This window comes from Syngnathus scovelli, chromosome 6, assembly GCF_024217435.2.
Source record: "Syngnathus scovelli strain Florida chromosome 6, RoL_Ssco_1.2, whole genome shotgun sequence".
In the NCBI taxonomy this organism is placed as follows: domain Eukaryota; kingdom Metazoa; phylum Chordata; class Actinopteri; order Syngnathiformes; family Syngnathidae; genus Syngnathus; species Syngnathus scovelli.
This window is the reverse complement of record NC_090852.1, coordinates 3326024-3442399: the sequence shown is the minus strand read 5'-3', so window position 1 is coordinate 3442399 and position 116376 is coordinate 3326024. Positions and strand designations below refer to the sequence as shown.

General features: G+C 43.9%; 2 protein-coding genes and 1 long non-coding RNA gene across 17 annotated transcripts; 1 reads left to right on the top strand and 2 right to left on the bottom strand.

Moving 5' to 3' along the window:
* Positions 1–13911: 13911 nt before the first annotated feature.
* On the bottom strand, positions 13912–15136 carry LOC137840384 (uncharacterized). Its single transcript, XR_011087001.1, has 2 exons — positions 14825–15136; positions 13912–14371 (listed from the first exon to the last, which is right to left on the bottom strand). It is a non-coding gene; the product is annotated as an uncharacterized lncRNA (long non-coding RNA).
* Positions 15137–15272: 136 nt separating this feature from the next.
* Positions 15273–108484, top strand: znf276 (zinc finger protein 276). 15 transcript variants are annotated; one of them, XR_007482397.2, is made up of 12 exons: positions 15322–15470; positions 27290–27553; positions 27779–28091; positions 28195–28238; positions 28340–28717; positions 31584–31641; positions 38176–38286; positions 56216–56291; positions 82992–83109; positions 90341–90425; positions 105839–105938; positions 107958–107990. XR_007482397.2 is itself a non-coding variant. In XM_049724501.2 (12 exons), exons 3-12 carry the CDS (start codon positions 27334–27336, stop codon positions 108232–108234), a joined length of 1803 nt encoding a protein of 600 aa, XP_049580458.1. In that variant the 5' UTR covers positions 15336–15470; positions 16296–16350; positions 27290–27333; the 3' UTR covers positions 108235–108484. The 15 variants fall into 15 exon arrangements, 10 of the variants coding, with proteins under 10 accessions (XP_049580457.1, XP_049580456.1, XP_049580455.1 ...); XM_049724501.2 differs by lacking the exons at positions 82992–83109; positions 90341–90425 and adding exons at positions 16296–16350; positions 56903–57128 and having other exon boundaries at positions 15336–15470; positions 107958–108484; XM_049724504.2 differs by lacking the exons at positions 82992–83109; positions 90341–90425 and adding exons at positions 16296–16350; positions 56903–57128 and having other exon boundaries at positions 15338–15352; positions 27293–27553; positions 107958–108484.
* Positions 31956–34872, bottom strand: LOC137840370 (uncharacterized). Its single transcript, XM_068651090.1, has 3 exons — positions 34370–34872; positions 34065–34248; positions 31956–32919 (listed from the first exon to the last, which is right to left on the bottom strand). Exons 1-3 carry the CDS (start codon positions 34870–34872, stop codon positions 32014–32016), a joined length of 1593 nt encoding a protein of 530 aa, XP_068507191.1. The 3' UTR covers positions 31956–32013.
* Positions 108485–116376: the final 7892 nt, after the last annotated feature.

Genomic DNA, 116376 nt, shown 5'->3' with positions numbered 1-116376 from the left:
AATTGCCTTTTATTTTGGAAATTCTCACAGTTTCACCCGGTGTGAACCGGAACTTGTACCCCCGTCGGAAAGGATTTTTGGCGTACAGGTTGGTGAAAACGGTATCCTTATTCCCTTCGTTTACAGCGTTCGGTGTCATTTTTATACTGCTGTGAAAACTGTCGTTATAACTGACAATAAAATCCTGAATTACATCCACGTATCGTTGTGTGTTCTTAGCTGTGAAACACCTCCACATGCGCGTTTTTAACATTTTGTTGAATCTTTCGATCGTTTGCGCTTTAGTGTCCGAGGCGGTGGAAAAATGTGTAATATTGTGCTTTCTCATTAATTTCTGGAAATGTTTGTTAAAAAACTCCACCCCTTTATCTGTTTGAAGGCGTAATGGTGAACCGCTAACTGTCAGGATATCTTCAAATGCTTTGGTGACCTGTGTAGCTGTTTTAGCTTTCAAAACACGTACATATGCACGTTTCGAGAAGATATCGATTATGGTTAGTAAATATTTATATCCATCGTTGTAGCGTGCTAGTGATTGCATATCGCACAAATCTGCTTGGAATTGTCTCATAGGACCTCGAACAAAAACTTTATTTCTAGGAAAAGTTATTCTGGCTGGTTTGTGTAAAGTGTACGCGTCCTGATCGGATAAAAAAGCTTTCACTTTTTTAATGTTAGTGTTTTTACAGCTAATAATCGCTGCTTTGTGCAGGCGTCTCTCACCCCCAAAACTAACAGGATTCTTAGCACAATAATAGAGTCTCTGAAGACACCTGTCGCCACCCATTGTTAGGTAAGTTCTGATGGATATCAGATTGTGACGCTGTTAATAAAACAAACAGGTATGATATCTCGCGATTTTGAATTGAATAAACACAGAGAAACAGTCACTTTTACGGTCACAATAGTTTATTACAGAAAAAATCAAACTACTTCTTAAAAAACATTACTAATAAACAGAGACAAGTGTAAAACATGGTAAAAAAATGTTTTTCTATAAATCCTAAGGTTTGACACAACCCATGAATTTACCGAGCTTTTCGGCCTCGTCGCGCACTTAATGGTGATGAGCAATTCGGAGACCACGGCTGGAGCTTTGTCCTTGGTGAAAGTGGACACCAGCACCTCGGTTACGTCCATAAAGTTCTTATCTTGCACCTTGTGCTTAATCCCCCTTGCGGGGGATTAAGTCGAGGTTAGTAAACGCGCGAGATGAGAGGTCCGAACGCACTGCTGCTTTGGGCGGACTTTCGCTTTCGATTTGCCTTTTTTTTTCCTCTGTGTAGGCGTGTCTCTCCCCCAAAACTAGCAGGATTCATAGCACAATAATAGAGTCTCTGAAGACATCTCTCGCCATTGAATAAACACAGAGAAACGGTCACAATAGTTTATTACAGAAAAAATCAAACTACTTCTTAAAAAAAACATTACTAATAAACAGAAACAAGTGTAAAACATGGTAAAAAAAATGTTTTTCTATAAATCCTAAGGTTTAACATAACGCATGAATGAAGATAACATAGATGGTGTTACTTTGGACCCTATTAGAGTTTTAAACTTCTTTAGCTGCCCCCCTGTTAAATCTAAAAGTACTGTTAGGAAAGTCATCAATTGGCTCCACATTTTTTTCACAAAACCTCCCATTGTGTTTTTCCAAACGTTCTAAATAATAGAGCGACTTCGTTGCTACTCAGAACAGCGTCACCCGCTTCTTGTTTTATCGCACGGAGCCGTGTGAAGATCTTGCCTTCATGAGCTAGGTCATGTAGAATGGCAGAAACAGAATTGCGAATGTTTATAAGCGATGCAGAGGTTTTAAAATAGAAAAACATTGTCGACAACGTGTGGAGGAAGTCAGCATTGCACAGCTCAGCCGTCACTGCTTCGTAATTCGCGTATAAATAAAAGTTTCGATCCTCAATATACAGGCACGTATGGTGCATTTGGCTAAGATCATCAAGAGCACATCCGTCACACTTAGATTTAGCATGCTTCATTAAGGCATCATACAAAAGATGAACCACCATCAGCTTCAGGCGTGTGTAGTCTTCAATCACCAACCATTTAAGAGGCTCTATCGTCATATTATACTCTGTGTCCTGCTGTGTGTTGATTCTCACAGGCGTCGAGGTCATCGGAGGAACGGCCCCAAACTCAAGGACCATCGGAGTGTCAACGATCGTGTCGTCAGCCTCCGTGTCCTGCTGTGTGTTGATTCTCACAGGCGTCGAGGTCATCGGAGGAACGGCCCCAAACTCAAGGACCATCGAAGTGTCAACGATCGTGTCGCCAGCCTCCGTGTCCTGCTGTGTGTTGATTCTCACAGGCGTCAAGGTCATCGGAGGAACGACCCCAAACTCAAGGACCATCGGAGTGTCAACGATCGTGTCGTCAGCCTCCTCAAAATCACAGGGTACCTCTGCTTCTGTCTCTCTGAGTAAGACTCTAATGTCGGCAGCAGACAAGCATGGCAAATCCATGCCATTTTCAGGATAGCGTGCGCAGGCGTCATCAAACAATTCGATGGCTCGTGACGAGGACCACGGTTCATGCTGCTCCTCCTGCTGTTGCTGCCCCGAGGTTTCAGGGGTTTCAAACACGTCAAAAGTTGATGGCAAAGCTCCATAGAGAGAATCGGGTTGCAGATCGTCGAGGCAGATCGGTGACATGCATTCGCTTGGGTCGGGTGTAGGTAGTGGAAGAATCTCAAACCTTTCCGCCCATGTCTCAGGCCCCGCTGGCGTCGGTCGTGGCGACGCTACGAAAGCTGTGCTCCCATCGTCAGCAGCATCTGACTCTGCATCAGAGTTGTCAGGGCTTGACCAGAACGTGATGCCCATAGGTGCAAAACGTGGTAAAAGTCTTCTGGCAAGCATTTTTTGGGCCATCTTCTTTCTCTTGTACGTGCGTGTGTGAAAGAGACGTCTGCAAGCCCGTTCTTATACAATTTAGATAGTTATGCTAATGACTATAACTCCACCTTTTCTGTGACTGCAGGTGAGAAAAAGAGGGGGTAGGAGGAGGAGGAACAGTCTAGTGTGTTGAGAAGGGGGGTAGTTTAAACTTAATTTTTTAGTAAGGGTTAATCTAAAGCCAGTTTACGTTTCACTCCGACGACGTTTGTCCAGACACGCCTTGATAGAAAAAGCCCCGTAATACTCTCCCCATATGCTTGCATCTTTTCATACCACATTGTTAATGGTATATTCAAAATTGTCTGGAAAAGTCCACATTCGCTGTTAAACACTTCAAGTTTTAGAAACATTAGATCGATTAGCTCTCCATCTTCTGCCCCATCAACAGTTTGAGGAGAAACTTTCAGCCGGAAAAAACATCTCCCGCCGGCTGTGATTTTTGAAATCCAAGTTGCTCACCTTCTAACCCGTATTCATTGAGAAATTCAGTCAAAACCTCTGGCAGGAGTTGATTTAAAACACCCCAATCATTCGAGTTCAGAGTACCAAACGCATGGGCTTGCTCATAGTTGCTGTTGTTTGATCCAGAGCTCTCTTGGTTTCTTATAAAGACAACTCACCAGTCTCGTAAAAAAAATTTAATTCCCATAGAGTCTCTGGTGTTAGATGCCAGCTCCGCTCAAGTTTTTCTGTAGGCCTTTGTTGCATACGTCTTAGATACATTTGTTTCTTCCTAGGCGCGTCTAGCAAACCGTCAGGGCCTTTACAGCAAAGATGGATACTGACCGGTGTCTCTGCTATCATGATTTGAGCTTCAGGTTTGCAGTTTAACACCACAGCTTTAGCTCTTTTCTATGAACTATCAGCACGATACTCTCACGTAAATATATGAACAGCAGGTCCGGCCCTTCTCCCAAACCACACCTCTGTGTATTACGTGTTTGTTTTTTTTTTTTTTTGTTTTTTTTTTTTTTTTTTTTTAAATCAGGATACGTTTTAAACTTAGACAGCCTTCATAAAAAACAGAGGCCTTCGTCTGTCTCCCTCCAAAGTTAAACGGTTCCACTTGGCCCCAGTAATGCCGACTCCACTATTGTTTGTCAAATTATGCATCAACACCTTGCTTTTTTTTTATCTTTCAGATACCTGTGGCAGCATGCTAACGACACTTCAATGATTTTCTCAACAAAAAAAAAAAACCTTGATCCTCTAAAGTAATGTTTGCCAAATTACATGCGTCTCTCGCTTTCAGATAGCTTTGGCTGAGCTATTGTTTCTCAAATTATATGCGACAACACCTTGATTTTTTCTCTTTCAGATAACTTTTGGCACCTGTAATGCCGCCTCTGTCACAAACACCCCCCTCCCTCTCGTGACCCTCCACTCTGACACAAACACCCCCTCCCTTCGCCTTCTCAACAAAAAGGCTCCCTTCAATCTCACACGTACGGGCCGGAAGCAAAGCTAGCTCAGAGGGCTTTTAGCAAAGATAGCTCAGGTGCTGCACCTGTCTTGATTCATAGAAATACATGCCCATACATATCCACATCTTAAAAATGGCGCCAGCAAACCAAAATGGCGACAGTCAAAGATGGCGCCGTCACGACTGGCGCCATCTTGATGCCCCCAACCCCGCCACAATTCAAAAGAGGGTGATATATGATACCATAACAAGTCATAAAAAGGTCATAAAATTGTATGACCCCTAACTCATTTGCATATGAATAGACATCAAAGCCTAGTGCATTGTAATATTGTGTAACGCACATACAAGTAAACAACACAGGAAAAATAAAACAAGAAGATGAACAATAAGAGTGAAAGCACGCTAGCCGCTCCCGATGCACAGCAGAGTCCGGAAAGATAAGACAGAGTTCACAATGCACATACAAGTAAACAACACAGGAAAATTAAAACAAGAAGATGAACAATAAGAGCGATAGCACGCTAGCCGCTCCCGATGCACAGCAGAGTCCGGAAACATGACAGTCAACCAGGCCACTGTGAACACGAGCACACAGCAGGCACGCACTGTCCGGTTCGTGGATCCTATCAGGCGAACTCAACCCATCTTGTCGTCCCGCGAACGAACATACGCCAGGATAATGGAAGGCACGGCTAGGCGAGCTGGGTTGGCCGCAAACCTGGCCCGACGTCTCCGCGCTGGCCCCTCTTCTCTTTTTGTTTTCATTCACTGAAGCTAATAGCGTACAACTTGAGACGTCATGAGACGTCACTTCCGGCTGGCGGCTCGGTGCAGTCAAACTCGTCTGTGCGGCAAATTTAAATTATATTTTTCAGAGCAACAGCTTCCTTTTCGTTGTTTCGAGCGTCAATTTATATTTATAAGCCCATAAGCTAACTAAAACCGATTTATATATACCGGTGTCTCTAGCCCTTTAAGGTTCAAAGTAACCTTCTGAATAAAATGCATTAAAAGTTCATATTCATTACAACTTGTTTTTGGTCTCAAAATGTCAGAAGAATTGAATTTAAATGCTGATTGATTGGGTTTTAATACAATGCAGATGGGCCAAACAGCGCCACTGCTTTGTGTAATCTCTGAGTGACATGGCAGAGTAAGAGAAAGGGTTTAGAGCACAGGTGTCAAACTCAAAGCCCGGGGGCCAGATACGGCCCGCCACATCATTCTATGTGGCCCGCGAAGACAAATTGTGCATCAAATTCGTGTGTCATTACTAGAATTGCAAAATGTCTTCACTTTTAATATCTTTTTTAAAATATTTGACCAGTTTTTACTCGTCTGATTTGAAAACGAGTTAGTTGTCAGTTTGTTTTGTAGCTTTTACTGTATATAATAGTGTTAAGAGTAAAAGTGATCAAGTCATCACAAAAATCACGAAAATAATCTTATATAAGCCGCACCTGACTATAAGCCGCAGGGTCCAAAATTTTGGAAAAAAGTCGCGGTTTATAGTCCGGAAATTACCGTAATCCTCGCAAATCTGGCGTTGGTCTTCCCTTACTTATGATTTCTTGCTTTGACTGAAAGTCAAGTTTTGAAAAATTTCTTATCTTCGAGATTATATGCTCCATTTTCAGGGGAAATAAAGCCAAATAGCAACGCTTTAGCACCGAATGTTGTTGGTTGTTTTTCTTTTCTTTTTTTTCTTCTTAATTTACTCTCGCATTTACTCGTGTCGTGAACTATTAGCCGCAGGCTCACTATCGCCCCATCTTTGAGGCAAAACTACTGGCTGCCCCGAGGCCCGTATTTTCCCGCTGACTGCAAGCACGTGCCGTTTGCACGCGCTCAGTACAGTGTGTGAGTGGTGCACACTCTCACACGCACGCCCTGAGAGGCACTACCTGTCACTGCCTCAGCCTCCATGATTCTCGTCTCCCCTTGTTATTTGAACAAGAAATACAGCTATTTTGACTATGAAAATGATCCAAATATACACCAAAATTGCATTAAAACCGTAGACCACAGGACAGATACGCATTATATTATGTTTTATTATATTATTCATTTTTTAACAACTTATGGTGACAGCGGAGGAAACCATGTTGAGCCCTTTACCGTCCCTGGTGGCAAGCCTGTTTTTATGATCTGCTCTGAACTCTGTTTGGCTCAACCTTCTGCCTGTCCTCGACCACGAGCTTGCTATGCCCATCTGCTTCGATGATGCAGGATGCGTGGTCACTGAGCGGCTCGTCAGATTGCCTCGTCATCCTGATCTGCCGGCATTCCAGTCCTCCTTGTCTGCTTTAAACTTTGTGTGAGCCCAACATTCCAGCCCTCCTTGTCTCCTTTAAACTATGTCTGGGCCCGCGTTGCATTTGGTTGTCCTGCCTTGTTCGTGAAACAACAAAGTGCAAATCAGAGATGCTGCTGATTGTGCTGATGTGAACTAAGTGGAAGATTGGCAACGTAGCGCGACTGCAGAGGCTGAGATAAACCGTGGTCAGTAGTGATGGGCACATGAGGCTTCCTTGGGGTTTGAGGCTTTCCCACCAAACGATTTGCAAATAAGTTCATTTCTCGAGGCTTCATGTGCACACAAACTCCCCTGCTGGTCAAAAGGACTAATTTATTCCATTAATGAGAATTACATTCACCTTCATATTTTGTTTCATGTAGCCTTACCAAAATGAATACGATTTATTTCTGTATGTGCATTTACGTGTAACATTGAAGGAGGTGGAATATTGTGTTTCAATATGTAAATGAATACCATTAATGTCTGTCAAGACACTAAAAGTTGACAGAACAGATTTTGTTTTGAAATGCTGCTGTGTTTTAACAAGGAAAGACTGATGTGCTCATGGAAGAAGAATACTTGTACTTGTGATTGTGCTTGTGAACAGTAAAGAGGAGGGCTTGTGCAACTGAGGGGGTAGTTATTGGTTTTGATTCAATAACAATATTATCTTCCAAATTACAATAGACTGACATGTGCTCCCCTATGGCTGTATATTGTTCCCTGACCGGGAATAAAACCCAGGGAGCGGGCAGTGAAAGCTCTGCATCCTAACCACTTGACCATCAGGCACACCTTGAAAGGGAATGCAATAGATAAATGCAAATTTCAATGAAATAGGGCACCATACAAAAGAACACCTTATTTGGGGAAATGAGATCAAAATGTTCCCTCACTGATGAATGTTTCATTTTCTCGCAGGCTCCATGAAAACGATTCATTTGCAAAGAATCTAGTACTGTAGCACAGAAACTCGAATTGCGCAGGCAAGACGCTTATATTTGTCAGTCAATCACGGCACCCGTCAAGCAGACGAAGCCTCGTCTGTGTGTCAGCCAATCAACGGCAAGGATACTGTTCTCATTGGTCTCCTCTTTACCGGCCAATATTGTGCTGTAAAATCATATGGGCATATGGGCGCCAAGTGACGCTGCAAAAAGCCGCGATGCATCGAATATATCCGCAATAATTGTTTTCCTAAAAAACGGCAATGCACCAAGGCTGCAATAGGTGAAGCGCCAAGTGGCGAGGAATCACTGGATTTAATTTCCCAAAACATAGTGTTTCTTGTTGACCGCTCGAGTGCATGGGTGTATTGCAGGTCAATTAAAAGCATGGTTTACCTCGCAAAGCATTGCAGTATCCAACCTCAGAATTACCACATTACACTAACCCTGGGGAAATTATGCCAAGTGAAACAAAAGTGAGTCACGGTTGCACATGAATCTTCTGTTGCATTGTGGTCCAGTATACAATATTAAAGCGTTTTAAACCATCCCCCAAACTTTTTGTAGCTACATAAACCTTTTATTATTCCCTTAATAACACTGTTTTGTGCATGTATTGTACCTTTACAGTCGATGAATCAAAAAAACGTAATATTTTCACATGTCCCTAGTCGGTACTCCCGACCGGTTGGTGCACATGCCTGGCTGCCGCCTCCTGTGCTTGAACTCAGTCACGTCCGCAGTGACGGACATTGTTCAAAGGCACACCCCGCGCTATCAGGGTTCATTGCCGCTGTGCCGTGCACGTAGGGGAAAGAAGCACTGCCGTCCCAATGCCAGCCGCACACCTTGTGCTTGTGCTCAGTGATGCTCATTGCTGTGAGCGCTCATTCGTGATGTCCTGACTCTTTCTGCATGGCGGTGAATATTTCCTTTGTCTGTCACATCTCCACTTTCGCCCTGTTGGCTGACTGTCACCCTCCGCGCGTCGCCCATATGGAACTGGGCGTGCTAACCGGCGGTGATTGCCACCACCTGTACCGTGTTACCCACTGTTTAGGGTGTGTGTATAGACGCTGTTCGTCGCCGGTCAGTCTACGCTGTTTCGTCTGCTTTGACACACGCACGCTTGCCACCTCATTCCCGTGTGCCTGATCCTCTGTGTAATGACATGCCACCAAGACGCACGACGCAAGCTCACTGACCGGCTCGCCAGTCACCTCGTGCACCCGCTCGGCTGGCGTTCTCGTCTCCCTTTTACACTTTTCCTACCTGGCTGGTTGTCTGCCTTGACACACGCACGCATACCAACTTATCCCCGTTTGCCTGATCTGCAACACCTGCTCTGTCAGTCGCCTCATGGATCCGCTCTGCTGACTTTCAAGCCTCCCTTTTCATCTTTTCACATTCCCTAAATAAATAGTCCATGTTGCACATGGTTGTCCTGCCTTCGTGACAGGCTGGCTACCGCGCTTCCTGCGTTTGTCCACAGTTACACACAAAATAAATGTTTGAATGTTTTTGTGGGTCTTGTACTGGCACAAATGTTGAATTTTTGGTAAGTGGGATGTTTTGAAATTGGTGGGCATGAGCTGAACAGTCTAAATTTAAAATTGTTTGAATCTGTCACGTCACCATCGGAGTTCCTCCCGGCGCCATCGGCTCCGCGACCGTCATCGGACTTCGCAACCGCGACACCGGACCCGCGGCCGCCATCGGAGTTTCTTCCGGCGCCATCAGGACTCGCGGCCACCATCGGGCCCCACCCCATCGTAGCCGGACCCGCGACCGTCGCCAGACTTCAATCCAGCTGTGCACAGCCCCGCCTCACAAATGCCGCTGTTCGCGGTCCGGACTTCCAAACGCCGCCGATTGCGGCTCTGACTTTTCGTATGCCGCCGATTGCGGTTCGTGTCCCTAGAGTTGTTGCCAATTGCGGTTCGTGTTCCAGAGTTGTCGCCGATTGCGGTTCGTGTTCCTAGAGTTGCCGCCGATTGCGGTTCGTGTTCTAGAGTTGCCGCCGATTGCGGTTCGTGTTCCAGAGTTACCGCCGATTGCGGTTCGTGTCCCTAGAGTTGCCGCTGAATGTGGTTCATGTCCCCAGAGTTGCCGCCGATTGCGGTTCGTGTCCCCAGAGTTGCCGCCGATTGCGGTTCGTGTCCCCAGAGTCGCCGCCGATTGCGGTTCATGTCCCCAGAGTTGCCTCCGGCTGCGGTTAGGACTTTGCCATGGCCGGTGAGGCCATTTGGACTGGTGCGCTTCCCCCCTGCCACCCCGTTCGCCACGTGGGGGTTTCGGTATTTGGGACGTCAGGAGCCGTCCTTTCGTGGGGGGGTACTGTCACGTCTCATCCTCAGCCGTGTTACTATGTGTCTCTGTTGTCTTGGTTTCTGTCTGTGTGCTCGCCCCTCCCCTCCTGTGTGCCCATGATTAGTTTGATTATTCTTACCTGCCTCTTGTTACCTGTCGTGTGTGTGTATATAAGTCCTGTCTGCCCCTCATGCCCCGTCGGATCATTGTGTGTGTGTGTTGTGTGTTTGTGTGTGTGTGTGTGTGTGTGTGTGTGTGTGTGAGTGTGTGTGTGTGTGTTGTTGTCTTGATGTCTTTTTAGTTCCTGTTGCCGTTTAATGTCTTCATGTCCTTTGTGTCACATCCCTGTCGGTTAGTCCTCTAGTTATTTTGTTAAGTCATGTCACTTTGCCGAGTCTGTTTTTGAGTTTCTCCAATAAACCTTGGTCCAAGCTGCATTTGGTCGCCCTGCCCCATCCAATCCATGACAGAATCACTCAAAGAAAATTAGAAATTAGTGGAGAAAAACAAAATAAGGATTATAATTTTCAAATTTGTGTAGGTCTTTTGATAGGAAAAATGTTACTTTTTTGGTAAGAGGCAAGTTTTGGAATCATTAGGCATCCATCCATCCATCCATCCATCCATCCATCCATCCATCCATCCATCCATCCATCCATCCATCCATCCATCCATCCATCTTCTTCCGCTTATCCGGGGTCGGGTCGTGGGGGCAGCAGCTTTAGGAGGGACTCCCAGACTTCCCCCTCCCCAGCCACTTCATCCAGCTCATCCCGGGGGATCCCAAGGCGTTCCCAGGCCAGCTGAGAGACATAGTCTCTCCAGCGCATCCTGGGTCGTCCCCGGGGTCTCCTACCGGTGGGACATGCCCGGAACATCTCCCCAGGGAGGCGTCCAGGAGGCATCCTGATAAGATGCCCGAGCCACCTCATCTGGCTCCTCTCAACGTGGAGGAGTAGCGACTCTACTCCGAGTCTCTCCCGGATGACCGAGCTTCTCACCCTATCTCTAAGGGAGAGCCCGGACATCCTGCGGAGAAAACTCGTTTCGGCCGCTTGTATCCGGGGATCTCGTTCTTTCAGTCACGACCCATAGCTCGTGATCACAGGCGAGGGTAGGAGCGTAAGTCGACCGGTAAATTGAGAGCTTTGCCTTTTGGCTCAGCTCTCTCTTCACCACAACGGGCCGGTACAGGGTCCGCATTACTGCCGACGCTGCACCGATCCGCCTGTCGATCTCGCGCTCCATCCTCCCCTCACTCGTGAACAAGACTCCAAGATACTTGAACTCCTCCACTTGGGGCAGGATCTCATCCCCGATCTGGAGAGGGCATTCCACCCTTTTCCGATTGAGGACCATGGACTCGGATTTGGAGGTGCTGACCCTCATCCTTCACACCCGGCTGCGAACCGTTTCAGCGAGAGCTGGAGATCACGGCCTGAAGAAGCCAACAGCACTACGTCATCTGCAAAAAGCAGAGACGCGATGCTGAGGTCCCCAAACCGGACCCCCTCAACGCCTCGGCTGCGCCTAGAAATTCTGTCCATAAAAGTTTTGAACAGAATTGGTTACAGAGGGCAGCCTTGGTGGAGTCCAACCCTCACTGCGAACGAATCCGACTTACTGCTGGAAATGCAGACCAGACTCTGGCATCGGTGATACAGGGACCGAACCGCCCTTATAAGTTGGCTCGGCACCCCATACTCCCGAAGCACCCTCCACAGAACCTCCCGAGGGACACGGTCGAACGCCTTCTCCAAGTCCACAAAACACATGTGGACTGGTTGGGCGAACTCCCATGCACCCTCGAGGATCCTGCCGAGGGTGTAGAGCTGGTCCACTGTTCCACGGCCAGGACGGAAGCCACACTGCTCCTCCTGAATCCGAGGTTCGACCTCCCGACGGACCCTCCTCTCCAGCACCCCTGAATAGACCTTACCGGGGAGGCTAAGGAGTGTGATTCCCCTGTAATTGGAACACACCCTCCGGTCCCCCTTCTTAAAGAGGGGAACCACCACCCCAGTCTGCCAATCCAGAGGCACTGTCCCCGATGTCCACGCAATGTTGTAGAGGCGTGTAGGCCATGACAGCCCCACAACATCCAGAGCCTTTAAGAACTCCGGGCGGATCTCATCCACCCCCGGGGCCTTGCCACCGAGGAGTTTTTTAACTACCCCAGTGACTTCGACCCCAGAGATTGGAGAATCCACCTCAGAATCTCCAGGCCCTGCTTCCTCAATGGAAGGCGTGTAGGTGGAATTGAGGAGGTCTTCAAAGTATTCTCCCCACCGACTCACAACGTCCCGAGTCGAGGTCACCAGCACACCATCCCCACTGTAAACAGTGTTGACGTTGCACTGCTTCCCCCTCCTGAGACGCCGGATGGTGGACCAGAATTTCCTCGAAGCCGTCCGGAAGTCATTCTCCATGGCCTCACCAAACTCCTCCCACGCCAATGTTTTTGCCTCAGCAACCGCCAAAGCCGCGTTCTGCTTGGCCATCCGGTACCTGTCAGCTGCCTCCGGAGTGCCGCAGGCCAAAACAGCCCGATAGGACTGCTTCGGCTTGACGGCATCCCTTACCGCCGGTGTCCACCAGCGGGTTCGGGGATTGCCGCCACGACAGGCACCAACGACCTTACGGCCACAGCTCCGGTCGGCCGCCTCAACAATGGAGGCGCGGAACATGGTCCACTCGGACTCAATGGCGGGGGACGTGGGAAAAGCTCTGCCGGAGGTGGGAGTTGAAGCTTCTCCTGACAGGGGATTCTGCCAGACGTTCCCAGCAGACCCTCACAGAGCGTTTGGGTCTGCCAGGTCGGACCACCATCGGAGCCAACCCACCACCAGGTGATGATCAGTTGTCCAAAACATACGGCCGCAAATCCGATGACACGACTGCACTGTCGATCTGCGGCCTAAGTATTCCCACGCCTGCTCGACGCCTCTCACCGTGGGCAACTCCAGAGTGGAACAGAGTCCAGTCCCTCTCGCGAGGGCTTGTACCAGAGCCCAAACTATGTGTGGAGGCAAGTCCGACTATGTCTAGTTGGAACTTTTCTGCCTCACACACCAGCTCGGGCTCCTTTCCAGCCAGAGAGGTGACATTCCATGTCCCAAGAGCCAGCTTCTGCAGCCGGGGATCAGACCGCCAAGGTCCCCGCCTTTGGCCGCCGCCCAGCTCGCTTTGCACCCGACCCCTTTGGCCCCTCCCACAGGTGGTGAGCCCATGGGAAGGGGGACCCAGGTTTCCTATTCGTGCTGTGCCCGGCCACCAGACGCTCACCTTCAAGCTCCGCCTCCAGGCCTGGCTCCAGAGGGGGGCCCCGGTGACCCGCATCCGGGCGAGGGAAAACAATCCATTTATGTTTTTATTTCATAAGAGGCTTGTGTGAGCCATGCTTTGTCTGGCCCCTCACCTAGGACCCGTTTGCCATGGGTGACCGTACCAGGGGCATGACGCCCCAGACAACATGGCTCCTAAGATCACGGGGCACGCAAACCCCTCCACCACGATAAGGTGACGATCACGGAGGGGATTTCAATATATAATATAATAAATATATAATATGATAAATATATTACACATATAATATATAATATATTTTAAATATATACTATCATAAATATATAATATGAATATAATATATAATTTAAATTCCACAGCATTCAGGACCTCATTGCAGTCTGGGAGAAAGCAGTTTATATAAAAATTATTTTGCATATTGTGAGTGTCCCAGACAATAATAAACAAATTGATCTTTGATCACATTTGTTTTCTCATTGAGCCCTCAATTCTCTTAGACTTCAGTGTACAGTGTCGGTCTTATGGACGAACCTCCATTACTATTGTTGGATTTGGTCCACGATTTGGGAAGCGCACTATACGCGCCTCACGGCAAAAGGCATAGCCAATCACTTGTTATCCAATTTACTCACTGCGTGCTAGTTTTATTTCTTCAGTTTTAGGAAAAGGCTAAGACACCGAAACAAAATTTAGACTTACACAGGTTGGTTGAGTTCAATCACAATTCTTATTAAGAAAGCTCTGTTTTCAGGAAAGTGTAATACAGCGCTGGGCCTTTCGTGCGACCATGCTCAAAAGCAGAAAGTCTCCATTCAGAAAAGGCAACGTTCAAGGTTCTTTGGTCAGCTTATATTCAGTTGCACATGCCAGTGTGGGCCGAGTTTGATGGGTGATGAGTCAGGGGGTGTGGCAAGTTCACAGGAGAGTTTGATTCCATGGGAGTGGGTGCTGGTTCGGTGAGAGTTGGTTCCGTGGGGGTGGGTGCTGATTATGGGCGATTCAGTGTGTGTGGGGGCTGTTGTTTTCCATCCCGTCTTTCGGCCTTAGCGATCACCTTTGGCTGGGTTCTTGGTTTTCCTCCTGCCGCTCTTCCTCTGGCACCTCTACCGGTTTTATCTCCAAGTGTCCTTCCTGTTAAGCATTCTTGCACATACATCCACTTCACCCACTGTCACACACCGCCCATTCATCATTCTTTCAATTTTGTCATTTTGTACAGAGTTATATGAACTTTTGGCTGTGACATCGTCAATTTGTTAATGTTCCCTGACTATGCAAAGTTCTTACCACTTACCATGCATTTGTTTGTTTGTTCTTTTGACACTATCTTTTGACATATATCTTTTCATTGTTAGGCAAAACATTTCCCTCTATCCAGAACATTCAGTAGTAATCCAAAGCTGGTGTCTAGCATTCATCAAAACATAATATATAGTCAAGTACTGAACATTTTTAGATGACTTTGGCAGTGTCCGTGATTTAGAAAATCATCAGGCATGCATTAAAAAGTTCCTTAAGGGTCATTAAGCTATTCAGGCAATATATAAAAAAAACATTAGTTATTTCAAAGTGCACAGAAATACATATCAAATCATAAAGTTATAAAAACCTTTGTCATTACCATCTATCAAAAATGTCTAGTTATGTCTCCTTTATTGATTTGGTGTGTAGGTATAAATATGGGGAGGAAGAGCAGGCCAGTCCGGCGTCACTCCATGACGAAGCAGTCCGAGCGCCCTTAATCTCCCCGCACCAAAGTCCAGAACGCCATAAAACCCACTTCCGCCGATGTTGAGCAGAACATGCCCGCCGCACTAGTAGCACGACGTATCACACGAGACGAACATACACAAAACTGCCGGACAAACACTCAGTAAACACTCACAAAACACCGAACGGGACAGAGAGTTAAAGAATAGAGCGTTGCGCTGGTGATAAAGTTTAATGATAATGTCAGCAAGGAGATAGCACAAGTATATATCCAATCATAACAGTGGAGGCGTTACCACACTCCACCGGAAGCAACCTCACAGTTGAGGCTTTATTTAGAAATGAACAATCTGCTTTATTTTGAAATGAAACGCATCTCTTCCTGTATCGACAGCGGAGGCGGCTCTGCAGTGGAGAGTCCACGGGAACTAACCTCACGGTGAGTCCTCCAGCCAGCGACTCTTGTGCAAAGGGCAGAAGAAGAAAACCGAATTTCAGGAACGTAATGTTTACAACAGGCAGTATATGTTATGTCTTCTGAGCTGATATTTTCCAAGGTAGGTTTTACTACGAGATACGAACGTCAGTGTTTACGAAGACATTTAGTCACTGACAACGCATGAAATGATCAAATGGAACCGTCGGCTTTTTTATTTTAAATGTAGGTGAGGATAAGCGGTTCAGATAATGGATGGATGAATTTATTACGCCTATATTAATACAGATATCGTACCATACGATTCTAACGTTGTTGTAAATACTATCCCACAGATAATGATGTACCTGAACGAGATCAGTGAACGAAAGTTCGTCAACTTGCCCATATTTTGGGCGAACATGATGAACTTAAGAGTATTTGTGTCTTTTCTTTTGGAACGCCCTCAACATTGTGTCTGTAAATGGCTGTGAACCACAATTTACTTTAGTTCAAAACTGCCAAGTTTCTTTTGACTAGCGTAAAAAAGAAAAATGTCCTGCATGTTCCGGGGATAAATGGCCGGAGGCTACTTGGCAATATAATAATAATAATTAATAATAATAATAATAATATATGTAATAATAGTAAATATATATCTGTCTGTTTGCCTGCCTCTCTCTCTCTCTCTCTCTCTCTCCCCCTTCCTCTCTCTCCCTCTCTCTCTCCCTCTCTCTGTCTCTCTCTCTGTCTCACCTGTCTCTCTCTCTATCTCTCTGTCTCTGTCTCTCCCCCCTTCTCTCTCTCTGTCTCTGTCTCTCTCCCCCTCTCTCCCCCCCTCTCTCTCTCTCCCTCTCTCTCTCTCCCTCTCTCTGTCTCTCTCTCTGTCTCACTCTCTCTGTCTCTCTCTCTGTCTCTGTCTCTCTCTCTCTCTCTCTCTCTCTCTCTCTCTCTTTTCTCCATCAAGCAAAAAATGTGAACAGACTGTCTGTTGCCAAGATCTGGGAGGTAATTACGTATTGGTAAGTGTAGTCACAGTAATAAAAGAGTTATAATCTACACAGAAATATAAGGCGGCATTTCCTCCTATCTGAGTCAATCTAAACGTAAAAGATTTTTTTAATGGTGTATGGCAGCACTATAGGAAAAATTGAAGTTCAAGTAATTTACATTAAACAGATCACAGATTTGTGGCTTTGTTCATTAAAGATCATTGGATTCTTCAGCGATTTTGACGCCGATTGGCTTGTGACAAACATGACATCTCGTCATGTGATACAAGCCATATGTGTACATTTATAATCGAGGCTTCAAAGTACACATATCATGGAAAATTCACTTTTTTTGTTTTTAAATTCATTTTTTTGTGTATTTGGAGTCTCCAAGAGTGTAGAAAAGTGTAATATATCCCTCCAGGTGCTGCAGAGATACTTTTAATGGAAAACTGAACGGAGTAAAAAATAGATCCCAAACAGATCATCAAAGTATCTTTGCAGCACCTGGAGGGATAGATTACGCTTATACACTCCTGGAGACTCCAAATACAGTCAAACCTCGGTTTTCGAATGTCCCGGTTCTCGAACAAATCGGAATTCCAACAAAAAATTTGAGTTTTTTTTGCTTCGGTTGTCGAACAAAATTCGAAGGTCGAACCTCGCGAGATGAGCCAAAAATACCAGAGAAAACCCGACCGCGCTAATGCCGACTGACTCCGTTCATTGTTATTGTATTTCGTTACCTTGAGGATTGTATTAACCCCTAATCATGCCTCCAAAGAAAGCAAGTGGGAGCAGTAAAGCCATCCTAAAACACAAAGACGCTCTTAAAGCAATGCGACAGTGAGCGCCCGGCGCGCTGCGGTTGCGCGATCGGACCAAATTAAGCTCCCTGCGCACTGAGGTCCACTAAAATTTTGGAAAGTACATCAGGACTTTAAAAATATTTTCTAAATTTCAGCGATGGCTCTGTCACAATAATGCGACCAGCGCGGTGCAGTTGCGCGGTCGGTGGCGCGTAACGGTTGCGCGGTCGGCGGTGCGGTGCAGTTGCGCGATCGGACAAAAATGTGCAAATGAAAAAAATGCTTAAAAAAAAGCGTTTTTTTTTTTAGTCTTGGAACGGATTAAATTTTTTTCCATTATTTGTAATGGGAAAAATAGATTCAGAATTCGACCGATTGATTTCTCGAACCGCCCTCTGGAACAGATTGTGGTCGAAAACCAAGGTTTGACTGTGCACAATAAAATGAATATCAAAGCAGATAAAGTAGATTTTCCATGAGATGTCTCTGTGCAAGAAACCATCACAGTAAAGTAACTATGCATCAATGCCCGTGCTCGGTGGTGTACTGCCTGCATCGTCCGTGAGAGTTTTAAGGGAAAAATAATTTCCCTTCATCTTACAATGGCCAGGGTGGTCTGACTCAACCATCAATCTATTTCAGACTTATTGTTTTGGTCCAATTTTAACTCCATCCGCTGTGTCGTTCTGTTTTAGTTAAAGCAAAGCTAACCGGCGCTTGTGCTATCTGTTTTTTGCGATAATATTTTGTAATGCATGTCACATTATTCTATTTGGCTGCATTTAATGTCATCCATTAGTACTGACAATAACATTTGCACCGTTATCATCAAGCAAACTTGTTCATTTGATTGCTAATGACACAGCGTAACATTGCTCTGAGTGTTTGTGTTTGAGTGAGTGTGTGTGTGTCTCTGCTTTTTAGCCCACTCCCAGAATTTGCAACACAACCTGTTGCTCTTTAAACTGGATCCTGGTTAGCAAGGTGCTTGTGCATTTGTATCCTTACCTTTGAGACAGAGCGACGGGTTGATGTTGATGTTCATGTGGCTGAACGTCACGTCGCGTAGGTCAAGCCAAATTGTCCACTCTTTTTGAAACACTCGGCACTCAGTGTCTACCTTGCTTTTCCTTGGGCCACTCATTTAATGGAAGGATTCCAGGGGAAGGTGTCAGGAGCGGTTGTGGTGCAGCATGGAGCAGGACGACCAAGTGCAGCTTGGACCAGGGTTTATTGAAGCAACTCAAAATACAGACTGACATGACTTAGCAAAACAAAATGACTTCCCAACGAAAACATTCTTGACCCCGACAGGAACCAAAAAGACATGAAGACGACACGACAGCAACCAAAACCAGCAGCAACCAATACCAATGATCCGACAGGGAGTGAGGGGCAGACAGGACTTTTATACACGACAGGTAACGAGAGGCAGGTGGGAACAATCACAGTGATCATGGGCACACAGGAGGGGAGGGGCGAGCACACAGACAGAAACCAAGACAACAGACACATAGTGGAGCAGTTGGGGGCGAGACGTGACAGAAGGTTTGTGGGTGGCTTTAGCGTAAAACTATATCTGAGAGCTCAGCGTGTGAATTACAAGAATGCTGACGTCACAGCCCATGCTCTAAATTCGGCACTGATAGAAATAGAGCGCGAGTGCGGCGTGTCCGTACTACTGAGTACGTACATGCACTTGTGAGTGTGCGCACCGAGCTTTCTGACACGGCTTCCGGTAGTAAATGCGCAGGCGAGCGGTTCCCCATCTACTGGGGAAACACAGTTATTGCATGCAAAATGACCCCCAAAAAATGTTTAATAATACAATTTATTCAGGGTTGGTGGGCCGGATTAAACGGCCCCCGTGGGCCAGATGTGGCCCGCGGGCCGTAGTTTGCCCATGTCTGCCATACGTGGACTTCAGTGAAAATGTAAATAAAATGGAACCCTTCCAGATTTCAATTGAATATACAGTAGTCCCTCGTTTATTGCTGATAATTGGTTCCTCGACCACCCGCAATTGGTGAAAATCCGCGATGTAAAGAAAATATATTGTTACAATATCCATAAATTACTTTTATAAACCTTTATTGTATTTCTAAAAAGTGAATTGTACTTTGAAATGTTTTTTGTATTTTTAAACAGTTTTGTAAACATTTTAGTCAAACTGAGTTTCATAATAAATCTTTTTATTTAAATAAATAAGAAAATAAAGGAAATAAATAGCAGTAAATATATTGTTACAATATCTGCATAAGACTTTTATGAACCTTTATTGTAGTTTTATATGCGTTGTTTTTTAAACACTTTTTTGTATTTTTAAAAATTTTTGTAAAAATGTTAAAGTCAAACTGAATCCATCCAGCCATTTTCTGTACCGCTTTGTCCCCATGGGGGTCGCGGGCATGCTGGAGCCTATCCCAGCGGTCATCGGGCAGTAGGCGGGGGACACCCAGAACCGGTTGCCAGGTACACAGAAACAAACAACAATCCACACTGGTACTCACACATAGGGGCAATTTGGAGTGCTCAGTCGGCCTACCAAACATGTTTTTGGGATGTGGGAGGAAGCCGGAGTGCCCGGAGAAAACCCACGCGGGCACGGGGAGAACATGCAAACTCAACACAGAGAGTGTTGGAGGTGTAGACTTTCAGAAATAAATAATAAACTAAATTAGAGTAAATATATTGTTATAATATCCACACAAGACTTTTATGAAACTTTTTTGAAGCGTCTGGCTCCTCTCTGCTCTTGGATGCTCGCTGGCTGACACGTTATTGTATTTTAAACACTTTTTAAAACATTTTAAAGTGTAAAGGTGTCACGGCTCCGCTCTACTCTTGCCGTGCTGGAGCCCAGCGTCAGGGCATCAGCCCAAGACGTTTATAATTTTATTTTTTAACACTTTATTGTAGTTTTAAACATTTACACATTTTAAAGTGTAAACGTGTCACGGCTCCACTCTACTCTTGATGCGCCCCGGCAGCCCAGCGTGAGGGCATCCAAGGCAAGCCCCGCGCTATTAGTGCTCATTGGCGTGTCCCGTCTGTTTCTGCACTGCGGTGCATTTTTCCTTCGTGCGCGGGTGTCATGTCTCCGCTCTCGCCCTGCTGGCCGGCTCACGCGCCCTCCGCTAGACCTCTGAAGCGCGCGTCGCCAATACGGAACTGCTAACCGTCAGTGTTCACCGTTTTGTCTGCTTTGACACGAACACCTGCCACCTCATTCTTTTTTGCCTGACCTGCTGTGTAACGAGATGCCTGCGCGACGCAAGCTCGCTGACTTGCTCGTCAGCTTGCCCCATTTTCCTGCAATTCTATTAATGACACACAAATTTGATGCGCAATTTGTTTTCACGGACCACATAAAATGATGTGGCGGGCCGTATCTGGCCCCCGGGCCTTGAGTTTGACACCTGTACTCTAAGCCAATCATCGGTAAGGATACAGATCAACATGTTCCCATTGGTCTCCTACCGGCCAATAGTATGCTGTAAAGTTATGAGCAGACCCCACGCTCTTAAGTACTCCGCAAAAAGCCGCAATGCACCGAATATAGCCGCAATATTTGTTTTCATAAAAACCCGCGATGTACTGAGGCCGCGATAAATGAACCGCAAAGTAGCTTGGGATGACTATATAATGATATATGAACAATTGAACTTACAAAAAGCCCCAGAAAGCGTTATGTTTGCTTACCTTGGTGACTTGGTGAAAGAAAACAGACAAACGTGAAAGAAACGTCACTCTTGCTGTGGATTATCAATTTCAGCATTTCATGACAGGAAGAGTTTCCGATGTAATATAATTTCAAGTTTTTGTTTTTGCTTTTACGGTTTTGGCAACCAAAACAACAAGGTTACATTTTTCTACATTAAAGTAGCGCTGTTGACTACTGGCTTCCTTCTTTTTAGAGATGCATGATATATATTGGACCGATAATGTATCGGTCGATATTTGGAACATGACATCATTTCCCGTTGGTTAGATAATGCAAAACAGGTTGATATTTAGGCCGATATTGAAAGCCGCATCAAACACACTAATGTTCAACTGGTCTCCTTGACTCTAAAATCAATTTGTCCGTCCGTCCATCCATCCATCCATCCATCCATCCATCCATCCATCCATCCATCCATCCATCCATCCATCCATCCATCCATCCATCCATCCATCCATCCATCCATCCATCCATCCATCCATCCATCCATCCATCCATCCATCCATCCATCCATCCATCCATTCATCCATCCATCCATCCATCCATCCATCCATCCATCGTGTACTGCGAGGATCCCGTTCGTGCTGGAGCCTATCTCAGCTGAGTATTAGGCGGAGTACACCCTGAACTGGATGCCAGCCAATCGCAGGACACACAAGCATTCACACTCACAATCACAAAAGGACAATTAAGAGCGTGTAATTAACCTACCATGTATGTCTTTGGGATGTGGGAGGAAATTGTAGTACCCAAAGGAAACCCACTTAGGCACAAGGAGAACGTGCAAATTCCTTACAGGAAGGCAGAGCCGGAATCAAACCCCACAGCGCTGAACAATATTCAGAAATTAATTATAAAAAAATTACGAGCGCAGGGTCCTATGCGCTTAAATGAAAGTTGTAGCTGAGGCTCCCTCAATGGTTACCCCGCCCACGAGACTTGGCACCACCTCGGGGGTCTGCTTCAAGGGCCGCTGGAGTGCTGGGATGCAGGAGAGTGATAACTTTTCCTTTTTAGCTGTACTTTTACTTATGTACCTTTGTTGCTGGGTACTGGGTCTGGCAGCCGGCGTCGTAAGTGGCAAAGAGAACATAGACAAAAGCAGGACAGCTGAGCTTTGCACAATTTTAACATACCAGACGAGCAAGCCAAACAAGCAGGACCTCTGTGGATTTTTGGTGGGGCTGGTAGGTACCGAAGGCAACGTATAAAGAAAAGCGAGACAGGTGAGCCGAGCTGGAACTCGGCTACTTGCTAACAGTGGCTACTAGCTATGTGCCATCTTGGTTACGGCACTGTACAGTACCTACTGTACTCCTACTAATACAGACTGGCCACGAATCGTTCAAGTGCAGCTGTGATGAGTTAAATATTAAATCTTTTTTTTTTTTTTTTTTCAAAGTTATGGGGAAATGTAAGTTTTTCAATGACAGGTTGGAGGAAGCTGTATTCAAAGACTGGCTTAGGGCAGTTATTGGTAACAACCAAGAGGCTTATTGCCATGTCTGTAAAAAACAACAACATTAATATCACGTAGTTGGGGCTGAATGCTGTCAGGTCGCACATGGAATCTAACCCAAGCCAACAGTTAAAGATGTGCCGACAGGGTGGGCAGGTTAACATTTCAATGTTTTGCAGTAACAGGGCGGCTATACTACCACAAACCTCCACCACTCCCGAGCGAGCCACTGCCAGCGATAGTGTTATCAGCACCACGAGTACAATGTCAGACGGCGGAAGCTTATGCTTCCCTTCAGTGTTGACCAAACACCACTCATTTATCTCCAATGAGGGCAAGCGAGGCAAGGAAAGCTATCCCATGATATGTTTAATGACTCAAAAATAGCAAAAAGCTTTGTGTGCAACAAGGGCAAGACCGGCGACATAATCAAGTTTGATTTAGCGCCATACTTCAAATAAAAGCTAGTTACGAGTGTCAACAAAGTTTGTCCTCATGTTTGATGAAAGTGGGTTTTCTCCGGGCGCTCCGGTTTCCTCCTGCATCCCAAAAACATGCTTGGTAGGATGATTGAGCACTCCAAATGACCCCTTGGTGTAAGTGCGAGTACGAATGATTGGTCGTCTCTGTGTGCCCTGCGATTGGCTGGCAATCAGTTCAGGGTGTCCCCGGCCTACTGCTCGATGACTGCTGGGCTCCAGCACGCCCGCGACCCCCGTAGGGACAAGCGGTATATAAAATGGATAGATGGATGGACGAATGGATGTACCGATGGAATAATAATTACAATTAGACTTAAACTCAACTTTATTTATATATTTATTTATAAGGATAGGCTCCAGCATGCCCGCAACCCCCGTGAGAACAAGCGGTACAGAAAATGGATGGATGGATGGATGGATGGATGGATGGATGGATGGATGGATGGATGGATGGATGGATGGATGGATGGATGGATGGATAATAACGAGAGCTGCGAGCAGCTGTAAAGAGCCCTTGCAGCCCTGGCAACATTGGGATACCGGCACATTGGAATTGGAATTTTTTGAAAATGAAGTACATCAGATTAAGAGATACTGTAATTTCCAGACGATAAGACACACCTGAATATAAGATGCACCAGCTAAATTTGAGGGAAAATCCTGTTTTGTTCATATACAGTCAAAACTCGGTTTTCGACCACAATCCGTTCTAGAAGGCAGTTCGAGAAGTGAATCGTTCGAATTCCGAATCAGTTTTTCCCATTACAAATAATGGAAAATGTTTTAATCCGTTCCAAGACAAAAAACCCCGCCTTTTTTAAGCATTTTTTCATTTGCGCATTTTTGTCCGATCGCGCAACTGCACTGCACCTCTGAACGCACCTCCGAACGCACAACGGTAGCGCGCCGCCGACCGCCCAACTGCACCACGCTGGTCGCATTATTGTGACAGAGCCGTCGCTGAAATTTAGAAAATATTTTTAAAGTCCTGATGTACTTTCCAAAATTTAAGTGGACCTCAGTGCGCAGGGAGCTTAATTTGGTCCGATCGCGCAACCGCAGTGCACCGCATTGCTTTAAGAGCGTCTTTGTGTTTTAGGATGGCTTTACTCCTCCCACTTGCTTTCTTTGGAGGCATGATTAGGGGTTAATACAATCCTCAAAGTAACGAAAATACAATAACAATGAACGGAGTCAGTCGGCATCCGGGCCGCGCGGTCGGGTTTTCTCAGGTCCTTTCGGCTCATCTCGCGAGGTTCGACCTCCGAATTTTTGTTCAACAACCGAAGCAAAAAAATCTCAAATTTTTCATTGGAATTCCGATTTGTTCGAGAACCGGGATGTTCGAAAACCGAGGTTTGACTGTATAAGCCGCACCGGACTTTGAAGCCTACGTCTCACGTTAATAAATTCTTCTGTTTTACATTTTACTCATTCAGTTGTGGTCTGTATAAAGTGGAACAGCGATGCTTTTGTCTGAATTCCTCATTTTGATAGCATGACATGTCCTTCTTTTATACTTTTTCTGAGGTGTGGCTCAGAGCAAGTCGTTTTGGTGTGGTCTCTTTAAATGCAAATGAGATACTTCCCACCCCACTCCCTCCAGAACCCAAGATGTGCACCTCCCTTTCCGGTCGACATATTTGTAGTTTTTTAGCCAAGGTAGCGTTTTCTTGCGCCGCAAACTTTTTGATTGATTAAAAGATATCAACGGCAGAAGACTTGTCTATACATACATAACATGTAACAAAATAAATCCCCTCACAATATTTATGAACATGTCTTGTAAACAAGCACTGCAGTCAAGTTAACTAGTAAGATAATGCTAGCCTTAGCGAGAAGCTAACGAATGCATTTAACACATTATTGTGTTCCCAAGAATAATACAGCACCTTCGAGGCAATTCATCTGATACAACTACTGTAATTTTCGGACTGTAAGTCGCGTTTTTTTTCATAGTTTGGGTGGGGGGGGCGACTTATATGTGAATTTTTTCAAAACTCCCCCCCCCCCAAAAAAAAAAGTGAAACCGTGATAAACGAACCGCGATGTAGCAAGGGATTACTGTAATTTGAATTTCAAGTGACGTCAGCAGCGCGGCGTGGCGCGGCGGTTGTTTACAAAAAGGACAAAGATTGATCACGGGACGACGAAGATGACGAAGGGCCCCACATACTACCGGCATCATTAGCGGCTTTTTTTCTAAGTGACACGGAGGACGAAGCGGTTGAAGGATTTAAGGATTTAGAGTGACACAGAAGGTTTGAAAAACTATTATGGCTTTTACGCATGCCCGGTCCTACTCTACGGAGCTGTCTTTCACCTCCGTGGATAGAAGTCGGGGGCCGGCGCCCGGCCGGGTGGCTGTCCGGGGACGGTGGATGGGGCTCGGTCATGGCTTTTACGCACGCCCGGTCCTATTCTATGGATCTCTCTTCCACCTCCGTGGCTGGAAGTCCACGCCGCCACACGCCTGGAAGTTTGTTTTGTTAAATAAAGAGCCGTTTACCAAACCCACGTCTTTCCTTGTATTTTGTTAACGCTACAATATAGTTATATACTAGATCTGTGGAATAACAACGAGGCTGATGTCAGGGTGCACGCGCGACGTTGTTGACGAAGGACGAGGAATTTGATCGATCGATTTAATGATTTAGAGTCCACAGATGGTTTGATAATATTATTACTTATATAATAGTTATTTGATATCTAATTTATATATCGTTATATGGGCCAGTGGAATATTTTGAAGTGCAAGCGCTGTCAGCGGCGCGCACCCATTGTTGACAAAGGACGATCGATGGATTTAATGAATTGGAGTGACACAGATGGTTTTATAAACGTGTTATTTACTATGTAATAGTTTTTTTTAATAACTCTGAATGTTACGTCAGGCCCGTTCTCAGCTCTTCGTTTGTGTTTATGTCACGTTAGCATACCTATCGTTTAGCCTGTTGTTGCTCGTTCATGTCTGTTCTTAGTGTTTGTCGAATAAATTTCCCCCCAAAATGCGACTTATACTCCGGAGCGACTTATATATGTTTTTTTTCACGTTATTGTGCATTTTATGGCTAATGCGACCTATATTCCGGAGCGACTTTTAGTCCAAAAATTACGGTACTCAAAATACACCCACAAGAAGTGAAAACAGAGCGCAAAACTCTAAAATTAGCTGAAAGACTGACGCTAATGCTATGAAAACGAGTGCATAGACACGCGTTATTATTAAAGTGAAATACAGCTTGTTATATTTGTCATCTCAAGCTTACCGGTTTACCGTGTCTGTTGTTTCCGTAGATTGGAGGAATTGAACCATCAAGTCTTTCGGCGAATCCTTCTCTATACTGACAAAAGATTTCTGAAATACTCATCTTTGAACAAGCAGGACTTTGCCCACAGACGTGGGAACACTGCTTTATAAATTAAATTTGACCAGACACTTCTTAAAGGTTCTGATGCTGGGGGGCGGTGCAATGAATTGTGTGGATTGATGCATCCAACAACGGAACATTTTGATCTCTCCACTTCGGCATCCTTGAGTTTTTTGGACTACAAAAGTCTCTCAGAGTAATAAAAATGGCGGATTTGAGAAACCGTTTGGCCACACCCATAACCTTGTTTGGTAGTCCCTCCCCAACGGATGTGATGTAATAGAAAATGGAGAAAACTGAACGAAGGAAAAAAATATTCCCCTAACAGATTGTACAAGTATCTCTGCAGCACCTGGAGAGATAGAGGACACTTTTATACAATCTTGAGGACTCCAAGTACACATTAAAATGAATATAAAAGCAAAGAAAGTGGATTTTCCATGATACGTCTGGTGTCGGTGTTCCTTCGCAGGTGTTTTAAATGAATTATCTTAAATTCTATTACCTGTATTGTATGTACTTTTACGGTATCATAAAAATCATGACAAATGTATAGATAAGTTGCACCGGACTATAAACTGCAGGGTTCAAAGTTTGTGCAAAAAGTAGTGCCTTATAGTCCAGAAATTACGGTACTTTGATAAAATGTAACCTCAATAGTAGGCCAAAAGTGAAGCAAAATCTAGAAATCTGATTCTTGTTGAGTTTAAAGTAGGGCTCCAGAGACTTTTTGTAGGTCTTGGGCTGTTAGGAACATGTACATATGTCTCCAATTTATTTTAGATTTTGGTGAACCTTTCAACAGGGGTTCCTTCGTTAAAAAATTGTAGAAAACACAAATCAGCCATATTTTAAAAGGTTTTAACATCATGAGGGCCTCTTCCAAGCAAATATTAAGTAGAGCTAGTTGACCCGTTCGGCGATAAACTTCAAAGAATAATGTTTATTTCCTGTAGCCAGTAAGTGGCACTACCACTACGATGAAAAAATTGTCCTTTGTACTTCCACCCACTCCATTTGAACCTGTAAAATATTTTAGATCTATAACCGATGATTTTTTCCTCCTTTTCCATAAATTTAAACATTTTCTTTAAAACTTGAATCATGCTGCATTTTTGTATCAGCAGGGCCATTGGAGATCCATCAGCTATTGAAAACCTAGTAAACCATGAAGAAGAAAAGTAGATGCCTAAAGTCATCCAAAGTGTCACAACAGAGTAGGAGAGTACGTGAAGGGAATATACTTTGTTTAAGTCGAAGGCAAACTCAGAGAAGCATCTATGTGACTCCAACAACATCTGACCAACTTCATGGAGATGACACAACAGATTCTACCTACACTTTGACTGACAAGGAAAAGCATTCAGATGTCAAGTCAAAATCCCCCAGTGAGTGTCTGGTTGATTTAGCTGTTTACAGCATGTTCAAAAACAATTAAATGTAAAGTTCAAGTAGCTGCTGATGCCAAATATACATTGTGATTGGAAGTGTTGGCAGTGAATAATTTTAAATTATAGGACACTTGGGCCATGTTTTAGAATGAAACGCTTCACTGAACATGATATGAATTTTCACCATAATTTGTCAATTGATGCTATATTTCATCCCAAAAGGACTCCCCACTGCCGTCTGCAGATTGTGCCATGGAAAGTTTTCTCCACAGAGTCTGCTGCATGCCTTCAACAAATGGCCTCAGGATTTTCCCAATATTGTTAATGACGAAGCGTATGCTGTTGGCCAGTCACCCTCTTTATTTCATCTCGACTTCCAGCAACTGGTTGGAGTGCAGTTGGACCCTGACCCTCGATTATCGGAATTTGTTTGCAAGAAATGTCATCACAAGTTCTATAAGTGCCACAATATTTTGTTCAGGTTTTTGCAGATGGTTAATCTCTTGCCTGCTGGCGGAGACAATTCTAAAATCAGGTGAATCTTTGAGAAGATTACAATATTTGTTGTGAACATTTAGTTTTTACTTTGATGGGTATATTAAGTTTCAGTGTACAATAAATATTCCTATTTTTTTCAGGCCTAATCCAATGTTTGCAGACTTTTTAAACAATGGGTCAACAAGTAAGAAAAATCATCATCGACACTTTGTCATTATTAGAACCTCAGTTACTTACTTATACTACAATCTCAAACACTTTTGTTATAATTTCTCTTTCATCCAGGTTCATCATTCTTTTCTTCAAACGCCGCATGCCTTCACAACCTTGTGTCATGGGCTCATCATCATGGAGAGGCTTGCAAATCTTGCCCTGACCTGAAGGGGGTGCTTGAGGGCCAGTGCTGGGGCTCGGTCAAAACAGTGTGGTGTTGTGCTGATGGGCACAGCTACTCTATGGACACACAGACCACCTCAGCCAGGTTTGGTTATGTGCTCAATTCAGGAGAGCGTGGAAACGGTGTAAGAAATATTGCAGGGGGGGTGGACTGTGACGAAAGGAGCACAGCAGTTGGAGTAATCTGTCAGGCTCAGCAAAGTTCACCAGCAGTCTCTCCACTGATTCAAAGTTCTGCACTTGCTGACTGGACTTGCAGCGCTGAAGGTACAGTTACAATTTAACCCATCATTCCAAGTTTAACATCTTTCAATGAAATTTCCAGCATTATTCCTAACAGCCCAACTTTTCAACCAATATAATGTACTGTAGTAACCATTTGGAAATATTTTTCACCACAATTTTGTCCATTAAAAATACCAGTACTTTTGTGATTGACACCACCACAATGGATATGAAGCAAACATAATGATTCAAGTAGGGCTATCACTATCGAATATTTTTTAGATTAATTAATTCCATCGATTCAATGGATAAAATTTTGTTTTGCGTTTGCGTGTATTACAATTTTATAGATTATTTATTAGTGTGTATTCATTTAGTATTTTTGTGAATAAAAAAAACGCAATATCCCACCGGCAGTTTCTTGCTGGGACAATTTTTTCAGCCCCGGAGTTTCAAATCCCACCGGCCCAATGGCAGGCACACAGAATAATAGAATAATACTTCTATTATCCCGACCGCTATGTCACTTGACTCCACTATTTAAGTGCTGACAATGGGTGACTATAACAGAAAATAAAAGATAATAATATATATATATATGATAAAAATAAAAAAATATGATAAAACACATAACTAAGATAGTCAGTAGGCTACTGTAGCATTTGAATTATGTTTTATGTTGCAACATTAATATTATTTTGCATTACTAAAACGATATGCAGTATATTTATGTTCTAAAATGCAAGTTAAATAGCTAGCAGAGCATCCAAGCCTGATATTAGCAAACTAATTAGCCCGTGTTGTGCCCTAAGCCCCTAACCTGGGCTCTTTACCATTTTCATCTTCAGTTGGTGTTAGGTTCAATATCAGAAAAAGGATCAGCAGACAAAACCAGTGAGGCAGAATGTTGAGTCTTTTCTCGCGAGGAGTGCATTCAGACTTACAGCAGTCCCGAAATACACTAAAGGTCTGATTGCACTCCTCACTCTTTTATTTAGGAATGCCCTACCCACAATGTGAGACTAGCCCCTGAGGTGGGGGGAAGCGTGGGCTTTGTCTCATGAGAAAAGAAACGAGATTCTATAAACAAAAAGAAGTCATAGACAAGATGTCATGAGAATCGAAAAGAGTGCAAGGACAAAATGCTATGTGAAATAAGAAGTCACGGACAAGACACCATGAGCAAAGAGTGCAAGTACAAAATGCCCTGTGCAGACATCAACAAAATAGTTTGAGCTATCAACAGCTTTCTTGGATTCCCAGAGATGTAGAAGGTCAGGAAGCTCCAGACAGCATCGTATGACTTGTTGTGGTCTAGTGGACGTCTGCAAGGCGAAACAGCAAGCATTCTGTGCAATAATTTTATTAATAAGTACTCATTAGGGAACGCATGATATCTAACAGTTGGTCTTCTTAAAATCATATTTGTGAATTTTGCACACTTGGCAGCATCATCCTGTAAAGTCTTCCTTTTTTTGTATCCGAGCTTTTTCAGCCCCACCAGGCTTTTTTCTGTCCAACGTTTAATTTACTGGCTACACCTCTTCCATACACCAAGCGTCATCCAGGCATGAAGCTAAATTGGATTCTATCAACTTCAATGAGTGCGGGGGGAGGGGCGTTTGAACATGCAATGGTATACCCCAACGTTAGGCACATAAGAGAGAACTGCGATGCAAAAAACGTGTTCTATGACATTGTGTGGTGGATTTTCTTGAATAAAAAAAATATGCAACTTAATTGGGTGGTAGCCTATAAATGAGGGCCCAGCTCCACCCCCATATTGAAGAGTCTTCCCTTCAACTAGCGTCATCGAGGCGCACAAGCTAAATTGGACTGGGTGCGTGGGGGTTTGAACACGTAAAGGTATCTCCCAACTTTAGACACGGGGAAGAGAACTGCGATGCAAAAGGGGTGTTGTAGGTCGTAATATGGTGAAATTGAAAATGGACTGAATTAAAATCATGAAATAAACTTAAGTAACTTGTAGCCTGTAAAATGATGACCCCCACCGGCCCCACATTGGAGCGGCCCTCCGGGAAACGTCCTGACTCCTGATTAGCCAGCACACCATTGCACACAGGAGACATTGATGTACTTGCCAACTTTTGAAAGTGATTCAGTTACTGGTTCAGTTGTTGGTTTCCAAAGTAAAAGCAAATCTCTACTCAATATTCTATTTAAATATGCGGTTTTCTTCTAAATTAATAGAAAGTAAGGAAACTCAACTGGGGCGGCTCGGTGGCGCACTGGGTAGCACGTCCGCCTCACAGTTAGGAGGGTGCGGGTTCGATTCCACCTCCGGCCCTCCGGGTGCGGAGTTTGCATGTTCTCCCCGAGCCCGCGTGGGTTTTCTCCGGGCACTCCGGTTTCCTCCCACATCCCAAAAACATGCTTGGTAGGCCGATTGATCACTCCAAATTGTCCCTAGGTGTGAGTGCGAGTGCGAATGGTTGTTTGTCTCTGTGTGCCCTGCGATTGGCTGGCAACCGGTTCAGGGTGTCCCCCGCCTACTGCCCGATGACAGCTGGGATAGGCTCCAGCACGCCCGCGACCCCCGTGGGGACTAAGCGGTTCAGAAAATGGATGGATGGATGGATGAAACTCAACTGAATATATTTTATAACATTCACATATACAATTATAAAGAACACAGAAAAACTATACTGCAATAATGGGAAAAAGTCATTTTCCAAGAATTCACTGTATATGGCTGCTTGTGATGATCATTGGGACTTTATCCACTGACAGTTGTTTTCTTTTACTTGGACTTTGGTGTCATGCATCCATTCTGACCAACCTTTAAGTCATAAACTCCACTTTTTCTTTAGTAACTCCATGTATCTTCTCTTCATCTGTTTGTATTCCTAAAGTACATTGATTATAACTTTGTCTCAAAAATTTGCAGTTTCTCCTGTTGAGGAGCAGCAAAAGGAGAAGCACGCTGATAGTGATCTATCTGACAGGTGTGTTCCAATTTCCCTCATTGTTATCACTATTTATATTTAGAATAGAAATGGGGTTGCAGAAACAGTGCCCGGTATAACATACCGTTTGGGCAAACTATACGACTTGAAAATACTCTCACAAGCATGTGTCACTGATAATTACTGACAGTAATTTTCTGATAAAATAATTTAAAGGCGACATTGGCGAATTTAATCATGAGTGTGATTGCGTCACTTGACAATGGCAGATCTTAGGACAGCCAATTCATGGTGGTTACCAATACTATGTTATTTAATCCCACTGTCAAGTCAAGTTTATTTATATAGCCCTAAATCACAAGCAGTCTCACAAGCGAAAACACAAACTCCCGCCGAATCGGCCACTACAAGTTAATTAAAGGCCATATCATAGAAATGTGTCTTTAAACATGTCTTAAATGTTTCTACTGAGGTAGCAGTTCTAATATCCATTGGTAGGGCATTCCAAAGCTCTGGAGCCCGAATAGAAAATGCTCTAGACATTGTTTGGGCCCTCGGACTAGCGTTTTGCGAACGGAGGTTACGAGATGGAACGTAAGGAACAACTAGGTCGACGAGATATGAAGGCGCTAAGCCATGCAACGATTTATAGGTTAATAGAAGAACCTTTAAGTCACATCTTAAATGGACTGGGAGCCAATGTAAGTTGGCTAATATTGGGGTAATGTGATAACATTTTCTTGTCCGTGAGAGCACCCTTGCAGCATTTTGTACTAACTGTAGACGTTTGATGCTGGACTTAGGAACACCAGAGAATAATGCGTCACAGTAGTCCAGGCGTGATGTAATAAACGCATGTATAATAGTTTCCGCATCACCGGTCGAGAGGATCGGACGAATCTTAGCAATATTACGAAGGTGAAAAAACGCAATTCTGGTTATATTCTTAATGTGCTTTTGAAAGGAGAGCATTTGGTCAAATATTACCCTGAGATTAGTTACAGTATCGCTCTGAGTGATAGTACGGTTATCTATAGTTATAGTGGTTTTCTTAAATAAGTGTTGATAACTAGCTGGACCAATTATCAACATTTCAGTTTTTTCTGGGTTAACGCGAAGGAAATTGAGAGACATCCATTGCTTGATCTCTGCAAGGCACGCCTCAAGATTACAACAGTCCGGCGGATCTGTCATCGATAACGGCATATATAATTGAGTCTCATCCGCGAAACATTGAAAACTAATATTATATTTACGTATTATGTCACCAAGCGGAATCATATAAATATTAAATAGAATTGGTCCGAGTACCGATCCCTGTGGGCTACCACATGTAACATTATAGAGCTCAGAGGATGCATTGCCATGGACCACTCGGTGCGTCCTGTCTGATATATAGGAATAGAACCGCCCAGTGCTGACCCTGAAATACCAACACAGCTTTTAAGACGCTCTAATAAAAGCACTGTTAAAGGATTCCTCTCAAACACAATGTTTGAAATTGGCAAATAGTAAAATATTGTCTTTGTTTAATTTCCAACTATTGATATACAAGCAAAGCAAAATTTATATTGACCACCACGGTTTGACACTGAGTAGGCTCAGGAATGTTTTTTTCCTAGTGCACATACAGATATACAAATAATATAGCCTGTTATTACTATTATTACTTGTTTACATAGTTGTCCCACAAATGTAAATATCTGACTAAGATAATCTACGTAAACATCAGTGCCTGAATAGGGCTTTGAGGTGCCCGCTATAGGTGGTCCATGACTCAGCTCCATACAACAGGGTAAGGAGGACAACAGCCATGTAGACCAGAAGCTTGGTTTGGGCCTTTAAATCCCGGTCTTCAAAGACTCGCACTAGCTCCACTCGCACAGCTCAGGTGATGGTTGATGTTAGGGTTGACAAATTATCTTGATCGTATGATTATGTTGGAATGTAGACTAGAATTATTAACTTTGTTTAAACCTTTCACCTTTCCTTGACTCTGGGAAGTTTAACCATTCAGTTGTTGAAACTTTCCAAATGGTGTGGAAACATTCTTGCTTAGTTAGTCATCTAAAATGCTCCACTAGTTTCTGTTTACATTAGATCGTAAACCAGCCCCTGCTCTGATCTCACCTGACGCCGGGGGTTCACCAAACCTGTCACCCCCACCTTGCTTTCTCTCAATAAATACTCTCTTGCAAGAATCCAAAGTCAGACTTCGTTCGAACATTGCTGTATGCACAGTGACAAATGATTATGCCCAAAGGGCATACAGTCTCCCGTGTGGTTCTCGCAAATAAGTTAGAGTGAGCACCACTCTAACAGTTGATCTCTGAGTCTATGTCAGCTTTTGATGAAAGAAGGCTGGCAAGGTAGAGGAAGTGGTCAACGGTTTCAAGCGGGGTGTTGTCCACTTTTATGGTGGGTTAGGTAGATGGTTGGTTGGGTGGAGGTTGATGTAGGACCTGGGTCTTTGTGATGTTCAATGTTAGACCCAGGGTTCTGTATGCCTTAGCAAATGCATTCAGGATGCCCTGGAGGTCCTCGGCAGAGTGTGCTGCGATGGCATTGTCATCAGCATATTGGCGCTCCATGATGGTGGTGTTGGAGACCTTGCTCTTGGCTTTGAACCTGAGCAGGTTGAAGAGCCTGCCATCAGTCATGTAAACAATTGGGATCCCCTGAGGCAGCTCCTCGCCAATAAGGTGGAGTATTGCAGCTATGAAGACTGCGAACAGAGTTGGTGCAATGATGCATCCCTGTTGCACACCAGTTTCGACTGTGAAGGGCTTGGATGTGGTACAGGAGCTCTGGTCCACCTTCTCTTAGGATCCCTGCTGGGATCCCATCTGGACCGGTGGCCTTGTTGTTCCTAAGGCTCCTGATGGTATCTTGAACCTCTGTCATGGTGGGAGGTTCCCCCATGTCTTCTCTGATGGGACTCTTGGGGATGTGGCTGATAAAGTCTGGGTCTGTTATGCTGTTACGGTTGAGGAGTTCCTGGAAGTGATCCTTCCACCGTGTGTTGATGGACTCATTGTCCTTCAGCAGCTCCTGCACGTCCTTCGACCGCAAGGGATTCAGGCCAAGGTAGCTTGGGCCATAAACAGCCTTGGTAGCGCTGAAAAAGCCTCTGGTATCACCAGAGTCTGCCAGTTTCTGGATTTCCAGAGCCCTTTCTGTCCACCAGGAGTTCTTGAGTTCCCTCACACGGCTCTGGACTTCCGCCTTAGCTCTGGAGTGAGCCGCTCTTTTGATCGGGCATGTTGTCATTTTGCCAGGCATGAAAGGCTTTCCTTTTATTGGAGATGAGCTGTTCTATCACACTGTCGTTGTCATCAAACCAGTCCTGATGTTTTTTGGACTGCATTATAAAGTGCACTGTGGTTTTTTTTGAGTAAATTATAAGCTTTTAAGTGCGCCCTATAGTGCAGAAAATACGGTACTACAGATGGAGTATTTGCTTTGAGGATTCTGATGATGAAGTACAGAGAGGGTCAGAAGGAGCTGCATTGTGTCTTTGTAGATCTGGAGAAAGCATATGACGGTGCCCAATGAGGAACTGTGGTATTGTATGAGGAAGTCTGGAGTGGCAGAAATGTGAGAGTGGTACAGGATATGTACGAAAGTTTCAGGACAGGAGTGATATGTGCTGTAGGAGTTCAAGGTGGAGGTGGACTGCATCAAGGATCAGCTCTGAGCCCCTTCTTGTTTGCAATGGTGATGGACAGGCAGACAGATGAGGTCAGACAGGAATCTCCATGGACCATGATGTTCACAGATGACATTGTGATCTGTAGTGAGAGTAGGGAGCTGGTGGAAGGAAATCTAGAGAGGAGGAGATATACCCTGGAAAGGAGGGTAATGAAGATTAGCCGAAAGAAGACAGAATACATACATGTGTGTAAATAGGAGGGATCCAAGTGGAATGGTGAGGCTAGAGGGAGTAGAGATCCAGAAGGTAGAGGATTTTAAGTACTTAGGGTCAACAGTCCAGAGCAACGGAGAGTGTGGAAAAGAGGTGAAGAAGCGCTTCCAAGCAGGGTGGAACGGGTGGAAAAAAGTGTCAGGGGTGATGTGTGATAAAAGCGTATCAGGAAAAATGAAGGGAATGGTGTACAAGGCAGTGGTGAGACCAGCTGTGTGGTTTAGAGACAGTGGCACTGGGAAAAGGGTCTCTGATGTTTGCTGCGAATGGTTGAAAAAAAACACCACGTTGAACGTTCAAAGACCTAACGGCAACCTGGAAAAGTCTGGGATCATGGTTTCAAATGTACCATATGCTGCACACTGAACCAAACAGGGCGTCAAAGGCCAACAAACACACCTTACCTGAGGCAAGCGTATAAAAAGGTACAACTAAACTTTCCCAAGGACTACCTGGACAAACCACAAGCCTTTGTGGAAAATGTTTTCTGGACGAACTAAACAAAAATGATGGCGATTTATACCAATGTATGCAAAAATTGAATGGATGCAGAAAACGAAGGGGTGCTAATACCAATACTTAGACTTAGAGTTAGACTCAACTTTATTAATCCCTTGGGATTACTCCTTCAGGGAAATTCAGGCCCCAGCAGTATCCATACCACAGAGCGGGTATACAAAAGACACACAGATGGCATGAGCGCAACTCAATAGGCCCTCATAAGGCTGCCATACAACGGCGCCACAAGAAAGCCAGAAAGTGTGAAAGATAAAAGCCATCAAAGCAAAGCAAAGCAAAAAGACAAAAGAAAAAAGTAACAGTGCCCAACCGGCACCCCTCAATATCAGAAAACACCCCAAAACACACAAAATAGCCTCCACGGGGTCCACAGACAGGTGTAAGGGTAGTCCAGTTCAACGGCACCCAATGGACCGTGGTCGTGAATCGGTGAAAACATCACAAAGCAGGCAAACGTGTGAGCAGCGTCCTGGGCACCCAGTCGGGGCACGTGCAGATGGTCACCACGGGGCTAGCACGGCGAAGGTCGCTGGTTCTGACGAGCATGAGGGAGCACAGGGGTCGCGGCTGCAAGGCAAGGGACCCGGTCAGCATCAGCCGGATAAGCAGGAAGCCCTCGTAGAGGTACGCCGGTCTCGACCGATGTGTGCAGCCATCCCGGTCCCAGGGAAGAAAAAAAAAAAAAAAAGAAAATCACATCCAAAGCGATACCGAGGTGCGGTAGAAGGCACCAGCATCGCCGAATGGACAAAAAGACAGAAAGAAAAAGGAGAAAAGAAGGAAATAAAGAGAAAAAGAGAGACACTGCTGGGAGGCTGCCACTCACGTCGGCGCCATACTACAGCGCTCAGTGAAGAGGCTCTCTGCACGCCGCTGGCTGCATTCCAATTCCATTCCCGATAACTAACTGCAGGACAACCCCTGGAGGTCGGCTTACTGGAAAGATTGGGAGCACCAGACTTCTAGCGAGGAGGCTGACCCTTCTGCTCTATGTGGCTATTTAAAGCACCTCCTTTTCAGACAGGGAGCTGAGGGCGTAGGGCAGAAGGATAATGTAAGAACCCTTACAGATTTTATGTAATTGATTGAACGATTTATGAACAATTCAGTTCACATAAATCGGAACACGTCGTGTGTGCGTATGTTAGTGACAGTTTTTCAGGTTTATGAGGTTGAAATGGGCTTAAGTAGAGGTGTCCACATGCATTTTGAGGCTGTTTGATTCCTGTTATTTTGACATTACAAACAATATCTGTACAATGATTTCCAATGGGGAAATTGTGATCGGTTGATTCAGTGACGTCATCAATCAAGACATGAAGGGAGGGGGGCGCCATATTCCTCATTAAAAGTGGATGTTTCTGAAGGCATTCGTTGTTTCATTATTTTTCCAAAGTTAATGGATAAATTAGAAAATGCTAACTTTTTTTAATTTTCTTGATTAAAAAATACATTAACTGGGATGGTTAGTGAAAAATGGACTATCGTAACTTTTGTGTCACTTTAATGAGGTTTACTTTAATTGAAGTAGTTTCATTTCTGTTTGAGCTTGACTCAAACCCCCTTCCTTCTTCCAGCTGAAGAAGAAAACACCCACAACCTTCTTGCAGACAGAACCTGCATGTGTTACACAAGGATCTTTGGCACTTTCTTTCTGAAAGAACACAATATATTTACCACAAAATGGTTAAGTCAAACTAAATCAAATTAGTCGCGAATATAATGAATCGTCATTTTATTGTATTTTTAAACACTTTATAAACATTTTTAAGTTAATCTGACTTTTAGAAACATTCTTCAGGGCTTCACTAAAACTCACAAGGTCACAAAAAACTACTGTAAATGTGTCACGGGGGGGAGGGAATGACATGCCAGCTCTGCCGAACCCCTGAAGCCGACTCACCGAACCCCTAGGGTTCAATCGAACCCAGGTTAAGAACCACTGATTTAACGTGTGCACTGGAGCCTCGATTTAACGGTCTGATAAGGGGAGAGAGGTCTGAGTGCTGATGTCTGTTAAATTGAAAATTGACATTTTGTGTCAATACTTCTCAAGAGGTTACAATCTTTTTTTACTTGAAACTGACTGGAGACAGAATGTCAGGAGGTAAATCCACTTCTTTTTGCAGACCAACTGGGCCCAACAAGCAACAACAAATTCCAAATACCTCTGAGGATCGTAAAGTGAAAAAGAAACCTGGACCTAAACCTGGCTGGAAGAACAAGTTCAAACCCAAAGGGTAACCGCATTGCATGTCTTACGATTTCTTAAATACACACACACACACACACACACACACACACACACACACACACACACACACACACACACACACACACACACACACACACACGCACGCACACACACACACACACACACACGCGCGCACACACACATGCAAGCATGCACGCGCGCGCGCACACACACACACATGCACACACACACACACACACACACGCACACGCACACACTTGTTTTAAGGAGTTGAAAGTGAAATTCTAATAGGTCTTATGGACAAACCTCCATTACTATTGTTGGATTTGGTCCACAATTTGGGAAGCGCACTATTCGCGCCTCACGACAAAAGCCAGAGCCAATCACCTGTTATCCAATTTACTCACCGCATGTTCATTTTCTTTTTCAGTTTTAGGAAAATACTAAGACACCGAAACAAAATTAGACTTACACAGGTTGGTTGAGTTCAATCACAATTTTTGTTAAGAAAGCTCTGTTTTCAGGAAAGATACAATACAGCGCTGGGCCTTTCGTGCGACAATGGTCAAGAGCAGAAAGTCTTCATTCAGAAAAGGCAGCGTTCAAGGTTCTTTGGTTAGCTTATATTCAGTTGCACATGCTGGTGTGGGCCGAGTTTGATGGGTGATGAGTCTATGGGGGTGGGGGAAGTTCGCAGGAGAGTTGGGAGTGGGTGCTGGTTCGGTGAGAGCTGGTTCCGTGGGGTTGGGTGCTGATTATGGGCGATTCGATGTGTGTGGGGGCTGTTGTTTTCCTTCTCGTCTTTCGGCCTTGGCGATCACCTTTGGCCGGGTTCTTGGTTTTCCTCCTGCCGCTCTTCCTCTGGCACCTCTACCGGTTTTAGCTCCAATTGTCCTTCCTGTAAACATTCTCCTCCATTCTTGTACATACACCCACCTTACCCACTGTCGCACCTCGTCCATTCATCATCCTTCCCATTTTGTCATTTTGTACAGACTTATGTGAAGTTTTGGGTGTGACATCATCAATTCGTTAATGTTCCCTGACTATGCAATTTTCTTACTCCCCACTTGCCATGCATTTGTTTGTTTGTTCTTTTGACACTCCATGTACTTGCTTACCGTATTTTTAGGACTGTTAGTCGCGTTTTTCTTCCTACTTGACTTATACTCAGGAGCGACTTATATGTGATATTTTTCACAAATTTTTACTTGATCATTAACACTACTCACTTACTAGTATAGTTGATCACTTCACATGTTATTTTCACTTCAAACCGCATGAGGGCGCACTATGGCTGTGGAATAAATGGAGCCTCACTGACAATGAGTTCCATTCATGACTTCCGAAGTCGGGAGAATTAATGATTTGGAGTGACACAGATTATTCGATAAACTTGTTATTTATGTTATAGTTATTTGATATATAGTTTATTTAGAGTAGCAACGTGTATGTTGTTAGACTTCAGTAGTTTCCGATTTTCTAGGGAGGGCGTGAGGGCAGCAGGGGGGGGGGGGTAGAGCGATCCAGGGCGCTTGCATGTGTTGGCTCACATGTTGAGCTGTTGATTTGTGAAATAAAGAGCCGGTTATCAAACCCATGTCTTGCCTGGTACTTTGGTAACGCTACAATATAGTTATATACATAGATCTGTGGAATAATTGGAGCCGCCAACTGACAATGAGGCTGACGTCAGCGCGCACGTAGGTCCGGAATCGACAGCTGGAGTGACATGGATGGTTTGTTAAAATTGTTGTTTATATTACATTTATTTAATATATCTAGTCTGATGTCAACAGCGCACGTAGCCTTTCCGGCGTCAACAGCTGTTTTTTAAAATTTATTATTTTTTTTTTTCCAAGTGACACGGAAGACGAAGATTCTGATGGATTTATTGATTTGGAGTGACACGGATGGTTCGATAAAATTGTTTATATTATTGTTATTTCATACATAGTTTATATATTGTTATATGGGCCTGTAGAAAATTTTGAACTGCAATGCGCCGCTGACATCAGACTTGTTTACATAAAGGAGGACCAACTTGATCGATGGCTTTAATGATTTGGAGTGACACAGATGGTTTGATAAAGGTGTTATTTATGTTGTAGTTATTTGAATGACTGTTATTTTTACATCAGGCCCGTTCTCAGCTTCTTGCTTGTGTTTATGTCACATTAGCATACCGTATCGTTTAGCCTGTTGTTGCTCGTTCATGTCTGTTCTTGGTGTTGGATTTTGTCGAATAAATTTCCCCCAAAATGCGACTTGTACTCCGGATGTTGTTTTTCACTTTGTGCATTTCATGGCTGATGCGACGTATATTCCGGAGCGACTTTTAGTCCGAAAAATACGATACTTTGTCACATTCATAATTTAATCACGCTTTAAACCATCTTTTTTTATTATTAGTCAAAACATTTTCCTTATGTCCAGAACCTTCAGGAGTAATCCAAGGCTGGCGTCTAGCATTCGATAAAATACGACGTCACATCAAGCATTAATAAAAACATAAGATATAATCAAGTACAGAACATTCTTATACACCTTGAGCAGTGTCCGTGATTTAGAATAACATCAAGCATGGATTAAATAGTTCCTTAAGGGTCGTTATGCTATTCAGGCAATATATCAACAAACATTTGTTATTTCAAAGTGCACAGAAATACATATCAGATCATGAAGTTATAAAAACCTGTCATTACCATATATAAAAATGTCTAGTTATGTCTTCTTTATTGATTTGGTGTGCAGGTATAATGATATGCTTAAAATGTTTCTTTTATTGATTCAATATGTGAATATACTTGTCTGCTTATGTACTTTATTCTATAAGGTTTGAGCATATCCATTTTTGTAGCTATGCAGGACATTTTGTATTTCGACCCCATTCTTTCACGATCCCACACTCTTCAGATGGCCATCTAATGTCTGATTTGAGCCTCTTCTGTGCTAAGAACCCTGTTTCACAAATCCTAGCTAAGACAGGGAGGACCAGCATAATGTGAAGCTGCTGGATGTTCTGTGGGAGACATACAAAAAGAAGTAAATTATGCATTCAAGCACTGTGTGTCAGGACTCGTCCCCGATCGTTTCATAGTTCTGTTCGTGTGTCTGTGTGCTCGCCCCTCCCCTCCTGTGTGCCCATGATCAGTGTAATTATTCCCACCTGCCTCTCGTTACCTGTCGTGTATATAAGTCCTGTCTGCCCCTCACTCCCTGTCGGATCGTCGATGTCGTCCCGTTTGCTGTCCTTGTGGTTCCTGTCTGTTTCGAGTCTGTTTCTGTTTGCAATCCCTGTCGGTCAGTCTCTCATGTTATTAGTTTGCCAGTTCTCGTCTGTTTCCCTCGATGCCTCCTTCCACTTCCCTTTTCCCTCAATAAACCCTGGTCCAAGCTGCACTTGGTCGTCCTGCTCCATGTTCCATCCCGACCGTGACAGAACGATCCGACCACTACAACGACCAGCGCTTGGACCCCCCTCCTCCATCAGATCCTGCTGCGATGCCCAATCCACGACCGCCAATCCGTGCATGTTCCAGCGCCATGGGCTTCGCGGCAGCGTTGGGACACTGCAGCGACGCCGGACCCGCGGCCGCCATTGGAGTGTCTCCCTGCGCCATCAGACTTGCGGCCGCCAACGGGCTCCACCCCAGCGTGCCGGGCCTCGTGCCAACAATGCCGGACCCGCGATCATCACAGACCCTGCCCCCAATGCTGAAACACTGACTCCTGCTGCTACGTGCAGCTCTGGCTTCCTGTATGCCGCCGTGCGTGTGGCTGTGACTGTTGCCGCTGCACGCGGTTCAGACTCTCCGTTTGCCGCAGAGTGCGGTTCTGTTTCCCCAAGTCGCCGCCCGAGTGCGGTTCGGTTCCCCAAGTCGCCGCCCGAGTGCGGTTCTGTCCCCCAAGTCGCCGCCAGAGTGCGGTTCTGTCCCCAAGTCACCGCCGGAGTGCGGTTCTGGTTCCCTCTTCTTCTATTTTATTCTCCTCACTTTTTTGTCCTGCTACTACTTCCACATAATTCAACCGATTCACTCCATTCCACTTTTGACGTATTCCAAATATTCACGAGATGAGTGCTTCCATTTTTCTCATTCCGAGGATTTTACGTTTTCTCAAAATTTGCAAATTTAAGACAAATTTTTCCTCGTTCATTCTCAGTGGCACATTCAACAGTTCACATTTAAGTCGTTGCAGTTTGAAATTCACATCATTCAGCACAATCAAATCACGTTCGGGAATATTTCGACATTCCCAAAATTGCCAAATTCAAAAATTTCACGTTTTCACATTTAACATTTCTGCAAAATTTCACAAAATTTCTACATTTTTCAACCGATTCAACCCATTCCAATTTTAAACTTTTGCCTACCTATCCCACAACATCCCATGTACCAAATATTCCAAATTTTCAATTTTGAAATTCACGCCAAATTCTCCAAAATTTCGTTTTTCCCTTCTAATTTCGACATTTTTTCACCTGTTCAACTTTCAACTGTTCATCTTTTGCTTACCTATTCCAAAACTTCCCACTCACCGAAAATTCAAAATTTTCAATTTTGAAATTCACACCAAATTCTCCAAAATTTCACTTTACACTTCTCATTTCTACCGTATTTTTAGGACTATAAATTGTGTTTTTTTTCCATAGTTGGGGTGGGGGGGAGTGACTTATACTCAGGAGCGACTTATATGTGAAATAATTCACACATTTTCAAAATTCTAAAATCTGTGATGTAGTGAAACCGTGATAAACGACCGCGATGTAGCAAGGGATTACTGTAATCTGAACTGCAACTGCGGCGCGGTGCATAAGCGGCGGTGTTTTACATAAAGGACAAAGGATTCGATCACGGGATTTAATGACTTGGCGTGACAGAGATTGTTTGCTAAAATTGTTGTTTATAATTTTATGGGCCTGTGGAATAATTTGAAGTGCAACCGCAGTCAGCGGCGCGCACCCGGCATTGTTGACATAAAGGACGATCGATGGATTTAATGATTTGGAGTGACACAGATGGTTTGATAATATTATTGCTTATATAATAGTTATTTGATATATAATTTATATATCGTTATATGGGCCTGTGGAATAATTTGAAGTGCAACCGCAGTCAGCGGCGCGCACCCGGCATTGTTGACATAAAGAACGATCGATGGATTTAATGATTTGGAGTGACACAGATGGTTTGATAATATTATTGCTTATATAATAGTTATCCATCCATCCATCCATTTTCTGAACCGCTTCGTCCCCACGGGGGTCGCGGGCGTGCTGGAGCCTATCCCAGCCGTCATCGGGCAGTAGGCGGGGGACACCCTGAACTGGTTGCCAGCCAATCGCAGGGCACACAGAGACAGACAACCAATCGCACTCACACTCACACCTAGGGACAATTTGGAGTCTTCAATCGGCCTACCAAGCATGTTTTTGGAATGTGGGAGGAAACCGGAGTGCCCGGAGAAAACCCACGCGGGCCCGGGGAGAACATGCAAACTCCACACAGGGAGGGCCGGAGGTGGAATCGAACCCGCACCCTCCTAGCTGTGAGGCGGACGTGCTACCCAGTGCGCCACCGAGCCGCCCTATATAATAGTTATTTGATATATAATTTATATATCGTTATATGGGCCTGTGGAATAATTTGAAGTGCAACCGCAGTCAGCGGCGCGGTGCGCATGCGGCATTGTTGACATAAAGGACGATCGATAGATTTAATGATTTGGAGTGACACAGATGGTTTGATAAAGGTTTTATTTATTTTTATAGTTATTTGGGTAACTGTCAATGTTACGTCAGGCCCGTTCTCAGCTCTTCGTTTATGTTTATGTCACGTTAGCACACCTATCGTTTAGCTTGTTGTTGCTCGTTCATGTCTGTTCTTGGTGTTGGATTTTGTCGAATACATTTCCCCGGAGCGACTTATATATGTTCTTTTTTCACGTTATTGTGCATTTTATGGCTAACGCAACGTATATTCCGGAGCGACTTTTAGTCCGAAAAATACCGTACTGTGTCCCTGTCAGGTTCAAAGTGCTAACTGAATATCTGTATAAAAGAAAAGGATCAGCAGACAAACACAAGTGAGGCAGAATATTGAGTTTTCTCGCGAGGAGTGAGATACAGATTGCTTTCTACAATCTGACTACACTAAAAATCTGTTTACACTCCACGCTCTTTCTATTTGGAATGCCCTACCCACAGTGTGAGACGATTAGCCCCTGAGGGTGAGGGAAAAAAAAAGATTGCGGGGTTCGTCTCGTAAGAAAAGAAACAAAAGTGATGCACAAAGTGTTGCGTGCAGATATGGCTATATCAGCAAAACAGTTTAAGCAATCAATAACTTTCTTGGATTCCGAGAGATAAAAAGAGAAAGTGATGTTCTTTAAGGAAGATCAGAAGGTTCATGACGCATCGTTTGACGTGTTGTTTTCACGATCTGTTCTGGTGGACGCTGAGATGTCAGCAGTATCTTGTTTGACACAACCGTCATCTCGCCCTGACCCAGCCGTAATCCTTCTGTTCTGTTGCACAAGAATAAGCAAGGCAAAGCAGCAAGCATACTGAGCAGTAACATTATGAATAAGTACTCATTAGAGAACGCATGATAACATATATATACAATTTTTCTAACAGTCCTCCTGGTTCTCTGGCCAGCTATCATATTTGAAAATGTTGAAGAATTTGACAGCCTTAGTTGTGTTAGACTAAAAAATTCTGTGATTGTAAAACTAAATCAATTTAATAAATTATATTTATCATCTACATATGTTTATTATACACGTGTCAAGGGGGGAAATTCATCTTGCTTTCAGATGTTTCACAGTACATTTGATTGTTCCTTCCTTTTATCAAGTTTAGTACCTGGTAATATCATCTTCTGTCAGCTCCTGCTTGTTGCTTGAGTATTATTGTCTGCATGTTGCATCATAGATATTAGAAATACATATATGTACAAATTGGACTGTTCTATGAACCAAACATATACCTGAAACTTGTAGCGTGATTTCACACTCTTCTTGCTGCTGATTCAAATTTACATATCCAGTGGGATGTCATTCCTCTGAAGCAGGAGACTAAAAATATGTATGCCACCAAACATCAACAAAAAAATAGTTAAAGGCCACAAAAGTGATTTCTTAATATGTGTCATACAGAATTAACAAAATAGGTGAATAAAATGATAAGTGGCTCCAATTAAAATAATATTCTGAAAGAATGCACAAGCCTTTGTAGCTTGGCCTGAGCAGGGGAGCGAGGCGGCCCGATCCCTCGCTACAGAAGCTGGCTCTAGTGACGTGGAATGTCACCTCTCTGGAGGGAAAGGAGCTCGAACTAGACACACACATATCTTGGGTTCTGGTTACCAGTCTTCTTGAGACTTGGACTCTCTTCTAATCTGGATTTGCCCATGGTAAAAGGTACCGAGCAGGTGTGGGCATACTTATAGCCCCGCAGCTGGGCGCCTATACATTGGGGTTCACCCCAGGGAACGACAGGGTAGCCTCCCTCCATCTCAGGGTGGGGGGGACGGGTCCTGACTGTTGTTTGTGTCTACGTATGCACCAAACAGCAGTTCAGCGTACCCACCCTTTTTGGAGTCTTTGGAAGAAGTGCACCGTTAACAAAGTGGAAACGGGGTGCCGCTGACCAACTCGGGACGTCGTGGTTCGGTGGGGAAAATTACACTGACACACCTACCATATTGGAAGCAGAGCCTGGTGACTCTGAGGTGGGCTCTCCCATCTCTGGGGTTGAAGTCACCGTGGTAGTTAATAAGCTCCTCGGTGGCAAGGCCTGGGGGTGGATGAGACCTGCCCGGAGCTCTTAAAGGTTCTGGGTGTGGAGCTCTACTGGCTGACACACTTCTACAGCATTGCGTGGACATCGGGGACAGTGCCTCTGGATTGGCAGACTGGTGTGGTTCTTTTTAAGGAGGGGGGACCGGATGGTTTGTTCCAACTACAGAGGAATCACACTCCTCAGCCACCCTATTCAGGGGTGCTGGTGGAGAGCAGGGTTCATCGGGAGGTCGAATCTCGGATTCAGGAGGTGCAGTGTGGTTTTCGTCCTGGCCGTGGAACAATGGAAAAGCTCTATACCCTTGCCAGGATCCTCGAGGGTGCATGGGAGTTCGCTCAACCAGTCCACGTTTTGTGGACCTAGAGGAGGCGGTCGACCTTGTCCCTCGGAGAGTTCTGCGGGCGGTGCTTCGGCAGTACTGAACCCTCAGGGCGGGTCGGTCCACCATTGTCAGAGATTGGTCTGCATTTCCGGCAGTAAATCGGATTTCTTTCCAGTGAGGGTTGGACTCCGCCAAGGCTGCCCTATGTCACCGATTTTGTTCATAACTTTTTCTAATCATTGGGACTTTAAGCACAGCCGAGGGATTGAGGGTTACCGCTTTGGTGACTGTCAGGTCTAAGCACCATCAGATATTTATTTAAACACTGAAACAGAGAAGAGAAGACAACCAGTAATTGCTTTACTTGCAAGGAGAACGACAGAGAGCTCAGTGACATTCTCTACCAGTTCTGAAGTTCCCTGTTTCGCCTCCTCTCTTTTTATTCTGTTAGGATGCCGAGGAAATATAGGTGTTGCTACACTAAAGGGTTGGGGAAATTGCAGCAGTAGCAACGCTGTTCAGCGAACATTGCAATAAATGGATTGTTGTTCAAGCAGACACGAGCCGTGTCCTTTCTGTCACCCCGTCTGTGACCCCGACAGTCGGGGTCCGGTTGCTGTTTTGTTCCTCCTCCGCTGGTGGACACCTCCTCAGCTGACTGACACCTTCTCGGTTGTGGTTAGTGAGTCATCTCGAAGCTGCTGAGTGCTGTTTTCCTGTGGAACAATGCAACTAGACTTTCTTTTGCTAAGTTTCTTTTCTTGCCAAGCTATCTAGCACAGCACACAATAATATTGAGTAAATATGGGATAACTTATATACAATTACTTCAACAGTGACCTTAGCATTGCATCTCTGCTTTTTGCAGATGGTGTGGTGCTTTTGGCTTCTTCAAGCCATGATCTCCTGCTCTCATTGGAGCGGTTCGCAGCCGAATGTGAAGCGGTCGAGATGAAAATCAGCACCTCCAAATTAGACCATGGGTGTGCTGGAGAGACTGTCTCTCAGCTGGCCTGGGAATGCCTTGGGGTCTCCCGGGATGAACTGGACAAAGTGGCTGGGGAGAGGGAAGTCTGGGCTTCCCTGCTAAACCTGCTGCCCCCGCAACCCAACCCTGGATAAGCGGTAGAGGGAGGGCGGGAGGGAGGGCATGGATGGATGGATGGATGGATGGATGGATGGATGGATGGATGGATGGATGGATGGATGGATGGATGGATGGACGGACGGACAGTAAACTGACCTGGTTTAAGAAATCTCTCTGACCCTTAAAACATGTGGTGTAGCCACCTTGTCCTCTTAACCCCACTAGGCTTCAGCACATTTATGCCCAAATCAGCTCCAATGACAATGAGCTCTCTCATTGACTTTTAAATGAAATGAAATCTAAACGGTCGTACAATTGCCCATCATTAGATTGTCCCTCAACATAGCTAATTTAAATCTGAAAACAGTCAGATAGATGTTAAATGGGAATACATCTCGACTTTGCACGGATCTTCAACCCTTCCCTGGAGCTCTGTGAGGTTCCCTTGTGCTTCAAGAGCTCCACCATTGTACCGGTGGTCAAGAAGCCTGCCATCACAGGTTTGAATGATTACAGACCTGTCGTCCTGACATCTGTGGTCATGAAATCCTTTGAGAGGTTGGTGTCGAACCACCTGAAGGACATTACCGGCCCCCTGCTCGACCCCCTGCAGTTTGTCTGCCGGGCAAACAGGTTGGTGGATGATGCGGTCAACATGGGACTGCACTACATCCTGCAACACCTTCCTGACCAACAGGAGACAGCATGTGAGGCTGGGGACCATCACATCAGACACCTGGACCACCAACAATGGCGCCCCCCCAGGGGTGCGTCCTCTCCCCACTGCTCTGCTCTCTCTACACCAATGATTGCTCCTCAGGCGACTCTTCTATGAAGCTCCTGAAGTATGCGGACAACACCACTCTCATCGGACTGATCCGGGACAGAAGGTGAAGCGGCTGGTCCATTGGTGCAGCCAAAACCACCTGGAGCTGAACCCGCTCAAGACCGTGGAGATGACAGTGGACTTCAGGAGAGACCCTTCACCACTTCCACCTCTCACTATCCTCCACTGACACCTTCAAGTTCCTGGGATCCACAGTCTCTCGGGACCTGAAATGGACCGGCCACATAGACGCTGCCCGGAAGAAGGCCCAGCAGAGGCTGTACTTTCTGAGACAGCTCAGGAAGTTCAACTTGGCACAGGAGCTGCTGAAGACCTTCTATACTGCCATCATCCAGTCTATCCTCTGCACCTCCATTACTGTCTGGTTTGGATCGGCCACCAAGCAAGACAAGCACAGACTGGAACGGACAATCAGGACTGCAGAAAAGATAATCGGGACCAACCTCCCATCTATCCAAGACTTGTACCTGTCGAGGACCAGGAAACATCTAAGTAACATCTCTACAGACCCTTCTCACCCAGGTTACAGTCTGTTTGAACTACTCCCCTCCGGACGGCGTTACAGAGTGCTGTACGCCAAAACCAGCAGACACAGCTTCTTCCCCCAGGCTGTCGCTCGGATGAACTCACACCACTCATAGAGTCTCAGAGTCATTACTATGCAATAACATCCTGCTCTCGAGGCTTTATCTTTGAATTTTCTATATCAGGGCTGTCAAACTCATTTCACATTGTGGGCCACATGCGGCCTCGGTAGATGTCAAGTGGGCCGGACTGTTAAAATTATACCATAGTCTGTTATAAATAACCAAAATATCATGTCTTTCCTTTTTTTTAGTGTAAAGAAGCACAAGAACATTTGGAAAATGTTGACATTTAATGAACATTCGTTTTACAAAACATTTCATGAAACACCTCAGATTTGCTTACACAAATGTCTAAAATGTCTTCTGTTGTTGCGGTGTCCATCATTGGCACCAACTCAAGAAACTCTTCAGTAACAGTCAATGTCTCATCGACGCCACGATTAAATAAGGCCAGTTGTGCCACACCTGTGATGTCAGTGCTCTCGTCAATTGCAACGGAAAATGCAATAAATGACTTGACTCTCTCTAAATCTGCTGATCGGTCCGAAATCCTCTCTGCTATAGTATACCTCATCAGGCTAATATTAACAAAAGCTTGTCGTTTCTCGGGACATACAAGTTCAGCCGCCTTCATCATGCATCGTTTAACAAAGTTACCATCGGAATACGGCTTTGATGCAAATGCTATTTCGCTGGCAATTAGTTTGCTGGCTTTTACCGCTGCTTCACTGACTTGTCGGCTCTGGATGAAAGTTGACTGCTGTTTCCTCAGACCCGCCTGCAATTCGTTGATCTTATCTCTTCTCACTTACCCTTGCAAGCCGTCATATTTTTCGCTGTGAAGAGTCTCGTAGTGGCGTTGAATATTATATTCCTTCAATACTGAAACTTGTTGCAAACACACCAAGCATGTCCTGTGCATTTCTATAAATAAATAGGACGTGGTCCATTTTACATTGAAAATTCTACACTCCGTATCTACTTTTCTCCGTTTGGATAATGACATTTTGGTTAATGAGGGTGTAGGGGAGGGGTAGAGACCAGGGTAGAAACAACGTCGTAACAAGCAGCAATTGGTGCATTGCTACTGCTACTCACTAGTTTGATTGCAGAGTATATCGGTCTTGACGATCAATCAGTCGGATGATGTGGGCTTTAGGCGTCTTTTGAGTGAACTCGAGCCACGGTATGAAATACCTAGCCACATTACAGACCGTGTTTTACCAAAGGTGCATGCGAATGTAAAAAGGCACATTACTGACTTGCTACAAGGAGTTTCTGCCCTTAGCTTCACTACGGATATATGGACATCTAGTGTTAGCCCTGTGTCGCTGATCAGTTTGACAGCACAGTGGATTGACAATAATTTCACCCCACGAACGTTGTACGTGCAAGACAGCTGCGCGGCTCTCACACAAGTCAGGCTATATTGACTGTATTTGACGATATGCTGCAAGTGTGGGCGATACCCAAAACTGCAGTTCATGTTGTGTTACGCGTAAATATGATTATGGCAATGACTGACAGTGCCCTCCCAAGCCTCCCGTGTGTTGCACACACATTGCAACTCGTGTATGAAGGTGTTTTGGCACAAAGAAGCGTGGCTGATGCTGACGCAGTTGCACAAAGAAACATTGGGCACTTTAAACACGCTGCGTTAGCCTATTTCCGCTTCGAAAAAATACCGTAATTTTTGGACTATAAGTCGCGTTTTTTTTCATAGTTTTGGTGGGGGCGACTTATACTAAGGAGCAACTTATATGTGAATTTTTTCACAAATTTTCAAAATTCAAAAAAAAAAAAAGTTATACTGCGATAAACGAACCGCAATGTAGCACGGGATTACTGCAATTTGAATTTCAAGTGACGTCAGTGGCGCGGCGGTTGTTTATATAAAGGACAAAGATTCGATCACGGGATGACGAAGATGACGAAGGGCCCCACTACTACCGGCATCATCAGCGGCTTTGTTTGTAAGTGACACGGAGGACGAAGAGTTTGAAGGATTTAATGATTTGGAGTGACACAGAAGGTTTGAAAAACTATTATGGCTTTTATGCACGCCCGGTCCTACTCTACGGAGCTCTCTTTCACCTCCGTGGTTTGAAGTTGGGGGCCGGCGCTCGGCCGAGTGGCTGTCCGGGGACGGTGGATGGGGCTCGGACATGGCTTTTACGCACGCCTGGTCCCATTCTATGGAGCTCTCTTCCACCTCCGTGGCTGGAAGTGCCACCTCCGGGGATGGAAGTCCATGCCGCCACACACCTGGAAGTCGACGCCGGTGCTTGCGGCCATGTGGTGATGAACTATTTATGTTATAGTTATTTGATATATAATATTTCGTATAGCAACTTGTATATGTTTTTATCGTTACAGTTCAGTACTTGTTGGCTCGTTGAACTCTTGTTTTGTTAAATAAAAGAGACATTTACCAAACCCACGTCTTTCCTTGTACTTTGTTAACGCTACAATATAGTTATATACTAGATCTGTGGAATAACGACGAGGTTGACGTCAGGGCGCACGCGCGGTGTTGTTGACAAAGGACGAGGAATTTGATCGATGGATTTAATGATTTGGAGTGACACCGAATCTTTGATAATATTGTTGTTTATATGATAGTTATTTGATATATACTTTATATATCGTTATATGGGTCTGTGGAATATTTAGAATATTTAGACGTCAGCGACGCGGCGCATACGCGGCATCGTTTCCATAAAGGACGATCGATGGATTTAATGAATTGGAGTGACACAGATGGTTTTATAAACGTGTTATTTACTATGTAATAGTTTTTTTTAATAACTCTGAATGTTACGTCAGGCCCGTTCTCAGCTCTTCGTTTGTGTTTATGTCACGTTAGCATACCTATCGTTTAGCCTGTTGTTGCTCGTTCATGTCTGTTTTTGGTGTTGGATTTTGTCGAATAAATTTTCCCCCAAAATGCGACTTGCACTCCGGAGCGACTTATATATGTTTTTTTTCACGTTATTGTGCATTTTATGGCTAATGCGACCTATATTCCGGAGCGACTTTTAGTCCGAAAAATACGGTACAGATGCAGCTGAACCAACCCCTGAAACGGCTACAGCAGGATGTACAAACGAGATGTAAAAGCACGTTCGACATGCATCAATCTTTGTATGAGCAGAGGAGGGTTTTAGGGATTTACGGTGCTGAATACGACCTACCAGACAACTTCACAGCTTACCAGTGGGCTCTCGTGAAGAAGACTATTGCTGTTCTCGCCCCATTTGAGGAACTGACCAGAAAAGTTAGCTCCCACAATTCATTGACCTCAGATGTCATTTCTGCCACAACTGTCCTCCAGGGGCCGCGGTGCGATACCAAGGGGGGCGCGTGTAACACCAGGGAACATGCTTTTCTTTTGGCTGTACTATAAAGGGTAATTAGACATCCACTGCAGTAGGTGGGAGTGGCGTTATCACTGGAAGAATATTCGCTCTACAGTGTAGCGCGCACGCAACATATGCACACACAGCACAGAGCAGGCAATAAAAAGTGCAGTGGGACACCACGGAAAAATATTGAACAGGGTTGAAAAGAACAGCGGAATGAGACAAAGATAAGCGAATTGAGAGTTACATGAAAGCTAAGACAAGGAAATATGACAAAGCGTACGTAGCGCTCGGCTTCAGTGTGACTACGATGGTAGACGACGAAAGACCGGTGTGTTTACTGTGCCTTACAATGTTGGCAGTGACAGTATGAAGCCAAATAAATTAAGGCGGCACTTATAAAGTCATTGCACAGAGAAATCCCCTGTACAGCATCTCAAATTTGCTTGAACCGAGGTAACGATTGTCATATGTTTTGATACTTTGTGTATTGTAATCATTTTTACTCTACTTTAATTATTAATCAATAATCATGGCATGTTTTCCACCAATATAGTAACAGAGCCAATTAGTACATTGCAATAAGTAAATTCTACTCATATTGCTTATATTACCGCAGTTGAGTTGGAGACCTACATGGGAGAAGCTACAATTTCTCGAGAAGAAAATCCATTGCAGTAGTGGGCAGTTAATAAAATGCGTCAGCCTACTTTGGCCAAAATGTCACAAAAGTTTCTTTCAGCACCTTCGAGCAGTGTGGATAGCGAAAGTGTCACACATTGTAGATGAAAAACAAAACAGATTAACTGCGGATACTGCAGAAATTCTGCTTTTTTTGAAAAATAACCTTCCACTTACATTTTCCAAGTAGGCATTGTAGTAGCTAACAGAAAATATTGAACAAACAAGGTCATGCAGTTCTCAAACTTAAGTTGATGTCATTTTTTTATATATATATTTTTTTGCTGGTTAGGTTCAACCAAAAAATGTAAGTTATTTATGTCGAAGAGGTGTTCTTAATATATTTTTATACTTTTTGAAGTATTTGAAAGTAATAAAAAAGTAAGACGTTTTATGTTGACTGTTAAACAACTGTTAAAAAGGTTTTCAACTGTAACATTTGCTGCTTGTTGAATTGGAAAATAAAAATAACATTTAAGTTGGGTAGATATATTTTTTGTATTTTCGACAATGCAACTCATACTCATCTCGTTACTCTGTATCGGCAAGTACTGTAATCAAAGTATGGGCTTGGGCATTGGGTATGTACATTCTCGACCTCCATGTGTCCACTGGTACACTGGTCTTCCTCTCAGTAAGATGAATCTGTACACAATGATGCATTCTTTTGTACCGACATCTGTGTCTTTGTCGATCAAAATTGACATATACGTCACCATTCTTCAGATGAACGTGTGTGTTTTGGATCATAAGCAGATCTTTTCTTCACACTTTGGTAGAGGTTAAAATTGGTCTGATTAGTTCATAAAGCTTTGTACGAAAACCTTTATGGCCCATCTATGTACTTATTTGAAAAGTCCAATCTTCTTTTTGCTGATGAGTGGTTTGCATCTTGTCGTATGGCCTATATATATTATTCTCTCAAAGTCTTTGAACAGTGGCTTGTGTTACTTTCACCTAAGCCCTGTGGAGGTGTTGTCGCTGACTGTTGTCTGCGTCTTTGTTCACAGCTTTTACAACGTTACCATCTTCAATTACTGTTGATACCCTTGACTGACATGTTCAATGTTGGTTGCTGAGTACACCAGTAGTTTCTGTCTTTTTCAGGATATTCCAAATTGTCGTATTGGCTATGCCCAATGTTTGTACATTAGCTCTGATCATTTTCCCTCTCAGCTTCAAAATGTTTTCACTTTCTCCCATACCTCTCCGGTTTTCATGTTTGCTTAACAGCAGATGCAGTTTTCACAGGTGAAATCCAGAGACAAAAAGCACTATCTAATGTTTGACCAATCAGTAAATGCAAAAGGCAACGCATGACCAACTAACCAATTAGAAACACCCATCAATCACGTGTTCCAGTACTTTTGGTCTCTTGAAAAATGTGTCTTTTTAAAATAAAGATGCTCTGTCTTGAGTTGTATAACACATCTAGTGTTATACATAAAAAATCATAAAATTCATAAAAAGTACCCCTGCCTCCAATACATTCAATCATAGTACCGTATTGGCCCAAATATAAAACGACCCAGATTATAAGACGACCCCCTCTTTTTCAAGAATGCAGTTTGAAAAAATACTTTTTGAACACCAAATTTAATTTTTATACAGAATATAATTACAGTCCATCTGAAACAAATGATTATAACAATATGTTCGAGAGAAAGAGCATGTTATTTTGCCTCATTCAAAGCATACAAAAACTGTCTATCACATCTAAGATCTGAACGGTTTTATGTGTAAACTAAAGTACAATCACATTTGTAAATGAATGGCTTCACTTCAGGTTTTTGAAATGTAAATAAACCAATCTACTGTGATAAAACAACAAAACTGCAATAACTGCATTAACCATCAAAGTGAAGTCTAACTGTAACTGCAGTCTTGAAACGAATCTGAATAAGGAAAAACATTGCAATAAAATAATGCAAACTGGTTTAAACTTGAAAGTAGCTGAGATCTGTCATGTCAGAACAGTACTCCTCACAAACATCCTCTGCCTCGCTGTGCTCAGTGTCACTGTCCTCACTCCCATCCCGTGGCTCCACTGGCTCCTCCCATGGCATGTCTTCCTGACTGCCGTCCAGGGCATTTGATATGCAACATTTTTTAAAACCGTGGATGATGCTCTTTGAGGAAACTGCATCCCATGCGTGGAGGATCCACTCACAGAGCAAACGTACCGGAGGCTTCTGAATCTTTCTCTCCAAAGTCAGAGGGCAGGCGCTGGGCTAGACTTGTTCTGCGTCGCAGCGTTAGTCCGTTACGCCGCGTCATTCTTTTACATCAGCCGAGGCTTACTTTGAAGTCAGCGGTGGGTATGTTCTTTGGCTATTTCCACGGCCTTGAGTAGAATGACACCTCTGCTGATTGGCATCCCGTCCTTTCTTTTCTCGTCCACGTATGCGCACACCCTCCTGTCGAGCTCTTGAAAGCAGCCGCTCTGAGAACCACGGAAAACTTTTCTCTGATTGTGAGCATTTTTTAGGCGATCTTTTTGAGCTCTCCATCTCCGTACATTACACTCTGTGAGACCATATTTCGCAGCCGCTTTGCAATTGTTTGAAAACTCTGCCTCATTTATGACCATCATCTTGAAGTTTGCATCATAACTCAGCTGCCGGTTAACCTGGCCGATCTTCGACCTACTTTTCTCCAGATTGTCGCTACGTTTCTCCATTTTCTGTGATCTCTTCTCTTATTTTCTTCTCTTTTCTTTCTTACTGCTATTTTTTATTTTTATTCTTCATGACGGGTTCGCTTTGGCCTGGGGAGTTAAGTTCAGCATTCGCTTTAAAGATATCTGGCGCCATCTTGCGTTGTGAATGGGTTTAATGTCTAGACCCCGAATGTAAGCCGACCCCCACTTCTTCAGTCTTATTTCAATGCAAAAAACACCATCTTATATTCAGGCCAATAGGTCATATCGTAAATATGAATAATTAACTTTTGCACCACAAAAACATGAAGACAAAGAAAAAGTAGGTAAAAACCTTCCCCGTCTGGCTAAAAGAACTGTTTAAAATAGTAAACTTGAAGAAAGTATGAACCTTTACAATTTTTAAAAATATAAATGTGTGATCAACAAAATTACTGGGCATGTTTTGCATTTTCTGCAGTAAACACTACAATGTCTTTGGCTTTTGTATGCTGTGAGACACCCACGAATTTACCGACACCTTGTCATTGCTGTCTTCAGAGTCAAAAGACAATGATGTCACGTACGCTTTGGTTGAAAGCTGTTTTGTTTTCTGTTTCCAGGGAGGAGCTGCCCAACATCTACAGGTGTCTGTATCAGGGCTGCACTGCTGTCTATAGAGCTCCAGATGGTTTAAAGGTCAGAACCCTAACTAGGTCCATCTCTGTGACTGAAATCTAGTTCTACACTGATGCTCACATCCATAAAGGGAAACTATCATCGTCATTTAACCACATGTCGTGTGGATCAATCTTACCAGCTGCTGTGGAATGGAACTGATGTCATTGTGCAGCGTGAAACCAATTGGAAGTCGGACAGCCGTGTTTACAGCTTGTGCTGTTAAATTATCAATAATCTGAAAATGATCAATTTTCAGATGTGTGATTCAAACCCAAGAAAAAAATTGACAGTTAGAATTGACGTGGATTTCTTCCATTTCTATGCCTCTAAAAATTTAGAATGTGCAGTGAAATCACCAGAACAAATGTCAGAAACTCAACAAAATTAATTGGCTGCTACCACACACAAAACAATATAAACCACATCCAGTCTGAGCGGCGAACAACCCACTCAGGTGAAATCCACCTTGTTACGACACCGATTAGAAGAAACTGGACTGCCCAAACCAGGATTAGACCTCGGCATGCCCTCGACCAACGAGTATGGATTGACCTTCGCCAGAAGACGCGTAATGCCACATAGAAAATTCTAATGCTTCTTTGTGCTGGTGCTTTGACTGCTGTCCCTAGAGTTTTCCCGCTACAATGTCAATATGGTGGGTCTCTGTGAGCCCAGGTGGCAAGGTGGCCTGTGAGACCACTGCTTCATATGGAGCGGCCCTGACACTCGAACGGGCCTTCACGGAGTGGCGCTGGCCTTGTCCAAACACACGCATCAGTCACTCGTCATTTGGAACTCAATTAAGGATCATCTTCTGCCCGCTCAGTTCCTCCACCTACATGGCAAGATGTCAGTGTAAGAGACATTCCTTTTTATTTTATACCCACATGTAACATTGTGGTAGAGTAGCACTTGAATCTTTGACTGAGCTTTTTTTTTTACCTTTTGCTGATCTTACATAGAGTTGTAGTGGACTCTTATTTGATAATTTTATTTTGATTTATTTTCACTGTTATTTCGAAGTACCATAAACACTTATTTTGAAGGGTATTAGAGGTGAGATGGCTGCCGTCACCTTTAACCTTATGAGTCACACTTGTAGAATAGGCAGTAGAATTGTTTGCAGGACCTCTTTACGAGCCCTTTGGAAAGCCCTTTGGAAAGCCCCTTTTGGAAAACCTTTTGGAAAGCCTTTGGAAACCATCAAGAAATCACAAGAAAGCTTGTTAAGGAAAACCACAAGGTCTGCTAGAGCCTTTGAAATTGGAGGAAACGGTCAGTGATCCTCGCATACGCCCCCACACCGACGTCGCCGATGACGCAGACAAGGACACCGTTTCGACCAGCTCCACCATCATTATCCTCACCAATGCCAATCCAACATTCTCCGCCTCTTCCAGAGAAAGACCATCGCACCAAATCCCCATTGGCGACAAGACTAATGACAACCGAAAACGCCGGCTTTTCCTCTGCCATTCAAACGACCTCTGAATCACTGGCACCTGGATCCCCCGCAAACCGACCCATCATTGGACCTGGTATAGCCTGAATGGAAAAACCCAAAAATCGATTGACCACTTCAACATCTCTTGCCATTGCCGATTATCCGTCACCAAAATAGTCTCCTCCAGCCTCCGTGATCCCACCACTACTTCCTTCTCCATGCGGACCCTCCATCCCCAATGCCTTCACTGCCCTGGCTGACGATAACATCATGGACTAGGAGACTTTCAAACTAAGGGTTAACTCGTCAGCCCAGAATGTATTAGGAATATTAATATCTCTTCCCAAAAAACTATCGATTTCAAAGACGATCCTTGACCTTGACCACTGCCAAGAGGCCCGTCTCTGTGGTGATATGCTCAGAGGCTGTATGCTGCATGCAAAGCGGCCATTGGAGCTGACAGGGAGGAATATAAGTTTTTCCTTTGTTCGTTAGCTATCAATACTTCTTTTTTTTCCCTCACTGACTGCCAGTGTTATATGCACCAGTCCTGCAAAGCATAGCATACGGGATCAGGGTGAAGGGTTCTGGGCCTTTGATGAAAAGCTCAGATTCCTGTTTTATCAAACGTTTGTCAAAATCCCCATTGCCTTCAACTTCCTGATTTCCGGGTTATCGACGCGATGAGAAGTTTGTTACTCAGTTAATTAGGACTTTCAATGCAACGCAGGCTGTGTCCACCATGACCGTATTGCATTCCATTGCCTTGAAACCAGCAGAACTATCAGAAAGACAATTATTATTTGTTTTTTTGCCTATTTTTCTTTGTCTATTTGCACATTTTTTCACATATTTATGTATATCACTGCTCTCCTGCTATAACTCTCTTTTCTCTTGGATTAGTTTGTCATTGGTATCCAAGTAGCTACTTCATTGTTTCTTCTGGAGATTTAGTCATTTACACATTTGATTTACACACAGTGCTTCTGTTTTGTCTTGCAAATAAAAGACGAGCGGTTAGAGCAGGGGTCAGGAACCTTTTTGACTCAGAAAGCAAAATATCTGGACATTTATTTCAGTGAGAGCCATATAATATATTTAAAGACTTAATTCAACTAAATGTGAGTATAATAAGTCTCTGAATTTATTCTTTTAAATAATGTTATAATCCTCACCATTAATATGACTTCTGGTACTACATGGATTTGCTGATGGCTTTGTAGTTTAGTTGGTAGGCGTTGAGGCTTTCATCCGTTAAACTTGATTGTAGGTTGGACTTGATGTTTTTAAGATGTGAAAATGACTGCTCACATGAATACGTAGATCCAAACATGGTCAATACAGGAAATACTCACACGCTTCACTGTGTCGTATGTGACAGGAAGCACATTCCAAGTTTTTATTATCACCTGGTCTTCGGATTGAAGTTTTGTCATTTCTGTCCACATGTGCTTGCTCGCCAACTCCACGTTCCGTCGTGCGATTCTTTCCAAATCTTTATTCAGTGACTGGAACTTATTCACCCACATGTCTGTGGCTTTCAGGTCAGCCACTTCTGCTTCAAAATCTCCAACTGAGACATCAGGAATGTAACAGGTCGGCTGTGTTCAGTGAACATTCGTCTGGATGGGTGATGAATTTAAAAATAGGAGCGTGCTCACGAAATTCTCCAAAGACTGCTTTGAACGACTGTAGGAGACTGGACGTGAAGAATCTAGCTCAGAATCAGCTTTATTGACCACGTTTGTGCATGCCAAACGGAATTTGACTCCGGTTGATCTCAGCCTCTGTACAACATTTAAGTGACTGACAACATTCAGGTAACTAACAACATTTAAGTGGGGTGAGCAGGATGTTATTGCACAGTGATGTCTCTGAGTCTCTATGAGTGGTGTGAGTTAATCAGAGCGACAGCCTGAAGAAAGAAGCTGCGTCTGTGTCTGCTGGTTTTGGCGTACAGCGCTCTGTAACGCCGTCCGGAGGGGAGTAGTTTGAACAGACTGTGACCTGTGTGAGAAGGGTCTGTGGAGATGTTACTTGCACGTTTCCTAGTCCTGGACAGGTACAAGTTGGATAGATGGGAGGTTGGTCCCGATTATCTTTTCCGAAGACCTGATTGTCCGTTGCAGTCTGTGCTTATCTTGTTTGGTGGCCGATCCCGATCCCAACCAGACAGTGATGGAGGAGCAGAGGATAGACTGGATGATGGCAGTGTAGAACGTCTTCAGCAGCTCCTGTGGCCAGTTGAACTTCCTGAGCTGTCTCAGAAAATACAACCTCTGCTGCGCCTTCGTCCGGAAAGAGTCTATGTGCCCGGTCCATTTCAGGTCCGGGGTGTTAGAGTGGTGCTCACTCTAACTTATTTGCAAGAACCACATGGGAGACAGTATGCCCTTTGAGCACTTGCAAGTGGAGAAAACGTTCGTCACTGTGCATACAGTGATGTTCGAACGAAGTCTGCCTTGATCCGTTGCAAGAGCATATTTATTGAGAGAAAGCAAGGTGGGGGTGATAGGTTTGGTGAACCCCCGGCATCTGGTGAGATCAGAGCAGGGGGTGTTTTACGATCTAATGTAAACAGAACAACTTTGATTGCTTCCTCTGCAGCTGGTCTAACAAGCAGAGTATGCAAGCACTTTAATTTACTGCGTTGTGAGTACAGGACAAGTTTGGTTAATCATTATAGACCAGGGGTGGGCAAACTTTTTGACTTGCGGACCGAATTGGGTTCTAAATTTTGACCGAGGGGCCGAACCAGGAGCAGATGGATGTAGTGTTTGTGTGAAGTAATATAAACGACCTGTAAAGGTCATTGCATAAAAGGTTTTGGCCTTTAGTAGGTAGTAAAGCATGGATATTCAAAAAAGGTTTTTTGAAAACAAATGCATTTATTAACAGCATTAAAAAAAAAAACATCCCTAAAAAACTGCTATCAGTGATTCTCATAAAATACAACACTTATTATTATGAATAACAGTCTCCATCACTTCAGTGCCTGCAGGTCAGATTAATGAAAGATGTTTATCTTATGAGATCACATCAAACGGCAAACATTCTGACCAAATATATCATCTTGAAGAATCGGTGAAAGCATACATCCAAATAAATTAATCAAAACGGCAACACGGTGAGGGGTATCTGAAAATCAGAGCAGAGTTTTAACTCAAAAACCTGGTAACAGAGGTGAGGAAACGGGAAACACTTCCTTAAAGTAAGCCTTAAGAACTTTACAGGTTAAGATTAGTCACAAACAGGTGGTGCATCAATGTCCTTGAGCATTCTGCATTGTTTGAAAATGAGAATGGTCGCTAGTTTCAATCCATGCTATTTGTACAGATCATATTCAAAATGCATTTTTTTACAACAAACTTGAAAGCCTCCCCTTCATTTTCAGTGGGAACAGTGTTGTTGGTCTCCCTTTTTTTGCTAGTGTGTCATAGTCTGGAGTAAAATTTGTTGTGGCAATTCTTAGGAGAGATCCGAGGTGTTGGTCCGTTTACTTAGATCTGTGACGGGTTAATGTTGATGTTCATGTGGCTGAACGTCACGTCGCGTACGTCGAGCCAAATTGGCCACTCTTTTTAAACACTCAGCACTCAGTGTCCACCTTGCTTTTCCTTAGGCGACTCATTTTAATGGAAGGATTCCAGGGAAAGGTTTGTGGGTGGCTTTAGCGTAAAACTGTATCCGAAAGCTCGGTGCGCAAATTATAAGAATACTGTCGTCACAGCCCACGCTCTAAATTCGGCACTGATACAAATATAGCGCGAGTGCGCCATTTCCGTACTACTGAGTACGTACACGCACTTGTGAGTGTGCGCCGAGCTTTCTGACACGGCTTCCGGTAGTAAATGCGCAGGCGAGTGGTCCCCCATCTACTGGGGAAATGCAGTCATTGCAGGCAAAATGACCCAACAAAAATGTTTAATAATACAATTTATTTAGGGTTGGCAGGCCGGATTAAACGGTCCCGTGGGCCGGATGTGCCCCGCGGGCCGTAGTTTGCCCATACCTGTTATAGACTATATTCCAACATAATCATACGATCAAAATAATCTATCAACCCTAACATTTCCCTCCTGTTTATCATATGATCATGTCACCCCGATCAACAAACATAAGCAAAAAATATAATGAAGATAGAAAAATAACAAATAAAAAACACAAAAACAGTACATCATTGTATCCATCACTTGTGAGGCATTTTCGATGGTCAAATCATCAAGTTTCTGTAAAACACGTTCAGCTAAACAGCATTATTGCAATCTTCTTTCTGCAGCGCATTAAAGTCGTCACATTCGACATGCCTGAGATGTTGTATTTGCACCTGAGGTACGGTAGAAAACACAAACCTTGCCACAGCACACTTCAAACATGGGATAACACGGGTCGTAAATAAGCACAACAATACCAGCACAACAAGCACAGGAGTCACAAGTTTCAACAGCAGTTGCAACCAGGTGCCAGAGAATAGCCATGAAAAGAAATCCCATTGATGTGGGGCCTTGTCCACCGACATGGCCTGCTGTAAATTCCTCAGTGAGTTCATGGCGTCGTTGACGTGAATGTCATTATCCCCTGGAATGTATGTGCAACGGGAAGTTCCAATAATATGGCACACGCCACCTTGCGCTGCAGTCATTAAGTCCAGAACCATCCTGTTTTGCAAGACCATTAGTCTAATAGCCTGAATCTCTCTGTTTTGTCCATCATTGACCTGCAGCGAGAGATTCACAAAAGATTGAAAGCGATAGTTCAGTGTCTCTATGAAGAGTGATTGTTTTCCAACTCCGATTCAAGGAAATAGCGCACGAACGACTTTGTCACTGATGGACCACACTTTATGGCTGTCAGGTACATTCATACTGCAGACAGAATCATGTGGTTCAAAGGTCGTAACAGCCCTGTGTCAACGTCCAGAAGAGTTGTATGCCGTCGTCAGTTGATGATGATGTACCTTGTCTGTTACCCACACTGGTGCGCACATCCCTGTCCAGTTGGCGGGCAGCATCGGATAAACCTTGTGACCAAAGCCACCAGCCATTCTGTATGAAGTAGGTCCCGTTCGATGGCGCAGCCATGTTGGTAGGAGAGCCCTCACCATTTGAAATAGCTCTCCTATCCTGGCACTCAGCGGTGACGTCCAAAGCTCCTATCCAGTTTCCCCCTGGAGAGCAGTCGTTGTTAATGCATTTGTGGGTTTCATTTCCTTGGATGTAACGTGTGTTCACTCCAGGTGGCCTCTTTGTATAGGCCACTTGCGGCATCGTTCGTCCTTTAGCAGTCACATTGAGATTTATCCAAAAGAGTTGATCACAGGTACCCTCTGTGAGTCCAGGGCGGAAAGGGTCGGCGCCACTGACTGTGAAAGCACAGTGTTGGTATCCAACTCCTCTCATAGAGGCCATGCATTTCGCTTCAGTGACATTCATCACTTTGGCCTCCAGGTGAACTTGTGTGGAGGAAAGGGGGAGTTTGGAACACACATAGCATCCCTCCTGTGTGTGGGATCTCACAGTGAACTTTACATACCGGTACCAAGTGTTGGTTTCATATGGGTTTTTGTGGTCCCATGACCAGTCCTCATAGTTTTCATCATGTGACCATTTTTTTTTCCCTTGACCTTGTCAATGGGTCTATTCAGATGAGTCCATAGACCATAGCACGCTACAACCACAACACAGCAGAGGATCCACCTGGCATGTGGAATCCCCATTGCTACCAGAACATCCCATCGCCTGTCAGAGTGGGGATCGTTGGTCTCTTCATTGACATTGAGACGCACCACCCTAAACGATGGAGCCCCTTTGTAGTCAGAAGCTTCCCCACCACTCCGAAATTAGGGGTCCATCACTCTCTGTGACTTGCAGTGGCTGAGGTGAATCCAGCTGTGCCTTTCAGCAATCTTTACTGTGGTGGGGGTCGTCAGCAAGACTTGGAATGGTCCCTCCCACTGTGGGCTGGCCCAGTTCTTTCTTTTGATGACCTTGATGTAGACCCAGTCTCCTGGCTTGATGGGATTGTCAACCTGTGGGGAAGGAAGATCAGGCGGCAGTAAATTTGCATTTGACACATCTTTCAGTTTGAGTGTTCTGATCATGTAATCTGCCAAGGACTGTTCTCCATCTCCTTTTTGCAAATCTGCAGGGAACACAGGTAGTCTATATGATGATGATGATGATGGAACTTTATTAATCCCACAGCGGGGAAATTTATTTGTCACAGCAGCGCATACGAATGCAAGAAAACAAGTGCCACAATTTTAAAAAGGATAAATAACAGACAAAAACAAGTGCTGCTAGTAGAGACGAAACACAATTTTTATCAGGTGCCACGCATGTTGTAAAGTCTGACAGCAGAGGGAATGAAGGACCTGCGGAACCGTTCCTTCCTACACCGTGGGTGTAATAGTCTGCTGTTTAAAGGAGCTGCTCAGGGACCGCACAGTGTCATGGAGGGGGTGAGAGGTGTTGTCCATGATGGATTTCAGCTTAATCAACGTCCTCCTCTCACCCACAACCTCAATGGAGTCCAGGGGACAGCCCAGGACAGAGCTCACTCTCCTGACCATCTTATTCAGTCTCCCCCTGTCCCGGTCCGTACTGCCCCCACCCCAGCAGACCACAGCGTAGAGGATGGCAGAGGTCACCACAGAGTCATAGAAGGTCCTGAGGAGATCCCTGCACACACCGAAGGACCTCAGTCTCCTCAGCAGGTGGAGGCGACTCTGGCCCCTCCTGGATGTTCACCGGAGTGAAGTGGGGTGCTGTCCTCCCGAAGCTCACAATCATCTCCTTTGTTCAACTGGAGCTGGTTGAGCTCACACCAGCTGACAAAGTCCTTGATGGCCGTCCTGTATTCCAGATGGTTCCCATATCCAACAATGGCCGTGTCGTCGGAGAACTTCTGGATGTGGCAGTGTGTGGTGTCGTGGGTAAAGTCCGAAGTGTACAGGGTGAAATGGAAAGGAGAGAGCACCGTACCCTGGGGGACACCTGTGCTGCAGCGCACCACGTCAGACTCACAGCGCTGTAACCTCACATGTTGTGGCCTGTCGGTGAGGAAGTCTGTTGTCCATGCAGCCAGGCGCTGGTCCACACCCGCCTTCTCCATCTTCACCCTGAGCAGTGACGGCTGGATGGTGTTAAAAGCGCTGGAGAAATCGAAGAACATGATCCTCCCAGTGATCCCGATGTCCTCCAGGTGAAGCAGTGTTCTGTGCAGTAAATAAAACACTGCATCGTCCAGCCCAACACCAGGCCGGTAAGCAAACTGCTGGGGGGTCCAGCTGCGCTCCCACCAGTGAACGCAGGTGACCCAGGATGATCCTCTCCATAGTCTTCATCAGGTGGGAAGACAAGGCAATAGGCCTGAAGTGGGCAGGCTCCTTGGGGCGTGGCACCTTCGGTACGGGGACCACGCAGGAGGTCTTCCACAAGGCTGGAGCCTCGGACAGATGCCGTCTGGGCCCGGGACCATCCCTGCCTTGATCTTTCTGAGGTGACTCCTCACCTGAAGATCTGTAAAGGAAAGGGGGGTGTTGGAAGACTGGGGTGATGGAGTGAAGACTGAAGAGTGATTTCGGGGGGGTGAGAGGGGGTTGGTGAGCTGGCGGGGGTCCTGGCGGGGGTGCTGGAGTGTTGGCAGGCTGCGGTGCGGAGCAAGTGGGGGGGGCAGGCGGAATCAACTCTGTTGAAGAACAGATTGAGTTCATCCGCCCAGTCCTTGTCCCCATCAGCTGGGTTGCCCTTTACCATGGCCCGAGATGGATTGTAGACCCCTCCAGACGTTTCTGGCGTTGTTAAGCCCCATTTGCTTCTCCAGCCTCCTCCCGTAGTTCTCTTTCCCCTTCCGGATCTTCAGCCGAAGTTCCTTCTGGACTCTACGCAGCTCCTCCACGTCCCCCGAACCAAAGGCTCTCTTCTTCTCATTAAGCAGAACCTTTATCTCGGAGGACACCCAGGGTTTGTTGTTGGGAAAACACCGGACCAACTTGGAGGGCACAGTGGTCTCCACACAGAAATTAATGTAGTCCCTAATGCAGTGGGTCACGCTGTCAATGTCAATGCCATGGGGGCTACAGAGAGCTTCACAGTCTTTAATCTCAAAGCAGTCTCTGAGCTTGGCAGTAGATTCCTCAGAACACAACCTAACAGACCTCCTCTCAGGTGGACGCTGTTTTACCACCGGGGTGTAGTATGCGACCAGATGGACGAGGTTGTGATCCGAGCGACCAAGTGAGGGGAGGGGGGAGGAGGTGTATGCATCCTTGACATTAGCATACAACAGGTCCAAAGTTCTATTGTTTCTGGTGTGGCAGTCGACATATTGAGTAAAGGTGGAGGGAAGAGGCCAGGGAAGCATGATTGAAGTCCCCGTAGATGAGGAGGAGGGATTGGGGGTGCTGAGTTTGAAGCTCAGAAACGATAGAGTGGATCGCCGATGGCGGGATGTACACAGTTATAGCAATAATGTGAAAACTCCCTCGGGAGGTAGTACGGTCACATGCTGACCACCAACAGCTCCAAGTCACTGGAGCAGAGTTGTTCCTTAACGCTGACGTGTCCAGGATGGCACCATCTATCGTTCACAAACACAGCGAGTCCCCCTCCTTTCCTCTTACCACTCTCCGTAGCTCTCCTGTCAGCCCGCACCACATGAAACCCGTCCAGGGAGACGTGTGAGTCGGGCGAGAGATCGTTCAGCCAAGTCTCCGTGAAGCACATGAGACTGCATTTGCGATATTCCCTCTGCGTCCGGGCTAGCGCCGTTAGCTCTTCCATCTTGCTTTGAAGAGATCTCACGTTCCCCATGATGACCGACGGCAAGCACGGTTTATATCGTCTCTTCTGCTGCCTGCGCTTTACTCCGGCTCGGCATCCTCTTCTCCGCGGCCGTATCTCCTTGGGGATCTCCGGCCGGAACCCGCAGGAAAGGGGTGTGTAGTGCCAGGCTAACAGCTGATCGCGAGTGTAGACAACGGAGCCGAGTATGGATGATTTCAAAAGGTGTTAATCCTTCTGAAGTGGGAGTGATTCTCATATAGACCTTCACTAAGTCCAGACCAGGGGTCAGCAACCTGCAGCTCCAGAGCACACCCCTAGCGGCTCCCTGGAGCTCTTGCAAAAATGTGTGAAAATGGAAATTGATGTTGTTTTTTTCGTTTTGTTTTGTTTTTTTAAATATGGTTTTTAGATGGTAATCATGACAAACATTCTTATGCTGAAAATGTATGTAGTTGTAAATATATTAAAAATACAGAATTTCAGAATGGTGCAAAATTGCGTCATAGCAAGCGACAGCACAGGCGAGTTGTAAACAAACAGATGTGTGAGTGACGGCCCATGGATTCAAAAGGCAAAAAGACAAAGATTGCTGATGAGAACAGAGGGTTTAAGAAAGAATGGATTCAACTATTTGCTTTCATTGCCAATGCTGAAGGATTGCCTGAATGTGTGATTTTGTCAGGTCTAAGTACCATAAGACATTATTTTATACACTGAAAGAAGAGGAGAAGACAACCAGTATTCCTTTTGCTCGTGAGGATAATTCTGTAGAAGGCCCAGTTACAGTCCTCCACCAATTCTGGACTCCTCTTCCGCCATCTCCTCTTTTTATTTTGGGTTGCCCTGGTTACAAAAGGCGTTGCTACACTAAAGGGAGGGGAGATTGTGGCTGTAGCAATGCTAATTAGCTAACTAAAGGATGTTGTGTGGTGCGAGGCCTTGGCCGATTCGTGACCCCAGCAATGCAGAGTCTGTCCTTAGTTGGTTGGCAGCCTCGTCCTAGGCTGCAATCTCCAAACGTGCTGGGTGCCGTGTCCCTGTAAAACAATGCTCTAGACTTTCTTGCTAAATTTCATACAATAATAATAATAAGTAAATAATCAGATACCTCTCGTGCAAACACTCCAACAAACATTAAGTAAATGTGAGATAACTTGCATAAAGTCGACTTAAACAAACATTGAGTAAATATGTGCAACTACTTCAACATGTAGTACCGTAATTTCCGGACTATAAGCCGCACCGGACTATAAGCCGCACCAGCTAAAATTCAGGGATATTTTAGTTTTTTTCTTACATAAGCCGCACCGGACTATAAGCCGCACGTGCACATGAGTTTTTTACAAGGAAAGACAGTACACAGAAAGCCGTAAAAATTCATAAGTACGCCGCGCCGCCATTTAAGCCTGAGGGTTCAAAGTAACCTTCTGAATAAAATGCATTAAAAGTTCACATTCATTACTTTTTACGAGTGTATAAAAGTGATCACGTCATCACAAAAATCACGAAAAAAAATCTTATATAAGCCGCACCTGACTATAAGCCGCAGGGTTCAACATTTTGGAAAAAAGTCGCGGCTTATAGTCCGGAAATTACGGTATGTCTTTTCTGTAACACTTTATATCAAAGAAAAACTGTCCTGGTCAACAACAATTTATGAATAGAAACTACAAGGTTTAAAAGAGAAAGAACTTCTCTCGAACTAAACAAAGAACAAAGGTGTTCTGTTCATAACTAGTGACGGCCTCTCACAGATAAGAAAGGAAGGGAGTCTAAGAGCTCCTCGGAGCCAGAGATCTTTGTTTAAGCAAACATATGAGGCCTCCGGTTCAGGCCGACCAGCGCTTCTGCAAAAACAATTATTCCAACAGATTTGCAATGAGAAGTTGTCAAATATAACAAGAAGAGCAATTTGGAGCGACATTTTCAGCTAAAGCATGCTAAATTTGCTGTCGATCACCCAGTTGGAACTGAGAGGAAAGGTGCAATTTGAGGAACGAAAAAACAGTTTCAAGAAGTGGATTGCATCTCCAAACTCTACTACTGCTGCAAGTTTTGTTGCAGCCTGGGTGATAATAAAGCGCGGAAAACCATTCACCGATGGCGAGTACATGAAGGATTCATTCGTTAAAATATCAGAGTGCCTATTTTCGGACTTCAAAAACAAAACCGAGATCATTCAGAAAATTAAAGACATGCCTCTCTCCGCAAAAACAGTGAAGGAAATGGTCATTTGAATGGCAAACAATATCACCGATCAGCAAATCAAGGACATCAATTCAGCTCCAGCTTTCTCAATAGCCTGTGATGGATGAGTTGTGTGACGTGACTGATATCGAACAGACAGCTCTGCTATGCAGGTATGTGAACTCTAATGGGCCGCAAGAAGAAATTGATACCACTAAAAGGCTAAACACGGGGGGAGGACATCTGCGAGGCTGTGCTGCAGTGTTTAAATGACAGAGATACACAATGGCTACCTGATTTCAGTCGCTACAGACGGCGCACCGAGTATGAGAGGATCGGAAACGTTTGTGACTACAACAGAAAGCATTGAATCGAAATTTGCTTGCATTCCATTGCATTCAATCAAGATGGCGGCGCGTGCACACGCAGCGGCCACTCTCTGTCCCGTCAGTACGGTGATTTGTTCGTCTAATGAGTGTTCGTCCGACAGTCTTGTGTGTTCGTCTCGTCGTGCTTTATCGTGCTACAAGTACAGCAGGCAGGTTCTGCTTGACATCGGCAGAAGACTGCTACGTCCTGAAACCTCGCCGACCTCACCCGCTATTCCTCCCCCGGTTGGGAGCCGTCGGAAACGGTGTGCGAGGAGGCAGAAGAGGGGCAAGCGCGGAGGCGTCCGGGCCAGGCTGGCGGCCAACCCAGCGCGACCGGCGGTGCCCTCCATTCTTCTGGCGAATGTTCGATCGCTGGACAACAAAATGGATTACGTTCGCCTGCTGAGGTCTACGAACCGGACGGTGCGGAACTGCTGTGTGCTCGTGTTCACCGAGACCTGGTTGAGTGACAACATTCCGGACTCTGCCGTGCATCTGGAGCTGCTAGCGTGCTATCGGGCGGACCGTGCCATTGTACGAGGGGGAAAGTCGCGAGGAGGTGGAATATGTGTCTACATCCAAGAAGAATGGTGCCGGGACTCTGTGGTGGTATGTAAGCACTGCTCGCCGCTTGTGGAGTTTGTAATCATTAAGTGCCGTCCTTTTTATCTGCCGAGGGAATTTACCGCGATTCTGCTAGTCGCGGTATACATCCCGCCTTCCAACATCGAAGGAGACAGGATCGCGGCGCTTGGTGAACTGTACCAGGCTGTCAGTGAACAGCAAACAGCGCACCCTGACGGTTTCACCATCTTCGCTGGAGACTTCAATCATGCCAACCTGAAGTCTGTTTTCTCGAGGCTTCACCAGCATGTTCCTTTTCTGACACGTGGAGACAGCTTCCTGGACCTAGTCTACTCGGCGCAAAAGGGAGCTTTCAAAGCCACCCCCCTCCCCCATCTGGGGCTTTCTGACCATCTCACCGTTTTGCTTTTGCCCGCATACAGACAATTGGTAAAGGCATCCAGGCCGGTTCGGAGGCGGGTTCGAGTGTGGCCTGAGGGTGCCTCCGATGCACTTCGTGACTGCTTCGACACCACTGACTGGGACTTGTTTAAGCAGGCAGCCACCTACAACGATTAGACGGACATAGAGGAGTATACTGACTCTGTTACCTCTTACATCACGAAGTGCATCGATGATGTGACTTGCTCTAAATCCGTCGTCACTCGCGCGAACTGGAAGCCGTGGCTGACGGGGGCTGTCCTCAGACTGTTGAGGGCCAGGGACAAGGCTTTCAGAGCGGGGGATGAGGCTGGTTTGAGGACAGCGAGGGCCGACCTGTCCCGAGGCATCAAAGAAGCGAAGAAGGCGTTCTTGAGCAAGGTCTCCACCCACTTCAAGGACAGCAAGGACGCACGTAGCCTTTGGCGGGGCATTCAGACCATCACGGACTACAAGCCCGCGCCGAGGAGCTGTGAGGGCGACGTCCGTCTGCTGAACGATCTGAACCGCTTCTTTGCTCGCTTTGACGCCCAGAACAGCACTTGCCCGCTGAAGACCACTCCCCCCCCACACGAGCAGCCCCTGCGCCTCTCTGCCGACGGTGTGAGGAGGGCGCTTGCCGCTATTGACACCCGTAAGGCGGCGGGCCCTGACAACATCCCGGGTCGAGCGCTGAAGGACTGCGCTGGGGAGCTGTCGGGTGTCTTCACGGACATCTTTAACGTTTCCCTGCAGCAGGCCATCGTCCCCTCGTGTTTCAAGGCTGCCACCATCGTTCCTGTGCCGAAGAAACCTGCACCGTCCTGCTTCAATGACTACCGCCCTGTGGCACTGACGCCCATCATCATGAAGTGCTTTGAGCGGCTGGTCATGGAGCACATGGAGTCCGTTCTCCCCCCCACCATTGACCCTTTCCAGTTTGCGTACCGTGCCAAGCGGTCCTCTAAGGATGCCATTTGCTCTGCCCTCCACTCGGCCCTCACCCACCTGGAGAGAAAGGACTCATATGTGAGGTTGCTGTTTGTGGACTTCAGCTCTGCCTTCAACACCATTGTGCCGCAGCGACTCATCTCCAAACTCGACGAGCTGGGCTTCAGTACCTCCCTCTGCAACTGGTTTCTGGACTTCCTCTGTCAGAGGCCTCAGGTGGTGCGTGTTGGCGACAAAATCTCCGCCAGCATCACGCTGAGCACGGGGGCCCCCCAGGGCTGCGTGCTCAGTCCATTGCTCTTCACCCTGCTGACGCATGACTGCTCTGCGACCTACAGCGACAACCGCATAGTGAAGTTTGCTGACGACACGACTCTGGTGGGTCTCATCACGAAGGGCGACGAGACTCGGTACAGGTCGGAAGTTGACCTTCTGACCACGTGGTGCAGGGACAACAACCTCCTGCTGAACGTCAATAAGACCAAGGAAATCATTGTTGACTTCCGGAAGGGTCACACAACACACCTGCCGCTGATCATCGACGGTGCTGTGGTGGAGAGGGTGAGCTGCACCAAGTTCCTGGGGGTGCACATCAGTGAGGACCTCTCCTGGTCTGCAAACACCTCGTCACTGGCAAAGAAAGCTCAGCGCCGCCTGTACTTCCTGCGGAAGCTCAGGCGTGCATGTGCTCCTCAGGCAGTCCTGTCTACATTCTACCGTGGCACCATTGAGAGCGTCCTCACCAGTTGCATCGCTGTCTGGGGTGGTAACTGCACTGAACAGAACTTGAAGGCCCTGCAGCGCAGAGTGAATACGGCTAGTAAGATTATTGGTGCTTCGCTCCCCTCCCTGAAGGACATTTACACCTCCTATCTCGCCCGCAAGGCAACCTCGATTGCCAGAGATGTGAGTCACCCGGCTCACTCTTTGTTCGAGCTTCTGCCCTCTGGGAAGAGGTACAGGAGCCTGCGCTCCCGCACCACCAGACTCGCCAACAGCTTCTTTCTCCAGGCTGTTAGGGCCCTGAACTCGCTACCCCCTTCTGCGTTGCGTGCGGCACTGTTGCACTATTTTCGGGAATGTCTGCTGTACGCGCACTTGCTCCTTTTTTTTCTGCTACTCTTATTTATTTATTTATTTATTTATTGTTGTGTTATTTATTCATTATTTATTCAGCACGCTTTTGTTGTACTTGTTTACTTGTTTGTCTGTTGTGAGCCATGTCTTGTCACCGTGGGATAGGGGGGAACGAAATTTCGGTTTCTTTGTGTGTCTTTGGCATGTGGAGAAATTGACAATAAAGCTGACTTTGACTTTGATCTTGCAGAGGCACTGTGTGCGTAAACATTCCCACCGGAGTGTATGGAGCTAATGAACCTTGGCATCCATATTGCGAACAAAATAATCGCAAAAGCATTAAACCACCTCTAGTTCTGTGAATTGCTAGATGAAGTTGACAGCGAATATGCTGATCTCCTGCTGCACAACAAAGTCCCCTGGCTATCCAGGGGCAACGTTTTGCGTCGCTTTGTTTCTTTGTATTTGTAGCCTAAATTATTTTAATAGTAGGCATACAGCTCATGTATTGACCGTCTATGTTGCCTTATAAAAAGCTTTTAGATTTTTGCAGCTCCAGACAGGTATGTTGTTTTTTGGGGGGGGCTCTTTGAACATTTTGGGTTGCCGACCCCTCGTCTAGACACTCTGGCCAAGATCTGCCTGTTGTTTCCATGCATTTTTTCAACCTGCTTGTGATAGTTCTATTCGTCCGTTCCACTAAACCTGCAGTCAAGGGTGATAAGCACAGTGTTTTTTTAACGTTATTCCAAGGTGTACAGCCATGTTCTGTACAACTTGGTTCACAAAGTGTGGACCATTGTCACTGTAAATGATTTGGAGGATGCCATGAGCCGGTATGATGGCTTTGCAAATGGCTTTTGCCACTGTTAAGGCATCTGCCCATTTAGATGGAACTATTTCTACCCATTTGAAAAATGCATCAATCATCACTAGGCAGTATTTGTCAGGTCCACTTTGTGGGAGTTCAATAAAATCCATGTGCATGATTTGAAATGGGTAAGAAGGTTTTGGAAATGAGCCTCTCTTAGGTCTCATGTTTCCTTGTGGATTATGTTTCACACAAACAGGACATGCTTTACAATTTTTTTAAGTAAGCATCTAAACCAAAGGCAGTGAATTGTTGATGTATGATGGAACTCATCCCTCCTTTTGACACATGACAAGGCCCATGTGTTATAATTGCTGCTGCCTTAAAAAGTGATTTTGGTAAAACAGGTTTGTCATTGATGCGGTGGATATGATCTTTATCCATTATTGCACCTTTTGTCATCCACAATCGTTTTTCCACCATTGGAGCATTGTTCTGCATGTCTGTCAGTATAGTTTTATCTATGTGTGTTGTGTCCTTTGAATCTATTAAAAATACTTCATGGCCATGTTTCCCTGCTGCTGCTTCTTTAGCAATTTTGTCTGCTAATCTATTTCTGTTTGAGACTTCATCTGTGCCTGTGGTGTGAGCAGCACTTTACACAGCTAGTTTAGCAGGTAAATGGATGGCCTGCAACAAGACTTTTAACAAGGAGGCATGGGTAACCGGTTTACCGGTTGATGTTGTCATCCCTCTGCGCTCCCATTGTTTTGCAAAATAAAACAGAGTAGAAAATGCATAATGACCGTCTGTGTATACAGTGACTTCTTTATCTTCTACTAATTGACAAGCTCTTGTTAGTGCAATTAGCTCAGCAGTCTGCGCTGACCTGTTGTATGGAAGCTTTTCTGCTTCAATAATGTGGTTTGGCAATTTTACAATTGCATAACCACGTTGATTGTTTCCTTTAGGATCCTTTGAACATGATCCATGTCAGGAATGAGTTGAGCCAGGGCGACCAAATGCAGCTTGAACCAGGATTTATTGCAGGGAAAAGGAGTTGGAAGGGAGGCAGGTGGGGAACGAACGACACAGACGGGAGGAAGACTCACGGCCAGCAAAACAGACAGACTGACCGACATGAAGTCCCCTTGGACAAGATTAAAATTCTGACCGTGAGCCTTCAGACAGACCGAGGGAAAACCAGATGACACGAACAGGAACACTGGGCACGAACAGGAATGGACACAACAGTAGACACCGACAGGGAGAAACACACGGGCAGGGCTTAAATACACAGGGTAACAATAGGAAGCAGGTGACAGACATTATGGTAACGAAAGGGGTGTGGCCGAGCAAAGTGCAGGCCGAGCGTGCTGTGGCACGGGCGTGACAGTACCCCTCCCACAAGGGACGGCTCCCGACGTCCCAAAAAAGAAAAAGTCCAAGACTGTCCAACAAGAGCCGGGAGGAAATGGGGAGGTGGCCGCATGTCACACACCGCCGAAGGCCGACTGGGTGACGGCCGCTGGATCCACGCCGCCGGAACTGGTGGCGGCCGCAGCATCCGCGCCGTCGGGATTGGATCGGGGGGCGGCCGTGCGTCATGCGCCGTTGAAGCCGACGGGGTGACGGCCGCTGGATCCGCGCCGCCGGAACTGGTGGCGGCCGCAGCATCCGCGCCGTCGGGACTGGGTCGGGGGGCGGCCGTGCGTCATGCACCGTTGAAGGCCGACGGTGACAGCCGCTGGATCCGCGCCGCCGGAACAAGTGGCGGCCGCAACATCCGCGCCGTCGGATCTGTTTTGGGGGGGGGGGGCAACCGTGCATCTTGCGTCGCTTGAACTCATCTCCTTGGCGACCATGCAACAGTTGCGGGAGCCGGCAAAGGGTTGGTCCAAGCGCTGGTCGCTGTGATGGTCGGTGTCTTCTGTCAGGAATGAGTTGAGCCAGGGCGACCAAATGCAGCTTGAACCAGGATTTATTGCAGGGAAAAGGAGTTGGAAGGGAGGCAGGTGGGGAACGAACGACACAGACGGGAGGAAGACTCACGGCCAGCAAAACAGACAGACTGACCGACATGAAGTCCCCTTGGACAAGATTAAAATTCTGACCGTGAGCCTTCAGACAGACCGAGGGAAAACCAGATGACACGAACAGGAACACTGGGCACGAACAGGAATGGACACAACAGTAGACACCGACAGGGAGAAACACACGGGCAGGGCTTAAATACACAGGGTAACAATAGGAAGCAGGTGACAGACATTATGGTAACGAAAGGGGTGTGGCCGAGCAAAGTGCAGGCCGAGCGTGCTGTGGCACGGGCGTGACAATCCATCCACAAACCACTTTTCCCACTTATCAAGTGGTGTGTCACTTAAATCTTGCCTGGGCATTTGTAGATGTTCTGTAGCATCTAAACAGTTATGTGGGGTTCCATCCCCTGGCAACGGGATCAACGTTGCTGGGTTAAGGACTGTGCATCTCTTTATCACAATATGCGGTTGTGACAGAAGTGTAGCAGTGTAGGATAGGTGTCTGGCGGGTGACAAAAAGTTAATTTTGCTTTGCAGTAGCAACACATCTACAGCATGTGGAACTAGCAGTTCCATTTTGTGGAAGAGGACCACGTCTGCAGATAGTGTCACTGCAAGCGCTGCTGCGCATACTGCTTGGACACAGTCTGGTAAGGATTGAGCCACTTGATCCAATTGTTTTGAATAAAATGCAATTGGTCTTAGTTTACTGCCATGACTCTGCAGCAATACTGAGGTCAAAAAAACATTCCTGCAGTCTGCTGTTTGCCCAAAGGTTTTATTGTAGTGTGGCAAGGAGAATCCAAGCACTTCCTAATGATTCCTCCTGTCAAAAGGTCATTTATAACAGGGGCAATACCATTTATTGCCCCCTGTTTTAAAGGACATTGTTTAACTCTTGGACGCCACTCTGATCTTGGTTTGATCTGTACTGAGGGAATGGACATTAAAAGCCCTACATCAGATGGGCCCTTTGTCCACAGTTTTTCAGGAAGCTCAGCTAATTTCTCCTCTTCCTTATCAGTCAAACAAATGTTGATTAGTCAGGAAAGCGCATAAGCGCGTGCCTTTCTAACAGCTACATTCAAGATTCAAGAATTTTATTCGCCATGTTTGGGCGTGCCAAACAAGGAATTTGACTTCGGTACATCACAGCCTCTGTTCAACATTTAGGTGACTAACAACACTCAGGACGTGTGAAAAATGACAACTATTCTCAGACATCCCCTGATCTTAAACTCCCAGGAGGGCAAGGAAAAACTCAAAACTCCAACTAGGGAAAATGAGAAACCTTGAGAAGAGACCACAGTTGGGAGGATCCCTCTTCCAGGATGACCAGGATGCAATGGATGCAGAGAGGACACATAGTACAAATAGTGTAGACAATTCAAAAAGGGTGTGGGGAGCAGGATGTCATTGCACAGCAGTGACTCTGAGACTCTAAGAGTGGTGTGAGTTCATCAGAGCAACAGCCTGGGAGAAGAAGCTGTCTCTGTGTCTGCTGGTTTTGGCGTATAGAGCTCTATAACGCCGTCTGGAGGGGAGAAGTTCAAACAGACTGCAACCTGGGTGAGAGGGGTCTGTAGAGATGTTATTTGCACATTTCCTGGTCCTGGACAGGTACAAGTCTTGGATAGATGGGAGGTTGATCCCAATTATCTTTTCTGCAGTCCTGATTGTCCGTTGCAGTCTGTGCTTGTCTTGTTTGGAGACCGATCCAAACCAGACAGTGTTGGAGGTGCAGAGGACAGACTGGATGATGGCAGTGTAGAAGGTCTTCAGCAGCTCCCGCCGCAGGTTGAACTTCTTCAGATGTTTCAGGAAGTACAACCTCTGCTGGGCCTTCTTCCGGACAGAGTCTATGAGGCCGGTCCATTTCAGGTCCCGAGAGATTGTGGTTCCCAGGAACTTGAAGATGTCTGTGGAGAGAATAGTATTACTGCGGATAGTGAGGGGTGAAAGTGCTGAAGGGTCTCGCCCTGAAGTCCACTGTCATCTCCACGGTCTTGAGCGGGTTCAGCTCTAGGTGGTTTTGGCTGCACCAGTGGACCAGCCGCTCCACCTCCTGTCTGTACGCAGTCTCATCACTGTCCCGGATCAGTCCGATGAGTGTGGTGTTGTCTGCATACTTCAGGAGCTTCATAGGAGAGTCACCTGAGGAGAAATCGTTGGTGTAGAGAGAGAAGATCAGTGGGGACAGGATGCATCCCTGTACCCCAGTATTGGTGGTCCGGGTGTCAGATGTGATGCTCCCCAGCCTCACACGCTATCTCCTGTTAGTCAGGAAGCTGGTGATCCACTGACAGGTGGAGGCAGGCACCGCAAGCTGGATGAGCTTCTGTTGGAGGATGTCAGGAGTGAAGGTGTTGAACGCCGAGCTGAAGTCCACAACCAGGATCCTGGCGTACATTCCTGGGGTGTCCAGGTGGTGCAGGATGTAGTGCAGTCCCGTGTTGACCGCATCATCCACCGACCTGTCTGCCCGGTAGGCAAACTGGAAGGGGTTAAGTAGGGGGCTCGTGACATCCTTCAGGTGGTTCAAAGTCAAAAGTCAAAGTCTGCTTTATTGTCAATTTTTTCACATGCCAAAACATACAAAGAGATCAAAATTACGTTTCCCACTATCCCACGGTGACAAGACATAGTACACAATATACATACAAGTAAACAACACAAAAAGTAAAAACAAGAAGGCATAAACAATGAATAAATAAGAGCGATGAATAAATAATAAATAAACAAATAACATAATAAATAAGAGGAGCAAAAATGGAGCAAGTGTGCATACAGCAGACAGTCAGAATATAGCGCAAAAGTACAGGACATTACGCAGGAGGGGGGGAGTGAGTTCAGGATCCTAACAGCCTGGAGTATGAAGCTGTTGGTGAGTCTGGTGGTGCGGGAGCGCAGGCTCCTGTACCTCTTCCCAGAGCGCAGAAGATCAAATAAAGAGTGAGCGGGGTGACTCACATCACACACAATCGCGGTCGCCTTGCGAGTGAAATGGGAGGTGTAAATGTCCTTCAGGGAGGGGAGTGAAGCACCAATAATCTTACCAGCTGTGGTCACTATGCGCTGCAGGGCCTTCATGTTGTATTCAGTGCAGCTACCACCCCACACAGCGATAGAACTGGAGAGGACGCTCTCAATGGTGCCACGGTAGAATGAGGTCATGATGACCGGAGGAGCACTTGCTCGCCTGAGTTTCCGCAGGAAGTACAGGCGGCGCTGAGCTTTCTTTGCCAGTGATGCAGTGTTGGTGGTCCAGGAGAGGTCCTCACTGATGTGGACCCCCAGGAATCTGGTGCTGCTCACTCTCTCCACCACAGCACCGTCGATGGTCAGTGGCAGGTGCGGTTGTGGGGGGAGGTGAGTATGTTGATTGTGCTGCAGGAGGTCCTTTTGTGTGGGAGGACTGATCAAACCTGCAGTAGAACCTGTTTAGCTGGTTTGCAAGCCTTGGGCTCTCCACAGGACGGGGGGGGGTTCTTTTCTTGAAGCCCCTGATGCTCTGCAGACCTTTCCACACTGTTGAGGGATCAGGATCGGCATAGAGGTGTCTCTCCAGGCTCTCCCCGTAACACCTCCTGGCTTTCCTAACCTCTCGGTTCAGTGTGTTTCTGGTCTGCTTGAACAGGTCCCGGTCGCCGCGCCTGTAGGCCTCCTCCTTGACTTTGCGCATCCTCCTGAGGTTCGGTGTAAACCAAGGTTTGTCGTTGTTGTACGTGCAGAATGTCTTAGTGTGCAGAATGTCTTAGTCTGCACACACAGATCCTCACAAAAACTGATGTATGATGTGACAGTGTCAGTGAGTTCATGCAGGTCTGAAGTTGCAGCTTCAAAAACTTTCCAATCGATGCAGTCAAAGCAGCCTTGGAGGTCCTGCCTTGACTCCACTGTCCACTTCCTCACAGTCCTCACCACAGGCTTAGAAGTTTTTAGTTTCTGCCTGTAGGCCGGGATCAGATGAACTAGACAGTGGCCCGAGAGTCCTAAAGCTGCACAAGCCACAGAGTGGTATGCATCCTTAATTACGGTGTAGCAGTGGTCCAGTGTCTGTGCCCTTCTGGTGGGACACATTATGCGCTGTCTGTATCTGGGGAGTTGTGTGCAAGGTTCGCCCTGTTAAGCTCACCCAGAACAATGATTAGTGAGTTTGGAAGAAGTTTCTCCATGTCTGTCACCTGGTCAGCCAGCATCAACATGGCTTCACTCCCATGGTGAATAGAACGGCCGGCAGTTTATGAAAAGTGTTTATAGGAGAGGGCTGCAAGACTCTTTCAACACCGTGACATCAGTAAACCAACATTTATTAATGTAGAAACAGAGACCACCTCCCTTTGATTTTCCGGTGAGCTCTGCGCTGCGATCTGCACGCGTTAGCCGAAACCCAACTAACTCCACGGCGTGGTGGGGGGAGCGTCCGTTAAGCCACATTTCAACAAAACACAGAGCGGTGGATCTGCTGATGTCCGTGTTCCTTGAAGTGAGGAGCAGCAGTTCATCCATCTTGTTTGCCAGGGAGCGGACATTTGCCAGATGAATTGATGGTAGGGCAGAACAGAACCCTCTCTGCCTCAGCTTTACGAGGGCTCCGGCTCGTTTTCCGTGTCGTCTTCGTCGTGCTAGCTTCTATAGCACCGCCGCTCCGGCTAAAATCTCCGTCAAACAGTCTGGATCAGAGAGAGCGGGAGAGAAAATACCAGAAGACTGTCCGATGTTTAACAGCGCTTCTCTGGTAAAAGTGATCCGGGATGGACAGCAGAGGACACAGAAAACACACAAAATAAGACAAAGAAACAGAGAGCGACTCACCGTGGCGGCCATCCGCGGCGCCATCTTGACGTCAATCTAACAGTGTGACGTCATCACACACTGTTTGCGTCCACATGTCACAACTAGTACTGTAGCTCCACCCATCACCTTTGTCCTCATAATCAGTGACATATCCGGCAAGTTTAATTCGGCAACCCACATCTGCCCATGTTATACTGTGAGGTTTAAACAATGAAATGTGGGGTATATACGACAACTTGTATTTGTCTTTCTGAGGAGCACAGCAGCAGCTGCAAATGACCTGCGATCAGTGATTGTTAAGGTTACTTCTGTGTCACTGAGAAAACTTTCAATAGATTCATCATGTGGATCAATGAGAATATTCATGATGATTTGTAATTGATTACAAGTCATTTCTGATTCAGGTCGGGACAATTGTTTTCGAGCTAACAGTAAATTGCTTGGTAGCTTGGGATTCTGTTTAGGAGAGATGTCATAGGAACAGCAAACCTGTTACCCTGCTTGTGCAGCATATGAGTCAACATATCTTACTCTACATGCTCGCATACCGTCCTTTACTGGAATTATTGTAATTCCCAATCTAATCATCAGATCTCGTCTCAGCAGGTTTATGGGGCATTTTGGGGATAGGACAATCGAGACTGAAGCTATGATTCCCGTTTCATCATCTCTTACTTCAACTGGATTGAAGATACTCTGCTCATCAGCAGATTTCAACCAAATAGTATTTTGGGGGCCTTTAGATTAGGGATTTAGTTTTTATTACGGTTTTACAAGCCCAGGTATCACACAAAAACTCTATTTCACTTCCTCCGGTGTTTAAGGTAACGTGTTTTTTCTTTTAATGCACTCAGAATGTCCCATGCTGCATTGACATCTACCATTTCTTCCTCTGTAGGAGCATGAGAGGCCAAAGGGGAGGAATCTAGTCATGTTGAAAATTTGAGTTTTCCTCTGCCTCTTCTTCCACCCCTTGAGTGGTTTTGTTTTTTGCTATAAAACCCTTTTGACCAGTGTCCACGTTTCCCACAGTTCCAACAGTTGTCTGAATCTGGTGGGAGTTTTGAATTGAATGGCGGCCTGCGAACTTGTTGGCCTCTACCTCTTCCTCTGCCCCATTGGGAACCTTGGAAGAAGACTGTTGTATTTTCATCTAGGTTATCATCATCATCATCATCATCGTCTAGATGAAATACATCAGAACTTTTGCCTTTCTTGATCACTTTTTTAGCATGTCTGGCCCACTGCATGGTTGTTTTAACATTAGCAGTGTCCACTTCCACCAAGTGTTTCCTCACCCAGTTGCCTATTTCAGGGCGGAAACCAGTGAGGAGCGCATTTTTAAGCTGTTGCTGATAAGCACTCTCAGCTGCATCATTGAATGGGATGCCACTATGCACCCTGAATTCTTTTTCAAATCTTAAGCGAAAATCATCAGTATCTTCCCCAGGCGTCTGTTTTATTCTTTCTAAATTACCATAATTCTCTCGTCTTTGAAATATAGTTTGTACTCTTTGCACAAGATCATTCCATTGTGCTGAATACTCCCCTCTCAATTGATTTTCCTCAGCGGTATAGGGGAAAGGCCCTTAGTTATTTCTACCTGTATAATTTCCTCTAACCTTAGCCCAGTCTTTTCCCAAAGAAGACATTGCAGCTTCTCCTGCCTCATGCCCATTTAGCATGTAGGAATGTATTATTCCAGCCATGTCTTCTGCCCATTTATCTGGGTCTTCTGCAACAGGGGTAACCCCTTCTACTGCATTTCTTGCCTCTTCTAAAGCCCATGGCCGAAAAACATATATGTGTGGAGGGTGGCCTTCCCCCCCATAGGGTTTGGCACCTGTATCATTGGGCACACATCAGCATTGTCTAAATGTTGGGAAAATCTAGCAGCATTGGTCATACTTCTTGTTTGTACAAAAGTTCTAATAATCTGACCCTGACCTTTTTTGCTATTATATGGGAGAGGGTGCAGGTCTGTTAAATTTGGATACAAGTTTTACATAGGAGCAGTAGGCTCCTCTACTATCTACTAACTAAAACTACTATCAGTGATTCTCATTAAATACGACACTGTTATTATAAATAACAGTTTCCATCACTTCAGCGCCTGCAGGTCAGATTTATAAAAAGATGTTTATCTAATGAGGCGAAATCACATCAAACAGCAAACATTCTGAACAAATATGTATATCATCTTGAAGAATCAGTGAAAAAATACATCTAAATTAAGTAATAAAGAAATCAAAACGGCAACACGGTGACGGATATCTGAAAATCAGAGAAGAGCTTTAACTCACAAGCACCTGGTGACAGAGGTGAGGAAACGGGAAACACTTCCTTAAAGCCGGCCTTAAGAACTGTAAAAGTTAAGATTAGTCGCAAACAGGTGGTGCATCAATGTCCTTGAGCATCCTGCATTGTTTGAAAATGAGAATGGTCGCTAGTTTCAATACCTGCTATTTGTACAAATTATTTTCAAAATGCATTTTTATTTTTACAACAAACTAAAGAAACTCCCCTTCATTTTCAGTGGGAATAGTGTTTTTGTTCTCCCTGTTTTGCTAGTGCATCATAGTCTGGAATATAATTTGTTGTGGCTATTCTTAGGATAGAGCCGAGGTGTTGGTCCGTTAACCTAGATCTGTGACGGGCTTTGTTGACGTTCATGTGGCTGAACGTCTGCTCACACACGTAGGTTGAGACAAATTCTCCACTCTTTTTTGAACACTTGGCATTCAGTGTCCACCTTTCTTTTTCTAGGGCCACTCATTTTAATGGAAGGATTCCAGGGGAAGGTTTGTGGGTGGCCATAGCATAAAACTGTATCTGAGAGCTCAGCACGCGAATTACGAGACTGCTGACGTCACAGCCCACACTCGAAATTCGGCACTGATAGAAATAGAGCGCGGAGTCCGTACTACTGAGTACGCACACGCACTTGTGACAGGGCTTCTGGGAGTAAATGTACGGGCGGGCGTTTCCCCATCTACTGGGGAAACGCAGTCATTGCAGGGAAAATGACCCAAAAAAATCTTTAATAATACTATTTATTTAGGTTTGACGGGCCGGATTAAATGGCCGCGTGGGCCGGATGTGGCCCGCGAGCCGTAGTTTCCCCATGTCTGGCCTAGTTGCTATTAATTGTCAACACTCATAATGACTGATCCCCCCCTCCCCCCCCCCCCCCCCCCATTTAGGTACAAAATGGGTGGTGGGATTGTCTATTGAAGTAAGTCTTTGTTTTCACCTTGGTATTGTCCTCCAGAAGCATATCAAAGAGCATCATGAAGAAGTAAGGGAGCGACCCTGTCCCCACCCTGGATGCAACAAGGTCTTCACCATTGACCGTTACTTGCAACGACATGTAAAACTCATCCACACAGGTATGGTTGGTTTAATCCAGTGCTTCTCAATTTTTTTCTGTGATGCCCCCCACAGGGAGAAGAAAACATTGCGCGCGCCCCGTGCTTGTACCCTTATTAACATTAAAGAAAACAAAAAATAAATAAAAAAGAAAGATCAACTTACAATAAAGAATAATTTTATTAATAACATAATTTTTTGTTCGTAACAACGTATTAAAAGTGCATCACTTTGCCTGAAATTAAAAAATGAACTAAAATTATTTAAACTACAAACATTCTACATATCTATTGCTATCGCTCGCCACGCAACAGCTTTCAAGAGCAGAAGAAACAAATGTGGAGAGGAATGAACAAAACCAAGGATCTCAAGAGTGAAAGGAAAATATGCTTGGAGCAGTATTTTCCGCCTAGCTTGGACGCGCTGCCATCACGGCGCCTCTGAGCCAGTGTTGAAACTCTGTTGGACACTCTATTTACCAACTTTTTACCATGCCGACGAAAGTGGAAAAAGAGCTTAAGGAAGCGCTCGATTTTCTGACTGCGGAGATGGAGGCCGTCAGACTGGAGCAGAAAACAATTCTCAACTTGGCTGAAGAAGTTAGAACGCTAGGACTACAACTCAATGAAAAGGAGAAAACAATTGCACATTTGGAAAATCTAGTGTCGGACCTCGAGCAGTACACAAGAATGAACGACATAATTGTCACTGGACTTGCGATTAAACCCCGGTCATTTGCCTGGGCAGTGGCGGGTTTCGATGAGACCAACCAGGCCGACTCAACCTGCGCAGAACAACAGGTGACAGCCTTTTTCCTGTCCAAGGGCATAGGACTGGACGGGCGTAGCATAGAGGCCTGTCACCCACTCCCGCAGAGAAGGACAAGCGACAAACCTGCTGTAATACTGAGATTTGCAAACCGAAAACATAAAACGGCACTGTTAAAACAAAAGAAAATGCTGAGAGGATCCGACGTTTACCTGAATGAGCACTTGACCAAAAAGAATGCGGATATCGCCAAGAAAGCTCGCTTTTTACGAAAGAACAGAAAGATCCAATCCACATGGACAGCAAACTGCAAAGTCTATATGAAGCTGAACGGAACGCCAGAGGAATCTAGAGGGATGGTCGTCAGAAGTATAGAAGAATTGAACAAGTATCAGTGACAATCAGACGACAACTACACAAGGTAACAATGCTGTTTATTTATGGACTGGCTACCTGTGGAAATGACTGTGGACTGAAATGGCATTAGACTCTTCTGATATAGTTGAACTCACTGAACTTAACATGCATGGATTTATGGACTGGCTACCTGTGGAAATGACTGTGGACTGAAATGGCATTAGACTCTTCTGATATAGTTGAACTCACTGAACATAACATGCATGGATTTGAATATAACATTGACCCTGATAGCAACTTCTTTAAGAATGTAAACAGCAATTGTGGTTATTATACAGATGACCAATTTAACGCCAAAATCAATGTAAATCAAGGACTGTCAATTATCCATTTTATAGCAGAAGCCTTTACGCCAATTTTCAACATATTAAGGAGTACTTTTTAAGATTTAAGAATTTTAAGAAGCAATTCAATATTGTAGCTATTTCTGAGACTTGGATTAACTCCGAGAAGGGTGCAGATTTTGAGTTAAAAGGTTATGAACTCAAGTACAAGAGTAGGATGGATAAAAAGGGAGGGGGAGTGGCCTTGTTTGTAGACCAGAATTTCAACTTCAAGGTGATCGAAAATATGACTGTAACTATTGCTGATGTAATGGAATGTATTACCATAGAAATCGACATGGGGGAAAAAAGAAATGTAATTGTTAATTGTGTTTATCGACCTCCTGGCTCCAGCATTGACATTTTTAAAGGGCATGTAAAGACACTATGGGGTCCCAAATTGTATTTGATAAAGATGGACTTGTATTTTTGAAAACTGTTGTGCATTTTTTAATAAAATTGCGAATTGAGGAGTAATCGATGAAAAATCAACGGTTTGTATGTGACCGTTGAAGTTCATCCCGGAAATTGCCGAAGTGACTGTGACACAGATTATAGGAGGCCGAGCGTTGCCGAGTTACATAGCCCATGTAAGCATAATGGCGGATACACAAGTGGAAGCGATGTTGTCTGACGAATCTCCCTCAGATGATTCTCCACCTTCTGATGAAAATGAAGAATAGTATGATTTCTTTCTTGGGGTACAAGGCTACCAATTTGAACCAGCGAGAAGTACCCCAGCGACTGAAGCATCGCAAAACGAAGGCGCAGAAGGTACAGCGGGAGAAAATCAATGGCTATATACTGATATTGTTTTGGGTGTCCAATTTAATAAATTCTAAGAAAGTTGCAAAGAAAATTTCTTTTAATAATATATTCGGCAACATATTTTTTTTATAGGGTAGAAAACAGTAGGAAAATAAATGTTTAGGACTGGGAAAACAGATGAACGATTATTACTTTGGTGTGCTAATTCTTATTTTCCCTTTGCACACAGTATGTTACTACCAAAGTTACACCTATAGTTATAAGCCTAAACTTTTTTATTTTTCAAATAACATAAAGGTAACATTTTCATACCCCTAGAATCTCCCTTTTGGCAATTGCACGGCTCTGTCTTGGCACTTTCGAGGAGGGGTGGGTGAACTTGGGGGGGCTCCGTTGTCTCTATTATGCTTATATGTGAAGTATTGGAGACAACACACCAGGAAATTGTATGGATCTTCGCGCTATCAATCAGTAAACAATGGGGGGAATCCTATCATATACGTCACGGTACCATGTGATCCAGAATGGAACGGTTCATGACAGGGGCAGGGAAGATCGCAAAATACACACAAATTGACTGTGTTTGGCTCACGAATGCAATTTTATTTCAAATTCTATAATATTATTTGGATACAGGTGAATATAATCGTACATTCTGAGTGTTTTTTTAAAACATGTTAAAGGTGCCTTTACATACACTTTAAGGACATTATGGAGGGATTATTTGCCAATACAAATCAGAAACTGAACTTCATCTGTGGTGATCTCAATATAGACCTTCTAAATCCCAACAAACAGTTCTATGATACATTGTTTAGTATGTGTCTCTTGTCCATGATCACCAAGCCAAGAAGAGTAACATCACATTGTGCCACTCTCATTGATAACATATTCACTAATAGCTTGGAAAACAATATCAATAGTGAGTTATTGCTGAATGATATAAGTGACCATTTGCCTGTTTTTGTGGTTTATGACTGTGATTGTAATAATGTAAAGGATGGAAGTAACGTTTACAGGAGGGTGAGAACATCAGAATCCCTGAGCACTTTCAGAGCAGATCTATTGACGGAAGATTGGAATTGTGTGTATAATGAATGTAATGTAGACATAGCATATGATATATTCCTAGAAAGATTTATGTCATTGTATGTTAAAAACTGCCCATAAAGCAATGCAATAGGAAGCATAAGTATACAGAGTCCCCGTGGATCACAAAAGGTCTGCAAAATGCCAGTAAAAAGAAAAAGTATATGTATCGAGAATTTATAAAGCATAGAACCATAGAGACAGAAATTAAGTACAAAAGATATAAAAATAAGATGACGCAAATTATGAGGAGGTGCAAGAAGGATTACTACAGCAAGTTAATTGAAAAAAATAGAAACAATAGTAAAGGCATATGGAAGGTTTTAAACAGTATTATCCGGAAAGGAGGTGCTAACACAAAGTATCCTGAACACTTCATGGATAATAACAAGATCATAAACAATATGGAAGATATGGTCAATGATTTGAATGCATTTTTCGTGCATGTAAGACCGAAATAGGCTGAGGATATCAGTGACCCGTCGATAGAGCAGGCGAGAGCAGTAGGAGATGGTATTGAAATTAATCCAAGTTCAATGTTTTTGAGAGCGGTTGATGAGAAAGAAGTTTTAGATATTATAAAATCATGCAAAAATAAAACATCTACAGATGGGAACGATGTTGACATGGCCTTAATTGAGGAAGTTGTTGATGGAGTGGTAAATCTTCTGACATACATCTGTAATTTGTCCTTTAAAACAGGTACCTTCCCAAGCAAAATGAAAATGACTAAGGTTATCCCACTGTATAAAACAGGAGATAAACATATCTTTACAAATTATAGACCCGTTTCTCTATTATGTCAATTCTCTTAAATCTTGGAGAAGCTTTTCATTGTGAGACTGGATAGCTTCACTGAGATACACAACTTGCTAACTGACAGCCAATATTGATTTAGAACAAATAGATCAACAACTATGGCACTAATGGATTTGACGGAAGAAATAACTAACTGTATTGACAATAAGGAATATGCGGTAGGAGTATTTATTGATTTGAAAATTTTTTTTGATACCATTGATACCATATTATTGTATAAAATGGAAAGATATGGGATGAGAGGTGTAGTATTGAGCTGGTTAAAAAGTTACATTACTAATAGACAACAGTTTGTTAAGATGGGTAATATCATCATGCCTAGACTTTACCTGTGGAGTCCCACAGGGGTCAGTGTTGGGCCCCATATTATTTATTCTGTACATAAATGATATTTGTAAGGTGTCAACTATCTTTAAATGTATTATTTTTGCGGACGACACCAACATCTTTTGTTCTGGAAATAACTTAAAGATACTATTGGAGACCATTACAACTGAATTGTCCAAACTTAAAATATGGTTTGACATTAATAAATGATCATTGAATGTAGACAAAACCAAACTGATGGTATTTGGAAACCGTAAAATAGATACACAGGTTCAAGTAACAATAGATAGTGTCAATATTGAACAGGTTTATGAGATCAAATTTTTAGGAGTAATATTAGACAATAAATTCTGTTGGAAACCTCATATATGTAAGATACGTTAGAACCAAAGTAGCAAGGAGTATTGCAGTACTGTGCAGTGCAAAACATATTCTGGAGCAGAGAATGTTGTATACTCTGTATTGTTGTCTTGTTTTACCATATTTGACTTACTGTGTGGAGATATGGGGAAATGCATACATAAGCACTTTAAAACCATTAATCACCAAGTGATTCCCGAGCGTGGCACCGCTGCTGCTCACTGCTCCCCTCTCCCCCAGGGGATGGATCAAAATCACACAGGGATGGGTTAAATGCAGAGGACACATTTCACCACACCCAGATGTGTGTGACGATCATTGGGACTTTAACTTTTTAACTTTTATACTACAGAAAAATGCTATGAGAATTGTACACAAGGTTGGATTTTGAGATCATACAAATAATTTGTTTTTAAAATCAAACGCTTTAAAGCTAATGGACTTATTCAAATTTAGACTGGCACAGATAATGTATCGAACAAAGACTCAAACACTCCGAGGGAACATTAATAAACTATTTATTGAAAAAGATAAGGGATATAATTTGAGAGGAAAAAGTAACTTTGATAAGGGGTATGCTCACACCAATCTCAGGAGCAGGTGCATATCATCCTATGGAGTAACTGTGTGGAATGGGCTAGAAGATAAAATGAAGAAATGCAGAAATATAGTTCTATTTAAAAAAATGTATAAAGGAATAATATTTGAAAATTACCAAAAAGAGGAAAATGAAGGTGACTACCGTATTTTTCGGACTATAAATCGCGTTTTTTTTCATACTTTGGGTGGGGGGGGCGACTTATACTGAGGAGCGACTTATTTGAATTTTTTCAAAAACTTTCAAAATAAAAAAAAAAGGGAAACCGCGATAAACGAACCGCGATGTAGCAAGGGATTACTGTAATTTGAATTTCAAGGGACGTCAGCGGCGCGGTGATTGTTTACATAAAGGACAAAGATTCAATCACGCGATGACGAAAATGACGAAGCTTTTACGCACGCCCGGTCCTACTCTATGGAGCTCTCTTTCACCTTCGTGGATGGAAGTCGGGGGCCGGCGCTCGGCCGGGTGGCTATCCGGGGACAGTGGATGGGGCTCGGACATGGCTTTTATGCACGCCCGGTACTATTCTATGGAGCTCTCTTCCACCTCTGTGGCTGGAAGTGCTACCTCCGGGGATGGAAGTCCACACCACCACACGCCTGGAAGTCGACGCCAGTGCTTGGGGCCGTGTGGCGGTGAACTATTTATGTTATAGTTATTTGATATTTTTTTTTTCGTGTAGCAACTTGTATATGTTTTTATCGTTACAGTTCAGTACTTGTTGGCTCGTTGAACTCTCGTTTTGTTAAATAAAGAGCCGTTTACCAAACCTACGTCTTTCCTGGTACTTTAACGCTACAATATATGTAGTTATATACTAGATCTGTGGAATCTGGATGAATTTAATGATTTGGAGTGACACAGATGGTTTGATAATATTATTGCTTATATAATCGTTATTTCATATATAATTTATATATCGTTATATGGGCCTGTGGAATATTTTGAAGTGCAAGCGCCGTCAGCGGCGCGCACCCGGCCGGCATTGTTGACATAAGGGACGATTGATGGATTTAATGATTTGGACTGACACAGATGGTTTTATAAACGTGTTATTTATGTAATAGTTATTTGAATAACTCTGAATGTTACGTCAGGCCCGTTCTCAGCTCTTCGTTTGTGTTTATGTCGCGTTAGCATACCTATCGTTTAGCCTGTTGTTGCTCTTTCATGTCTGTTCTTGGTGTTGGATTTTGTCGAATAAATTTCCCCCAAAATGCGACATATACTCCGGAGCGACTTACGTATGTTTTTTTTTTTCACGTTATTGTGCATTTTATGGCTAATGCGACGTATATTCCAGAGAGACTTTTAGTCCGAAAAATACGGTACTGTTAAATTTTTGGATTATAAGATGTTTTTGTTATTTTTTTTTTGTTCTTTTGTAGTTTTAATGTTCTCACTTGGAACTAAGTGATGGATAGGGGTAGGACATGATAAGCTTAGGCTTCTTCCTACTCCTTTTCGAACAGTGATATATATTGTTTGTTGTTAGTTTTTGTTGTTTGTTTTTTTATTGTTTTCATCCTTTAAATCATGTTCGAAATAAAGATTCATTTATTCATTCATTCATTCTTGACCAACTGCCATTTTATGCTGAAAAAATACAATAAAATAATAATAAACATAAATATTAAATAACAGCAATAAATAATATTCAATTCAGTGTAATCAACAACATTAACTCTGGAGCACAATATATAAAACATTTAAACTTAAAACAAACCAAAAATGAGTAAAACTATTTGTGCTGTTTTTTCTTTTAATCAAAATGAGGCAGCATGACGGGGACCATTTCCACGACTGCAGGCGGTATCAGCTCTTCTGCAATGGTGTGGATTTTTTTGGACCGAGGAATTTGGTACGCTACTTTATATGATGCTCTCAGTGTTTGCTGTTTGACTGAAGTAGCATTCACAAAGTTGGATGATTGTTGGCAATATTCAGCCTGTTTTCGCTGAAAAACCTCAAGCATCTTATCAGCGTGATTGGGGTGCAATGTTTTTAAGTACCGCCTTAATTTATTTGGCTTCATACTGTCCGTTGCCAACATTGTAAGGCACAGTATACATACCGGTTTCACTCGTCTCCCATCGTAGTCACACTGAAGCCGAGCGCTACGTGTGCGTCATCATATTTCCTTGTCTTAGCTTTCGTGTGACTCTCATTCCTCTTATATCCGTCTCTCTCCGCCGTTCTTTTCAATCCTGTCAAATATTTTTCCATGGTGTCCCACTGCACTTTTTATCGCCTGCTCTGTGCTGTGTGCATATGTTCTGTGCGCTCTTCACTGTAGAGCGAATACTCCTTGCACACACTCTTACAGTGATACCGCCACTCCCACCTACTGCAGTGGATATCTAATTACCCTTTAATCTAGTACAGCCAAAAAAAGCATGTTCCCTGGTGTCACACGCCCCTCTCCCCCTGGTTTCGCACCGTACCTCTCCCCCAGGGGGCCGCGCCCCACTATTTGTGAACGACTGGTTTAATCAATAGAAGCTTGGTCTATCTTTAAGTCTGGACAGTTGTTTACAGCAAATAAACTGTAATTGTCAGTCATTGAACCATTATTATTTTGACCATGCTGTCATCGCTAAATTACAATTCGTTCCTGCTATTTAGGACCATCAGAGCTGCTTCTGCTGCTGTTGCTGCTTCGTCTTCTTCTTGTTCTTAGCATGTTGGCGACAGCCAATCGGCATTGAGACTTACCTAGACCTACGAAACTAAACCAAAAGTAATTGATTAGAAAATATTCTTGGAATAAATAATTTTACCAAAACAGAAAACCAAACGCATATAAATAAATACCCATAAATAAAGCTAAAACGAGAACTGAAACCCTGGTCACTACTGGTCAGTTCTCTAAATCAGTGGTCCCCAACCTTTTTTTGTGCCACGGACCGGTTACGTGTAAGAAATAGTTTCGCGGACCGGCCTTTATGTAAATAAATAATACATTTATATAAATAAATAATACCTTTATAATAAATATATAAATATGATGAAATAAAATGATACGACTGGCATAAAAACAATCATAAATCACATAAAAATAAAACTCACCATTACGTTGAATTAGTGGGAGCACTGAGCTTGTTTCTTAGAAACGAGCTGGTCCCATCTAGGTGTAATCGGAGACAATGTCCTTCTTGTTCACGTTTTTTACTTTCAAAGGTTTGTCTTTTAATGCAGGATGCTTGGTCTCCATGTGCTGAGGCAGCTTTGAAGGCTTCATTGCCTCATTAGGGAGCCTGTCGCCACATACTATGCAGAGTGGTCTTGGCGCGTCAGAGTCACCTGAGGCGAATAATCCATATTTTAAGTAGGACTCCTGAATTTTTCTTTTAAATGCAGCTTTCCCTTTCTTAGAAGTCGTAGCCTCTTCTTTTTCCGTCTCCTCTGACTGGGGTGACATGTCACGTGATCGGGACGAGCGTCTTGACCTGAATTGACCTGTGTCAAGACACATCGACGGATGTACAATTGGGAGAGAATCGCCAATTTTTTTATCCATCCATTCATTCTCTGTACCGGTAATTTTCAATGAAAAATGGACCACGTCCTATTTATTTATAGAAATGCACGGAAAACCTTTGTGCTTGATGTGTTTGCAACAAGTTTCAGTATTGAAGGAATACAGTATTTTTCGGACTATAAGTCACATTTTTTTTTCAGTTTGGGTGGGGGGGGCGACTTATGCTCAGTGACTTATATGTGAATTTTTTCACAAAATTTCAATATTCAGAAATCCGCGATGTAGTGAAACCGCGATAAACAAACCGCGATGTAGCAAAGGATTACTGTAATCTGAACTGCAACTGCGGTGCGGCGCATACGCGGCGGTGTTTTACATAAAGGACAAAAGATTCGATCGCAGGATTTAATGACTTGGAGTGACAGAGATTGTTTGATAAAATTGTTGTTTATAATTATATGGGCCTGTGGAATATTTTGAAGTGCAACCGCCGTCAGCGGCGCGCACCCGGCATTGTTGACATAAAGGACGATCGATGGATTTAATGATTTGGAGTGACACAGATGGTTTGATAATAATATTGCTTATATGATAGTTATTTGATATATAATTTATATATCGTTATATGGGCCTGTGGAATAATTTGAAGTGCAACCGCAGTCAGCGGCGCGCACCCGACATTGTTGACATAAAGGACGATCGATGGATTTAATGATTTGGTGTGACACAGATGGTTTGATAAAGGTGTTATTTATGTTATAGTTATTTGGATAACTGTCAATGTTACGTCAGGCCCGTTCTCAGCTCTTTGTTTGTGTTTATGTCACGTTAGCATACCGTATCGTTTAGCCTGTTGTTGCTCATTCATGTCTGTTCTTGGTGTCAGATTTTGTCGAATACATTTCCCCCAAAATGCGACTTATACTCCGGAGCGACTTATATTTGATTTTTTTCACTTTATTATGCATTTTATGGCTAATGCGACGTATATTACGGCGCGACTTTTAGTCCAAAAAATACGGTATAATATTCGACGCCACTACGAGACTCTTCACAGCGAAAAATATGATGGCCTGCAAGGACAAGTGAGAAGAGATGAGATCAACGAATTGCAGGCGGGTCTGAGGAAACAGCAGTCTTTCATCCAGAGCCGACAAGTCAGTGAAGCAGCGCTAAAAGCCAGCTAACTAATTGCCAGCGAAATAGCATTAGCATCAAAGCCGTATTCCGATGGTAACTTTGTTAAACGATGCATGACGAAGGCGGCTGAACTTGTATGTCCCGAGAAACGACAAGCTTTTGCTAATATTAGCCTGACGAGGAATACTATAGCAGAGAGGATTTCAGCAGATTTAGACAGCCAATTGAAACAGAGTCAAGTCAATTATTGCATTTTCTGTTGCAATTGACGAGAGCACTGACATCACAGTCTTGGCACAACTGGCCTTATATATTCGTGGAGTTGATGAGACATTGACTGTTACTGAAGAGTTTCTTGAGGTGGTGCCAATGATGGACACCACAACAACCAAAGAGATTTTAGACATTTGTCTAAAGAAATCTGAGGTGTTTCATGAAATGTTTTGTAAAACGAATGTTCATTAAATTTCAACATGTTCCTAATGTTCTTGTTATGCTTTACACAAAAAAAAAGGAAAGACATGATATTTTGGTTATTTATAGCAGACTATGGTATAATTTTAACAGTCCGGCCCACTTGACATCTACCGAGGCCGCATGTAGCCCACAATGTGAAATGAGTTTGACACCCCTGGTCTAGACAGTATAACCATTCACAACACTAGATGACGCCAGATACCTTTAAAGCGAAGTTACTTCACCGCGCCTTATGTCTCGCGTGAGTTACCTCAGCTTATCGCGATTGTTGGAGCTTGTGCGCAGCGGTAAGTTAAAGTTTGCAGGTATCGACTGAGTATCAGTGACGTGCGGTTAGGGTTGGGGTTGGTGAGGCAGGCTCACCATCGCCCCATCTTTGAGGCAAAGGTACTGGCTGCCTCAATGCCCGTATTTTCCCGCTGACTGCAAGCATGTACCGTTTGCACGCGCTCAGTACAGTGTGTGAGTGGTGCACACTCTCACACGCACGCCCTGAGAGGCACTACCTGTCACTGCCTCAGCCTTCATGATTCTCGTCTTCTGTTGTTATTTGAACAAGAAATACAGCTATTTTGACTATGAAAATGATCCAAATGTATAGGAAACACACCAAAATAGCATTAAAAGTAAAGACCACAGGACAGATATTATATTATGTTTTATTATATTATTCATTTTTTAACAACTTATAGTGACAGCTGAGGAAACCATGTTGAGCCCTTTACCGCCCCTGGTGGCAAGGTGAGGCACTGCCTCACCTGCCTCCTATGAGTGCACGTGCCTGCTGAGTATGTTGGTGTGATATACATTTCATTGTTACTACTGTCCACTGTTGTGCCGTTTGTCCGATCGCGGTTTGCTTCGTGTGCGCGCCGTTTGAGTGACAGCTCCGGCGCGCTCCTTTAAGTTTGCCTCGCATCGTACGAGTAGCAGTTACGCCGCGGCACGGCAACTAACGGTCGCCAGCAAATGTATTTTGTTGTCTCGATGACTTATGTTTGGTGTGTTGCAGAGAGTATTTAATTTATGGTTATTTAGTATTGCGGAGCCGTTACGCGCAGTTAGTTACGTAATGTGTGCTGTCAGACGTTGAGCGTTGACGTGCTGTATTTCTGTTGCAGAACCACACACACGCTTCACACAATACCTTTTTGCCATTTTGCCTGTATACCCCTATGAGCCACAGTGCCTGTTACTTTTTTGCCAATAATTCAGTAAAGCAATCAAAACTGAACCACGTCTTCCCTCCTGTGTTGTGACCGACACCCGGGGGCGAAAAGAGCATAACCATCCGAGCCAACCCCCTATACCAGTGGTTCTTAACCAGGGGGTGCGAGGATACCCTGGGGTAAATTTACAATTTTTCGGGGATAATGGTCGGGTAACCGAAAAAAGTGAAAAATTCTGGAAATCAAGAAGTCATTGTGTTAATTGGCATTAGGGATAATGCTAATTAAGCCTTATAGCTGTAAAGTAAAACAATTATTATAATAATTTAATATAAAAATATAGAATATTTTTTGTTTATTTGTTATTTGTATTTTATGTATTTTATATTTATTTTGTAAGTAATAAAGTTAAGTACTGTTGAACGAATAACAATACACAATAAAAACTTGGGAAGCTAACATGATTTTGACAGGTATGCTTCAGAACACAGTTACCCAGAAAACATTCATCACAACGTGTCTAGTACGTGTCACTCACTGCATAAGCCTGCTTCAGCTTCACACTGTTAGTTTCACTTCAGTCATCAGCCGAGGTAGACCTAAGAAGGTATGTATGTGTACTGCCTCGTGCTATATATTTAGTAGTAATACACTTTTCTCATAATTAGAATGCCATGCTATAATAATTAATCAAGTCAAGTCAAGTTTATTTGTATAGCCCTAAATCACAAACAGTCTCAAAGGGCTTCACATAGCCAAAATTGACAATTATTCTCAAAGCATCCCCTGATCTTAAGCTCCCAAAAGGGCAAGGAAAAACTCAAAAAAACCCTGCCAGGGAAAAATGAGAAACCTTGAGAAGGGACCACAGATGGGAGGATCCCCCTTTCAGGATCACCAGGTTGTAATGGATGCAGAGAGGGCACAAGTAATACATAACATGAAAATCAATAAAAAAATGGATGTCGGAGGTGCCCTCGATTGTCCTGGCAGTGTCTTCAAGGAGGTTGAGCTGCAGTTTCTTCATCTCGAATTGGTCCCCGAGAATCCAGCTAGCCACTATCCGCTTTTGAGCCACCTAACCCCCTCCCCAGCCGGGGAGGAGGTGGGCAGAGAGAACAGAACAAACTCCGGCCAAATCAGCCACTACAAGTTAGTTAAAGGCCATCTCATAGAAATGTGTCTTTAAACGTGCCTTAAATGTTTCTACTGAGGTAGTAGTTCTAATATCCATTGGTAGGGCATTCCAAAGCTCTGGAGCCCGAATATAGAATGCTCTAGACCCTGCAGACATTTCTTGGCCCTCGGTGTAACTAAAAGACTAGCGTTTCGCGAACGAAGGTTACGAGACGGAACGACTAGGTCGACGAGATATGAAGGCGCTAAGCCATGCAGTGGTTTATAGGTTAGTAGAAGAACCTTGAAGTCACATCTTAAATGGACCGGGAGCCAATATAATTTGGCTAATATTGGGGTAATGTGATCAAATTTTCTTGACCGTGAGAGCAGCCTCGCAGCGGCATTTTGCACTAACTGTAGACTTTTGATACTGGACTTAGGAAGACCAGAGAATAATACATTACAGTAGTCCAGGCGCGACGTGACGAACGCATGTATAATAGTTTCCGCATCCCCGGTCGAGAGGATAGGACGAATCTTAGCAATATTACGAAGGTGAAAAAACGCAATCCTGGTTATATTCTTAATGTGTTTTTGAAAGGAGAGCGTTTGGTCAAATATTACCCCGAGATTAGTTACCGTATCACTCTGAGTGATAGTACGGTTATCTATAGTTATAGTGGTTTCCTTAAATAAGTGTTGATAACGAGTAGGACCAATTATCAACATCTCAGTTTTATCTGGGTTAAGACGAAGGAAGTTGAAAGACATCCATTGCTTGATCTCCGCAAGGCACGCCTCGAGATTACAACAGTCCCACGGATCTGTCATCGATAACGGCATATATAATTGGGTGTCATCCGCATAGCATTGAAAACTAATATTATATTTACGTATTTTGTCCCCAAGCGGAATCATATAAATATTAAATAAAATCGGTCCGAGTACCGATCCCTGTGGGACACCACACGTAACATTATAGAGCTCAGAGGACGTATTGCCATGGACCACTCGGTGCGTCCTGTCTGATAGATAGGAATTGAACCAGCTGAGTGCTGACCCTGAGATACCAACACAACTTTTAAGACGCCCTAATAAAATATCGAAGTCTACAGTGTTAAAGGCAGCACTAAGATCGAGTAGTAACAATACAGACGACGTATTTGAATCCATAGCTATGAGGAGATCATTAGTCACTTTAGCAAGTGCTGTCTCTGTGGAATGATTAGCTCTAAAACCAGACTGAAAAGAGTCATATCGATTATTAGCGACCATGTAATCAATAAGCTGCTGCGCTACTACTTTTTCAAGAAGTTTTGCTATGAATGGGGGGTTTGAAACTGGCCTATAATTACTGAGACAGTCCGGGTCAAGATTTGCTCGCTTAAGTAGCGGTTTAATAATAGCGGTTTTAAAGGCTGTTGGCACTATCCCAGAGGAAACAGACAGATTGATTATATTTAAGACGGACGGTCCTAAAATTGGAAATAATTCTTTAAGTAGTTTGGCTGGAAGCGGGTCGAGTAAACATGTTGTTTGTTTAGCCGCACTAACCAATTTTGTAAGCATTTCAAGGGACATGCTTTTAAAATTTGAGAGGGTTATTGCATGATCCCCAGCGCTAGTAACCGGCGGAGCGATTGGAATGGTATTCTTGATCTCGTCCCTAATGGACTCAATCTTTTGAGCAAAACATTTCATAAACTCGTCAGCTGAGTGGAAGGAGCTATTGGGGGTCGGCTGGCGCAGAGTTAGCTTTGCCACTGTATCAAATAGGTATTTAGGATTGTTTTTATTGAGATTAATGACTTGAGAAAAATAACGAGTTTTTGCTAAAATAAGCGCATCTTTATATTTCAGGAGGCTGTCCTTCCATGCCTGATGGAAAACCTCAAGTTTGGTTAAACGCCATCTGCGCTCATGCTTTCTACATTAATTGTTTAAGCGTACGTGTTTCATCTGTGAACCACGGAGTTGGCCATCTACGGCGAGTTTTCAGACGTAGCGGTGCCACAGAGTCGATGGCTTTTAATAATGTCGCGTTGAATTCATTTGTAAGATTATCAATAGAGCCGCTGTATGCGGGAAACATGGCGGTTGCCGGCGACAGTAACTCAGATAGCGCAGTTGCAGTCATGGAGTTAAAATTACGGCTGCTATAATTCTGATTGCTCTCTTGTCTTTGACAAGGAACTAAAATTTCAAATTTTACTAAGAAATTATCAGACAGAACAGTAGTGTATGGCAGTGCTGCTATATTTGAGGTTGCTAGTCCCCGGGATAATACCAGATCTAAGGTATTTCCATTCTTATGCGTTGCTGCCTGTACGGCTTGCGTAAAACCAAATGTATCGATTAAAGTTTGAAATGCCGAAGTCAGTGGTTCTGACGGTGAATTCATGTGGATGTTGAAATCACCCATGATAACTATTTTATCTGCATTTGTCACTAGATCAGCTACAAATTCTGAAAATTCATCCAGGAAGCCAGAGTAAGCCCCGGGTGGACGGTAAATAACAGCAAGATAGAATGACGGTAAAGCAGTGGATCGCACAATGACAACTTCAAATGTTTTAAATACGTGACTTGAGCTAGGCCTAAATCTAAGCTCAGAATTTGAGATGAGGGCGAGACCCCCACCCTTTTTTCGAGGACGTGCCACATGCGAGCTCACAAAATTTGGAGGCGAGGCCTCGTTAAGTGGCAGCAGTTCATTAGGTTTTAACCAGGTCTCGCAAAGACCAAAAATGTTTAGATTATGTTACGTGATAAGGTCATTAACGAGAACTGCTTTCGTATGAAGCAATCTAATATTCATAAAACCGAGTTTAAGTGTAATCGGTCGATCAGGGTGTGTATCTATCGAAGGATTTTTAAACGGGATGTGAGTGAAATTGTGTTCTCTAGGCCTAACATCACCTCTCAAAAGTTTATTAGCGCGGTGGGATGAAACGACCGATGGAGTCGCCTATGACCAAAGTGCGAGGGCCAGTAGACAGAGATGACTTTGGACGGCTATGCGTCTTACCTGGCTCATCGCGATTAGCAAGCCGCTTGGGGCTAACGCTAACCGGGCTAGCGGGTTGACTACAGCCCGCGTCTGTGTCCGCCGCAACTACTGTTATCACACTATTCTGCTCTAACTGGCGGACACGTCCCTCTAGCAGAGACAACCTCTCTAAGAGAAGGGTACAGTTGGTGCACAAAGCCGTACAAACCTCTTGGTCCGCTACCATACTTTGTGTCCGAAGAGCGACGATCGATCTAGTGGCGTGAGTGCGCCGGCCGCCGGAAGTTCACCCAATTAACAAGCTTTGCCTTTTGTCTCCCTCTTGCACATAAAAAGCAAAAAATAACAACAAAATTCTTGTTTTCCGGGTTTATCTTCAGTATGTCCAAAAAACGAAAGTGGAATGATAACTATATTCAGTATGACTTCATGTGTGTTACTGAGAAGGATAGTACACGACGTCCACAGTGTATCCTATGCAGCACCATTTTCTCCAACGCAAATTTGAAGCCATCAAAGCTCGATGAACATTTTAAGAACAGACATGGTGGCAAGGATGCAGGGAATGATATTGCAACATTACGAGTCAAAAGAGCTAGGTTTGATCGTGCCGGCACTTTGCTGACACACGGATTTTCACCAACAGCAAAACCTTTACTACATGCTTCTTATCAAGTTGCATACCTGTTGCTAAGTCAAAGAAGCCCCATACAATTGCCGATGAATTGATCAAGCCGTGTGCCCTTGAAATGGCAAAGACTGTTCTCGGTCAGGAAGCTGCGAGAAAACTGCAACAAGTGTCTTTATCAAATGATGTACCGTAATGTACGGTGTATAAGCCGCACGGTGTATAAGCCGCACCAGCTAAAATTAGAGGATATTTTAGTTATTTTCTTACATAAGCCGCACCGAACTATAAACCGCACATGCACACGAGTTTCTTTTACAAAGAAAGACAGTACACAGAAAGCCTTTTTGAAGTTTGAATAACATGCTTTAACATGTCTTTCTAAACATTGCCTGTGACGCAGCAGTAGTACCGCAGCAAGACGGAAGTGTGCACACAAGTTATTAACAAAGAAATACTGGACACAGAAAGCTTTTTTAATGTTTTATTAACATACCTTAACATTTCTTTCCAAACACTGCCTGTGACGCGGCAGTAATACCGCAGCAACACGGTAGCACAGCACTAACAGGGCTGGTAAAAGTAAAAAAAAAGAGCTTCATCGTCTTCATCTTCCTCCTGTGCAGTGAAACCGTCGAAGTCTTCCTCCTCAATTTCCGATTGGAATAGCGTTAGATATCCTTCGCCACACACTTTCTCAGTAAATAAAACATACCGGTAAAAGTCACTGAGACGCGGCGGTAACACAGCAGCAATACGGTAGGACAGCACTAACAGGGCTAGTTAAAGTAAAAGTAAAAAAAAGAGCTTCATCGTTTTCATCTTCCTCCTGTGTACTGAAACCGTCGAAGTCTTCCTCCTCAATTTCCGATTGGAATAGCGTTAGATATCCTTCGCCACACACTTTCTCAGTATCTCTTTCGTCGTCGTTTTTATCCATTTCTTCTAGCATTTTCCATGATGAGGGTCCACGAAATAAAGAAAAGGGTGCCGCAACACAATGTCATCAACATCGACTGCCTTTAGCTTAAAAGCGGCATCATATGCATTTCTTTTGTCCCCCATAATGACGGTTTGTGTATAAAAGCTTCCTTTCAGTAATGTCCATCTTGATCGCGTTCTGCGTGATGCGCGAAATGTTGTAAACAATCTAGCACGTCTTCTTCGGCGCATTATCCCTTCTTCGCCTGTCTCGCTCTTGCTTCCTGCTAGAGCGCCCCCTGGAGGCCGGAGGCCGTAAAAATCCATAAGTACGCCGCATTCATTTAAGCCTCAGGGTTCAAAGTAACCTTCTGAATAAAATGCATTAAAAGTTCACATTCATTACAACTTGTTTTTAGTCAGCAAAATGTCAGAAGAATTGAATTTAAATGCTGATTGATTGGGTTTTAATACAATGCAGATGGTCCAAACAGCGCCACTGCTTTGTGTAATCTCTGAGTGACATGGCAGAGTAAGAGAAAGGGTTTAGAGCACAGGTGTCAAACTCAAGGCCCGGGGGCCAGATACGGCCCGCCACATCATTTTATGTGGCCCGCGAAGACAAATTGTGCATCAAATTCATGTGTCATTACTAGAATTGCAAACTGTCTTCACTTTTAATATCTTTTTTTTTAAATATTTGACCAGTTTTTACTCGTCTGATTTGAAAACGAGTTATTTGTCAGTTTGTTTTGTAGCTTTTACTGTATATAATAGTGTTAAGAGTAAAAGTGATCAAGTCATCACAAAAATCACGAAAAAAATCGTATGTAAGCCGCAGGGTTCAAAATTTTTGAAAAAAGTCGCGGTTTATACACCGAAAATTACGGTAATCCGTAACCGAATCGTCGACATGAGTGATGATATCCTGGAGCAAGTTGTTGTTGACATCAAGGCCAGTCCAGTAAAGATTAGCCTACAAGTGGATGAGTCAACAGATTTGTTAAATTGTTGTCAGCTATTGGTATTAGTCCGGTACGTGAAGAACAATAAAGTGGAAGAAAGTTTTCTCTTCTGTCACTCACTGAAGACAACATCGAAAGCCATAGATGTGTTCAGTATGATAAAATAATTCTTCACAAGATACCAACTTCATCTTGACAGGATTGGTTTGATATGTACTGATGGTGCACCAGCCATGCTGGGCAATCGTTCAGGGTTTGCTGCATTGATGAGAAAAGAAATTCCTGACCTGAAGATTACCCACTGCTTTCTTCATCGGCAGGCTCTTGCAGCAAAAACATTGCTCCCAGACCTGAAAAAGACTTTGGAGACTTGTGTGAAGATTGTGAATATGATTCCTGGTCGTGCTTTGAATCATCAACTGTTTCAGTCATTTTGTGAGGAAGTGGGTCAGGAACACACTGTGCTGTTGTACCATACCGACACGTGGGCGTGTGCTATCTCGTATGTTTGAATTGCGAGAAGAAATTCAGCAGTTTCTCCACGGACTGGGACAAGAATTGGCTGGATATTTTGACGATCCTGAATTTGTTCAAATGCTTGCCTATTTGGCTGATGTGTTCACAGCACTCAATGAGCTCAATCGCTCACTACAAGGAAGAGGGATGAACATTTTGATTGCAAGTGAGAAGTTGGCTACATTCAAAGACAAAATTGTTTTGCGGATTAGGCGTGTAAAGAAAGGGAACTTGGCAAATTTTCCTGCCCTTGAAGAAACACTCACAGAGGATGCTTCCCTACATCCAGATTTTGTTTCAAAAATTGTTAAACATCTGCAGATGCTGTGCACCTCATTGGATGACTACTTCTCATGTGGAGAGCTAAAACCCTGTGGCGACTGGATCCGGCACCCTTTTAAGCAGAATATGGAAGATGTTGATGATGATAGCAACATCAAGGAAGATCTCATCGAACTGAGAAATCGTGGAATCCAAATGTAGTTTGCCAATGGTCACTTGGAGCACTTCTGGGCTTCTCAGTTGGAAACATATCCTGCACTGGCAAAAAAGGCTCTCACTGTGCTCGTGCCTTTCGCGACTACTTACCTCTGCGAGACTGGATTTTCCTGTCTGCTTCACATCAAAACCAAGAGCAGAAATCGGCTGGATCCTCAACACGACATGCGAGTGGCACTCAGCACCAAGACACCAAGATTTGATGCCATCATAAATGGAAAGCAACAGCAACAAAGTCACTGAGTTTGGCGGTCAGCAATAATAATTCACAACACACCATGCATAGTACAAGCACAATGTTTTTTTGGGTTTTTTTTTCCTAGTATGAAAGTAATCTTGATTTTTGTAATTCTGCAATGCATTATTTTGTTGTCAGTTGTGTAAAAATAGAATTAAATACATGATGGTTTTGTTACTTACACATTATGATTATGATATCAATATTGCTTTTCATCAATTATGGAAGGGGGTGCGAGAACTGGTTGGTGAATTGAATGGGGTGTGAACTAGGAAAAAGGTTAAGAACCACTGCCCTATACAGTCCTCAGGCTCCCCAACAATAGCGGTAGCAGTTTGCATTATTTTATTGCAATGCTTTTCCTTATTCAGATTTGTTTCAAGACTACAGTTACAGTTAGACTTCTCTTTGATGGTTAATGCAGTTATTGCAATTTTGTTGTTTTATCACAGTAGAGTGGTTTATTTACATTTCAAAAACCAGAAGCCATTCATTTACAAATGTGATTGCACTTTGGTTTACATATTTAAATGTTCAGATATTAAGATGTGATAGACAGAGGCAAAATAACATGCTTTTTCTCTCGAATATATTGTTACAATCATTTGTTTCAGATGTACTGTAATTATTTTCTGTATAAAAATTAAATTTGGTGTTCAAAAAGTATTTTTTCAAATTTGAGTCAAAGTCTTTTTTCAAACTTGAGTCTTGAAAAAGAGGGGGTTGTCGTACAATCAGGGCCATATATTCGGGCCAATACGGTATTTTTATTTTTTACTGTACGGCTTGGCGGCTCGGTACCAAGTGACCCACGGAGCGGTGCCGGTCCGCAGCCCGGTGGTTGGGGACCACTGCTCTAAATGATGAGCTTTGTATTGCCTCTTCAAACACAGAGCAATTTACCTCCACTCATACTGTCGTGCTAAGTTGGATTTGATGGCTCCATTAAAAACTGTGCAGTCAAAAGCTAGCCTTTGTTTATTAAAGAATTTGCTCAGCTAAACAGGAGTGCCTCAAGCAGGTCTTATCAAATCTGGAAAGACTGACGTAACTACCAGATCACAGAGAGGCCAAAAGATAACATTTATCACACCTTATTAGGGTTAATTTGATATTACAACCAATGTGTACTATTTGAAACTATTGATTGTGTATGTCAGGGGTGTCCAAACTTTTTGCAAGGAGGGCCAGATTTGATAAAGTGAAGGGGCCCGGGGGCCAATAGTTTTTTGGGACATTTTTTAACTACAAAAATTTCATGCAAATACACACTGTTATAAAACAAATTTCATTGTCCCAAGTGTCTTTATTTTTTAAATGACAAAATAATCAAATATAAGCCACTCAGGCAGATGTGAACAACTCTAAAAACAAAGATTCTGCCTTTCATTCATATCTGAAGAGTCAGATAACATTGAACAAACTGTATGACACACCTTAAATTTACATGAGTTTAAAATTATTTTTGCCTCATGAACATTTAAAACAGGAGTTATAAGTAATGCAAAGTTGTCTGTTATTATTAAAACTTAAGACAAGTGAATTTTGCTCTTGTCATTTACAATATCTTTCAGAAAGTAATAGTTTGTGTCACATCTACAGGTACATTACATCAACAGTATTAATATGACCACTTCGTAATATTTAATATTAAGTAATATTTACTTTTGATTTCATTTTGACTCACAGCACCGCATGGAGTATCGCTGTTAAGATGCCAGTTCAGCTTGGAGCTGCTTCACTTTATCAGCGCAGTCACTCCCTGTTAGCTTGTCGTCTGATAGCGTCCCTTTAGGTTGAAATCCTTAAACAAGGCAACCGTCGCTTTAGAAATTAGACAAACACAATTGCCTTGATTTTCAGTGAAAAAGTATTGTAATTCCCATTTCTCTTGAAAGCGACGGCCTTCAATGTCACCTCTCCTCGTTGTCTTTGCAGTCGCCATGGCAGAGATGAGCAGAGAGGGGTGGTGCTTCCACCTTTTGGTAATAGGAGGAATTAGAGTTTCAAGTTTCATGATTTTTTTTAATTCAGTTTGACAGTTTGACAATACATTATAAGACCGAAGCTGCGGGCCGTATGGAATCTGACCGGGGGCCGGATTTGGCCCGCGGGCCGGACTTTGGTGTATGTAAACCCCCTCAGCCTCTCACTCTGAAATAAATTCCTGTTTTTCATTGATAAGGTTGGTACAGCTAGGACTCTTTCAAACATCACATTTGGCACCTCTGTCCATGTCACATACATGTTCAGTGGTGTTAAATTATTGAGAAGTTTTGAAGTTCCTTGAAGTTTTTATACGGATGTGGTTTGCCAAACGAAGCCATCTAACTCCCCTTATGACTCTGTTCCTCTACATTTAAGCAGGCTCTTCCAAGTCCCCTGGCCTTGATCAATATATATTGTCAAATTTTGGACCCATTTCCAAGGTGTCTTTTATTTTAAAAAAAATCAAGAAATAGTAATGCACATGCAATCAAAGTCTTTCTAGAATGAAAAATTATGGTGGTCTTACAGACAGATTTTCAGATGATGCATAATGTGTCAGCCCTTTTACATGATTTTAATTACATCCTCCTGGCCAATTACTTGGAGAGTCCAGGGCGATTCAATAAAGAATTCAGTTGGATCAAATTTTCTTATCAAGTAATCAGACAAAAAAATATTACTCGTGAATCAATGGTTTTCATTGTCTAATTTATATTTCAAAGTTGAAACCCCCCCCCCCGTATCTTGCCATTACCCCTGCTTGCACCATTAGTCACGCTTCAAAACAACACCGTCAGCAATGTGGGAAGGGTATGCGAGTGTCAAAAACCTGCAACCTGTGGAAAATGTTAGATCCCTGCTTTTGGACAATTTTCTACCAATTTTTTTTAAAAACCAAATTTTTGGTGCACCCCTAGTTCTCTCTTTGGTTTATATTAATATCATTATGTTGTGATTTTGCTGCTCTGGCTCACTGACATCAAATTTGCCTTTATGTAGCCCGTGAACTACACTGAGTTTCACACGCTTGGTTTAGGCCTTTCAAGCAATTCCGTTATTTCACTGAGATGCTAAACTAGGCTGTAAATGAAATGGTGTTTACCGTTTCTTGTCTGTTTTTCAGATGAGAGGAACTACATCTGTGACCAGTGCGGACAAACCTTTAAACAGAGGAAACATCTCTCAGTTCACCAAATGAGACATTCAGGTGTAAAACCTCTACAGTAAGTACTATATTAAAAATACAGCTTTAAATATAGTCTTGGACATGAACCTCTGTAGTAAATACTATATTAAAAATATAGCTTTAAATATAGTCCTAGAAATAAACACTTGCATCTCAAGACATTACCAATTGATTGATAATAATTCAGGTGATTATAAAACTTTTCTTACTGCAGTTCTATACGTATTCATTTTCCCTACAGTGGGGCAAAAAAGTATTTAGTCAGCCATCAATCGTACAAGTTCTCCCACTTACAAGATGAGAGATGGCTGTAATTTTCATCATAGGTACACTTCAACTATGAAAAACATGAGAAAAAAAATCCAGAAAATCACATTGAAGAAGAATTTACAAGAATTTATTTGCAAATTATGGTGGAAAATAAGTATTTGGTCGATAATGGCCTCAATCGGGGGCTCCATGCAAGATCTCACCCCGTGGGGTCAAAATGATCACAAGAATGGTGAACAAAAATCCCAGAACCACACGGGGGTACATAATGAATGACCTGCAGAGAGCTGGCACCCAAGTAACAAAGACTGCCATCAGTAACACACTATGCCGCCAGGGACTCAAATCCTGCATTGCCAGATGTGTCCCCCTGCTTAACCAGACAGGCCCGTCTGAAGTTTGATATTCTATATGACATTATCCCAATCCTCTTCTGGATCATCCAAATGCTCTCTAGCGAACTTCAGATGAGATTCACACTAGGGTGACTATAGCAGATGCTCCAAAGGGAGATATTCAAGATTCAAGAAGTTGGGCATGCCAAACAAGGAATTTGACTCCGGTAGATCACAGCCTCTGTTCAACATTTAGGTGACTAACAACATTCAGGACATGTGCGAAAATTGACATTCATATCATCATATCATCAATTTGGGAATTCCTTGGCCAAATCATTGAATCGCTGTTGTGATCGACAACACACGCAACATCGTTGCGGCCATATGAGAGACAGAGTGCTCTGCGCATGGCATAAAAAATATCTCGCGAGTCAAGCTGGCCGTTTATTATGTTTGCTTGTACATGTGAGGCGCACATCCATCCGTCCATCCCTCTGTTCGTCCATCCATAAATCCAACCCACCTACCCACCCTTGTCTATATTATAAGAAATAAAGGAGACAGCTCAAGAAGTTCAACCTGCCACGGGAGCTGCTGAAGACCTTCTACACTGCCATCATCCAGTCTGTCCTCTGGACCTCCATCACTGTCTGGTTTGGATCGGCCTCCAAACAAGACAAGCACAGACTGCAACGGACAATAAGGACTGCAGAAAAGATAATTGGAATCAACCTCCCATCTATCCAAGACTTGTACCTGTCCAGGACCAGGAAACGTGCAAGTAACATCTCAACAGACCCTTCGCACCCAGGTTGCAGCCTGTTTGAACTACTCCCCTCCGGACGCCGTTATAGAGCTCTGTACACTAAAACCAGCAGACACAGAGACAGCTTCTTCCCCCAGGCTGTCGCTCTGATGAACTCACACCACTCTTAGAGTCTCAGAGTCATTACTGTGCAATAACATCCCGCTTGCCACACCTTTTTTGTCTACACTGTTTGGACTATGTGTCCTCTCTGCATCCATTGCAGCCTGGTCATCCTAGAAGAGGGACCCTCCCATCTGTGGTCTCTTCTCAAGGTTTCTCATTTCCCCTAGCTGGAGTTTTGAGTTTTTCCTTGCCCTCTTGGGAGTTTAAGATCAGGGGGTGTTTGAGAATATCTTTCGTTCTTCACATGTCCTGAGTGTTGTTGTTAGTCACCTAAATGTTGAACAGAGGCTGTGATTTACCGAAGTCAAATTCCTTGTTTGGCATGCTCAAACATGGCGAATAAAAAACTCTTGAATCTTGAATCTTGAATCTTGAAATATTGAAATATTTCAGCTTCAGTTATTCTTGATGTTTTAATTTTGTGAGATACATTTGTATAGAAATTCCAGAATTTTATTTTAAGACTTGCTCATTTTAGAAATACAAATATTTCATGGATAATGTGTTTTTCTTACAGATGTGAAGTTTGTGGCTTCCAGTGTCGTCAGCGGGCGTCATTGAAATATCACATGACTAAACACAAGGCAGAGGCTGACTTGGAATTTGCCTGTTTAATATGCAGCAAGCGTTTTGAGAAAGCCCATAATCTCAACGTTCACATGTCCATGGTCCACCCACTGACTCAAACCGAGGTGCAGAAGAAAGGCAACCAGCAGAAGCCACACTCTGCATTTTGCAGCCTGCAAAACAACACAATGAACAGGGAGACAATGCCACAAGAACAAGACAGATGATGTCATGAAGACTCACAGCTTGTGGTGTACTATGGAGGTTTTTGCTTTGACTGATGGTGCTGCACGAAACCTTATGTATATTTGCCTTTACCCTAATTTTCCAACAACTTGTTTTACTTTTTAAGCTTGTTATCAGATAGCAAGCAAGCTATTCATAGACCTACGTCTATGTGTTGTGTTGACTGACATCAGATTTATCTGTATGATCTGGAATAAAATATGTGCAAGTAAAGTCAAAATCAAAGTCAAAGTCAAAGTCAGCTTTATTGTCAATTTCTCCACATGCCAAAGACACACAAAGAAACCGAAATTTCGTTCCCCCCTATCCCACGGTGACAAGACATGGCGCACAACAGACAAACAGTAAACAAGTATAACAAAAGCGTGCTGAATAAATAATGAATAAATAACACAACAATAAATAAATAAATTTCCTCCTGTTATAGTGCTTTAATTAGACAGTTCACATCGTTATTCATGTATTTCTTTATTTTGTAATGTTTCCAAGAACATGAAAGAAAAACATCTGATGCCTTGCAGTTATTTGGTGAGGTTTCGTTGGGCCAAAGTTGCCTTCAAAGGAAAGGCAGCTCTGGAATGTCGCTGTGCAGGTCCAAGTGTGTAGACAAAGCTGCTGCCACCTCTGGGTCAACGTCATTACACAAAGACTTCAGCTGCACCAGTAAACACAACAGTAGAGACATTAGAACCAGAAGAGGATGAAGAAAGCTGTGTGCAAAGCTATGGTGTGTGCGTGCGTGCACCCGCTTGCGATGCCTAGAGAAGAGAGTGGAAGGGGCCGTCTGAGAAATGGCCTTCAACAGAAAGATTTTGCTACGGCTCAGAATCTCCCAAGAATCCATCTGACCTCAGTTGTCACAGATGTAAAGAGAGTATATTCAATTGAATTGAACAGGGTAGATATATGGCTTGAAGTTTGAGGCTTGGTCACCTGACTTTCAAGGGTTCCAGTGACAGAGGACCCATCCAGGAAGAGCTGCAGCAGACGGATATGGCAAAAGACGGCAGTGTTGAGAAAGCCTTGGCAACGTACAACTCTTTTTTGAAGATCAGGGCTCTGTCGAAGCAACAGGCTTAAACAAACAAATAGACAAACAAACATGATTTGTTTACAGGAAAAATAACTTTGATTGACATATTTGGACTACTAATAATTATTTTTCCAAGCAACTTCTTTTAACAAACACTAAATACTAACCTGTAGAGGGCCCATGGCATCAGACATCACCAAGGTAACACTGCGGTAAGCACCTTTTTCAGCATCTATGGAAAGTTATATCCTGTTTATTTTAAATTTTTATTAATAATTTTTAATTACATGCATATATCATTAAAGTGAAATCGGTAACATATGCATTAACCTTTAATAATAACCACCAGAAATCACCACAAAATCTCACAAGAGTAAATGTTTAGTTCAGTGTTTCAGTAGAAATTTCTCATGTCGCATAATACAAGTATTATGATATCAATCAAATTAACCTAAACTGCTTTTATTTTCTACAAGTAGCTATCGTGTCTTTTTCTAATCAGTAAGATTTTCAGAGAAAGAAAGAACCTTTACCATCAGATTTAAAGATTAGTCAGCAGATTCCACCAACACAGTCAGCACTTCTGTGCATAGTTGTAGCGCTTTCTGATAGCAGCACTCCTGAGAAACAGTAGTAACATTACAAACTCAAGAGGGGGATTTCTGAGATTTCTGAGATTCAGCAACTTCTTACCCGAACCAAAACTGTATGTAAAAACATCTGGTTTTCATTTGGGTACAATTCTGGGTTGAGGATATTGTACATAAATGAAAAAAAAACTAAACAATAAATACAAAAATGTAATTCAAGGCAAGATAAGGCAACTTTATTTATATAGCACAATTCATACACAGGGCAACTCAATGTGGTTCACACAACCAGAAGCACAGCATCTAAATGAATTAACAGAACAACAGAGGACTTCCGCAAAGCAAACAGACCAAAATTAATAATAATAATAATTAGAGCTGTGTACTCTCTTAAATTTCACCCAGGTTCAGACACTCAAAAACAGCAGCATTTTTCTTTGTAAAGAGCACTGTAGCATGATACGAAATAAAAAGCTTTCATCCTGGACATGTTTAGCTGAAACACCCAAAGTTTGAAAACATCCATCCATCCATTTTCTGAACCGCTTAGTCCCCACGGGGGTCGCGGGCGTGCTGGAGCCTATCCCAGCCGTCATCGGGCAGTAGGCGGGGGACACCCTGAACTGGTTGCCAGCCAATCGCAGGGCACACAGAGACAGACAACCAATCGCACTCACACTCACACCTAGGGACAATTTGGAGTCTTCAATCGGCCTACCAAGCATGTTTTTGGAATGTGGGAGGAAACCGGAGTGCCCGGGGAAAACCCACGCGGGCCCGGGGAGAACATGCAAACTCCACACAGGGAGGGCCGGAGGTGGAATCGAACCCGCACCCTCCTAACTGTGAGGCGGACGTGCTACCCAGTGCGCCACCGAGCCGCCCCAGTTTGAAAACAATTGGATAAAATCTCTAGGCGTTCATTAAAATGTGACCTCTATGGTGCCCAATGTTAAAACAAAGTTAAAATGGCAGACTTTTTGTAAATTTCAGCAAATGTTTTTTTATAGGTCTTGGTCTGTGACATACCTACGTATGTCTCCCAAATTTTCACAGATCTTGGTGAAACGTAGAACCAGGAATGCTGTGTTAAAAAATTGTAATGGACTCTGTAGAGTAATGTTTTTGAAACTTGTACATAAAATCTCTGAAATATTACTGGGTCTGATGTATGTGCAAAGTTTCATGAGATTTCGCCCGGTTAAGACCCTCAAAAACAGCAAAACAATAATGATAATAATTTGTTGAAGCTGTCTGTTCACCATTAGTGTATGAATGTGTGTGTGAATAGGTGAAGCAGTGAGGCATTGTAAAGCGCTTTGGGCACCATGTGGTGTAGATAAAAGCGCTATATAAGTGCAGTGCATTTACCATTTGCTTAACGGATTTTAAACCATTGTGACGCCTGACTGCAGTCGTGTGCAGGTTGTGTCTGGAAAGCTGCACCGGCAATACCTCAAGAACATGCGGGTCAACATTAAAGAGTTGTGAGTCATGCAATAAAAAACATGTGAAAAGAGAGCTACTGTACTTGTAAGCAATAACCATCCTTTTGTTCACATTGATACGCTTTTGGGACATTATTTCCGGGACATAGGCTCATTTACCATGTGTGTTTTTTTGTTTTTTTGTGGTTATATGTAGTTTTAGAAAAAAAAAATAGAATTGCTTCGGAATTTGAATGCATTCCTTCTGGAACAAATTAGTGTTGTGTTCCAGGGTTCTACTGTATTATGAAGGAGACGTGCAATTTCTGGAGAAATTTCATGTGTAGGCTGAAATGCTGAATGAAAAAATATGGAATTGTGGAATGATCGCCAGAAAGCATTTGACACCATAAATCATGATATCTAGATTAATAAACTGGAGCATTATAGGATTAGGGGTGTGACCCCGAACCGGCTAAAAACCTACTTAAAAGAAAAGAAGCAGTTTGTTAACTTGGGTGAGTTTCAATCAAAGGAATTTGGACATTGTGCGAAGCTTTCTTAATTATCTTTGTAAACATTCTCACTTACTCAAATTTGTTTGTTTTTTTGCAGACGATACAAGTATTTTGGTTTCTGGTGAGAGAATGCGATATATTTTAGATATCATTACCTCAGATTTCAAAAAAGTAAAAATATGGTTTGATAAAAACTATTTATCAATAAACTTAAATAAGAAAAAACTAATGGTATTTGGAAAGCAAACAATGAAGTAAAGCCAATATCAGACTACACAAATGTAGTGATACTGAGCCAACATGGTAAATGGTAAAAATGGTGAATTTTTAGCAAGTTGGAATTTTTGTCATGTTAAAATTGTTATCAAGACAAATTAAATGAGTTTGATGTATTTAATTTCAGATATGAGCAATGTGAATCTGTTATATCGAACATGACATTGGGATTGAACAGAGATTTTTGTGGGAAATGTTTTTGGCATGTTGAAAATCGTCAAGGCAAATTAATGAGGCGAGTGTTTTGAATTTAAAATGGAAACTTGTTTTGTTCAATGTGTCATTTGTAATGAGTAGGGATTTTTTGTTTGTGTTTTTTGGGGGGGGTGTCAGAGGAAGTGCATTTCGTATTTACAGTCAGTGCTGTAGTTGATCTGCTGTGTTTCCACGTGCAGGTCTTGCAGGCCGAAATGCCGACATTTTTAGGCGGATTGAAGAAAACCGCTTAGCTGGGGGTTATTGTACTTCAGAGTTCTTTACATCTTGAGAACTACTGACTATATTGTTGGGTGTAGTATGTTTTTAAGCTTAAATGAGTGTGACTCACCTGAGGATACACGAGTGCTGACATGTAATTGTTCACACACAGGAAAAACACAAAAACTTGAACCTGAAAAAAAGGTCACAAATTAGCATCCGTAAGAATACAGTGGAGCCTCAGTTTTTGAACGTCCCAGTTCTCAAACAAATCGGTATTCGAACAAAAAATTCGAGATTGTTTTGCTTCAGATGTCGGACGAAATTTCGGTTGTCGAACCTCGCGTGATGAGCTGAGAGGACCCGCATGCCAACTGACTCCGTTTGTTATTACATTCTTGTTACTCTGAGGATTGCATCAACTCTAATCATGCCTCCAAAGGAAGCAAGTGGGAGCAGTAAAGCTGATCATGGCGAAAAAAGGAAAGTAGTGCGCAAAACGGTTGAATTTAAAAAAGAATTAATCGCAAAATATGAGTCCGGATTGCATGTGTCAGAGTTGGCGCGGGAGTTTTGCATGGCAAAATCGACAATGAGTTCGATCCTGAAAAACAAAGACGCTCTTAAAGGAAGTGATGCTGCGAGAGGGGCGACTGTGCGTACTGTTAGGTTACGGATTTTAGTTATTGATCTGACTCCAAATTGCGATCAACACGTAACACATGAATTGCTATGTCCCAAACCACACACTGGCGCACCTAACAATTTTGTGAGTTCGTTCTGTCAAAGAGAAGACCAGTAGATCAATCAGACCAAATTTACCAATTGTTTATTCCTGACAAAGCGCACAGGCCTGGGTCCCGGGTCCCTCACACTAAAACTCGTGCGTTTTTGTGACCACCAAAAGACGACACATTCTTCCGGGTTCCCCAGTTTTGAAGAAACACAATATGAATATTAATGCAAAACATTGTGAGATGATTGGTCGATGGCCATCTCCTCCCCAGTGTCAGTGTTATTGCTGAGGTCAGGCGGTTGGGTTTTTCCCGCGAAGCCCGACCACCTGGACGTGATGTTGTTCTCGTTTCTCACCGACCTTGAGGTGTTCTCGTCCGGTACTCCCTGTCTGGGCCTATTCCACAACACTTCGAAGAAAACAAGTTTATGCAGTTTGCCTCCACATTCTTCGCCACCCACCAATCCACACGAGCACTCCAATACTAGATATTAATATGATTATAAGTTTAACACAATCTTAAAAATATGTTTGCAAACTGGCGAAAGCACATTTCCCTTTAGTACCAACAAACCTTTGCTCTTTGTTGTGCTTTTTTTCCCCCTCACAATTTAAAAATATATCTTTTACTATTGGAATGAAACACACAAGCAAGTTGCTACAGATACAGCAATACATTCCCCAGCCTAGCCTACTCTATTAATTCAGTTTATTATATATATTATTTATTTATACATTATCTACTCACTTATTTATGTAGTTTATGGTGTAAAATAATGAAAAAATGCTTTAAAAAAGCGTTTTTTGGCTGGGAACGGATTTTTTTTTCCCCATCATTTGTAACGGGAAAACATGATTCGGAATTTGAATGATTCACTTCTCGAACAGCCTTCTGGAACGGATTGTGGTCGAAAACTGAGGCTCCACTGTATATACTCTGTTATGTGTTCTGTTGTGCTATTTTATATGTTCTATAAAGCGCTTTGTTACCATGACAGCTGTTGTAAAAATGCAACATTAAGATGTATTGTATTGTATTGTATTGTATTGTATTGTATTGTATTGTATTGTATTGTATTGTATCTAAATAGCAGTTTCTCAAGTGACCCCTATTTTGACCAATTCTAATGCCAACCTGACATTATTTTGTTGCCTTTTGCTATGTTATAGGAACCTGATCTGAAGGTAGCGATTCAGTGGATTTAACTTAGCTGAAAAGGCATTAGTTTATTTGCAACTTTGTTGTTTGTTTGTTTGTTTGTTTGTTTGTTTGTTTGTTTGTTTGTTTGTTTGTTTGTTTGTTTGTTTGTTTGTAACAAAAACAGTTGCTCATTCAAGCATGCTTGCATTAAAAGCCAGTTACAGTGATCCCTCGCCACTTTGCGCTTCATCTTTTGTGAATGCGCTACTTTGCAGGTTTATAAGTGACGCAAGAATAAATACATGCTGATAGCGCGGGGAGTGCCTCTGAGCAATGTGCGTCACTGTGCACAAGCGCAGGAAGCACGGCAGCCAGCCTGACAAGAACGAGTCAGGTCAACCATGTGTAACATGGACTGTTTATTTAGGGAATGCAAAGAAAGGAAAAGGGAGGTTGGGACGCCAGTAGAGCAGGTACACAAGGCGACTGACGAGCCGGTCAGCGAGCTTGCGTCGTGCGTCGTGGTGGCATCTCGTTACATAGCGGATCAGGCAAATGGGAATCAGGTGGTAGGCGTGCGTGTGTCAAAGCAGACAACCAACTACGCCTACCGCTACACAGTGGATCGAGCAAACAGGTGGGAGGCGTGCGTGTATCAAAGCAGACAAAACGACGAGGACTGACGGTGATTGGCAACTATATACATGCCCAAATCAGCGGGTAATAAGGGACAGGTGGTGGGAATCAGCGCGGATTGACACGTGCAGTTCCGGTCTAGCGCGGAGGCACATCAGCCGGCCAGCAGGACGAGGGCGGAGACGTGACACGGCCACGCTCAAAGGAAAAATGCACTGCCGAAAGATGCACTGAAAGAGGGACATGCGCGAATAAGTGCTCAGAGGGGCGTGCCTCTGAGCAATGTGCTTCACTGAGGACAAGCGCGGGGTGCGTGGCTGGCTGCTGCGCACGTAGAAAGGAAGCAAAGCCATCCAGGAGTGCTTTTCTTCCTACATGTGCAGGACACTGGCAATGAGCTCTGATAGTACGGGCCGTATCTCTGATGCAATGAGTGAGTTCAAGCGCAGGAGGCGGAAGCCGGGCATGCGCACCAACCAATGCAGAAGGAGTTGGGACGTGGAAATATCACGCGTTTGTTCTTTTATTTACATTAAAGGTACAATATATGCACAGAACAGTGTGGGAATTGTTATAAAGGGAATAAGAAAGGTTTATGTAGCGTTAAAGTATTGGGGAGGGTTTAAAAAGCTTTAATATTGTGTACTGCAGTGGTTCCAGTAAAAAGCAGACTAAGGATATGGGTTACTGGATTCATGTCCTGTGGTCTGATGAGACCAAGATAAACATATTTGATTCAGATGGTGTCTGGCGTGTCAGGATATCCTGAAGACAAGCAGACTAAGGATATGGGTTACTGGAACCATGTCCTGTGGTCTGATGAGGCCATGATAAACATATTTGGTTTAGTTGGTGTCCAGCGTGTGTGGCGGCAACCAGGTGAAGAGTACAAGGACAAGTGTGTCTTGCCTACAGTCAAGCATGGTGGTGGGAGCGTCATGGTCTGGGGCTGTATGAGTGCTGCCGGCACTGGAGAGCTACATTTCATTGAGGGAACAATGAATGCCAACATGTGCTGTGGAATACTGAAGCAGAGCATGATCCCCTCCGTAAACTGGGCCGCGGAGCAGTATTCCAACACGATAACGACCCCAAACACACCTCCAAGACGACAACTGCCTTCCTAAAGAAGTTGAGGGTGAAAGTGATGGACTGGCCAAGCATGTACCCAGACCTAAACCTTATTTAACATCTGTGGGGCATCCTCAAACAGAAGGTGGAGGAGCGCAAGGTCTCCAACATCCAGAAATCAGGGTTATCGGGTTACCTGAAAACAAAACCAATCCAATGGCCTTCTTCACCAGGATGATTGAGGAGGTTTTCGAAGATGTTGTCGAGTCACCCGTGGA

What these genes read in the sequence shown, in the direction of transcription:
- LOC137840370 (XM_068651090.1), bottom strand. Translation starts at nt 34,872, where the DNA reads ATGACAACATGCCCGATCAAAAGAGCGGCTCACTCCAGAGCTAAGGCG. An exon ending in GCCCTTCACAGTCGAAACTG is followed by an intron (nt 34,249 to 34,369) that starts GTGTGCAACAGG and finishes GACTGATGGCAG; the next exon opens with GCTCTTCAACCTGCTCAGGT. An exon ending in TGAACATCACAAAGACCCAG is followed by an intron (nt 32,920 to 34,064) that starts GTCCTACATCAA and finishes GGTAGCCCACAG; the next exon opens with GGATCGGTACTCGGACCAAT.
- znf276 (XM_049724500.2), top strand. Translation starts at nt 27,334, where the DNA reads ATGAAGAAGAAAAGTAGATGCCTAAAGTCATCCAAAGTGTCACAACAG. An exon ending in GGAGACAATTCTAAAATCAG is followed by an intron (nt 28,092 to 28,194) that starts GTGAATCTTTGA and finishes TATTTTTTTCAG; the next exon opens with GCCTAATCCAATGTTTGCAG. An exon ending in GAGCTCCAGATGGTTTAAAG is followed by an intron (nt 56,292 to 56,902) that starts GTCAGAACCCTA and finishes TGCTGTCCCTAG; the next exon opens with AGTTTTCCCGCTACAATGTC.